This window comes from Salvelinus namaycush, chromosome 20 (genome assembly GCF_016432855.1).
Source record: "Salvelinus namaycush isolate Seneca chromosome 20, SaNama_1.0, whole genome shotgun sequence".
Classification (NCBI taxonomy): Eukaryota; Metazoa; Chordata; class Actinopteri; order Salmoniformes; family Salmonidae; genus Salvelinus; species Salvelinus namaycush.
In genome coordinates, this window is record NC_052326.1 from 37,485,539 (window position 1) to 37,629,717 (window position 144,179).

Here is a 144,179-nt window from a genome sequence, read left to right on the forward strand (position 1 = left end):
CCATCGATCATCCTTGAGTTGTTCTTACAACTTGATTGGAGTCCACCTGTGGTAAATTCAATTGACGGACACGTGTCTACATAAGGTCCCACAGTTGACAGTGCACGTCAGAGCAAAAACCAAGCCATGAGGTCAAAGGAATTGTCCTTAGAGCTCTGAGACAGGATTATGTCGAGACACAGATCTGGGGAATGGTACCAAAACATTTCTGCAGCATTGAAGGTCCCCAAGAACACAGTGGTCTCCATCATTCTTAAATGGAAGAAGTTTGGAACCACCGAGACTTTTCCTAGAGCAGGCCGCCCAGCCACATGGAGCAATCAGGGGGAGAAGGACCTTTGTCAGGGAGGTGACCAAGAACCCGATGGCTCCAGAGTTCCTCTGTGGAGATGGGAGAAACTTCCAGAAGGACAACCATCTCTGCAGCACTCCACCAATCAGGCCTTTATGGTAGAGTGGCCAGGCAGAAGCCACTCCTCAGTAAAAGGCACGACAGCCCACTTGGAGTTTGCCAAAAGGCACCTAAAGGACTCTCAGACCATGAGAAACAAGATTCTCTGGTCTGATGAAACCAAGATTGAACTCTTTGGCCTGAATTCCAAGCGTCACGTCTGGAGGAAACCTGGCACCATCCTTACGGTGAAGCAGGTTGGTGGCAGCATCATGCTGTGTGGATGTTTTTCAGCGGCATGGACTGGGAGACTAGTCAGGATCGATGCAAAGATGAACGGAGCAAAGTACAGAGAGATCCTTGATGAAAACCTGCTCCAGAGCGCTCAGGACCTCAAACTGGGGTGAAGGTTCACCATCTAACAGGACAACGACCCTAAGCACACAGCCAAGACAGCGCAGGAGTGGCTTCGGGACAAGTCTCTGAATGTCCTTGAGTGGCCCAGTTAGAGACCTTACTTGAACCCGATCGAAAATCTCTGGAGAGACCTGAAAATAGCTGTGCAGCGACACTCGTCATCCAACCTGAGAGAGCTTGAAAGGATTTGCAGGGAAGAATGAGAGAAACTCCCCAAATACAGGTGTGCCAAGCTTATAGCTTTATTTTAATTTTTTAATTTTTTTTATTTAACCTTTATTTAACCAGGTAGGCCAGTTGAGAACAAGTTCTCATTTACAACTGCAACCTGGCCAAGATAAAGCATAGCAGTATGAACAGACAACAACACAGAGTTACACATGGAGTAAACAATAAACAAGTCAATAACACAGTAGGGAGAAAAATGAGTCTATATACATTGTGTGCAAAAGGCATGAGGAGGTAGGCAATAAATAGGCAATAAGAGCGAATAATTACAATTTAGCAGATTAACACTGGAGTGATAAATCATCAGATGATCATGTGCAAGTAGAGATACTGGTGTGCAAAAGAGCAGAAAAGTAAATAAATAAAAACAGTAAGGGGATGAGGTAGGTAAATTGGGTGGGCTGTTTACAGATGGACTATGTACAGCTACAGCGATCGGTTAGCTGCTCAGATAGCAGATGTTTAAAGTTGGTTAGGGAAATAAAAGTCTCCAACTTCAGCGATTTTTGCAATTCGTTCCAGTCACAGGCAGCAGAGAACTGGAAGAAAAGGCGGCCAAATGAGGTGTTGGCTTTTGGGATGATCAGTGAGATATACCTGCTGGAGCGCGTGCTACGGGTGGGTGTTGTTATCGTGACCAGTGAACTGAGATAAGGCGGAGCTTTACCGAGCATGGACTTATAGATGACCTGGAGCCAGTGGGTCTGGCGACGAATATGTAGCGAGGGCCAGCCGACTAGAGCATACAGGTCGCAGTGGTGGGTGGTATAAGGTGTTTTAGTAACGAAACGGCTGGCACTATGATAAACTGCATCTAGTTTGCTGAGTAGAGTATTGGAAGCTATTTTGTAGATCACATCGCCGAAGTCGAGGATCGGTAGGATAGTCAGTTTTACTAGGGTAAGTTTGGCGGCGTGAGTGAAGGAGGCTTTGTTGCGAAATAGAAAGCCGATTCTTGATTTCATTTTGGATTGGAGATGTTTAATATGAGTCTGGAAGGAGAGTTTACAGTCTAGCCAGACACCTAGGTATTTATAGATGTCCACATATTCTAGGTCGGAACCGTCCAGGGTGTTGATGCTAGTCGGGCGGGCGGGTGCAGGCAGTGATCGGTTGAAAAGCATGCATTTGGTTTTACTAGCGTTTAAGAGCAGTTGGAGGCCACGGAAGGAGTGTTGTATGGCATTGAAGCTCGTTTGGAGGTTAGATAGCACAGTGTCCAAGGAAGGGCCAGAAGTATACAGAATGGTGTCGTCTGCATAGAGGTGGATCAGGGAATCGCCCGCAGCAAGAGCAACATCATTGATATATATACAGAGAAAAGAGTCGGCCCGAGAATTGAACCTGTGGTACCCCCATAGAGACTGCCAGAGGACCGGACAACATGCCCTCCGATTTGACACACTGAACTCTGTCTGGAAAGTAGTTGGTGAACCAGGCAAGGCAGTCATTAGAAAAACCGAGTCTACTGAGTCTGCCGATAAGAATATGGTGATTGACAGAGTTGAAAGCCTTGGCCAGATCGATGAAGACGGCTGCACAGTACTGTCTTTTATCGATGGCGGTTATGATATTGTTTAGTACCTTGAGCGTGGCTGAGGTGCACCCGTGATCGGCTCGGAAACCGGATTGCACAGCAGAGAAGGTATGGTGGGATTCGAGATGGTCAGTGATCTGTTTATTAACTTGGCTTTCGAAGACCTTAGATAGGCAGGGCAGGATGGATATAGGTCTGTAACAGTTTGGGTCCAGGGTGTCTCCCCCTTTGAAGAGGGGGATGACCGCGGCAGCTTTCCAGTCCTTGGGGATCTCAGACGATATGAAAGAGAGGTTGAACAGGCTGGTAATAGGGGTTGCGACAATGGCGGCGGATATTTTCAGAAATAGAGGGTCTAGGTTGTCAAGCCCAGCTGATTTGTATGGGTCCAGGTTTTGCAGCTCTTTCAGAACATCTGCTATCTGGAATTGAGTAAAGGAGAAGCTGGGGACGCTTGGGCGAGTAGCTGCGGGGGGGGGGGGGGGGGGGGGCGGAGCTGTTGGCCGAGGTTGGAGTAGCCAGGTGGAAGTTATGGCCAGCCGTTGAGAAATGCTTGTTGAAGTTTTCGATTATCATGGATTTATCGGTGGTGACCGTGTTACCTAGCCTCAGTGCAGTGGGCAGCTGGGAGGAGGTGCTCTTGTTCTCCATGGACTTTACAGTGTCCCAGAACTTTTTGGAGTTAGAGCTACAGGATGCAAATTTCTGTTTGAAAAAGCTAGCCTTTGCTTTCCAGACTGACTACGTGTATTGGTTCCTGACTTCACTGAACAGTTGCATATCGCGGGGACTATTTGATGCTATTGCAGTCCGCTACAGGATGTTTTTGTGCTGGTCGAGGGCAGTCAGGTCTGGGGTGAACCAAGGGCTATATCTGTTCTTAGTTCTGCATTTTTTTGAACGGGGCATGCTTATCTAAGATGGTGAGGAAGTTACTTTTAAAGAATGAGCAGGCATCCTCAACTGACGGGATGAGGTCAATATCCTTCCAGGATTCCAGGGGCTGGTCAATTAGAAAAGCCTGCTCGCAGAAGTGTTTTAGGGAGCGTTTGACAGTGATGAGGGGTGGTCGTTTGACCGTGGACCCGTAGCGGATACAGGCAATTAGGCAGTGATCGCTGAGATCCTGATTGAAGACAGCAGAGGTGTATTTGGAGGGCAAGTTGGTCAGGATAATGTCTATGAGGGTGCCCATGTTTACGGTTTTAGGGTTGTACCTGGTGGGTTCCTTGATGATTTGTGTGAGATTGAGGGCATCTAGCTTAGATTGTAGGACTGCCGGGGTGTTAAGCATATCCCAGTTTAGGTCACCTAACAGAACAAACTCTGAAGCTAGATGGGGGGCGATCAATTCACAAATGGTGTCCAGGGCACAGCTGGGAGCTGAGGGGGGTCGGTAGCAGGCGGCAACAGTGAGAGACTTATCTCTTATTTCTGGAGAGATTAATTTTAAAAATTAGAAGTTCGAACTGTTTGGTTATGGACCTGGAAAGTATGACATTACTTTGCAGGCTATCTCTGCAGTAGATTGCAACTCCTCCCCCTTTGGCAGTTCTATCTTGACGGAAAATGTTATAGTCGGGTATGGAAATCTCAGAATTTCTGGTGGCCTTCCTAAGCCAGGATTCAGACAAGGCTAGGACATCAGGGTTGGTGGAGTGTGCTAAAGCAGTGAGTAAAACAAACTTAGGGCTGAGGCTTCTGATGTTGACATGCATGAAACCAAGGCTTTTTCGATCACAGAAGTCAACAAATGAGGGTGCCTGGGGACATGCAGGGCCTGGGTTTACCTCCACATCTCTCCATATACCCAAGAAGACTCGAGGCTGTAATATCTGCCAAAGCTGCTTCAACAAAGTACTGAGTAAAGGGTCTGAATACTTATGTAAATTAGATATTTCAGTTTTTAATTTGTAATACATTTGCAACAATGACAATAAAAACTGTAAAATAAAAACTTTAGAAGGCTGTAACGTAACAAAATGTGGAAAAAGCGGATCTGAATAAGGGGTCTGAATACTTTCCGAATGCACTGTAAATTGTCTCCACATTGACTTAGAAAACAGTTGTCCTGCACCATCCATGAAAAGTCATGGGAATAACATTTTCTTGAAGACAAGGAGGATGATAGGATATCCTAAAGTAGAGTTAGACGCACAAATATAAATATAATAGGTTAGCATGTCTTGGTGGTATGATATTTGTGCGTCTGTAACTTTCTCATTATTCACAATTTATTCAGGACTATCCATAAATCATGGTAGCTAAGTGTTTAGAAACATATTATATTCTTATTTACAATAAAAGTGACTTCAAAATGACACAATACATTATTCACCATTCAGTTCCTATTGGGCACAAAATAATCTGAAACACAACCAAAACAAACAGCAGTTTGTAGGATCACAAGCTTGATGTAATCATTGTGTGCTAAGAATATGGGACCAAATACTAAACTTATGACTACTTTGATACACATCTAAGTGAATTTGTCCCAGTACTTTAGGTCTCCTAAAATGGTGGGACTATGCACAAAAAGTACTGTAATTTGTAAACGGTTCACCCTATATGGATGAAAATACCCTCAAATTAAAACTTACACTTACACAAATTACACTTTCACTTCATAGTCATTGTATCATTTCAAATCCAATGTGCTGGAGCCAAAACAGCAAAACTTGTCTTGGTACAAAGACCTTGATGTTGACAGAGTGAATTAGAGGGATTAAGGGTGTTTCACACTAATAACCACCGCAATGTTCTCAGTAATTTATCAATCGATTTAACCCCGTGTGATTTAACTGTTTAAATAGCTCTAATCCCTGAGCCAATATGAGAGAGAGAGAGAGAGAGAGAGAGAGCGAGAGAGAGAGAGAGAGCATGAGCATGATTAAGGAGAGAGAGAGAGCATGAGCATGAATGAGAGAGAGAGAGCATGAGAGAGAGCGAGAGCATGATTAAGGAGAGAGAGAGAGCATGAGCATGAAGGAGAGAGAGAGAGCATGAGAGAGAGAGAGCATGAGAGAGAGAGAGAGAGAGAGAGACCATGAGAGAGAGAGAGAGCATGAGAGAGAGCGAGAGCATGAAGGAGAGAGCATGAGAGAGAGAGAGAGAGAGAGAGAGAGAGAGAGAGAGAGAGAGAGAGAGAGAGAGAGAGAGAGAGAGAGAGAGAGAGCATGAGAGAGAGAGAGAGCATGAGAGAGAGAGAGAGAGCATGAGAGAGAGCGAGAGAGAGAGAGAGAGAGCGAGAGAGAGAGAGAGAGCGAGAGAGAGAGAGAGAGAGCATGAGAGAGAAATACACCAACTAATGCATGTAGGGCAGAATTGGGCCGCTTTCCAGTAATAATGAAAATACAGAAAATATCATAAACATTTTGGCTACATCTAAATTCAAATCCAAATTCAAGTCTGCATTTTAAAGCACTTCAAACCCAAGAGCTGAGCTCAGAAACGAGCCCTCTCGTTTCCAATAAACAAAATCATGAACCAATCAAAGGACTCATATATACAACATTGGAAAAACGAAACAGAATCCCAAAGCCGACTAAATTGCTATCTGACGCTAAACAGAGAATATGAATTGGCTGATTATCTCTACTCTGTCAGAGATACGAAGCAGAGACAGATCCTTACCAAGTACAGGCTGAGTGACCAACGATTGGCAATAGAAACCGGCAGACATAAAAAGACATGGCTACCCAAAGAGGAGCGTGTATGTGGTCACTGCCTGACAGGGGAGGTAGAAACAGAGATGCACTTTCTCCTTTACTGTGATAAATATTCCTCACCAAGAGATTCATTATTCACAGAAATGACTATCGTTAAGGAGAGAGAGAGAGAGAAATTGAGCATGAAGGAGAGAGAGAAATTGAGCATGAAGGAGAGAGTGAGAGAGAGAGCATGAAGGAGAGCGAGAGAGAGAGAGAGAAATTGAGCAGGAAGGAGAGAGAGAGAGAGAAAGAGAGAGAAAGAGAGCATGAAGGAGAGCGAGAGAGAGCATGAAGGAGAGTGAGAGAGAGAGAATGAGCATGAAGGAGAGAGTGAGAAATTGAGCATGAAGGAGAGAGAGAGAGAGAGAGAGAGAGAGAGAGAGAGAGAGAGAGAGAGAGAGAGAGAGAGAGAGAGAGAGAGAGAGAGAGAGAGAGAGAGAGAGAGAGAGAGAGAGAGAGAGAGAGAGAGAGAGAGAGAGAGAGAGAGAGAGAAATTGAGCATGAAGGAGAGAGAGAGAGAGAGAGAGAGAGAGAGAGAGAGAGAGAGAGAAATTGAGCATGAAGGAGAGAGAGAGAAAGAGAGAGAGAAATTGAGCAGGAAGGAGAGAGAGAGAGAGAGAGAGAGAGAGAGAGAGAGAGAGAGAGAGAGAGAGAGAGAGAGAGAGAGAGAGAGAGAGAGAGAGAGAGAGAGAGAGCATGATTAAGGAGAGAGAGAGAGCATGAGAGAGAGCGAGAGCATGATTAAGGAGAGAGAGAGAGCATGAGCATGAAGGAGAGAGAGAGAGCATGAGAGAGAGAGAGCATGAGAGAGAGAGAGAGAGAGAGAGAGAGACCATGAGAGAGAGAGAGAGCATGAGAGAGAGCGAGAGCATGAAGGAGAGAGCATGAGAGAGTTCCAAATTAAGCAGCAACAGCTGAAAAGATGAGCTCCTACAAATATTGAATTTTACATGGTTTTTAGAGTAAAGTACATCAAAAAAAGCAAAAGAAAACTGCAAGACTGAATAGGAGACCAAACAAGCAGCAAACAAAGAAGAAAGGCTTTTGAAAAAAGTTTTAAAAAATCATAAAATTATACCGTTTTCTTAGCTAGCTAAGTTGTTTACCTGTTGCTAGGCAGTTGCTAGGGACTCTCCTGAAAGAAGCTAGCTAGCTAACAAGGAGAGAGAGAGAGAGAGAGAGAGAGAGAGAGAGAGAGAGAGGTCATGATCAGATGATCAGATGAGCTCCTGCATTTTTCAGCATTTTCTTTAAAAAAAATAGATTTAGAGTTAGTTAAACTTGGATTTTTTGTGGAACTGAGAGAGATACAGCTTCAACTGTATTCAACTGTAACTGACTTGATACAGCTTCAACTAGCACTGACGTGTCAAGTGAGAGGTGTCAAAGACCATTAGCCCAACAATGGCAGGAGAGTCGAATAGTCTACCCCAACCAAATGGAGAGGCCTTAGAAGCTCCCTCCTGCTGTTCAGAGGTAATTAAAATACAGTACCCTGTGAGTGTAAAGAATGATAAGGCAAGAAAAGAGCACAAAATGAAGCTCCTTATGGAAAATGGGACTCTGAGTCAGCTAACATAAATCTATATAAGTCTGGAACAGTATTGGTACAGGGCAACCCCAAACAGTTTCAGCTGGACTTTCACCTAATCAAAGAATTAGCCCAGCAGGAGAAGCTCTCCCTTGATAAAGATACCCCCACCCCAAGCGGGTCAGACCAGACCTCTTCATCATATAACCCCACAGACGAGCAACCCTCAGCAGACAGTCAACCTCCCAGTACAGAGCACTTCTCCCTCATTGAAATGAAGGATAAATTCACCCAGCTGGAGGTAAGGCAGGTGGAGCTGGAACAGCAGGTGATTACACTCCAGTCAGCACAGACCCAGACAACAGTCCAGCACAACAACCCCTTAACTTCTTATGGCTGCAAGGCAAAGTGTTGAGTAGCCAGTGAAATCGTGCCCATTTCAAACGGCCTCCTACTCAAATCTTGCTCGTACAATATGAATATTATTATTCTTTTTGGATAGAAAACACTTTCTAGTTTCTAAAACAGTTGGAATTATTTCTCTGAGTGAAACAGAAGTCCTTCTGCAGCACTTTTCCTGACCAGGAAGTGAAATGTCAGAAATCAATGCTCTTTTCAACTTGATGCCTATACATGGTCTTGACACTTAGGAGTCTGCTGACACTCTATACGCCTTCCTATTGGTGTAAAGAGGATGTCAGAGAAGAAATTTTTGTGCTCATCTTGTTCTGTGGTGGAAAAAAAACTATTTCTTTGACTTGACCGTCCACTTCCGGTACTCTGAAGGAAGTGGGTTTGACTTCTGTTTTGCCTTCGTAACGAACGGCTAACATCTCCGGCTCGAATTTTTTTTGATACATGTGACCATATCATCGTAATGTATGTTTTTTCAATATAGTTTAATCAGATTATTGAAACTTTATTCGGGAGTTTTGCCGTGTTCCGTCCTCTGACTGTGTTTACGTTGGAGAAATTTATGCCATCGGCTAGTGCCAATGCTAATTGAAGAGGGAAATTTGCCATTCTGAATCGAAACAACGACTCATCTGGACAGAGGACACCTTCTTCAACATTCTGATGAAAGATCAGCAAAAGTAAGACCCATTTTATGATGTTATTTCATATATCTGTCGTGCATGTGAACTGGCCGTGGGCGCCCAATTGTGTCTGTCTATTGTAGCTACGCTAATATAGCGATACATTTTGTTTTCGCTGTAAAACATTTAATAAATCGGAAATATTGTTTGGAATCACAAGATGCCTGTCTTTCAATTGCTGCAGACTATGTATTTTTCAGAAATGTTTTATGATGAGTAATTAGCTATTTGACGTTGGTGTCTGTAAATATTATGGCTGCTTTCGGTGCAATTTCGGATTGTAGCTGAAATGTAAACTATGGTTTATACATGAAATATGCAAATTTTTCGAACAAAACATATGCTATACAATAAATATGTTATCAGACTGTCATCTGATGAATTTGTTTCTTGGTTAGTGGCTATTTATATCTTTATTTGGTCAAATTTGTGATAGCACCTGATGGAGTAAGAAACTGATGGAGTTAGAAAAGTTGTGTCTTTTGCTAACGTGGTTAGCTAATAGATTTACATATTTTGTCTTCCCTGTAAAACATTTTAAAAATCGGACATGTTGGCTTGATTCACAAGATGTGCACCTTTCATCTGGTGTCTTGGACTTGTTAATGTGTGAAAGTTAAATATTTAAAAAAAATAGATTTTGAATTTCGCGCCCTGCACTTTGAGCTGAATGTTGTCATAAGTGTACCGGTGTCGGGCTGCCCCCATAAAAGGTTAACCAGACCAGGAGAGCTGGAGGTGGAGAGAGACATATCTGCACTCTGGACAGTGGTGAGACAACTTCAACAGGAGAAAGAGCAGAAGCAGGAGCAGAACAAAGCACTAGAGGAGAGGATCAGACTGCTGGAGGAGAGGGAGAGGGGGATGGAGGAGAGGATCAGACTGCTGGAGGAGAGGTTGAGGGGGATGGCATGTGACAGAGAACAACCCACTAGGGAGGTGGCCATCCCCACAGAGACGCCAGCAGAACAGCCCACCTCAGCACCGGACAAAAATCTCGACACCACAGCAGAACAGTCCACACCAGACCCTGACCATAGAGTCAACATCACAGCAAAACAGACAAAAGAAAAACCCCAAGCCCAGCAGCTCTCACCCCCCCTGAGCACCCCCCCTGTCAGCCACCCTGATAGCCCTCCTGACAACCCCCCCACACCCACTGAGAACAAACACAAGACACAGATTGTTCTCCTTATGGACTCAAATGGGAAATATATAGAAGAAAAAAAACTTTTTCCCCAAACACAGTGTGTCTAAACTCTGGTGTCCAAACACCCAGAGCGCCCTAGACCTTCTGTCTGAGGACAAACTAGGCTCACCTAGCCACATAATAATACACACAGGCACAAATGACCTGAGAGCACAGCAGGAAAGGCTGGCCACAGCACTGAAGGGAGTGATTGAAAAAGCTTCTTCTACTTTCCCCAATGCACAAGTGGTTATCTCCACCCTGCTACCACGAAAAGACTTCCACCCTGCTACAATACAGCGGGTAAACGCAAGCATTTCCCGTGACTGTGCCTCAAAACCAAATGTTTTCCTGGCCCACCACTCCACCCTGGACTTGAACAGCCTCTATGACCAGGTCCACCTCTACAAGGCAGCAGTGCCCACCTTTGCCCGGACTCTAAAGGACATCGCTCTCAAACGCAGCCCCAACACCTCACACAGGAGCAACAGATCAATAGACACCCCACCCAGACCAGCGAGACACCCTCCAAGACCTGCAGGACCCCCCCGTGGACCTACACATAGAGGACCCACGCCAAGAGGACTTACATCCAGACCACAGCACCCCCAGACACATCCACACCCCCACCCCAACCAATCAACACCCCCCCACATCAACCATGCCCACACCCCATTTAGGCCCCCTCAGATCAGACCTATGCCACTCCTGCCCACCCCATGCACCCCACCCCCGCAAAGAGGGCATCAACATGGAAGTCACACATACGCCCAGGTAGTGAGCGGGCAAACAGGCTCAACCCCCACTCTTACACTCGCCCAAGCCAACGGCATGTACCAGATGCTCAGCAGGCTCTGCTCACACTTACTGGCTTGAGGCCAAACCACACGGCCAACAACATTGGACACTTTATGGAAGAAAAAGCCTTCACTATATCATCCTAGAATATCCAAGGCCTGAGGTCATCTGCATTTGGCCTAAAGAGCAGGAACCCGGACTTCACCAAAGAAATCGGTAATGCAGACATTGTCATCCTGCAAGAAACATGGTATAGCGGAGACGGACCCACTGGTTGCCCTCTAGGTTACAGAGAGCTGGTAGTCCCATCCACCAAACTACCAGGTGTGAAACAGGGAAGGGACTCAGGGGGAATGCTAATTTGGTATAGAGCAGACCTAACTCACTCCATTAAATTAATCAAAACAGGAACATTTTACATTTGGCTAGAAATTCAAAAGGAAATTATCTTAACAGAGAAAAATGTCCTCCTGTGTGCTACCTATATCCCCCCACTAGAATCCCCATACTTTAATAAAGACAGCTTCTCCATCCTGGAGGGGGAAATCAATCATTTCCAGGCCCAGGGACATGTATTAGTCTGTGGCGACCTAAATGCCAGAACTGGACAAGAACCTGACACCCTCAGCACACAGGGGGACAAACACCTGCCTGCAGGTGACAGCATTCCCTCCCCCATATGCCCCGCTAGGCACAACTATGACAACATAACCAACAAAAACGGGTCACAACTCCTGCAGCTCTGTCGCACGCTGGGTATGTACATAGTCAATGGTAGGCTTCGAGGGGACTCCTATGGTAGGTTCACCTATAGCTCATCTCTTGGCAGTAGCACTGTAGACTACTTTATCACTGACCTCAACCCAGAGTCTCTCAGAGCGTTCACAGTCAGCCCACTGACACCCCTATCAGACCACAGCAAAATCACAGTCTACTTGAACAGAGCAATACTCAATCATGAGGCATCAAAGCCAAAGGAACTGAGTAACATTAAGAAATGCTATAGATGGAAGGAATGCAGTTTGGAAACCTACCAAAAAACAATTAGGCAACAGCAAATTCAATCCCTTTTAAACAACTTCCTGGGTAAAATGTTCCACTGCAATAGTGAAGGTGTAAACTTGGCAGTAGAAAATCTTAACAGTATATTTGACCTCTCAGCTTCCCTATCAAATCTAAAAATCTCAAATAGAAAACCGAAGAAAATGAACAACAATGACAAATGGTTTGATAAAGAATGCAAAAATCTAAGAAATAAATTGAGAAACCTGTCCAACCAAAAACATAGAGACCCGGAAAACCTGAGTCTACGCCTTCACTATGGTGAATCACTAAAACAATACAGAAATACACTACGGAAAAAGAAGGAACAGCACGTCAGAAATCAGCTCAATGTAATTGAAGACTCCATAGACTCTAACCAATTCTGGGAAAATTGGAAAACACTAAACAAACAACAACACGAAGAATTATCTATCCAAAATGGAGATGTATGGGTAAACCACTTCTCCAATCTTTTTGGCTCTATAACAAAGAATAAAGAGCAAAAACATATACATGATCAAATACAAATCCTAGAATCAACTATTAAAGACTACCAGAACCCACTGGATTCTCCAATTACCTTGAATGAGTTACAGGACAAAATAAAAACCCTCCAACCCAAAAAGGCCTGTGGTGTTGATGGTATCCTTAATGAAATGATCAAATATACAGACAACAAATTCCAATTGGCTATACTAAAACTCTTTAACATCGTCCTTAGCTCTGGCATCTTCCCCAATATTTGGAACCAAGGACTGATCACCCCAATCCACAAAAGTGGAGACAAATTTGACCCCAATAACTACCGTGGAATATGCGTCAACAGTAACCTTGGGAAAATCCTCTGCATTATCATTAACAGCAGACTCGTACATTTCCTCAATGAAAACAATGTACTGAGCAAATGTCAAATTGGCTTTTTACCAAATTACCGTACAACAGACCATGTATTCACCCTACACACCCTAATTGACAACCAAACAAACCAAAACAAAGGCAAAGTCTTCTCATGCTTTGTTGATTTCAAAAAAGCCTTCGACTCAATTTGGCATGAGGGTCTGCTATACAAATTGATGGAAAGTGGTGTTGGGGGTAAAACATACGACATTATAAAATCCATGTACACAAACAACAAGTGTGCGGTTAAAATTGGCAAAAAACACACACATTTCTTCACACAGGGTCGTGGGGTGAGACAGGGATGCAGCTTAAGCCCCACCCTCTTCAACATATATATCAACGAATTGGCGCGGGCACTAGAACAGTCTGCAGCACCCGGTCTCACCCTACTAGAATCCGAAGTCAAATGTCTACTGTTTGCTGATGATCTGGTGCTTCTGTCACCAACCAAGGAGGGCCTACAGCAGCACCTAGATCTTCTGCACAGATTCTGTCAGACCTGGGCCCTGACAGTAAATCTCAGTAAGACCAAAATAATGGTGTTCCAAAAAAGGTCCAGTCACCAGGACCACAAATTCCATCTAGACACCGTTGCCCTAGAGCACACAAAAAACTATACATACCTCGGCCTAAACATCAGCACCACAGGTAACTTCCACAAAGCTGTGAACGATCTGAGAGACAAGGCAAGAAGGGCCTTCTATGCCATCAAAAGGAACATAAATTTCAACATACCAATTAGGATCTGGCTAAAAATACTTGAATCAGTCATAGAGCCCATTGCCCTTTATGGTTGTGAGGTCTGGGGTCCGCTCACCAACCAAGATTTCACAAAATGGGACAAACACCAAATTGAGACTCTGCATGCAGAATTCTGCATGCAGAATTCTGCAAAAATATCCTCCGTGTACAACGTAGAACACCAAATAATGCATGCAGAGCAGAATTAGGCCGATACCCACTAATTATCAAAATCCAGAAAAGAGCCGTTAAATTCTACAACCACCTAAAAGGAAGCGATTCCCAAACCTTCCATAACAAAGCCATCACCTACAGAGAGATGAACCTGGAGAAGAGTCCCCTAAGCAAGCTGGTCCTAGGGCTCTGTTCACAAACACAAACACACCCCAGGACAACAGCACAATTAGACCCAACCAAATCATGAGAAAACAAAAAGATAATTACTTGACACATTGGAAAGAAAGAATTATTAACAAAAAACAGAGCAAACTAGAATGCTATTTGGCCCTAAACAGAGAGTACACAGTGGCAGAATACCTGACCACTGTGACTGACCCAAACTTAAGGAAAGCTTTGACTATGTACAGACTCAGTGAGCATAGCCTTGCTATTGAGAAAGGCCGCCGTAGGCAGACATGGCTCTCAAGAGAAGACAGGCTATGTGCACACTGCCCACAAAATGAGGTGGAAACTGAGCTGCACTTCCTAACCTCCTGCCCAATGTATGACCATATTAGAGAGACATATTTCCCTCAGATTACACAGATCCACAAAGAATTTGAAAACAAATCCAATTTTGATAAACTCCCATATCTACTGGGAGAAATTCCACAGTGTGCCATCACAGCAGCAAGATTTGTGACCTGTTGCCACAAGAAAAGGGCAACCAGTGAAGAACAAACACCATTGTAAATACAACCCATATTTATGCTTATTTATTTTAACTTGTGTGCTTTAACCATTTGTACATTGTTACAACACTGTATATATATAATATAACATTTGTAATGTCTTTATTGTTTTGAAACTTCTGTATGTGTAATGTTTACTGTTAATTTGTATTGTTTATTTCACTTTTGTATAATATCTACCTCACTTGCTTTGGCAATGTTAACACGTTTCCCATGCCAATAAAGCCCCTTGAATTGAATTGAATTGAGAGAGAGAGAGAGAGAGAGAGAGAGAGAGAGAGAGAGAGAGAGAGAGAGAGAGAGAGAAATTGAGCATGAAGGAGAGAGAGAGAGAGAGAGCATGAAGGAGAGAGAGAGATCAGAAAAAAGATGTGTTCCTTTGCGCAATATATATCCCCCCTCAGAATCCCCATATTACTCAGAGGAGATCTTCCCCACCCTTGAGGAAGAGACGTGCCATTTCCAGGCCCAGGGAAATGTGCTCATCTGTGGGGACACAAATGCGCGCACAGGAACACTACCTGATCTAACGAGCACACAGCTTTATTACAGGCCATACTGTTTCTAACTGTCTTAATCTCCCCCATAGAAACAACAGTGTCAACAAAAACGGAAGGGATCTGTTGCAGCTCTGTAGAAGCCTGGGTCTGTACTTTGTCAATGGTAGGTTACGGGGGACTCTTTGGGGAGATTCACCTACTGCTCACCTCTTGGCCACAGTACAGTAGACTATATGATCACAGACATTGACCCCTTCTCTCTCAGCTCATTCACTCTCAAGCCACTAACACCTCTGTCTGATCACAGCCAAATTACGTTGTTCCTCAAAAGAACAGACATGGAAACAACCAGACATTCACAAGCTGTACAACTTCAGAAATGCATACAGATGGGCCCAAAACAGCACAGAAGAATACCAGAAAGCAACCTGTAACCAAAATATCCAAACACTCTTAGATAACTTTCTGGATACCACATTCACTCACAGTAAAGAAGGCATCAATCTAGCAGTACAAAACCTCAACTATATATTCAGGCAAACGGCAAAAGAAGCACAATTGAAATTGATCAAAAACAAAACAAAAAAGATCAGATGACAACTGGTTTGATGCAGATTGTAAAATTATAAGGAAAAAACTTAGAACACTATCCAACAAAAAGCACAGAGACCCAAATAATGGTGAATTACGCCTTCATTACTGTGAGACTTTAAAACTCTATAAACGTACACTCAGAACCAAAAAAGCACAGTACAACAGCAAGCAGCTGACACTAATTGAAGAGTCCATAAACACAAACAACTTCTGGCAACATTGGAAAAAACTAAAAAAATCTAAACAAGAGCAATTAGCGATACAAAATGGTGACATATGGACAACCCATTTTAAAACACTCTACAACAACGTTCAAATTGATAAAAACTCAGAACAACGCCAAATTCATGAGAAGTTGAATGGATTAGAAAAAGCTATAAAGGACAATTACTCCTTTATAGCTCCCCAATTACTGACCAGGAGCTCTATAAGAAACTTCAGGCTCTCAAATTTAAAAAAAGCATGCAGACCTGATAGCATCCTAAACGAGATGCTCAAACTCACTAGTGCAAAATTTAAATTGGCTATGTTAAAACTGTTTAATTTGATCCTGAGTGTAGGTTACTTCCCTGACATCTGGAATCAAGGACTCATAACCCCAATCTTTAAAAACGGAGACAAATCTGACCCTAACAATTACAGAGGCATTTGTGTGAACAGTAACCTGGGGAAGGTTTTTTGTAGTATTATAAATGTAAGAGTTCTAAACTTCCTTAATAAGCACAATGTCTTGAGTAAAAGCCAAATTGGATTTATACCAAAACATCGCACAACTGATCATATTTACACCCTACACACCCTGATAGATAAACATGTCCACCAAAATAATACCAAAATATACGCTTGCTTTATCGACTTCCAAAAAGCATTTGATTCTATTTGGCATACAGGACTGTTCTACAAAGTTATTGAAAGTGGTGTAGGGGGTAAACCATATGACATAATTAAATCAATGTATACTGACAATACGTGCAGCATTAAAATTGGCAAGAAAATAACAGAATTCTTTAACCAGGGGCGGGGCCTTCGTCAGGGTTGTAATCTGAGCCCCCCCCAATGAATTGGCCACTATTCTAGAAAAATCCTCAGCCCCTGGTGTTAGTCTCCACAATTCAGAGGTTAAATGCCTACTCTTCGCAGATGACCTATGCCTGCTGTCACCCACAGCACATGGCCTACAGCAGAGCCTGGACCTGCTAGAGCAGTACTGCCAGACCTGGGCCCTGGCAGTAAACCCCAAAAAGACTAAAATAATGATTTTCCAGAGAAGATCCAGATCTCAGGGAATTAGACCAAAGTTCACAATTGGTACAAAATATATAGAGTACTGTACACACTACAATTACTTAGGTTTAAAAATAAGCTCCACTGGACACCTTAATGAGGCAGTGAATGAACTGAGAGAGAAAGCACGTAGGGCATTCTACGCCATTAAAAAGCAAATTCAAATTGAAATACCTATAAAAATTTGGCTAAAACTAATTTAATATGTCATTGAACCAATTGCACTTTATGGCAGCGAGGTGTGGGGTCCACTTGCAAAACAAGATTTCATCAAATGGGACAAACACCCCATTGAAACCCTGCATGCAGAGTTCTGTAAGATTATCCTACATGTCCAGAGGAAAACTACAAACAATGCATGCAGGGCAGAATTAGGCAAATATCCACTAATAATAAAAACTCAAAAAAGAGCAATTAAATTTAGGAAACATCTAAAATACAGTGACCCCCTCTCATATCACTACCAAGCCCCGCAATGCCAAGAGCTGAGCAAAGAAAAGAGTCCCCTCATCCAGCTGGTCCTGGGGCTGAGTTCACAAACCTGTTCTACTAACACACTGAAGCCTCAGGACCAGAACATCCAATCAATCAGGATAAACCAAATTACAACACAGTCAAAACAAAACTATATTGCTTATTGGGAAACACAAGCACAAACACAAAGCAAAATGCAGTGCTATCTGGCCCTAAATCGACAGTACACCGTGGCTAAATATTTGACCATGGTTACTGATCCAAACCTTAGAAAAACCTTGACAAAGTACAGGCTCAGTGAGCACAGCCTTGCCATTGAGAAGGGTAGACAGAGGAAAACCTGTCTCCCTGTAGAGGAAAGGCTGTGCAACCACTGCACAATAGCAGAACCTGAGACGGAGCTGCATTTCCTGACAAAATGTCAAAAATATAAAACAATTAGAGTGTCATTTCCCCAAATTTGAAACTCTTATTCAAGGTTCAAAGACCTCTCTGATAAGAGAGTCCTGTTGGGGGAGGACGCAGAGAGCTGTGGGTTGGCAGCGCACAACATTGCTGCCTGCCATAAGTTGAGGGACAGTGTCTGACAGACCAATCAACCTGCACATGTACTCTACTGTATGTTTTTTTTTATTGAGCATGAAGGACAGAGAGAGAAATTGAGCATGAAGGAGAGCGAGAGAGAGAAATTGAGCATGAAGGACAGAGAGAGAAATCGAGCATGAAGGACAGAGAGAGAAATCGAGCATGAAGGACAGAGAGAGAAATCGAGCATGAAGGACAGAGAGAGAGAAATTGAGCATGAAGGAGAGAGAGAGAGAGAAATTGAGCATGAAGGACAGAGAGAGAGAAATTGAGCATGAAGGACAGAGAGAGAGAAATTGAGCATGAAGGACAGAGAGAGAGAAATTGAGCATGAAGGAGAGAGAGAGAGAAATTGAGCATGAAGGAGAGAGAGAGAGAAATTGAGCATGAAGGAGAGAGAGAGAGAAATTGAGCATGAAGGACAGAGAGAGAGAAATTGAGCATGAAGGACAGAGAGAGAGAAATTGAGCATGAAGGACAGAGAGAGAAATTGAGCATGAAGGACAGAGAGAGAGAAATCGAGCATGAAGGACAGAGAGAGAGAAATCGAGCATGAAGGACAGAGAGAGAGAAATCGAGCATGAAGGACAGAGAGAGAGAAATCGAGCATGAAGGACAGAGAGAGAAATCGAGCATGAAGGACAGAGAGAGAGAAATCGAGCATGAAGGAGAGAGAGAGAAATTGAGCATGAAGGACAGAGAGAGAGAAATTGAGCATGAAGGAGAGAGAGAGAGAGAGAAATTGAGCATGAAGGACAGAGAGAGAGAAATCGAGCATGAAGGACAGAGAGAGAAATCGAGCATGAAGGACAGAGAGAGAGAAATTGAGCATGAAGGAGAGAGAGAGAGAGAAATTGAGCATGAAGGACAGAGAGAGAGAAATTGAGCATGAAGGACAGAGAGAGAAATTGAGCATGAAGGACAGAGAGAGAGAAATTGAGCATGAAGGAGAGAGAGAGAGAGAAATTGAGCATGAAGGACAGAGAGAGAAATTGAGCATGAAGGACAGAGAGAGAGAAATTGAGCATGAAGGACAGAGAGAGAAATTGAGCATGAAGGACAGAGAGAGAGAAATTGAGCATGAAGGACAGAGAGAGAAATTGAGCATGAAGGAGAGAGAGAGAGAAATTGAGCATGAAGGAGAGAGAGAGAGAAATTGAGCATGAAGGACAGAGAGAGAGAAATTGAGCATGAAGGACAGAGAGAGAGAAATTGAGCATGAAGGACAGAGAGAGAAATTGAGCATGAAGGACAGAGAGAGAGAAATTGAGCATGAAGGACAGAGAGAGAAATTGAGCATGAAGGACAGAGAGAGAAATTGAGCATGAAGGAGAGAGAGAGAAATTGAGCATGAAGGACAGAGAGAGAAATCGAGCATGAAGGACAGAGAGAGAGAAATTGAGCATGAAGGAGACAGAGAGAAATTGAGCATGAAGGACAGAGAGAGAGAAATTGAGCATGAAGGAGAGAGAGAGAGCACGACAGCCTGTGAGTGGATATCAAGGGGGTAACGCACGACAGCATGCACATAGACAGGGGTTAATGGGCCTGAACCTTAACACAGCACCCATCACAGCTTGCCTAACATGTTGTTCCAAGGCCAGACCTTCTATTCAAAAGTTGAAATTCTGGTTCCCAATTAGTCTCATGGTAGTGAAAAACCCATTATATTGGTCACATACACATATTTAGCAGATGTTATTGCGGGTGTAGTGGAATACTCCTGAGTCCTGACAACTCTCAGATCTAATGGTCATATTAATTCAGTGTAATAAGTCAATACTGCATGAAGAAGTTTGACGTTTACTGCTGCCTGCCAGACCTGCGTTAATAAGGTCCTTATCAATTAATTACATGTAAAAGTGCCATGTGTTGACCTTTCTAATAAGTGGAGGAGGAAGTGGAGGGATGAAAGAGGAGGACAAGGAGGAGGAAGAGAAAGATAGGAAGAGGGGGAGATGAGGAAGAAGAGGAAAAGAGGAAGAGGAGAAGGAGGATGAAGACAGTACTAACTCATATTAGCAAACAGCGAGGCCACTGGAGCCAAACAGCCCTAGGACCGTGTAGTAGGGAGGGCACAGAGGACAAACCTTATCAAGATGTGAAAGGGTGAAAATACTGGAGCTTTAGAAGGGGCAGAGAATGTGATGTATCGCTGCTTTTTCCCCCCAACTACAATCCACAGAAGATCGTAAAGCCGTAACTGGCTTTTCACAGTGTGCTGCTAATAATGTCCTGAGGTTTGTCCCCTAGTACTTGGGTCTATCATCAAATAGAATATTAACTTTCTAGAGAAGAATGTTGTAGATGGGAACAAAATATGACATCTTGTGGTTCTGCTGAAACAAGAAAAATAGAATTCTCAATATCTATCAAACATCTACTGATCTTTGTGCTTTGAAAACAGTAGAACAACATGAGTAGCTCACGGGGACGGGACCACAATTCAATTAAACACATCAGAGATTTGATATTCACTAAAACAATCTGAGAAGAAATATGGAGTCGTCCATCGAGAAGTAATCCTTGGAACTTTTATCCACTTAAAATATGAAAAATGGCGGCTCTGTCTCTAGCAGTCATTCACATGGTTATGTCCACCATGTGTTGTCAAAACATGGTTGCAAAATCGATTTCAAGCCCCCATCCCTCTAGGACTGTTTCAAACCAAGAAAGAACATGATGAATCTCTTTATTATCATTTAAAGTGGCATGGGATTCAAGACATTCAAGGTTATTTTCCTGCACCAAACCTTCAGAAGTGTGTATGTTGGATTTGCAAAGCAGTGTCCAGATGGAAGGATTTTAGTTTACACTTTATTTAGAAATCTTAAATCCCATGGCGTGACCTGCCACCACACAACCTGGCTGAGAAGTAATCGGGCACAGGCAACAGTATTAGTGATTCCTAAATTGAGTGTCAACCAGACCTGGGCTCAAATACTTGAAAATTATTTTAAATACTTTGAGCATTCGCTTGAGTCTGCCTGAAGTGCCAAATGGGCAGGGTTTGCAGTTTGGGGACTTTTCTATTGGTTTATTAAGCCAGACAAGCCCATAGCAACACCCACCAGTAGCACGCGCTCCAGCAGGTATATTTCACTGATCATCCCCAAAGCCAACACCTCCTTTGGCCGGCTTTCCTTCCAGTTCTCTGCTGCCAATGACTGGAACGAAATGCAAAAATCACTGAAGTTGAAGACTTATATCTCCCTCACTAACTTCAAGCATCGGCTGGCAGAGCAGCTTACTGATCGCTGCAGGTGTACACAGTCCATCTGTAAAATAGCCCATCCAACCAACTACCTACCTCATCCCCATATTTGTTTTTTTGTTTTTTCTACTCTTTTGCACAGCAGTATTTCTACTTGCACATCCACATCTGCACATATATCACTCCAGCGTTAATTGCTAAATTGTAATTACTTTGCCACTATGGCCTATTTATTGCCTTTCCACACACAGTATACAGATGTTCTATTGTGTTATTGACTGTACGTTTGTTTATTCCATGTGTAACTCTGTGTTGTTGTTTTTGTCACACTGCTTTGCTTTATCTTGGCCAGGTCGTAGTTGTAAATGTGAATTTGTTCTCAACTGGCCTACCTGGTTAAATAAAGGTGAAATAAAACAAATAAAAAAAGATAAAGCATTTGAAATGATTGTTGAAGTATTTGGCTGTAGGTAGCCTAGTGGTTAGAGCATTGGGCCAGTAACCAAAAGGTTGCTATATCAAACCCCTGAGCTGACAAGGTACAAATCTGTTGTTCTGCTCCTGAACAAGGCAGTTAACCCACTGTTCCTAGGCCGTCATTGTAAATAAGAATGTGTTCTTAACTGACTTGCCTAGTTAAATAAATGTTAAATAAAATAACAAATGTGAAACCCAGGTCTGATGTTATCTCCCTCCACACACTGCTGTGCAAATCAAACACACTTCTAAAGAGCAGTATGGAAAATCCACAACAATTGAATTGTAGTCAAACATTGTGTCTATTGTATGAAGTGTAGAGCTTTTATGTTTCCTCCAACTCTACAGTTTGGATCTTAATAATCAGTTCCTCTTCAGGAGGAGGAGGCAGAGAGCATTCCTATCTGGAGGAATGATGACAATCTGTTCATTAACCTATTAATACATGCAGGCAAATAGAGGTGAGTGTCAGCATATGAGCCTGTGTCTGTGTTCGCTTAGTTTAGATGACCGTGTTAGAGATAGGTCTGGACCACTGTCTCCCCCTAGAGTGCCTCAGGCAGATTGAATTCAATTAAATGAAAGCTGTAATCTGTAGTGGTGAAATTGCCACGTACATTTGCAATATTACAAGAACAAATATGCTTTTTTCAAACAACGAACACCGTTTTTTCCCCTAGGAGAACATTGCACAATAAAACAGCAGAGTATGTTCTATGATTTCTGTTTTACCATGATGCAGGATGCTCCTCTGCCCCGTTTCATTAACAGAACAAAAACAAGAACAAATGCGCCTGGGGTGAACAGTGGAGCTGTTTCACCAAATGCGGATCTCAGTTTCAAGAAACGTTAATCTGATGCCAGGTTATGGGAGATTTCACTGATCAGATACATGTGATTGTTTTCATTTTCTGGACTCAAATGAAGTTAGAAAAACAACAATAAAAGGATCAGAATGATAGAAGTGGGGAACAAAAACCACTTTGCATAGATGACGTTCACTATTTGTCGTATGGGATGAGCCTCATCCTAACTCTACTCCTCTGTTCTTTATACACCCCACCTCTTCTCTGTCCTCCTCCCCTCTCCCCTGACCTTTCCCAACCCCATCTTACCTCCCCATAACTGTAGTAGAGATTTCCTTTCTTGCTCTGGCTGTAATTTCCATGGCAACATTTCTAATTCTAAGAACCTAGTAAATGCCAAAAAGCATGTGAGAAATTCTATTTTCAAAGAAAGACCTTAATCACTGATGCCATGTCAGTGTTACAACGTGACTAACGGGTTAACAGTGGGCCGGATAACAAGACATGCTTGAGAACACAACACTTAAACAGTACGTGGCTTAGACCCAAAGCCTCGACGTTGCACTTGGCATATCGATTGTGCCTTGACCTATCATACCCCCTCATCAATTAGCTAAGTCCTTTGAACTGTAAGAGCCACACACAGCCTGTTGGAACAGCCTGGTTCTATACTACCTGGGTGACGGCTCGGTCTTAGTCTCTCTGGGTGGATGGCCTGCGCCTTACAGCTGTCACACACACTGGCCTTTCCTCTGGCTAGGACATAATCTGATTGGTTCCTCACAATCATCTCTGTGACCATACATACATAAAGTGATTACACCAGGCCAGACTCCCTTTGAGTGGTGCGAGGAACCATAGCGCAGCACAAGAAGAGGAACAAGACAAAAGCCCAAAAGCACAACCACAGTATTACTTTGATCAGGACGCTGAAGGACAAATTAAATGCCTCGGATTGCTTTTTTATGGTAAATTAGTATGGAAATATGGGGTATTTAATTTCAGAGTGTGTAACAATCTCCAAAATGGTTTCCTTTCATCCCCCAACTTCACGTTAAGCCCTTTTAATTGGGTTCTTTGAATGTCTGAGTAGTTGGTAGATACATTTAGATATTGTCAGCACTTTTTTAAGGGCATTGACCTCCACATGGAAAGTCATCCACTTTAACGTGCCTGCTTCGACCACTTCATAGGGAGAAATGATCTGGAATTGTAAGGACCGTTCCCGGAGATGAGAAGCAGGTACGGGGCGTCAAACATTTCATCGGAAAAGACATGGAACAAGACAGGAACAGCATCAGCACACAGGTATACAAGGACATAAGAAAATCAATGCTGAAGCGGGGAGCAGAGCGGGGGAACAGACAGATATAGGGGAGGTAATGACAGAGGTGATTGAGTCCAGGTGAGTCCAATAATCTCTGATGCGTGTGACGGGGGAAGGCAGGTGTGCGTAATGATGGTGGCAGGAGTGCATTATGCTAGGGAGCCTGGCGCTCGAGGGAAGAGCCGGAGCAGGCGTGACAGGAATAAGTGAACCAAAGAGGATATGATGTCATCACTAGCCTACGTACAGTATGTAAACATTATTTGACTTGCTTTCAAACTCAGGAAATACATTGCTGTTCAAGTGTATGATTTGTTATGGTATAATAGTCCAATACAAATTTCTCAAGTTGATGAATCTACAGTAAGATTAGGACTACGTCCCAATTATCTCTTCTTCCTCTCAAAGTGTGCACTTGTTCACTTCCCTTCACTGACTCTGGATAAGAGTGTCTGCTTGATGAAAAAAATGTAAATTATTTGAAAGGAAATGACTGGTATAAGATATATGGTGGAAACTCCCACTAGCCAACACCTCCACCAATCCAATGCTTTTAGATTTGTGGGAAGTACTGACACGTCAGGTTTTTAGTTGTTCTGCGATTTAGCTGGAATAAAATCTTAGTGTAACACAGTCGCCACCTTGTGACAGATAATGAGACATGGGACAATGCAAATGCCTCAAATTACTATGGTGGAAAAACACCAAGTGTTTTTTCTATCTTTACCACTAAGAGGAGCAACAAAACCATTTACCAATTGGACTCTGCTGTTCTGTTAAGACAGATATACGTGCTACATTTCACCACTAAGTGTCAGTGTGTTAGAATTTCAACAAAAGAGTACCAAAAGGGCATTTCGGATACAGATTCCCCACATTTATTATCTTGTTCTGTTACTGCCTTTGCAAGGTTAATGATAATATATATCCTGTTTCTAGCATACCATGTTATGCATACATACAGGTAGTTTTCAACGTTATGCATATTATTTTCCACTCAAAACATATCTATAACACTTTAAACATGTGTTTTGCTGAATAATAATCCCTCATATAATACATACAGGAACACATACCACCAAGCAAGCAAGCCCATCTACATACTGTATAACTCCAAAGGAGGACTATAAGAAACCTGTGGTTACACACAATGGGCCTGAAATGAGAATCCAATCTAGTTCACCAAGTAAGAGATTCAGTCCACATGTAACAGCACAACTAACCCTGTTACACATTGATTCTCCTATGTCTTCAAACACGTAACTGTATGAATATGAATATATATATATATATATATATATACACATACACACACACACAGTATGCAGGATCAACTAGTACAGGCTCATAGAAAATGACCAGACCAGATCAGTGCATCTTTAGTAGACTGGGTCGAGTCATGACAAGGTGTTTGCTCTTTTCTTGAGGTACCACGGCTAATCTGGGGAAGAGAGATAGAGAGAGAGAGTGAGACAGAAAGAGAAAGAGAGAGCGAGAGAGAGACAGATCAAGAGATTGTATTAAGTCGTCCTATCTGCAGACGAAGAAGGCGCTAGTCTTAGACTACCAGCTCAAAAACACCAAACTTCTGTTTGAGATGGTTTGTTATTCAGACAAACTAGCAGGCTACAACCACAGATGGCTATAACAGTAAACAAAGCGTTATCCAGTGCATCCCTTGTTCTGTGCCACATGGAGGGAGTAGAAACATCCTTTATAATGATTATCATAGTACAGTTCATGTTTCTTCTGAGTGATTCATAATCTCAAATCGACAAGCAGACAGTTAATACTGGTGGACGTTCAGCTGTCAATAAACCAATTAATCAGCCTTCATCCTACATGTTGAATCCAACCTCCTACTAGTTAATGGTCAATATTGTTCCCACAGAGACAAGGTCTCCATGTGTCAGTTGTCACTTCCAGAAGGAAATGAAGAAGATGCTGATTATGAGCAGTCAGTCGGTGCTCTGCGGAATCACTTCCTTCTGTACTGTATCTCTTGGGCTGTGGCTGTGATCAGATTGTGCCCTGTCCAGTCAGTTCCTACTATAGCTCCTATACAGGGCTATGGCTGCAGCTTACTCCATTCTTACTACTGTATACCTATCCTGACCTGTGGCTGTGTGCTGCAGCCTGCTCAGTCAGCTGTCTCAATAGTTCCTGGGCTCTTTCTGTAACTGCAGCAGCCTGCTTAGCCAGGCTACATGTGACCCTGTTTGTCTGAGGACGAGGAGGAAGTGGAGGGGGACGGGGACGGAGCCTTGGGGAACACCCTGTCTGTGGGGGTGATAGATGCTGGACTACCCAGGCCTGAGGAGCTGGAACTACTAGACCTGTGCTGCCCCTGTCCCTGGCCATGTCCCAGGTGGATGGGAGCAGGCCGGAGCGGTCTGACCGGAGGCGGCCTGAGGGGGGCGCTAGGCCTCCGTGCAGTCAGGGCCGGTTTGAAGGTGCTCATGGTCTCGGAGGACGAGGAACTGCTGCTACGGCGCAGGGCGGCGTCAGGGTCCCGGATGGCCATGGTGTTGGTGTGGAGGGGGCTGCCAGGGGGCTCAGAGGGGGGTCTGGACCCACAGGAGGAGAGGTGCTGCTGCTTCAGGGGCTCCAAGGTGTCCAGGACCACGTCGGGGGCATGCTTGGCCACGTTCTGCCGCTCCAGCTCAGACAGCTCATGCAGGGCGGTGTTCATGGTCTTCTCTATGTCCTGTAATAAACACAGTTTCACCACTGATATTAATCCATCCTGCAACACACTCCATCTTGGCTGTCCATGGTAGTAGACGATGACAATTCGCACACACACACACACCTATAGAAAAAAGAATGGCCCATTCAAACATCTGCTCTTATTGTTCATCCTCAAACAAAATACTGACATACCAAGTCCTCCCAATAAAAAACAAACTGTTTCTTCTTGAAAGCAGGGACAAATGGACAAATGAACACTTCACAAATGGTTCCAATATTCTCTCTCTAATGAAGCACACAAAGGGAGCCATATTTAAATGTGGAGCTAGCAGCAGCTAACAGACTGAACAGTAATTAGGAGATGAGAGACAGAGGGCAATGTGGGCATCTCTCTCAGATGTCCTTCCCACTGCTGCCTGACTTTGTCCCTCTGAGTACTGGCTGGGATCCATAAACTATACTGGAAATATTTCTCCCTCTGTCTGTCGGTCTTTTCTGTCTGTCTGCCTGTCTCGCCATCTCTCTGAACAACAGACAGGAGAATATCCTCATTCTTCGACTGCACAACTCCAAGCATGGCTGGACTGGCAGGAAATAGTTATATTAAGAATAACAAGGGAAGTTTGGTCTTGCCTGACTTCACCCACTGAATCAATTGCTTTGATAATCGTTAAGTCTTTATTGCAGTGATTAGATTCTCACCTCTGTATACCCTGATAATTGCTCTTTTGCCAAAACGTTTGTTAAATAAATCCACAAGCAACGAGAGATGAGTGTGGAACCTTCTTTTTTAAATTGGTTAGTTTATTTTCTGTTAGTCAGCACCCCACCATTAGGCCGGGTGTGTGTTTTGTTATTTCTTTACTTCATAGACTCTCACCTCTGCCAGTGATTTCTGGTCGCCAAGGCTACCGTGGCGGGTGGAGCCGGGGGAGGGTCTGAGGGCGGGGCCATCACGGAAGCACTTTCTATCTGGATGGTTGATACTTCCTGTGTTGCTGAACGTGCTGAGATGGCGTTTCTCTGGACTGTCCATGCGGCCCCTGCTGACAGCCATCTTGTGAGGGCTGCAGGGGCGTGGCATGACCCTAGGGGGCGTATCCATACCTCGGGTGGGGCTCTCGGTGTCGGCGGTGCTCCTGTGGTGAGGGATAACAGCACCGTCTGAACGAACCCTCACCCTGAAAGGCCACAACACAGAGAGCAGACAGACTCTCAAGACAGCATCAAGGACAGAGAGAAGGCATGGTGCAGAAATAAAATCTAGCTCATTCAATACAACTACATTAAATTAACCATTATTTTGTAGCATCTTCATGGAGGAAAACATCTCATCCTGCATGTGTCTAGAAAACCTGTGTTAACCTGCATTTCTTCAGATTCTGTGAACTGTGAGCATGAATCATCACAAAGTCAATGTGTAGCCACCTTTCAAGAGCATCTCCATAGTGGTGTTCAGGGGTATGTTGTCTGTGTTCGCAGGGGGAGCTGCGGTCATGGTTCTTGGATGAGGATCGGTCTCGGTCCTCCTGGTGGGGTCCACTACTGGCCTCACTCTCAGCCTTCCAACTCAGATTGTCTGAGAACGCATCGTCCCTGAGTTAATGAGTTAATGTTAAGAGAGCAGACGGGGGGTTTATTCATTAGTTCTTTGTATGCTGGCCAAATGCATAAACAATTATACAATTTCATTAACGAGTCACTGCAAATCATCTGGATACCCTTACACCAGAGATGATCCGAAATTATTATGTCAACAAACAATCCTTCGGAAACAAAATCTAACTCATCACCTGCTGCCAGATGTTGGACCTCTTCAAGTTATTATTAACAAGTACAGCACTCATTCCCCGGTTTCTTGGTTTCCCCGGGCCCCTGATTTTTTATTTATTTCACCTTTATTTAACCAGGTAGGCTAGTTGAGAACAAGTTCTCAACTGCGACCTGGCCAAGACAGAGCAAAGCAGTGCAACACAAAAAACACAGAGTTACACATGGGATAAACAAACATACAGTCAATAACACAATAGAAAAATCTATATACAGTGTGTGAAAAAGTAGTAAGATTAGGGAGGCAAGGCAATAAATAGGCCATAGTGGCGAAATAATTACAATTTAGCAAATAAACACTGGAGTGATAAATGTGCAGAAGATGAATCTGCAAATAGAGATACTGGGGTGCAAAAAAACAAAAAACAAATATGGGGATGAGTTAGTTGGGTGAGCTATTTACAGATGGGCTATATACAGGTGCAATGATCGGTAAGCTGTTCTGACAGCTGATGCTTAAAGTTAGTGAGGGAGATATAAGTCTCCAGCTTCAGTGATTTTTGCAATTCGTTCCAATCATTCGCAGCAGAGAACTGGAAGGAAAGGCGGCCAAAGGAGGAGTTGGCTTTGGGGGTGACCAGTGAAATATACCTGCTGGAGCGCGTGCTACGGGTGGGTGCTGCTATGGTGACCAGTGAGCTGAGATAAGGTGGGGCTTTACCTAGCAAAGACTTATAGATGACCTGGAGCCAGTGGGTTTGGCGATGAATATGAAGTGAGGGCCAGCCAACGAGAGCATACAGGTCGCAGTGGTGGGTAGTATATGGGGCTTTGGTGACAAAACGGATGGCACTGTGATAGACTACATCCAATTTGCTGAGTAGAGTGTTGGAGGCTATTTTGTAAATGACATCGCTGAAGTCAAGGATCGGTAGGATAGTCAGTTTTACAAGGGTATCTTTGGCAGCATGAGTGAAGGATGCTTTGTTGCGAAATCAGAAGCCGATTCTAGATTTAATGTTGAATTGGAGATGCTTAATGTGAGTCTGGAAGGAGAGTTTACAGTCTAACCAGACACCTAGGTATTTGTAGTTGTCCACATATTCTAAGTCAGAACCGTCCAGAGTGGTGATGCTAGACGGACGGGTGGGTGCGGGCAGCGATCGGTTGAAGAGCACGCAATTTAGTTTTACTTGCATTTAAGAGCAGTTGGAGGCCACGGAAGGAGTGTTGTATGGCATTGAAGCTCGTCTGGAGGTTAGTTAACACAGTGTCCAAAGAAGGGCCCGAAATATACAGAATGGTGTCGTCTGCGTTGGATCAGAGAATCACCAGCAGCAAGAGCGACATCACTGATATATACAGAGAAAAGAGTCGGCCCGAGTAATGAACCCTGTGACACCCCCATAGAGACTGCCAGAGGTCCGGACCACACGCCCTCCGATTTGACACACTGAACTCTATCTGAGAAGTAGTTGGTGAACCAGGCGAGGCAGTCATTTGGGAAACCAAGGCTGTTGAGTCTGCCAATAAGAATGCGGTGACTGACAGAGTCGAAAGCCTTGGCCAGGTCGATGAATACAGCTGCACAGTACTGTCTCTAATCGATGGCGGTTATGATATCGTTTAGGACCTTGAGCGTGGCTGAGGTGCACCCATGACCAGCTCGGAAACCAGATTGCATAGCGGAGAAGGTACGGTGGGATTCGAAATGGTTGGTGATCTGTTTGTTAACTTTTCTTTCGAAGACTTTATAAAAGGCAGGGTAGGATAGATATAGGTCTTTAACAGTTTGGGTCTAGAGTGTCTCCCCTTTGAAGAGGGAGATGACCGCGGCAGCTTTCCAATCTTTAGGAATCTCAGACCATACGAAAGAGAGGTTGAACAGGCTAGTAAATAGGGGTTGCAACAATTGCGGCGGATAATTTTAGAAAGAGGGTCCAGATTGTCTAGCCCAGCTGCTTTGTAGGGGTCCAGATTTTGCAGCTCTTTCAGAACATCAGCTCACTGGATTTGGGTGAAGGAGAAATGGGGGAGGCTTGGGCAAGTTGCTGTGACCAGGGCAGGGGTAGCCAGGTGGAAAGCATGGCCAGCCGTAGAAAAATGCTCATTGAAATTCTCGATTATCGTAGATTTATCAGTGGTGACAGTGTTTCCTAGCCTCAGTGCAGTGGACACCTGGGAGGAGGTGCTCTTATTCTTTATTGACTTTACAGTGTCCCAGAACTTTTGGGAGTTTGTGCTACAGGATGCACATTTCTGTTTGAAAAAGCTAGCCTTTGCTTTCCTAACTGCCTGTGTATATTTGTTCCTAACCTCTCTGAAAAGTTGCATATCGCGGGGGCTATTCGATGCTAATGCAGTACGCCACAGGATGTTTTTGTCAGGTCTGGAGTAAACCAGGGGCTATATCTGTTCCTGGTTCAAATTCTTTTGAACGGGGCATGCTTATTTAAGATGGTGAGGGAAGCACTTTTAAAGAATAACCAGGCATCCTCTACTGACGGAATGAGGTCAATATCCTTCCAGGTTACCCGGGCCAGGTCGATTAGAAAGGCCTGCTCGCTGAAGTGTTTTAGGGAGCGTTTGACAGTTATGAGGGGTGGTCGTTTAACTGCAGACCCATTCCAGACGCAGGCAGAGGTGTATTTAAAGGGCAGGTTGGTTAGGATGATATCTATGAGGGTGCCCGTGTTTACGGATTTCGGGTTGTACCTGGTAGGTTCCATGATAATTTGTATCAGATTGAGGGCATCTAGCTTAGATTGTAGGACGGCCGAGGTGTTAAGCATATTCTAGTTTAGGTCACCAGGATCAGTTGGAGATGAGTGTGCCTGCATCCCAAATTACACACTATTACCTTTATAGTGCACTACTTTTGACTAGTGCACGAGCTCTAAACAAAAGTAGTGAACTATAAAGGGTATAGGGTGCAATTTGGGACGCATCCTGTCTTTTCCCTAATTAGGGTTTAATTCTCCCATCTCCACAGTGATGGATGGTGATTGGCTGTCAGGTAGGGTTCCGGAAGGATATATGACCAGTTACAGAGTGACCTTAATGTTCCATCCTTGTCATGAGGAAGTGTTGATTCAGGAGACTGAGGAGAGGACATCTCGTTTAATTACTAATTGGGGATTTATTTGCTTTGAAGTGCTTGGTGCTTATAAATGCTAACTGCATAATTGATACAATAACATACTGTCTGGTGTTTACTGTATGCCAACTGATGCATTGACACAGTATCAGACTAATGCACTTTGGGCACAGTTCACTATTATTGACTATTGACATATCAATTCACTGTTATTGACATGGACTCACATAACCTGGAGGCCCCATGGTCGGGGTGTACAGTCCGTCTCTCGTCTACTGACGATTACAATAGAAGTGCTTATCCTAAACACAGGCATGTCGCATTTGAGCAGTTACACAGAAATATTGTACTTACATATCCTGAACCACAATGTACTGATGTGGGATGAGTCCGTCCACTCCGTTGTGTCGTCCCTCCCACCAGTCATCAGACGCTCTCAGGTACAGCAGCAGTGATGCCCCCTTCTTAAAGGAAAGCTCTCTGGGAGTACGCCCCACATAGTCATACTTAGCGATGGCCTCAATCTGCTCCAGTTCATCATCACTGGTGTGAGGTCCTGTACCGTTGTCCACTTCATCAATGGCACCTGGCCCACTCTGGGGACTGTCACTAAATGGTGTAGAGACAATAATATATTGGAGATAGATACAAACATTGATTGATAGATTCAGATGATAAAGAAGGACATAGTATAGTGCTTTGGACTAAACTAGCCCAACAAGAGGGAGAAGTCATTTGAAACACAGAACTGGATCCAGTCCTCTAACCCCCTTCTCTACATTGGTTAATCTCCATCTTCTCTCCCATCCAAGCAGAACCAAGGCCCAGTATACTATAACATCACTAACCAGTACTCCTCTCCTCCAGCCATGCACTTCTCATAGACCGGTCCATCCAGCTCACGGTGGCTCGGGAAGATGACCTCGTTGTGGATGATGATGGTCTTGATGACCTCATTAACGTGTGTCTGACATGCCACAGGATCGTGTCCATCAGGTATGGGCATCAGAGTCGGGCCGAAGCAGGTAGCCAGGTTATAGGGATCCATCATGTTCTCATCACTGTACTGGGATAGACTGGAGAGAAACATGGGGAATTACAGTTTTCTTTTATCACTTTGGTACAATTTCACAACTTTTAGTTCAAAACTCAAAAGGCAGATTTTTTTCTTTATGCACATTTTCATTTGACTAGGTAGAACACACAAAACCACGCAGTAACTTTTTCACCAAACCTAAATCAGTGTTTCATCTAGAAATACCTTTCATATAAAGTCACTGCCTTTCACAATGCAATGCTTACATTACTTTTCATATGATTCTCTTCTCATTTGTTTAAATACATTTGACCATCACTTAATCCAACTGCGCTTAACGGTTAATCACTTAACCGTTTGGTAAACCTAGAGATTTTGTACTTGTTTGTCTACTATATATGGATTTTGAGAGCTACAGAAATATAAGGGGAAAGTGGATACCTAGTCAGTTGTACAACTGAATGCATTCAACTGAAATGTGTCTTCCACATTTAACCCAACCCCTCGGAATCTGAGAGGTGCGGAGGGCTGCCTTAATCAATATCCACATCTTCGGCGCCTGGGGAACAGTGAAATGTGTGTTTGTAATATAAACATCTAAATTACATGTATTACCCAACAAAATAACATCTATCCAGACGTCCTCTACAGTCATTCATTAGTGCAAATGTTTTTTGTATTTTTCATATATAATTTCATACTGTAGGTGTCTGTAATCAAATGTAAGAAATTAAATGAAACAATTTAAATGAATGAAAATAAAACATTTAGTACCCATTAATTTGCATCAAGCCTGTCTTGAGCATTTCAATATAAATTGAATATCAACATCACAGTGAATATCCTCATTATTCATACACCATGGGAAAAACCCTTTGGCATGGCGAATCCAAGCTTGACATTGGTCTGCATTGACATTGGTCTGAATCAACTCTGCATGGTGGAACCTGACATTGTCCCACGCAATGACATTCACCTTGACATGCCGGTCTGCTCAATTTCATTGCGAAACACAATGAGGTGTGTAGCGTTGTAGGATCCAAGTAATGGCCTACGTCTTACCAGACCATCTTCAGAGATAGCTGCAACCATGGAGATGTTTCCCCCACGTTGTCAAGGCACTTAGATGGTCATCCATTTTCCGATGAGCAAATCAGACTTATTTTTCTTCTCCATATCTCCGGATTCCTACCGCAAGCTCTGAACCTTTTCACCTGGATCATCGCAGCTAGCTAGCTGCTATTCGAGTGGCCACTCCTGGCTAACGTCTCTGTCCCGAAGCAAGAACCAATTAGCCTGGAGCTAGCCTTGCTAGGCCCTTCTCCCGGGTAGCCGAAGAGGTCCATCAGCCACTCCTTTGGCTAAAATACCTATTTTGCTAATTGACCTGGACCCCACCGACCCTTCACGACTGGACTATCGACGTAATTCGCCCGAGGGGGGTTTATCAACAAGCTCCTCCGTCGCGACGTCCCGTGAATGCCCATCTGCTAGCCTGCTAGCCGAGGCCCGCTATCTGTCTAGAGCATATCGGACTGTTAGCTTAATCGGACAAATTCTTTGGCTACTATACCTTTTCTGCCAATTGGCCTAGACCCTCTTTACCACACGAAGCTCTGCTGATTCACGACGACTGGTCTGCAGACGTAACAGCACGAGGGGGCTACAACAGACTTTCTTCCGCGACGTCCCTTTAAGGCCCTACTGCTTGCCCCGGCCCGCTAGCTGCCTGAATCGCCGTGTCGCCGGCCCGAGCCACTCACTAGACCCCTATGATTACTCGGCTACACATGCCTCTCCCTAATGTCAATATGCCTTGTCCAATGCTGTTTTGGTAAGTAATTATTGCCTTATTTCACTGTAGAGCCTCTAGCCCTGCTCAATATAGCTTAGTTAACCCTTTAATTCCACCTCCCACACATGCGGTGACCTCACCTGGTTTAAATTATGTTTCAAGAGACAATATCTCTCTCATCGTCACTTAGTGCATAGGTTTACCTCCACTGTATTCATATCCTACCATAACTTTGTCTGTACATTATGCCTTGAACCTATTCCCAGAAACCTTCTCCTTTTACTCTCTTTTCCTGAACGTACTAGACGACCAGTTCTTATAGCCATTAGCCGTACCCTTATCCTACTCCTCCCCTGTTCCTCTGGTGATGTAGAGGTTAATCCAGGCAATGCAGTGCCTAGCTCCACTCCCATTCCCCAGGCGCTTTCATTTGTTGACTTCTGTAACCGTAAAAGCCTTGGTTTCATGCATGTTAACATTAGAAGCCTCCTCCCTAAGTTTGTTTTATTCACTGCCTTAGCACACTCTGCCAACCCGGATGTCCTAGCTGTGTCTGAATCCTGGCTTAGGAAGACCACCAAAAACCCTGAAATTTCCATCCCTAATATAACATTTTCCGACCAGATAGAACTGCCAAAGGGGGCGGAGTTGCAATCTACTGCAGAGATAGCCTGCAAAGCTCTGTCTTACTATCCTTGTCTGTGCCCAAACAATTTGAGCTCCTACTTCTAAAAATCCACCTTTCCAGAAACAAGTCTCTCACAGTTGCCGCTTGCTATAGACCACCATCTGCACCCAGCTGTGCCCTGGAACCCATATGTGAATTAATTGCCACCATATTATTATTTGACCATGCTGGTCATTTATGAACATTTGAACATCTTGGCCATGTTCTGTTATAATCTCCACCCGGCACAGCCAGAAGAGGACTGGCCACCCCCCTGGTTCCACTCTAGGTTTCTTCCTAGGTTTTGGCCTTTCTAGGGAGTTTTTCCTAGCCACCGTGCTTCTACACCTGCATTGCTTGCTGTTTGGGGTTTTAGGCTGGGTTTCTGTACAGCACTTTGAGATATCAGCTGATGTACGAAGGGCTATATAAATTAATTTGATTTGATTTAATTTGATTTGATATTTCTTCAGAGCTCGTGCTGTTAGGTGACCTAAACTGGGACCACCTTAACACCCCGGCCATCCTACAATCTAAGCTTGATGCCCTCAATATCAATGAACCTACCAGGTACAACCCCAAATCCGTAAACACGGGCACCCTCATAGATATCATCTTAACCAACCTGCCCTCCAAATACACCTCTGCTGTCTTCAACCAGGATCTCAGCGATCAATGCCTCATTGCCTGCATCCGCTACGGGTCTGCGGTCAAACGACCACCGCTCATCACTGTCAAACGCTCCCTAAAACACTTCAGAGAGCAGGCCTTTCAAATCGACCTGGCCCGGGTATCCTGGAAGGATATTGACCTCATTCCGTCAGTAGAGGATGCCTGGTTATTCTTTAAAAGTGCTTTCCTCACAATCTTAAATAAGCATGCCCCATTCAATTTGCATCCTGTAGCACAAACTCCAAAAAGCTCTGGGACACTGTAAAGTCCAAGTTAACAAACAGATCAGGTACGGTGGGATTCGACCAGCTGTATTCATCGACCTGGCCAAGGCTTTCGACTCTGTCAATCAACATTCTTATCGGCAGACTCAACAGCCTTGGTTTCTCAAATGACTGCCTCGCCTGGTTCACCAACTACTTCTCAGATAGAGTTCAGTGTGTCAAATTGGAGGGCCTGTTGTCCGGACCTCTGGCAGTCTCTATGGGGGTACCACAGGGTTCAATCCTCGGGCTGACTCTTTTCTCTGTATACATCAATGATATTGCTCTTGCTGCTGGTGATTCTCTGATCCAACGCAGACGACACCATTCTGTATATTTCGGGCCTTTCTTTGGACACTGTGTTAACTAACCTTCCGTGGCCTCCTACTGCTCTTAAATGCAAGTACAACTAATTGCATGCTCTTCAACAGATCGCTGCCCACACCTGCCTGCCCGCCCAGCATCACCACTCTGTACAGTTCTGACTTAGAATATGTGGACAACTACAAATACCTAGGTGTCTGGTTAGACTGTAAACTCTCCTTCCAAACTCCCATTAAACATCTCCAATCCAAAATTAAATCTAGAATCAGCTTCCTATTTCGCAACAAAGCATCCTTCACTCATGCTGCCAAACATACTCTCGTAAAACTGACTATCCTACCGATCCTTGACTTCGGCGATGTCATTTACAAAATAGCCTCCAACACTCTACTCAGCAAACTGGATGCAGTCTATCACAGTGCCATCCGTTTTGCCACCAACGCCCCATATACAACCCACCATTGTGACCTGTATGATTTCGTTGGCTAGCCCTCGCTTCATTTTCATCACCAAACCCACTAGCACCAGGTCATCTATAAGTCTTTGCTAGGTAAAGCCCCACCTTATCTCAGCTCACTGTTCACCATATCAGCACCCACCCGTAGCACGCGCTCCAGCAGGTATATTTCACTGGTCACCCCCAAAGCCAACTCCTCCTTTGGCCGCCTTTCCTTCCAGTTCTCTGCTGCCAATGACTGGAACGAACTGCAAAAATCACTGAAGCTGGAGACTCACATCTCCCTTACTAGCTTTAAGCACCAGCTGTCAAAGCAGCTCATAAATCACTGCACCTGTACATAGCCCACCTGTAATTAGCCCATCCAACTACCTCATCCCCATACTGTTATCTATTTTATTTATTTTGCTCCTTTGCACCCCAGTATCTGTACTTGTACACTCATCTTCTGCACATCTATCACTCCAGTGTTTAATTGCTATATTGTAATTATTTCGCCACTATGGCGTATTTATTGCCTTACCTCCCTTATCTTACCTCATTTGCACATATTGTATATTGACTTTTTATATTGTATTATTGACTGTATGTTTGTTTATTCCATGTGCAACTCTGTGTTGTTGTTTGTGTCGCACTGCTTTGCTTTATCTTGGCCAGGTCACAGTTGTAAATGAGAACTTGTTCTCAACTAGCCTACCTGGTTAAATAAAGGTAAAATACACTGCTCAAAAAAATAAAGGGAACACTTAAACAACACAATGTAACTCCAAGTCAATCACACTTCTGTGAAATCAAACTGTCCACTTAGGAAGCAACACTGATTGACAATAAATTTCACATGCTGTTGTGCAAATGGAATAGACAACAGGTGGAAATTAGAGGCAATTAGCAAGACACCCCCAATAAAGGAGTGGTTCTGCAGGTGGTGACCACAGACCACTTCTCAGTTCCTATGCTTCCTGGCTGATGTTTTGGTCACTTTTGAATGCTGGCGGTGCTTTCACTCTAGTGGTAGCATGAGACGGAGTCTACAACCCACACAAGTGGCTCAGGTAGTGCAGCTCATCCAGGATGGCACATCAATGCGAGCTGTGGCAAGAAGGTTTGCTGTGTCTGTCAGCATAGTGTCCAGAGCATGGAGGCGCTACCAGGAGACAGGCCAGTACATCAGGAGACGTGCAGGAGGCCGTAGGAGGGCAACAACCCAGCAGCAGGACAGCTACCTCCGCCTTTGTGCAAGGAGGAGCAGGAGGAGCACTGCCAGAGCCCTGCAAAATGACCTCCAGCAGGCCACAAATGTGCATGTGCCTGCTCAAACGGTCAGAAACAGACTCCATGAGGGTGGTATGAGGGCCCGACGTCCACAGGTAGGGGTTGTGCTTACAGCCCAACACCGTGCAGGACGTTTGGCATTTGCCAGAGAACACCAAGATTGGCAAATTCGCCACTGGCGCCCTGTGCTCTTCACAGATGAAAGCAGGTTCACACTGAGCACATGTGACAGACGTGACAGAGTCTGGAGACGCCGTGGAGAACGTTCTGCTGCCTGCAACATTCTCCAGCATGACCGGTTTGGCGGTGGGTCAGTCATGGTGTGGGGTGGCATTTCTTTGGGGGGCCGCACAGCCCTCCATGTGCTCGCCAGAGGTAGCCTGACTGCCATTAGGTACCGAGATGAGATCCTCAGACCCCTTGTGAGACCATATGCTGGTGCGGTTGGCCCTGGGTTCCTCCTAATGCAAGACAATGTTAGACCTCATGTGGCTGGAGTGTGTCAGCAGTTCCTGCAAGAGGAAGGCATTGATGCTATGGACTGGCCCGCCCGTTCCCCAGACCTGAATCCAATTGAGCACATCTGGGACATCATGTCTCGCTCCATCCACCAACGCCACGTTGCACCACAGACTGTCCAGGAGTTGGCGGATGCTTTAGTCCAGGTCTGGGAGGAGATCCCTGAGGAGACCATCCGCCACCTCATCAGGAGCATGCCCAGGCGTTGTAGGGAGGTCATACAGGCACGTGGAGGCCACACACACTACTGAGCCTCATTTTGACTTGTTTTAAGGACATTACATCAAAGTTGGATCAGCCTGTAGTGTGGTTTTCCACTTTAATTTTGAGTGTGACTCCAAATCCAGACCTCCATGGGTTGATAAATTTGATTTCAATTGATAATTTTTGTGTGATTTTGTTGTCAGCACATTCAACTATGTAAAGAAAAAAGTATTTAATAAGAATATTTCATTCATTCAGATCTAGGATCTTTATTTTTTGAGCAGTGTATATACGTATATATATATATATATATGTTTTAAATGGTAAGGCTTCCATTACCACATGGTCAACGAAGATGGTCCGGACTTCATTAGACACAATAGCCTCCCTTACTCTGATGTCCACCTTTTTGATGGGGCCCACCTTGATGCCCACCTCGCTGACATCTTTGATGGGTCCCATGCCCACCTCTCTGACATCTTTGATGGGGCCCATGCCCACCTCGCTGACATCTTTGATGGGTCCCATGCCCACCTCTCTGACATCTTTGATGGGTCCCATGCCCACCTCTCTGACATCTTTGATGGGTCCCATGCCCACCTCTCTGACATCTTTGATGGGTCCCATGCCCACCTCTCTGACATCTTTGATGGGTCCCATGCCCACCTCTCTGACATCTTTGATGGGTCCCATGCCCACCTCTCTGACATCTTTGATGGGTCCCATGCCCACCTCTCTGACATCTTTGATGGGTCCCATGCCCACCTCTCTGACATCTTTGATGGGTCCCATGCCCACCTCTCTGACATCTTTGATGGGTCCCATGCCCACCTCTCTGACATCTTTGATGGGTCCCATGCCCACCTCTCTGACATCTTTGATGGGTCCCATGCCCACCTCTCTGACATCTTTGATGGGTCCCATGCCCACCTCTCTGACAGGCTCCCTGTCTATGAGCACTTTCATTTCTTCCTCTCCCTTGCTGTCTATCCTACTCCATGTTGAAAGAAATTGCAAGTGTTCTCACCCCCCCTTTTATATGATGACCAATTGTGGTTACCACTATATAAAATTAGCAATAATGATTAGTCATTATGTGTGGTTATCAAATGTCACATATATATAAAATGTAGATGTTTATACTTTACAAATATTAAAAGTATACTTTATATTAAAGGTATTTCTAGATGGAACACTGATTAGGTTTGTTGAAAAAGTTACTGTGTGATTTTGTTAGTTGTACTTAGTCAATTGAAAATGTGATTAAAGTTGAGAAAAAACAGCCTTTTTGATGATCTGTTTTGAGGTTTGTACTAAGAGTTGTGAAATGTTAACTCATACCAGTGAAAATAGTACCAAAGCCATAAAAAAAACTGTAAAACATTTTTTTATACTCAAACGACTTTCCATAATACAGTATTTATACACATATTAGGTTTGTTCATAAACACATACTTTTTACAATGTAGAACCAACGACTGAAAATGTTTAATATGTTTTGTCTTCATTTTTCCTCATTTAATGAAGAGAACTACCTTCCTCTTCCTCCCTAGATGAGCCACCTCTGAACACTATCTTCATTATTGGGTTTCTCCATAAACACATAACATGTTGTTATTACGACTGACTGCTTGATGTACAGACGTACTGCTTGATGTACAGACGTACTGCTTGATGTACAGACGTACTGCTTGATGTTTAGACTTACTGATTGATATATAGACTTACTGAATTATATATACTTACTGGTTGAGGAATGCAAACAGATATCTCATGACGATGATGACGGGGTGAGAAAGAGTTACAACGATCTGCTGAAGGTGATGAGCTCTCTCTGCACCAGAGTCTAGTTCTGAGAGACAGAGAAAGGGGGGAGAGAGACAGAGGGATACAATCATTTCGATGTATACAATATGAAATGTATATCTACTTTACGATAGTAAACATATTTACTATATAAATCCAATCAATTATTAAGTCAATTACTATCTAAACCATGAGTGGGCAAACTACAGAGGTTTAAGTAAAACACATTTTGTTGGGGGTTAGAAAACTCTCCAGGCCACTCTTGAACATCTACAACCAAATAGAAAGCATGTAGAAATGATAATGGACCTGTATATTTTACAATAACTGCCCTTTTTCTGGCACGCAAATAGATTTTGACAGACGAATCAGTCCTTTAAAAAATCTGGACAGCCCTCTGTTGAATTTTAAAATCCCGATCTGGCCCTTGAGCCAAAACGTTTGCCCACCCTGATCTAAATCCTGCATTCGCCCCAGTGGAGTACAGTAGTTTGATGGTTGCTATGAGGTCATAGTACATTAGTAGTACTTACTGATGGTAGACATGAGGTCGAGGAAGTGTTCCTTGGGGAAGAGTGGGTTCTCCAGCCCCCTGAAGTACAGCTTCAGAACTCCCGCCACCGCCATGATGTCATGGTCACTCTGGTCGTTGACCAATGGGTCCTCACCTAGGGGCATCACATGATATGGTACAGAGTCACACAAGCTATCAATCATCCAGTCACACTGCTTTAATCTTGTTGAATCTATATAACCCAAGTCATGCTGAAAAAGTACATCTGTAAAACTGTGAATGTACATCTCCTTTGTAAACTGTGTAAGCTTGTAAGAACACAGTCAGCTGTCATTTAATACAATATAACACCTCATTAACTAGTCATTAGGAAAACATTTGCCTAAGCCTTCTCTATAAACATATTAGTTAGCCGACAAAATAATGAAGATATATTTGTACGTTTGTCACTACAATATTTTTATCCAACTATAGCATTCCTGTTAAGAATGTGGTATGTACTGCTGCTGTACATCTCAAATAGCTTGTCCATGACAGTGTCATACATGGCCAATGTGCTCTCTATGTATCTGTCTGCACTTTACAGTCCTAGAGCGAAGGTCTGTGGCAGCCGTGCTGGGGCCTCGCTGGGACCGACCTCTCTCAAATGAATTTTTTATATCGTTGACTTCGACCTGGGAGCCGGGAATCCTGAATATGCCTTGCTGCTGAAGGCCTGTTGGAGCAGAGCACCCCAAGTCAGCATTAAGATGGAAACATATCTGGCAAACACACACGCAGGCAGGAACGCATACAGAGACACACAGACACGGACACACACACACACACACACACTAAACTGAAACTTGAGTGTAGTATATCCACAGCCCAAACATCAGAAACATATTCTGTCTGTCCACTACATGGTAGTTTCAATATTCCAATATGAGAAACTACATCAGAGATCCAAAATGGAGGCTATACAGTAGTATATTCAACTACATGGACTATATACAGTATCTATCAATTAATTCCTGTGTTCCTCTTACCGTATAGATTGATGTAGCGGACACAGCTCTCAACCACCACTGGTATAGCCTGCCCTGAGTCCTAACAGAGAGACAGAGAGAGAGAGACAGAGAGAGAGAGACAGAGAGAGAGAGACAGAGAGAGAGAGACAGAGAGAGAGAGACAGAGAGAGAGAGAGACAGAGAGACAGAGAGACAGAGAGACAGAGAGACAGAGAGACAGAGAGACAGAGAGAGAGAGAGACAGAGAGACAGAGAGACAGAGAGACAGAGAGACAGAGAGACAGAGAGACAGAGAGAGAGACAGACAGAGAGACAGAGAGACAGACAGAGAGACAGACAGACAGACAGACAGACAGACAGACAGACAGACAGACAGACAGACAGACAGACAGACAGACAGACAGAGGGAGAGGGAGGAAGAGAGAGAGGGATTGAGAGGGAGAGGGAGGAAGAGAAGAGGGAGGGTTTGAGAGGGAGGGAGAGGGAGGGTTTGAGAGGGAGGGAGAGGGAGGGTTTGAGAGGGAGGGAGAGGGAGGGTTTGAGAGGGAGGGAGAGGGAGGGATGGAGAGGGAGGGAGAGGGAGAGGGAGAGGGAGGGATGGAGAGGGAGGGATTGAGAGGGATAGGGAGGGAGAGGTAAGGTGACTAAGGTGACTCAACAGGTTATGAGTGTGAACAAAGCACAAAGCATGAATAATCTGTCTAGGTACACAGGATGAATAATGTATAATCATGGCAACTACCATAGAGATACAATATGATTGTGTTATTAACCAACTAATTGCATGAATAATGACCAAAGATAAGGACATTATCATATAACCATTTCATAAGACCATTTACATAATTTAAACATTAACTGAGAGACTTTCAACTCTCTGAATGAGCAAGCACATATGGTCCGCATCAGTGATTGTGGTGTTCTTCTGATACCCTGTTTCCTCACAAGGTTACCACCATACTCATAAACACACTATACACTAAGTGTACAAAACATTAGGAACACCTTCTCATTCTATGACAGATTGACCAGGTGAAAGCTATGATCCCTTATTGATGTCACTTGTTAAATGTACTTCAAATCAGTGTGGATGAAGGGGAGGAGACAGGCTAAATTAGGATTTTTAAGCCTTGACACAACTGAGACATGGATTGTGTATGTGTGCCATTCAAAGGGTGAATGGGCAAGACAACATATTTAAGTGCCTTTGAACGGGATATGGAAGTAGGTGGTAGGTGCACCGGTATGAGTGTCAAGAAATGCAACGCTGCTGAGTTTTTCAAGCTAAACAGTTTCCCGTGTGTATCAAGAGTGGTCCACCACCCAAAGACACAACTGTGGGAAACATTGGTCCACCATCCCCGTGGAACGCTTTTAACACTTTGAAGAGTCCATGCCTCAACAGATTGAGTCTGTTCTGAGGGCAAAAGGAGGGAGTGAAACTCAATATTAAAAAGGTGTTCCTAATGTTCTGTACAGTCAGTGTATATTCATATATACCGTACCAGTCAAAAGATTGAACACACCTACTCATTTAAGGGTTTTTCTTTATTTTTACAATTTTTTAAATTGCAGAATAATAGTGATGACATCAAAACTATGAAATAACACATTTGGAATCATGTAGTAACCAAAAAAGTGTTAAACAAAAATACAAAATATATTTTATATTTGAGATTCTTGATGACAGCTTTGCACACTATTGGCATTCCCTTAACCAGCTTCACCTGGAATGCTTTTCCAACAGTCTTGAAGGAGTTCCGACATATGCTGAGCACTTGTTGGCTGCTTTTCCTTCACTCTGCGGTCCAACTCATCCCAAACCAGAGGTTGGGTGATTGTGGAGCCCAGGTCATCTGATGCAGCTCTCCATCACTCTCCTTGTTGGTCAAATAGCCCTTACACAGCCTGGAGGTGTGTCGGGTCAATGTCCTGTTGAAAAACAAATTATAGTCCCACTATGTGCAAACCAGATGGGCTGGCGTATCGCTGTAGAATGCTGTGGTAGCCATGCTGGTTAAGTGTGCCTAGAATTCAAAATTATTTACTGACAGTGTCACCAGCAAAGCACCATCACACCTTCTCCCCCATGCTTCACGGTTGGAACCACACATCCGGTGATCATCCGTTCACCTACTCTGCGTCTCACAAAGACACAGCGGTTGGAACCAAAAATCTGAAATTTGGACTCATCAGACCAAAGGACATATTTCCACCGGTCTAATGTCCATTGCTTGTGTTTCTTGGCCCAAGCAAGTCTCTTATCCTCTGCAGCAGAGGTAACTCTGGATCATCTTTTCCTGTGGCGGTCCTCATGAAAGACAGTTCCATCATAGCCCTTGATGGTTTGTGCGACTACAAGTTCTTGACATTTTCCAGATTGACTGACCTACATGTCTTATAGTAATGATGGACTATCATTTCTCTTTGCCTATTTGAGCTGTTCTTGCCATAATATGGACTTGGTTTTGTACCAAATAGAGCCATCTTCGGTATCATCAAATGTATTTTATATAGCCCTTCGTACATCAGCTAATATCTCGAAGTACTGTACAGAAACCCAGCCTAAAACCCCAAACAGCAAGCAATGCAGGTGTAGAAGCACGGTGGCTAGGAAAAACTCCCTAGAAAGGCCAAAATCTAGGAAGAAACCTAGAGAGGAACCAGGCTATGAGGGGTGGCCAGTCCTCTTCTGGCTGTGCCGGGTGGAGATTATAACAGAACATGGCCAAGATGTTCAAATGTTTCATAAATGACCAGCATGGTCAAATAATAATAATCACAGAAGTTATCGAGGGTGTAGCAAGTCAGCACCTCAGGAGTAAATGTCAGTTGGCTTTTCATAGCCGATCATTAAGAGTGTCTCTACCGCTCCTGCGGTCTCTAGATAGTTGAAAACAGCAGGTCTGGGACAGGTAGCACGTCCGGTGGACAGGTCAGGGTTCCATAGCCGCAGGCAGAACAGTTGAAACAGTATACCACCCCTACCTTGTCACAACACAACTGATTGGCTCAAACGCATTAAGAAGGGAATACATTCCACAAATTAACTTTTAACAAGGCACACCTGTTAATTGAAATTACTTCCAGGTGACTACCTCATGGAGCTGGTTGAGAGAATGCCAAGAGTGTGCAAAGCTGTCATTAAGGCAAAGGGTGGCTACACTGAAGAATCTCAAATATAAAATATATTTTGAATTGTTGAACACTTTTTTGGTTACTACATGATTCCATATGTGTTATTTCATAGTTGTGATGTCTTCACTATTATTCAACAATGTAGAAAATAGTAAAAATAAAGAAAAACCCTGCAATGAGTAGGTGTGTCTAAACGTTTGACTGGTACAGTGCATTATTCATTGGTTATCACATGATAAAGGACAGAGGGACCAGGCAGGCAGAGAGATGTTGTTTAGTTAGTGTACACATACAACCCAAACATATTCACCCCTCGCCTGATTCTTAGATCTGTTGGTGCTGTCTGACCAACTCCTATAGCCATTGGCATTGGCAGAAAGCACAAACACATCTGGGACCAGGCTACTCTTCACCCATTCTATGACAGAATAACCAGAATACCTGGCTGCGGGCGCGGGTATTCCGTCTTCCCCTGGGGCAGGCAGAAAGCAGTGGCAGCAGCAGGATGAACAGAACAGAGAGGAAGAGAGACAAGAAGAACCACAACAAGGTTAGAGAAGCAAAGGGAAACAGATAGGACCTCTAGCGGGAGGGGGTAAGAGGTCAAGCCTGAGAGAAGGATGGGGGAGGCCCAACAGGAGAGACCCAAGCTTGGGTAGGATGGGGATGGCGCGAGGGGAGGGTTGGGGGTTCTGGTGAAGGCAATGACGATGGGCCTGGGACTGTGGACGAGTGGCAAGAGAGGCTCAGTTTTTACACCATGGTTGACTGGGGCAATTTTATTATCTCTGAGAATACACCTGAGATGTCACTTGGCGGCACTAGGACCATGACAGGCTGACACTAACAGCCCCAGTGGACTCCACTGATGTGTACACACTCTTTCTGTCAGTATGCCAATGTTGGATCCTGACTTATGCAGAGGAAACGGCCCTGTGTGTTTATTTCCATAGCCTGACATGTTTAGTCCTGGGCCAGCTGGCCTGTCACCAAAATGTGTTTAATGTCTAGAGTTCAGGGTTCAGGTGCTATAACATGGGCATTAATGTCATAAGCAAACCCCACACGACGAGAGTCTGACTACGTTTGATACTTAAACAACCTTGAAACTTAGCTTTGTGGATTTGACTTTTCTCCAGACCAGAGAGAAAAACATTACCTTTCCTAGCTGTCAAGCCAATGGACTGCCCAGTCAGAGAAATCCCTATAGGAATGAATGGAGAGGAATCTCAGTCGTTTAGTCTATTTATTTAAACAGTTGTTGTGCCCAGCACAGGGCCATGAAAGAAGGGAAAGTCAGTGAGCTAAGCTGAAGTTGGAGTAGACGAGAGAGCAGTCAAAGACAGAAAATAAAGGTAGAACCCCCACATCTGCTAGTAGAGATCGCTGACATTTAGACACACAGAGAGAGACCACATAGAGTTCAGTGAGGGGCCACATAGGGGCCAGTCAGTCAGTACCTTGATGAAGGCCTCCATTTTGCCGTTAAAGAGTTTATGATTAAAAATGGAGCAAGGTCTAGGCTTCCGCATTCTCCTGGGTTTAGCGGGAAGAGTGGGGGGGCTGATGGTGGAGGAGGAGGTTGGTGAAGGGTGTGCAGATACACATGAACTATGATGAAAAACAACAAGGACTGAAACATGTATTTCCTTCTGTATAATCAGTGGAATGTTTTTCTAGATACAAAAGTCGGAAGTTGAAGTCGGAAGTTTACATACACCTTAGCCAAATACATTTAAACTCAGTTTTGCACAATTCCTGACATTTAATGCTAGTAAAAATTCCTTGTCTTAGGATCACCACTTAATTTTAAGAATGTGAAATGTCAGAAAAATAGCAGAGAGAATGATTTATTTCAGCTTTTATTTCTTTCATCACATTCCCAGTGGGTCAGAAGTTTACATACACTCAATTAGTATTTGGTAGCATTGCCTTTAAATTGTTTAACTTGGGTCAAACATTTTGGGTAGCCTTCCACAAGCTTCCCACAATAAGTTGGGTGAATTTTGGCCCCTTCCCCCTGACAAAGCTGGTGTAACTGAGTCAGGTTCGTAGGCCTCCTTCCTCACACACACTTTTTCAGTTCTGCCCACACATTTTCTATGGGATTGAGGTCAGGGCTTTGTGATGGCCATTCCAATAACTTTACTTTGTTGTCCATAAGCCATTTTGCCACAACTTTGAAAGCATGCTTGGGGTCATTGTCCATTTGGAAGAACCATTTGCGACCAAGCTTTAACTTCCTGACTGATGTCTTGAGATGGTGCTTAAATATATCTACATAATTGTCCTGCCTCGTGATGCCATTTGTGAAGTTCACCAGTCTTTCCTGCAGCAAAGCACCCCCACAACATGATGCTGTCACCCCCGTGCTTCACGGTTGGGATGGTGTTCTTCGGCTTGCAAGTCTCCCCCTTTTCCCTCCAAACATAATGGTGGTCATTATGGCCAAACAGTTCTATTTTTATTTCATCAGACCAGAGGACATTTCTCCAAAAAGTACGATCTTGTCCCCATGTGCAGTTGCAAACCGTAGTCTGGCTTTTAATGGCGGTTTTGAAGCAGTGGCTTCTTCCTTGCTGAGTGGCCTTTCAGGTTATGTTGATATTGGACATGTTTCACTGTGGATATAGATACTTTTGTACCTGTTTCTTCCAGCATCTTCACAAGGTCCTTTGCTGTTGTTCTGGGATTGATTTGCACTTTTCATACCAAAGTACGTTCATCACTAGGAGAGAGAACGCGTCTCCTTCCTGAGCGGTATGACGGCTACGTGGTCCCATGGTGTTTATACTTACGTACTATTGTTTGTGCAGATGAACTTGGTACCTTCAGGTGTTTGGAAATTGCTCCCAAGGATGAACCAGACTTGTGGAGGTCTACAAAAAAAATTCTGAGGTCTTGCCTGATTTCTTTTGATTTTCCCATGATGTCAAGCAAAGAGGCACTGAGTTTGAAGGTAGGCCTTGAAATACATCCACAGGTACACCTCCAATTGACTCAAATTATGTCAATTAGCCTATCAGAAGCTTCTAAAGCCATGACATAAACAGCTTGGAAAATTCCAGAAAAGTAAAGGCACAGTAAACTTAGTGTATGTAAACTTCTGACCCACTGGAATTGTGATACAGTGAATTATAAGTGAAATAATCTGTCTGTAAACAATTGTTGGAACAATTATTGTGTCATGCACAAAGTAGATGTTCTAACCGACTTGCCAAAACTATAGTTTGTTAACAAGAAATTTGTGGAGTGGTTGAAAAACGAGTTTTAATGACTCCAACCTAAGTGTATGTAAACTTCCGACTTCAACTGTATATGCAGAGCCATATCTACAGCCACTATATACAGTACATGGCTCTAGATAGCTGCGCATGTCCTATTCCTTCCCCTCCTCTCACAGTACAAACCATAATATTATTTTAACACACAAGTGGAGTCGCAGAGGAAGTATGCTTTGACTTTTATCACAGCTGTTTCAGCTAACCCTGAATAACCTGACTTGAATGACTCTGGGCAACTTATAAAATAAGTCAGTTCATAAAAACATGATTACAGTCAAAGTAAATGAGTAATGACACAGAGAATTCAATATAAACACTGTAACAGGCCTGTGAGCTGAGAGGAGATATCAAAACGTAATGTCTCATAACTCTGCTACTACTGTTCATTCTTCTCCACTCGCTGATTTATGACTAACGTAATGTCTGTGGTTAATATACAGTACTGTTCTGATTAGCAGATACCTGTACAATACTGTAGTGTTTAACAAGGCCAAGTATGGCCACTGTAGTGACTGATAAGTGACAGATCGTCTTACAGCCAGCTCATCTCCCCATAGCTGCATCATTGCAAACTCCAGTTTGCTCAGAAGTCTGTTTATTCATCAACATACAGACCACATCCCCTCTCCCTATTTGGAATTCCACCCCTGATTTTCCAGAGAGGCTCGGGACCAAACTGCTATTCACTTTAACATGACGACATCTCCTCTATTTCCCAGAAAACAGAAAGGATTTGACACGCTTTTATTCCTCCTCTTTTCCCCCTCTTTTCTTACCGTGTTGTTCCATAATCAGCCCTTTCCCCTAAAAGAAAGGAGGGAAGAAATGGAGAGAGAGGGGGAGAAATAGAGCGAGAGAAAATTAGAATGTGTTTGTGTGTGTGCATGCTTGCGTGCATGTGTCTGTGAGAGACAGAAAAGACAATGCATGGATACATGGTTGAGTACATTCTGAGCCAGACCTGGTTGTCTACAGAGCTGGCAGATGGGGCAGACAGAAGCGAGGGGCGAGGGATGAAGGACATTATGAGAACATGGGCACCTATTCATACGGGCTCAATGGTGCGGGCTCCATGACCGCCTCTCTGAATCACATACAGCCAGCCAGGCAGCGGTCATTTAGCGGTCGCCCTAGAAACCGTAGATAGAGAGCCGGAGGGGGCGGACCCTGCCAACTCAGAGCGGAATGTCAATGAAAGCAAGCATATCCAGGGACAACCGGGAAGGAGGAAGGAAGGTTGAGTGTGAGGAAGGCCGCATTTGGCTGCATTGGGTTTGTGCAATATAGTAGTAACTGTGCAGTAATTATATACTGTAACATGATACACTATATATACATGAGTATATGGACACCCCTTCAAATGAGTGGATTTGGCTATTTCAGCCACACCCGTTGCTGACAGGGGTGTAGAATGGCCTTACTGAAGATCTCAGTGACTTTCCACGTGGCACCGTCATAGGATGGCACCTTTCCAACATCTCAGTTCGTCAAATTTCTGCCCTGCTAGAGCTGTCCCGGTCATCTGTAAGTGCTGTTATTGTGAAGTGGAAAGACCCAGGAGCAACAACGGCTCAGCCGCGAAGTGGTAGGCCACACAAGCTCCCAGAACGGGACCTCTGACACAAGGCTAAGCGTCGGTTGGAGTGGTGTAAAGCTCGCCGTCATTGGACTGTGGAGCAGTGGAAATGCGTTCTCTGGAGTGATGAGTCACGCTTCGGACGAATCTGGGTTTGCCGGATGCCCGGAGAATGCTACCTGTCCCAATGCATAGTGCATACTGTAAAGTTTGGTGCAAGAGGAATAATGTTTGGGAGTTGTTTTTCATGGTTAGGCCCCTTAGTGCTAGGCCCCTTAGTTCCAGTGAAGGGAAATTGTAACGCTACAGCATACAATGACATTCTAGACGATTCTATGGGGAAGGCCCTTTCATGTTTCAGCACGACAATTCCCCTGTGCACAAAGCAAAGTCCTTACAGAAATGATTAATAGAGATCGGTGTGGAAGAACTTGACTGGCATGCACAGAGCTCTGACCTCAACCCCATCGAACACCTTTGGGATGAATTGGAACGCCAACTGCGAGCCAGGTCTAACATCAGTGCCCAACCACACCAAACACTCTTGTGGATGAATGGATGCAAGTCCCGGAGCAATGTTCCAACATCTAGTGGAAAGCCTTCCCCGAAGGGTGGAGGCTGTTATAGCAGCATAGGGTGGACCAACTCCATATTAATGCCCATGATTTTGGAATGAGATGTTCGACGAGCAGGTGTCTACATACTTTTGGTCATGTAGTGTATATCATCTAGTTATGGTAACAGGGGTTGCATACTACAGAAGAAACAAGAATACAAGATTATATGATATCCCCTGATAACACTATTTGATCAGTGACTCGAATGGTTGAATTCAGGGATCATGTCATGTCTAATAAAACAGATTCCAGCAACAAAGCCTCTGTCTGTCTGTGTCTGTGTCTGTCTGTCTAACCACAACTAATCCCTGGAAATACTGGAGCCGGTTGGCTGATGTACTGTTTGGCTGATGCTGGACCATCATACAATTTTCTGAAAGAAATATGGCTAAAGATACAATATGGTATATTACTGTTGGTTGATATGGCAGTTAAGATTCCCACTAATTAACTACACAATTTCACAATAATGTTTGAACCATATGAAGACTCTGGAAATTGGCAAGCTGCTGCTAGTGATAAAGGGAAGGTAATGACCCTATGAATGGCATTGTGCTCCAGTAGTGACACAACAACGTTGTGACCGTGTGAAGAAGTGTTCTCACCTTCTCCCAGAGTCTGCTTCAGTAGATCATGCTTGGCCTGTAGTTTCACTATAAGGTTGCTGCCATTCAGGTACTCTTTGAATTTCTATACAGGGCAAAAGAAAAGTAGAAAATATGACATTTAGCAGACACTTTGATCCAAAACTACTTACAACGCCTTCAAAGTATTCACAACCTTGACTTTTTCCACATTTTGTTGTGTGACAGCCTGAATATAAAATTGATTACATTTAGATTTTGTATAATTGATCTACACATAATACTCCATAATGTCAGTGTCAAAGTACAAATTAATAAAACATGAAAAGCTGAAACGTCTTCAGTCAAAAAGTAATTAACCCCTTTGTTTAGGCAAGCCCAAGTAAGTTCAGGAGTAAACATTTGCTTAACAAAACACATAATAAATTGCATGGACTCACTCTGTGTGCAATAATAGTTGTTAACAGGATTTTTGACTGACTACCTCATCTCTGTACCCCACACATACAATTATCTGTAAGGTCCCTCAGTCGAGTAGTGCATTTCAAACACAGATTCCACAACCACAAAGACCAGGGAGGTTTTCCAAAGCCTCACAATGAAGGGCACCGATAGATAAAAAAGCAGACATTGAATATCCCTTTGAGCATGGTGAAGTTATTAACTATACTTATCTAATGAAGATAGTGTTTTATTTTTCATTAGTAAAAAAACAAACCTTCCTTCCACTTTTACATTACAGAGTATTTTGTGTAGATTGTTGACACATTAAAACACATTTTTTGTATGTGATCCCTGCAGGAATTGAACCCATGACCTTGCGAATAACACACTCTTACAAACTGAGCCACACGAGACCACACTTGTGATTGTAGGCTACAGTGACTACTGCTTTATGTCATTACCACAAAGAGTTAACTTCAGAATTAATTTGCATGACTTGTATCAAAGCCTGATGCCAATAGCAGTAGAATGAACTCACAACCAGGTTGCCTGTCTGAATTCCACAGGGCATAATACTGCAAATTGATGAACACTGGAGCAAGCCACTAAACCTGAGTTGCTAAGTACTCTAATATCAGTATACAATGCATTCATAAACATAGAAAAAACATTTCTATTGCACTTTAAGTTGTTAAATATAATAATAATAATAATATGCAACTTAGCAGACACTCTTTGTAAATTGACTTCCAGTATATTTACAGTGAGTGCACTCATTTGTATTATGTGTTTGTGATCCCTGCGGGAATTGATACCATGACTGTAAAAATAAGGAGACAGGACACTATAGTGTTAGCATTAGGAACGTGTTAAGTAAGATAAACCTGGATATAGTGCAAAAGCATTATGGGTACTGTAGAACATCCAGCTACAATGACCACAATGATCTTACCAACTGAGCCACACAAGACCTTGTCAGAGCCCTAGAGCAAGTACTTAATACCAGTATGCATTCATACAAATACAATTGAAAAAGCATTTCTAATGCATTTTAAGTGGTGTTGGTTGTCAGAGCCACTCACAGTGAAGTAGAAGCCCTCCGTTTCCTGCTGATTGGCTCGTCTCCTAGCAATGTTGACTTTGCTCATGTAGGAGTCGGACGAGGCAGACTTGACCGACTCAGTGGACTGGCTGTGTTGGAAAGCCTCAGACACATCAAAGTCCTCCACCGTCAACATGTCCTGCAGTGTCTGCATGGTGGCATCCAGAGTCTTCCTCACCTATGAAAGACAGAAGGGAAAGAGAGGAGAGTCATTTAGCTGGGTTACAGCTTTAATATTTACTGTGTATTCCCTGTACACAATAGGCAGGTTTCCATTGACCCAGGTTTATTCGACAAAAGCAATATTTTCACCATGTGTAATGGATATGGCCGATTTAGGATACATGTTCTAAAGATCGAGAAACATTTTTTATCCGTTCGACAGGGGTGGATTTTTATTTAGTCAAACCTTCCTTACTGCGACTGTTCTTTATGTGAACTGTGTTTTTTTAATAAAAGATGATTGTCAACTATTTTTGAAGGTATGCGGGGCACGTTATTTTACAGTCTAACTATAAAGCTCCAATTTACATCTAAATGCCTACTGCTTGCAAAATAAATGTTTGAACTATAGAAATCATGTTTCTTGACTTTCAAGAATGCCTGAATTACTTCGCCTTGTACTTCTGGACCATGTACTTGTACGCCTTGTACTTCTGGACCACGGACCATGGTGATGCGTTGGCACATGAGAATATGAAAATTGTAATATTTGTAAATTATTGCATTCTACACATGCTGGCTTTCACAGGCTACCTGAGACATGAAACAGATAGGTGGGAGGGCATACAAGCTGTGGGCAATTTATTCATGTACAACTTCCCTAAATGGGTCAACTTCAACCACTACTGTTTTATTCCACACTGTAGGTTTTTGAGAGAAAAAAACATTTTTTAGGTGTGACGTCATTAGCGGTTTTTATCGACACAAGATAGTTCAATGGAAACACACCCTAGCAGGCTATTGTAGCATCTATTTTCTATACAAACTTTCTTAATGTCAACAAAAAATCCCTGGACAAGTTAATGGAAACATAGCTAATGAGACTTCAAAGATTGTAATGGGAAATGGAATGGTATAATGCTCTTTGAGGGCAAAATTTCAAATTGAAGAACCAAATATCACACATGTGGGTTGTTCCAATTCAATTCGCTGCCTTTGAGTAGTCTAGCTTGGTAAAAAAAAAAGACAATTATTTTCATATAATTTTAACATTGTTAAACACTGTTAAATGCCAAATAAAGTAACAGGATTGACTAACAGGGTTGACAACGTCATCTTAAATCAGCCATAAATGCCCTTCTTGACAGGGGGATTGGAAGCTTGCTGTGTATGTATAACAGTGAGGGGCAATTGAATGCAAGCTTCGCTAAAACATTTCAATTGAAAAAAAAATGTATTGCCTGTCTATCTATGGGTAACAGGTTTGACGTGTTATGCTCGACCCACTCAGTTTTCCACTTCAGAATACCAGCAAATGGCCAAAAAGAGTAGAACCAGCTCACCTGCTTTTAAACTATGGTTTGACTATTAGATGTGCAATGTCTCTTTTGAAAAAACATATTTAAAAAAGGAATAGTTTCACCATATTAAAATGAGATTTCAGTTCATGTAACAGGGTTGAAATTAAAATGAGGGACAGGGTTTTTCCCTTAAAACCTCTTGACGCTAGGGGTCAGATTATTATTATTATTATTTTTTTTTTTAAATAACGTTCCCAAGGTAAACAGACTATTTCTCAGGTTCAGATCGTAGAATATGCATATCATTTACAGATTGGGATAGAAAACACTCCAAAGTTTCCAAAACTGTCAAAATATTGTCTGTGAGTATAACAAAACTGATTTTGCAGGCGAAAACCTGAGAAAAGTGATTATTATTATTTTTTTAATCTGTGTTTCCTGGCTCGTCTTTCTTCCATTTAAAGGGGTATCAACCAGATTCCTTTTCCAATGGCTTCCTCAGGCTGTGACCAGGCTTTAGACATAGTTTCAGGCTTTTATTTTGAAAAATGAGCGATATTTTTCAAAAGTAGTCAGGTGTCCTCTGATTAGTTCCTGGGCGCGAGAGGGTAGCCCTCCATTTTCTTTTTCTCTCTTATTGAATAGGTTACGGTCCGGTGGAAATATGATCGATTATGTTTGTTAAAAACAACCTGAGGATTGATTATAAAAAACATTTGACATGTTTCTACGACCATTACGGATACTTTTTGGAATTTTCGTCGAACGGAACGAGGCTTTGGTTTTCTGAACATAACGCGCAACCCAAATGGCGTTTGTTTGTTATAAAAGTAATATTTATCGAACAAAAAGAACATTTGTTGTGTAACTGGGAGTCTCGTGAGTGCAAACATCCGAAGATTATCTAAGGTAAGTGATTAATTTTATTGCTTTTCTGACTTTCGTGACCATGCTAATTTGGGGCTAGCTGTTCTAGCATTGATTGATACACTCACAAAAGCTTGGATTTCTTTCTCTGTAAAATATATTTTCAAAATCTGACACGATAGGTGGATTAACAACAAGCTAAGCTGTGTTTTGGTATATTTCACTTGTGATTGCATGATTATAAATATTTTTAGTAATATTTTGCGCCCTGCAATTCAGCGGTTGTTTAGGAAAAAGTTAAAATGAATCACTAACATGAAATAAATAATAATCTTAAAATATGACTTTGTCAAAGCAACAAAATAACATGGGCTTTACAATGATGGGGAAAACTTGGAGAAATGTTGGGTTTAAGTGGGGTAATATCTTCCTAGAAGTCACAGAGGATGCACAGAGGGATATGTCAAAATGCTGAATTTTGGCCCTTTAGCAAGTCTTTATTCATATTAAAATGTTTTCATGTGTTCTATATTAAAGGGCACTTAATTTAATTAATATAACAAGCTTTTAAAATTCAATATTTGTGGACAATTTCTACTTAAAATATCAAAAGGGACGTGAAAGGTACTCGTTTCCTGGAATTACCCATATACTAGTATGGATTCTGCACAGACACATGCACATGCATAATATATATAATGTAAAGTTCAGTAAGCCTGGTAGGGGACATCTGGTTGCGTGTGTGATAAATAGAAATTGTGTTCTGTCCATGTGAGAGGTACAGAGGAAGTGGCTGAATGAACAGAGCACCTCCATATTCATAGGAGCGATATGGTGACCTTTACACACATCTGTCTGACTCACTGAAGCAGCAGAGGGAGGCAAGGAGGCAGGCAGGCAGGCAGACGGCAAATGTTCCACAATTTTACCTACTGAACATGGCCCAGGTGGTGAGTTCACTGACTGATAATGAGACAGGTTTTGGGTTAGGGCCAGGGTTTTAGAGCTCACCTCCTCGTTCTCGATCTTGAGTGTGGCCAGGCGGGACTGGAGCTGGTGGTGACGCATCAGGAGCTCTGTCTGCACCGGCTGCTGGGCACTCACCTGACACACCTAGTAGTTAGGGAGGGAGCGAGGGAGGGAGGGAATTTACACTAGTGTTTGTTTGGGATGCCAGAAAGGAACTGACCCAAAGATGCTGGCATTGCTGATGCAAGCCACACAGGACCAGACAGAGGAAACACAGACATAGTGGGAGGCACAATCACCCCTCCAATCACCTCTCCCTCACCTCGTCGCCCATGTGTGGCTGGTAGTCGAAGCGGGCGGGCGGGCAGAAGATCTGGCTGTGCATGTCCATGACCCTGTGTTTGTCCCCCCTGACATCCATGGCATCCACGGCACCCTCCAGCTGGTCCAGCCCCTCGTGGCGGGACGTCTCCAGGCTGTACTCTGCAGACAGGTAGGTCCTCAGGGTCCGCGCCAGGCTGCCATGGTAGCCCAGGTCACAGCACTGGGGAGAGGCATGGACAGCATTACCACCATTGGGAATCCCTAATGTTAGTTACAGACCAATGGGGAGAGATGATGTGTTACAAGATGCTACTATGCTTCAATTGATCAAACTACTGTATCTATTTTTCATTGCAATCAATAGAACGCAACTTAGAATAATGTGTTACAAGGTGCTAATGTGTTACAAGATGGTACTGAGCTTTTGTGTATCAAATGGATGCATTTTTCCTGTGTATCTACTATTCTCACTTTGTTAGAATCAGCATGTACTGTACCACTCACGTCTATCATGTCAGAGACATCGTAGATGTAATATTTGGCCACCAGAGCATTGGTCGCCACCAGGTTCAACAAATAGTCGTTCCGTGCTTTAGTGCACTTCAGCTTGTTTTCAGAGTACTTGGCTTGTCTCTGGGGAGAGAGGGAGAGAAGAGGGAGAGAGACAGACAGACAGAGAGACGGAGAGACAGAGCGAGAGCGAGTCATCAGTCAGTATACCATAGAATATCGATTTCTCTCTAAATGGATTTGTATACTAAAGATGTAATACAGTTTGTTCCATCTAAAGTCTAATTTTATCAAAAAAATTAGCATGTGCCATATGAGTCAAGAGGTCTAGTCTTACCATGGCAACAAAACCACTTAATATTTTTGCTCATTAGTGTATACATTAACTTATTACATTTCAAAGGCTAATGCATCCAAGTTCTCTGAGCTTTTACATACATTTGGACACATACACACACAGCCCAAGCCACACCTTCTCCTTCATCTTCTCCATCTTCTTGACGGAGCTGCGTCGCTGTTGGCGGTCGTCATGGCGCAGGAGGCTGGTGCTGACATCATTGGCCTTGCCGATCTGCTTTTCTCCCTGTTTCTCCGCCTCCTTCAACTTGCTCTCTGCGCTGATGCTCTCTGTGTGGTACATGTGGTATGTCTTCATCACCTGCCCGGGACACAAAACATACATTCAAAACATACATTAAAGTCAACTACATGCACACTAATTTCACTAGAAGGTTCTGGGTCTAGACGTTTACATAGGGAGTTTCCCTCATGACCAATCTCAATGGAGTAACCACACAATAAACACCAAACTCACGATAAGCGTGAATATTTTGTATAATTTATAATTTCCGCCAGTAGTTTGAAAGTAGCGCAAGTAGGTCCCAGAAAATTGTGCACAATTGTGTATGGCGTCATCCATTTCATAATATGTAACTGCAAATGTTTTCTAAAATATTTATAATAATTTTTCGCTGCAATTCGTATGATATGTTCTGAATTTCAATATGTACAATATGTTGTGAAAAAGTGTTTAAGATCCCATTCAATCACTTTAATGTCAATGGAAGATTGGTTAGACATGGATATCTAAAGAGGATTCAGCATATAAATCCACCTGTATATTGTACACTGAATAAGAACACAGAAAGACAGCTACTGTCAGATATGTTGTGGATGTGTGACTGAGTGCTAAAACTAGGTTACCTCTTGATTTCCTTTCCCTTCACACACTAAAATATCATCCTCTCTCTTACAGGCCTCCTAACAACTCTGATTTAAGTAATACATGTGAGGAGAGAGCAAGTGAAATCAATCAACAGGAAGTCTGTCATAGCCAAGTTACAGAGAACCTTTCCTCTAGTTTAGATAGAGAGAATCATTCCTCTAGTTGAGATAAAGAGAACCTTTCCTCTAGTTACGTTACAGAGAACCTTTCCTCTAGTTGAGATAAAGAAAACCATTCCTCTAGTTGAGATAAAGAAAACCATTCCTCTAGTTGAGATAGAGAACAATTCCTCTAGTTACGTTACAGAGAACCTTTCCTCTAGTTACGTTACAGAGAACCTTTCCTCTAGTTGAGATACAGAGAACCTTTCCTCTAGTTGAGATACAGAGAACCTTTCCTCTAGTTGAGATACAGAGAACCTTTCCTCTAGTTGAGATACAGAGAACCTTTCCTCTAGTTGAGATACAGAGAACCTTTCCTCTAGTTGAGATAAAGAGAACCTTTCCTCTAGTTGAGATAAAGAGAACCTTTCCTCTAGTTGAGATAAAGAGAACCTTTCCTCTAGTTGAGATAAAGAGAACCTTTCCTCTAGTTACGTTACAGAGAACCTTTCCTCTAGTTGAGATAAAGAGAACCTTTCCTCTAGTTACGTTACAGAGAACCTTTCCTCTAGTTGAGATAAAGAGAACCATTCCTCTAGTTGAGATAAAGAGAACCATTCCTCTAGTTGAGATGGAGAGAACCATTCCTCTAGTTGAGATAGAGAGAACCATTCCTCTAGTCTACACTCTAAAAAAAAGGTTCTACAGTTATACTTATAGGATACTTCAGATGCGCTTATGGCACACATTGTTAGGTACTCACATAGTACTGGTTGTTACAGAGAACCTTTCCTCTAGCTATGTAATAGAGAACCTTTCCCTTTTCCTCTGACTGCTGCTGGGTGTGAAACAAGAGAGGAACCCTTGATTCTGACTGGAAGCCAGAAAAGGCTGGAGACATGTTAATGCAAAACTCTCACATCATTGTGCATAATACATCAATACAGTGCATAAAACATGTACAAGTATATAAAGAGCCTTCAGAAAGTACTCATACCCCTTGACTTATTCCCCATTTTGTTGTGTTATAGCCTGAAATCAACATTTTTACTCCTGAACTTATTTAGGCTTGCCATAACAAAGGGGTTGAATACTTATTGACTGAAGACATTTCAGCTTTTCATTTTTAATTAATTTGTCAAAAATGTTCTGAAAATAATTCCACTTTGACATTATGGAGTGTTGTGTGTAGGTCAGTGACCAAAAGAAATCAACAACATTTGTAAAGAGCCAAGGGATGTGAATACTTTCTGAAAGCACTGTACAAGTACTAGTTATGAATGATGTCACCTACTGCGTGTATGTGAACGTATAAGTATGAGACATACAGAGAGAAAGCTGTTCAGAAAGCATACACATGATAAAAGGCCAATAAATGAACATCTGCATCATAATATAGTATGCTGTATTTCATGCAGAATCATTCTCTTGTGGCCATTAAGCCATGTATTTTAAGTGACAGTATTTCTATGGGTTTCATGTAGCAATGCCTGCTGCACAGTGTGATAGTGTTATCTTCCAATGCACACTGGCCTGCCTACAGCACATCAATGTATAGTACCTGTCCAAAGTTTGGACACACCTACTCATTCAAGGATTTTTCTTTATTTTTTACTATTTTCTACATTGCACTCATGGCTCTGTATAATACCTTACGTTTCCTTGAATTTGTTCTGGACCTAGGGACTATGAAAAGCCCCCTGGTGGCATGTCTGGTGGGGTAAGTGTGTGTGTGTGTGTGTGTGTGTGTGTGTGTGTGTGTGTGTGTGTGTGTGTGTGTGTGTGTGTGTGTGTGTGTGTGTGTGTGTGTGTGTGTGTGTGTGTGTGTGTGTCAGTGCTGTGTGTAAGTTGACTATGCAAACAATTTGGAATTTCCAACACATTGTTTCTTATAAAAACAAGTGATGCAGTCAGTCTTTCGTCAACTCTTAGCCAAGAGAGGCTGGCATGCATATTATTGATATTAGCCCTCTGATTACAATGAAGAACAAAATGTGCCGCTATGTTCTGGGCCAGCTGCTGATTAAGAAAGGTCTTTCTTTGCAGCACCTGACCATATGACTGGACAATAATTAAGATAAGATAAAACTAAAGCCAAAAGGACTTGCTTTGTGGACTGTGGTGTCAAAAAAGCAGAGCATCTCTATCACGGACAGATCTCTCCCCATCTTTACAACCATTGAATCAATCAATGCTTTTTGTGCTATTGCTCTGTCTACCTGCTTGCTACATGTTTCTTGTCCTATGTTGCTCTGCATGTGATCACTGCTCATTGTTTGTCTGTATTATTATTGCAAACATAGGCATCACATTTCACAAATGAGCACCTTCTTGTCACAAGCACACACACAGATACACACCCACCCACACACAAAAAAAGAATCTAACAGAAACATAACCTGGGGCATTACGGTGTGTGACAGTGAACGGGCAGGCAGGGAGGGTGGTGGAGGGAGGGGGGGGGGGGGGGGGGGGGGGTAAAATAGAAATAGAGTCATATACAGTATTTACTGACATGAAATCATGAAAGCGAGAAAGGGTAGGCTTTGAAGGTTCAATGTGGTTGGTGTGGGTGGTTAGGTGGCGTGGGAGCGTTGATGTTAAAGCATCAAAGACCGGCTTGTGTGAGTGTGTTCAAGCATACATTATTGCGTGTGCATGCGTGTGTATGCATACTCTTCTATGTATGTACACAGTCAATGTATCGACAGAAAAGAAGGATGACTATTAACTTTAATGACAGATCTGTGTTTGATTTTGTGTTGCATGTGCTGGATATGTGAATATGTGATGATGGTGACACCTTGGCAGTAAGCAGCCCTCCACTGCAAGGGAAGTGAATATGTGATGATGGTGACACCTTGGCAGTAAGCAGCCCTCCACTGCAAGGGAAGTGAATATGTGATGATGGTGTGACACCTTGGCAGTAAGCAGCCCTCCACTGCAAGGGAAGTGAGTCGGCTTGGAGCAGAGCCAAGGCATATAGAGTTTCTCCTTCAACTGCAACTTCTCTCACGGCAGGAGTAAAAAAACAAATAATGTCCTCCGGTGTAGAACAAAATGACCTGTGTAGCAAGGCTGTAAGGGAGATACCTAGTCAGTTGCACAAATTTGTCTTCCCCATATAACCTAACTTTCTGAATCAGAGAGGAGTGGGGGCTGTGTTAAATTAACATCCACGTCATCAGCACCCGGGGAGCAGTTGTTGTTGGGGGTTAACTGCCTTGCTCTAGGGCACAAAGGCTGATTTTCCCCCTTGCCGGCTCGGCAATTCGAACCAGCGACCTTTCAGTTACTGGCGCCAACGCTCCAAACCGCTAGGCTACCTTCTGATTGCTGATAAAGCTATTCTGCTCTGGGCAGGTCCTGTTCTACGCAGACACTACAGAGCAGAGAGTCTGAGGTGGGCCTAGCCAAATGGAGTTAGCCTGTTAGCTTCAGGCAAACTAACAAACATGGGGAGTGGATGGAAGGAGAGATGCTGTACAATACAGACAGATGGGGGGAGAAGGAGAGAGAGAGATTGAAAGAGAGAGAGAATTACATTTTGTTGTTGTTTACTCACAGTGTAGAGCTCGTTCGTGACTTTCACTAACTCCTCGTGCATCTGCACCCCGATTTCTTTGCTCTGGTACAAAAAACAGGAACAACAGGCATGTGAATCAATCTCACAGTTGACTGGAAGAATATCTTACCTTGAACAGACATGGCTTTGCTTCACTGAGGCATGAATACATCCGTTTCCCTTGGGTATGTGTCTGTATGAGAGATATGCGTTTCCCTTGGGTATGTGTCTGTATGAGAGATATGCGTTTCCCTTGGGTATGTGTCTGTATGAGAGATATGTGTTTCCCTTGGGTATGTGTCTGTATGAGAGATATGCGTTTCCCTTGGGTATGTGTCTGTATGAGAGATATGCGTTTCCCTTGGGTATGTGTCTGTATGAGAGATATGCGTTTCCCTTGGGTATGTGTCTGTATGAGAGATATGCGTTTCCCTTGGGTATGTGTCTGTATGAGAGATATGCGTTTCCCTTGGGTATGTGTCTGTATGAGAGATATGCGTTTCCCTTGGGTATGTGTCTGTATGAGAGATATGCGTTTCCCTTGGGTATGTGTCTGTATGAGAGATATGCGTTTCCCTTGGGTATGTGTCTGTATGAGAGATATGCGTTTCCCTTGGGTATGTGTCTGTATGAGAGATATGCGTTTCCCTTGGGTATGTGTCTGTATGAGAGATATGCGTTTCCCTTGGGTATGTGTCTGTATGAGAGATATGCGTTTCCCTTGGGTATGTGTCTGTATGAGAGATATGCGTTTCCCTTGGGTATGTGTCTGTATGAGAGATATGCGTTTCCCTTGGGTATGTGTCTGTATGAGAGATATGTGTTTCCCTTGGGTATGTGTCTGTATGAGAGATATGTGTTTCCCTTGGGTATGTGTCTGTATGAGAGATATGTGTTTCCCTTGGGTATGTGTCTGTATGAGAGATATGTGTTTCCCTTGGGTATGTGTCTGTATGAGAGATATGTGTTTCCCTTGGGTATGTGTCTGTATGAGAGATATGTGTTTCCCTTGGGTATGTGTCTGTATGAGAGATATGTGTTTCCCTTGGGTATGTGTCTGTATGAGAGATATGTGTTTCCCTTGGGTATGTGTCTGTATGGGAGATATGTGTTTCCCTTGGGTATGTGTCTATATGGGAGATATGTGTTCCCCTTGGGTATGTGTCTGTATGGGAGATATGTGTTTCCCTTGGGTATGTGTCTGTATGGGAGATATGTGTTTCCCTAGGGTATGTGTCTGTATGGGAGATGACTGAACAGTGTGAAATGTTGTTTCCCTCTATGTGTAAAAAGGCCTTATAGAATACTATGCAGTGTACATGCAGGCAGCTAAGAATAGACATGTCTAATGTCTCCTACTGACCATATTCAAATCACACAGTCACGATTCCAACTCAGTTACTGTAACTCGTAGGAGCGGAGTGTCTGTGATGGACAGTGATAGAATGTACAGCCAACAATAAGAGGCTACGGAAGGCAGCTAGAACAGAGAAGTTTAAGAAATCCTGTAAAAGTAGTGTTAGGTTCTAATTTCTGGTACAATAATCCACATAGACTCAAGCTACTGTAGATTGTCGCAGCTCCAAAAAGGCACACATACAGGTCACAAGCACATATATTTATAACTTCCGACTAGGCCCCAGTTTCCAACTAGACCCCTCTTCTTCGCCTAGGATGAACAATCAGTTTCTGCAGGAACTGAGTATGTTCCACATGTTGGTTATCGTGTATCAGCGTCCAGAGTCTTCACACTCCTCCATGCCTTTCACAGATCTTCTTATCAGTCTGGCCTTGAGTTATGGGAGTACACATTCCTAGTCTTCTACAGTCCACTAGATAATTCAACTTCTCATACACAAAGAGCCTAAACCTAACACTACTTTCAATCTCTAAGAATACAGTATATAAACACTGTACATTCATATTAATAGTATAAATATACATCAGTAAAGACAGTGTAACAGAACAGTAATTCCAATCTATCAGCTCTAACTCCAGACACATGGTTCCTATTCAACCCTTATGGAATCATTCTTGCCCTCAGAGACAGGGCCCCTTTCTCTCAGCCCAAATACAATGCACATAGACCCTTCTATCTAATCCATAACATGAGAATTACTACTGCTACACTTATTATACAATTATAAACAGATCAAAACGAGCTCCAGTCAGACAGTCGTCAACAGTAGGAACAGTTTTCCTCTTCAGTAATACATTACAGACAGACCCCTCAAGTGAAAGCACAGTGTGTTGTTAGTGTAGTATATAGGGTGGAGTATGTCAGTGATGGTAGGTTGTCACAGCAATGGTTGTCATTGTTGTTAGGCCCAGCAGCTGTGAGTTAGGCCTAATTAATTGAACTTTCCTCTGAGAGATAGGTGCTGCTATGGCAACAACACTACATTTACACCTATAAGGACAACTTAAATGGTTAATTCATTAGCAGAAGACCTATTTTTAGGTTAGTTTATTCATGTTGCACAACATTTGCAACAATGCAATGGTGTGTGTGTATATGTCACCTACAGTAGATGGTGCTACTGCTATCAGCCTAGGCAATGTAACAAACTTTACGCCACAACTTGAAACCTTTTCCTGAGGGAGACATTTGATCATTTTTCAGCAGGCAGTTATTCAGCCACCTCTTGGCAGCTCAGCCCACCAGGCAGCTCAGCCAAACCCAGTCCACCAGGCAACAGTAACCCAGCCTCATCACAGCCCACCCCTGACAGCATATCCATCCCAAGCCGACATAAATAATGTGAGACTCCACCCGGTTCCTGTGGATCAATACTGATCTGTGCTCTCCCCAGCAGACCGTTCCATCATACTGTAGTCCCTGAACCATGGCCACTTTCTGCTCTCTGCTCTGCCCTCTGCCTCTCTTTCTCAGACATGCTTTATAGCTCTGATTGGTCTAATGTGTACACTTAAATGCCCAGTGCAGTCAAGAAATTAGATTTTTCTGTGTTCTATATGTATTTCCACACAATGAGGTTGGAATAATACTGTGAAATTGTGGAAAAAAAATATTTGTTTAAATCTTTTTAATTAAAAACAATCACAGTAAGGAACCTAATTGTTAAACAGCAATTATTTGACATTGAGATCAAACAGTTGCATTGATTAACAGGGACAATTCATGCAGCAATATATCCTTCTGTCATTTAGGGATATGGAAATGACAGGACAGAAACCGCGATTACAATTTGCTGGAGGAGGAAGACACGGATGAGGAAGCTGGTGATACAGAGAAAGGGAAGGAAAGGTATATGAAGGTGGGGAAGATGAAGAGGTAGCACATATGGCTGATCTCCCAGCTGTAGGTCTGACCTTCAGATGTAAAGCAGATTGGTGCTAGCCCAGCCAGACGACAACACAGTGGGGGCATAGCCAGCCAGGCCCTCAGTTATCAGGTCTCAAAGTTCGTGTGTGTGTGCGCGCGTGTGCGGGGGGAGGAATTGGATGGCAAATTAATTACCCGGCCGACACTATTATAACTGTGGGAACTCTTAAAACAAATCTGAAATTTGTTATGCAGTAGCGCTCTACTAAAAGGTGTCAGCAGCATGTCAAATTTTCAATTTCAAGTAAACAAACATTCTTTCCTGACCTTCTTGAAGAGTCTGATGACATCCTCTCCGACGTGTGCTAGGCGGACAATGACATTATTGTTGTAGAGGTCGCTGAGGGTAGCATGGTCTCTGCTCTCTCTCCTTGTCTGGTTCAGAACGAGGTACCAGCAGTTCACTGTCGACAGCAGGTTCTGGTCCTTCCTGGAAGAACAGGTTAGAGGTCACAGGTCAGAGTGTCATCCAAAAGGAACATCACAGTGTTAGTCAAGTGTCTCGTTAACATAAAAGCAATTTTGGGTGTAGAGTATGGTTGAAAATAAGTAATAAGTAAACCGGTTAACAGTTGACATCCACAGTATGGAACCATTCCTATTCAACCAATAGTATAGTTTGCGGTCACTATCGTTGAGCTTTTGGAATCTACCAGTGTAGATTAACAGATACTATAGTGTAGAAATGAACAGCAGATCAAGTGAGGTGTTTATAAATGAAAGCCTGGAGGTGAGATAAACGTTTAACACATTCTGTTCATTTCCTGTAGAAGAAGGAAGTAGAACACGCTGAAAGAAGGAAACTAACTCTCACTATCACAGTCAGATAGGCGTCTTCTGCTGAGCGTGCACCTCTCTTTATATAACTTCACATACGGTCAGATAGGCATCTTCTGCTGAGCAGGCTGAGGTAATGTTGTGTGAGCGGGAGATATCTTTTCTACTATGATCTTTTGCTAAGCATGCATCTCTTGTCCTATAACTTCACAATCAAAAGCCTATTTGGTAAGGAACCTCTTGTCTTATCTACTAAGACATCAATAACCACAGGTTGAGTAATGAACAAATGACTTGGGATGAGTCTGCACAACAAGGGCTCCTGACTCCAGCGCCTCTCTCTCCAACCAGACAAGGGAAAAGTTGTCAAAACAGAGAATAAAATAATAAGGAAAGAAGTTCCTGGTTTAGAGAGGTAAAAAAGACTAGCTTTAATATGATGCTCCAGGTAGCCTAGACTACTCCACAGTCCACACCTCTGGGGCTCTGATTCTTTATATCCAGGATCCTTTGATTAAAACTTCCCCATATCTTTCCTATCTGTGGTGGAGGATGTGAATGATTGATCCTAGACATACAACCTGCTGCCAGGAACTCAATTGGGGCCCAACCCAGCAAGTAGCTTTGCTCTGAATCAAAAGTAAACTATCTTGGCAGAATTATAGCGTTGAAGAAGTTGTTATAGAGCTGTCCATTGCAGATAAAAGATCACTAGTACTAGGAGAGGAGCACCACTGCAGTGATCTGTACTGCACTGCAGCACTGGCACAACACTGCATGGGAACTGGAGATGCAGTGCACATCTGTTCATTAGTCGGTAGAGGTGACTTACTGCCTGACAATCCTAAATGGCACCCTATTCCCTATATAGTGCACTACTTTTGACCCGAGCACTATAGACCCTGGTCAAAATTAGTTCACTAAATAAAGAACAGGGTGTCATTTGGGACACAGTCCCTGTTTCCTAGCAGGGGGAATGAGCCACTACAAGGCTTCTGATGAAACAGATAGACGATTGGCAATCATTCTGTATCACATCATTAGATTAGAAGCATATTGTATAATTCAACATTATTGGGAAGACAGAGAAAACAGCTTAATTAGACGTTGACTATTTCCAACCAACATTATGCGAAGATGAATTTCTGGACTTCATATGTCTTCAAGTTTATTTAGAGTAAACTTGAAGTCCATACATTGGAGAGAGAGAGAGACAGTGGGGTAGAGAGAGAGAGAGAGAGAGAGAGACAGTGGGGTAGAGAGAGAGAGAGAGAGAGAGAGACAGTGGGGTAGAGAGAGAGAGAGAGAGACAGTGGGGTAGAGAGAGAGAGAGAGACAGTGGGGTAGAGAGAGAGAGAGAGACAGTGGGGTAGAGAGAGACAGTGGGGTAGAGAGAGACAGACAGACAGACAGACAGACAGACAGACAGACAGACAGACAGACAGACAGACAGACAGACAGACAGACAGACAGACAGACAGACAGAGACAGAGACAGAGACAGAGACAGAGACAGAGACAGAGACAGACACAGACAGACACAGACAGACAGACAGACAGACGAGTCCATAGAGGATTGACCATAGAGGATTGACCATAGAGGAGTCTGCTTAAAAGACAACAAGGATGATACGCATGGGGATATATAGTCAGGTCAAGTGCAAGTGTGTGTAAGGATGGCTTGGCCAAGTTCAGCCTTAACGTCTGCACTTACTGTACTGTGGCCACCCTCTGCGGGGTCAATGCATCCATTTTTCAAGGGAATTGGAAAAGGAGTCCATGACGAGATTTCCGCTTTTTGATGTTAATAAGGCGACACTCCATTTTAACTCCTCCTCCACAGTTATTGGATTGGTTCAACAGTGCAGAAGAGTTTTTTCTCTCTCGTCAGGACCAGTAAGAAAGAAATACAACTTATTTAACACCTGCTACGTTAGAATATACTGTGACTATACTCATTGACATTATACAACTGATTGAGTATTCCTTGCTAATAGCACTGCACCACACACTATATAATGATTTAACTGTAATAATCGACTGACAATATGTGAGTGCATACGGTATGACCCCTGTTGGAATATCTACTTTTTAAAATTAGTCTTGAGGGGTATGTCAATATAAATTACATCTTAGTCTTGAGAAGTATGTCAATATCATAGGGTGCCATTTGAGATGCTGCCATTGCAAAGGACAGCTTAGTCTTGAGGAGTATGTCAACGTAAAGGACAGCTTGGTAGAGCTTCATGTGAAAGTCACTACAGGCTTCATTAGCTCAGTGAAGCAGCAAAGAAGATGGCGCCTTACTGTATGGCTGCCGTCTTGCGAGCTCAGACCGAACTTTGCTATTTTGTGATTCTTTTGATGTTTATATTTACTTTTTTGCACAAAATATCTCAGCTTTCATTTCTTATGATCGACAAGAACTTTTGAACATTAGATCGGCAGATAATCACCTCAATTCCAGCTTCATTTTTCGACCAATCTGTAATTCCAACGCTATTTTCAGGCTATCCAAGAGGAAAAGCAGGTGAAAAAGAGCCAGGAGGGGAGCCCTGGTGAGATTCAGGCAAAGGGAAAATTGGCCACCTCTTCCCTACATTCTATTGGCCAATGTACAGTCTCTTGATAATAATATGGATTACCTCCAAATCGCGGATTTTCAATCAACACGACTCTCGTAACTTCAATATGCTCTGCTTTTTTGAAACATGGCTTTCAGACAAGATACCCCCATGGCTATCCAACAGAATGGATTCTCCATTCAACAAGCAGACCGGACATCAGATTCAGGGAAATCGAGAGGGGGAGGGATATGCCTCTTCATCAACAGTAAATGGTGTGCTGACTCTAGCAAAGTGGAAGTTTCGACAAATTGTTCACCCATCTTGGAATACCTGATGGTCAAATGCCGACACTTCTACCTCCCGAGAGCGTTTTCACCTGTTATCGTGACTGCTGTATATATTCCACCTCAGGTCAAGAAAAACAACACGCTGGCACTTAAACTGTACGAGGCTATCAACAAGCAGGAAACCATGCACCCGGAGGCTACTTTCCTTTTTGCCAGTGATTTTAATTCCACGTCATTAACACGTGTAATACCCAACTTCCATCAACACGTCTCCTTCGCCACTGGAGACGATAAAGTCCTAGACTATTGTTAGTCAACCCAAAAGAAAGCACACAAGGCCCTCTCTCGTCCCCCCTTCGGCAAATCAGATCATGACTCTATACTCCTGCTTCCTACAAGCAAAAGCTCAAACAGGAAGTACCCATGACGCTCTCCATTGAGAAATGGTCCTCCGAATCAGAGGCTACGCTAGAAGACTGCTTTGCTAGCACTGACTGGAATATGTTCCCCACAGTGAATCAATCATAAGCCCTGGATTAACACAGAGGTTAGCGCTAAACTAAAGGGCAGGGCTACAGCATACAGGGCTATCGCAGCCAACCCCAAGGCTACAGCTGAGGACATACCCAAGTACAAGAAGTCCCGCTATGACCTCCGCAGAGCCATCAAACAAGCAAAAAGACAATAAAGGAACAAGGTGGAATCCTATTACACAGGCTCCGACGCCCATCGCATGTGGCAGTCCATTATGGAATACAAAGGAAGACCCAGCTGTGATCTGCCCAATGATGCCTCGCTGACCCAGCGGACTGGGTGATCTTGCTCTCCGAGGCCGACGTGAGAAAGGTTTTTAATCCGGTCAACACTCGTAAGGCCGTGTGGTATTCCAAGGCGCGTGAATATTCACGGTAATTTTCAAACTCTCCTTGTCCCAGCCTGCAATTCCCACGTCTCAAGCTGACTACCATCATTCCTGTTCCCAAAAACTCTAAGGCTACCTGCCACAATGACTACCGCCCTGTAGCACTCACATCTGTAATCATGAAGTGCTTTGAAAGGCTGGTTACGGAACACATCAACTCCATCGCTGCAACAGACCCATCGATGACGCAATCTCAACTGCACTCCACACTGCCCTCACCCACCTAGATAAGAGGAATACTGTACATCTGTGAGAATGCTATTCATTGACTTCAGCTCAGCGTTCAATATCAAAGTCCCCTCCAAACTCATCACCAAGCTAAGGACCCTGGGACTAAACACCTTCCTCTGCAACTAGGTACTCCGCCATGCTGACCCTCAACACGGGGGCCCCACAGGGGTGTGTGCTTAGTCCCGTCCTAAACTCCCGGTTCACCCACGACTGCGCGGCCAAGGTGGGAAATGCACTTTTTGGGCACAGTGGATGGTGGATACCCACATCTTTTTCCCTATGCTGTACCTCACCTCGCTTTTCCGCTGTAATGTTGAGATTCTTTCTTCCAGAGCTGACACAAACACACACACACACACACTTACATCTAGGATTTTTTTTAAACTGTTTTCCCGAATGTTCTGTCCCCACCAGTCAATGTGGGGAGGTCTGCAGTGGAGCAGGTCGAGTGCTTCAAGTTCCTTGGTGTCCAAATGCATCACTAAGGACTGAAAATGGTCCACACACACACGCAAACAGTCATGGAAATATTTATCATGGGCCCTCAAATCCTCAAAAAATTCTACAGCTGCACTGTTGATAGCATCTTGACTGGCTGCATCACTGCTTGGTAGGGCAACCGCACTGCCCTCGATCGCATGGCACTACAGAGGGTGGTGCAGGCAGCCCAGTACATCAGAGCTCCCTGCCATCCAGGACCTCTTCATCAGACGGTGACAGAGGAAAGGCTTGCCACCCAAGCCATAAGACTGTTAAATAGCTAACAAAATGGCTACATGGACGATCTGAGCTGACCCTTCTATTAGATTTGTATTATTGCACTGACTCTGCACACTCACTCTATGCACACACACACACACACAACATGCACACACATTCATGCTGACTCTATACACACACACATATACAATCATCATATACAGTACGCTGCTTCTACTTTGTTTATCATATATCCTGATGCCTTGTCACCTTACCCCTATACATATCTAACCCTTCCACTCTGGTATCAGTGCACATTGTAAATATGATATTGGCACTGACCCTGGAACTGACTCTGTATATACAGTTGAAGTCAGAAGTTTACATAAACTGATTTAAATGTATTTAGCTAAGGTGTTTCACAATTCCTGACATTTAATCCTAGTAAACATCCTAGTAAACCTCTCTAGTTAGGATCACCACTTTTAAGAATGTGAAATGTCAGAATAATAGTAGAGAGAATGATTTACTTCAGATTTGATTTCTTTCATCACATTCCCAGTGGGTCAGACGTTTACACAAGCTTCCCACAATAAGTTGGGTGAATTGTGGCCCATTCCTCCTGACAGAGCTGGTGTAACCGAGTCAGGTTTGTAGGCCTCCTTGCTCGCGCACGCTTTTTCAGTTCTGCCCACACATTTTCTATGGGATTGAGGTCAGGGCTTTGTGATGGCCACTCCAATAACTTTACTTTGTTGTCCTTAAGCCATTTTGCCACAACTTTGGAAGAATGCTTGGGGTCATTGTCCATTTGGAAGACCCATTTGTGACCAAGCTTTAACTTCCTGACTGATGTCTTGAGATAATGCTTCAATATATCACCATAATTTTCCTTCCTCATGATGCCATTTGTGAAGTTCACCAGTCTCTCCTGTAGCAAAGCACCACCACAACATGATGCTGCCAGCCCCGTGCTTCACGGTTGGGATGGTGTTCTTCGGCTTGCAAGCCACTCCCTTTTTCCTCCAAACATAACAATGGTCATTATGGCCAAACAGTTCTATCTTTATTTCATCAGACCAGAGGACATTTCTCCAAAAAGTATGATTTGTCCCTTTGTGCAGTTGCAAACCGTAGTCTGTCTTTTTTTATAGCGGTTTTGGAGCAGTGGCTTCTTCCTTGCCGAGTGGCCTTTCAGGTTATGTCGATATTGGACTCGTTTTACTGTGGATATAGATACTTTTGTGAAGATGCTGGAGGAAACAGGTACAAGGTCCTTTGCTGTTGTTCTGGGATTGATTTGCACTTTTCGCACCAAAGTACGTTCATCTCTAGGAGAGAGAACGCGTCTCCTTCCTGAGCGGTATGACGGCTATGGTGTTTATACTTGCGTACTATTGTTTGTACAGATGAACGTGGTACCTTCAGGCGTTTGGAAATTGCTCCCAAAGATGAACCCGACTTGTGGAGGTCTACAATTTTTATTCTGAGGTCTTGGCTGATTTATTTTGATTTTCCCATGATGTCAAGCAAAGAGGCACTGAATTTGAAGGTAGGCCTTGAAATACATCCACAGGTACACCTCCAATTGACTCAAATGATGTCAATTAGCCTAACAGAAGCTTCCAAAGCAGTGACATCATTTTCTGGAATTTTTCAAGCTGTTTAAAGGCACAGTCAACTTAGTGTATGTAAACTTCTGACCCACTGGAATTTTGACAGAGTGAAATAAGTGAAATAATCTGTCTGTAAACAATTGTTGGAAAAATGACTTGTGTCATGCACAAAGTAGATGTCCCAACCGACTTGCCAAAACTATAGTTTGTTAACAAGAAATTTGTGGAGTGGTTGAAAAACGAGTTTTAATGACTCCAACCTATGTGTATGCAAACTTCCGACTAACTGTAGCTTACCTACGTTCTCGTGCTCTCCTTATTTCTACTTCTCGTGTGTTTTTGACCTTTTTATATGGATTTTTGAGTGCTGCTGAATTGGATTACTGCATTGTTGGAAAAGAGCGAGCAAGAAAAGCTTTTCACAGTACTTGTGCACGTGACAATAAACATTAAGCTTGAAACTATATAGCCCTCAAACTCAACTCTGGACCTCGAAGCCAGTTCCACTGCGTTTTTCCATTGTTTTTCATTGTAACGGAATTACACTGAGACTCTGATTTTTCACTTTAAAATGTATGCCAAACAAAATCCATTGATTTCAAAGTCTAACAAACCATACAACTCTAAGCACAAGGACTACTTCTAACAATGTACAGAGAACATTTTGCTAAATAAACGTTGCTTTAAGAACAGTGCAGATACAAAGTTTGGTAACAGAATGACTGCACCAACTGCACAAATCGCCCATATGATACTGTGTTTTATAGTAAGGGAATGTGTGTAAATGAGCAGGGGATGACATCAAGACACATAAAAAGAGAAGATAATGAGTTTGACCTAGATGGGAAAGGCACAGTAGTTTCTACTGGTCTGAAGCCACAAGCTTTCTTGGCTCTCCTGTTCTCCTCTCCCTCTCCCCCTCTTTAGACTAATACAAGAAGATAGGATTACCAGACAGACAGTACACACACCTCCCTTTCTATCAGTATAAAATATATAATTGCTGTTCATCATTCTGTCCTAATATACATCAATAACACGATTACAGGGTTACCAGACAGAGAATAGCCTACACACATACACACACTCTCGACAGTACCCACTTAAAGTGCTGGTGTTCCCTGGAGGAGCGTATCTTGGCGGAGAAGCGCTCAGCCAGTTTGTCCAGGCCTCTAGAGTACTCCAGCTGCAGCTCGGCTTTGCGGCGGAAGAAGTCCTGCAGGTCCTGCAGCAGCTGTAGCCGGGATTCCGACTGCTGTTCAAGACAACGGAACTGCTCCACCAATTGGTTACGGATCTCTGCCAATTAGAAAGGAGGAAAGGACAGATTCAAAGAAGGGCAGTGTGAAAAGGTAAACGTGTCTTGCGGTCGTAAGGGCAGGCATGCAGGAGGTAAATGATACATTTCACAAAAATAATGGTAGGGGAGACGAGGGCTAAAAGTAACACAGGGTCAGTAGTAATAGCTAAATAACTCAAATTAGAAACCACATAGAAAGCGGTTATTCAATTTGCTAATGCTTGGTTAGTGTTTCTACATATCTGAGAAGTTTTAGTGTAGGAGTACCCATCAATTATTTGTTGTTTTAGTTTTTCGAGGCCTGAAGTGAATATTCTTGCCACCTCTTTTTTTTTTTTTTGCCTGTAGAACATTCCCCATTTACTATATCTAATCATATATCATTTTAAATCAGTAAGAAGAGGTCTTTTGATTGCTATAGTTGATGACAATAATTATTGCTGTATTTTCTCAAGACTCAGATTAGACTCAAATTAGTCATTGTGGGTCAGTTGTAACGCATGTTACAATTTACCCCTTACCTAACGTCTATGGTATTTTATTTAGACACATTCACATAATGATATAAAATGTCACTTTACATAAAGTTTCCCAGTACAACTAAGAATAATACCTTAGAAAAATGTAAAAAGTCAAATCCATACTTTTGAATGGTAATATCAAATATGGGCGATTCCATGCCAGCGTAGCCCCAAATTATTTTGGGGATCTCAGATTGTTCAGGTAATTCTCACATAGAAACTTCATTGGTTGGAAGGATGTTTGACATGCTTTTTACATTTGTATCACAAACTATAAAAAATTATGAAAGTGGCCATTTTAGGCCCTTTTTAGACCTAGACGGGGAATGTGTGTGTCTATATGTGTGTGTGGATCTTGTGGTCCTCCGCGAATGGCGATTGTTCTATGCTTCCGGCTGGGGTGTCACGGCCTATGCTGTTTTGTGCTGGGCTTGCCATGATTGCTGTAGAATACTGTAGCCAAGTTGCTGGACAGCTCAGGCCAGAGCAGGATTGTGAGCCTGCAGCCAGCAGAGAGAGAAAGAGAGAGAGCAGACTATATCAGCATCACCTCACACTGTGTCAGCCCAAATAGATCACATACCTAATAGGACTCAAGCCACTGTAAGTCACTGTGGCACTGGTGTGGCTATGCTGACACCAGAGCTTTGGAGATACAGGCGTTCAGTAACTACATAACCATGGTTACTATACAAAAATGTATTAATATTCCTTTTGGTAACTTCTTCAAACATATTATAGTGTATTGAAGGAGTTTGATCTATATATGCTGCTTAAATATATGATTATATTAATATATTATTATTTAATGGCGATGTGAGACTGCAAGGGTTTTTACATTCTTGGGTCTATATATTCTACACATTTTGCCATGTGGTTGAGAGAACAATGTGCGGTTTTAAAGGAAATTTCCTGCAATTATACACATCTTGCCATGGCTTATGCTATCTGAGTGACTCAAACATTATAACAAAATCAATTGGGGCCCCATGCCATGACAAAAATACTCCTGAATGCATCATTTTGGGGATTTTAGATTCTCCCTGAGAGTCAAGCTATTATTTTGGTGATTATCAGTTCCAAAAAATATATTATTGAGAAATATATAGGTCCATTATCTTTTCTACATTCTTTATATCTGGTTTTAGTCATTTAGATTTACACCAAAAAACGTTTTACCAAAACCCCTTATTTTTTAAATATTTAATTTAATGAAAACATATTTTTTTACTGTTTGGACATAGGTGGCCCAAAAAAACACTTAAGACAGCCTGCCCAAGACTGTTTTATGCAGAAAATTTGTGATGTCAGACTGCAAGGGTTTTTACATTATACCCCAAATGATGGCGTGCCGTGTAAAGGCACGGGGACGAAGACCAAACAAACACGTAACAAAAACACAGGGTTGAAACCCAAACAAAAGAGCGAGGTGTACCTCGAATAAATACACACGCGCGCAATGATTAACACACGGGACGAGACCCGTAATCATCTGGCAATCCACAAGGGCACGCAAACCAAAACACACAGCACAGGTACTCACACGCACCAACGGACATTGTAACAATAAATCGACAGCACCATGGTGAACAAAGGGCACATATATACAAATACAATCAGTGGGAATAGGGGCCAGGTGTGCACAATGAAAGTTCCAGAGGGATCCATGACAATGACAAACTCTTTTTTGTGGTCCCTCGCAGCACAATGTGTAGATCTCAGAGGCCTGACCTACATTCTATTCTCCATCCTGTCTGCCTAATTCAGCAGACATGCATCTCACATGTAGGCTGCTACTGCAGCTATGAGCAATCAAACACACACTCAAACAGACACACAAAGACGCACACACATATGCATGTGGACACAGACAGATAGACAAAGACGCACATGCATACACACACACGCAGCTCTGTAAAATCATATCCACACGTCATCCAACTAATACTGTAAAACAAAACAAAAACAAGAAAATCTGTATTCTACATTTTAGATTCTGAAGATGAACAGATGGTCCAATGCAGTATTCCCATAATGTGGTGGTGAGCTTTTCTCTTGATTCCCTTAACAGAACCTGTCAAAAAATATGGAGATCATGACTGAGCCACTCCAAGTCTCACGCATGGCAGCCTTTTTCTCATCATGCACTACTCAGCAAACAGACAGGAAGTCTGTAGAAATATATCAATGAACCAGATTCTTCTGCCCCCCTGCATATGAAAGGCACTTTTGTTTACTTCTCAATGGCGTTTTTGTATTGATGAATAAAGTGTGTGTGTGTGTGTGAGTGTGTGTGTGTGTGTGTGAGCAAAAGTGTGTGCCCTCACTCTCTCAGCCGCCTTGTTGGAAATGTATCCACATGGTCTCCATGGCTGCCTAGTTGCCTGGATACAGGACCCTGGAGGCATCTCCACTGGCCTGGCCAGAGTTCCTCTGCTGTGTTCCAGTATGTTCTGTGTTCTGTTCCCACCCAGCAGCCCTTCTATTTATTAGCATATTGTGCTAGGACCAGGGGAGAATGACTGCCTCCTCTCATTAAAGCCACGGAAGTTTAAGGCCGACCGCGGTACTTCAGGCATTGTTGGCAGAAAACAGGACCCCCCATTATAGTGAATGGAAACCTCTGTGTATAAAAAAAGAAGACAATCATTGTACCAATAATTGGTTCTAATACACCAGATGAATGTCCTTGAACCGAAGGAGTTGTAAGGATAATTTAGTTGCTAATGGCAGCCTGCAGTACCCTCAGCCTCAGCCTTCAACTTGAGGTACTCAATGAGACACTTCCTAGAGTAGTTCAAACTGCGCATGTTATGTGTCCATTAGACGCCATCTTAATCTACTTAATTTGGCTTCAATACGCAATTAAGTCTTCACATAGGAATGAATGGTGTCACATGATCGATGGCTTTGTCCATTCATATATACAGTCATGGGTTGGGACAAGGGCAACTTTCTGTGGCTGTGTCTCAAATGGCACCCTTTTCCCTATGTAGTGCACTGTGTGTGTCTCAAATGGCACCCTTTTCCCTATGTAGTGCACTATGTTTGACCAGGGCTCTGCTCAAAGGTACTGCATTACATAGGGAAAAGGGTGCCATTTGGACAACAGCCAGAGTCTCTCAATAGACAATTAATAGCCTGCTGAAAGGAGCAGTAATAAAGTGGCAGGCAGCCTCGCAACCCTACTGTGTAAAAATAGAGTATCAAACAGCATGCTTTTTTCTTATTATGTAGCCATAATACTTTCCCTACCTGTCAACTATTTATCTGTTTTGGGGGTAATACTTTCCCTACCTATCAACTATTTATCTGTTTTGGGGGTAATACTTTCCCTACCTGTCAACTATTTATCTGTTTTGGGGGTAATACTTTCCCTACCTATCAACTATTTATCTGTTTTGGGGGTAATACTTTCCCTACCTGTCAACTATTTATCTGTTTTGGGGGTAATACTTTCCCTACCTGTCAACTATTTATCTGTTTTGGGGGTAATACTTTCCCTACCTATCAACTATTTATCTGTTTTGGGGGTAATACTTTCCCTACCTGTCAACTATTTATCTGTTTTGGGGGTAATACTTTCCCTACCTGTCAACTATTTATCTGTTTTGGGGGTAATACTTTCCCTACCTGTCAACTATTTATCTGTTTTGGGGGTAATACTTTCCCTACCCGTCAACTATTTATCTGTTTTGGGGGTAATTTATGATAAATTAGTGGAAAATCAAATAATGTAATCTATGTATACATCCCAAATGGCATCCTATTCCCTACATAGGGCTCTGGTCAAAAGTAGTGCACTATGGACCATAGGGTGCCATTGGGATGTACTCCATGTGAAGATCAAATGACTGGTTGATATTATAATGTGATCAGTGTGATAAAGATAATAGCCTCATGATGTTTCCCTTCCTAGAGCCCTAGCTCTAGTTATGTATAGAACAGTAAAGGCTATGGAAGGAGGGTACACTTGATGGGCACTATTCGCTGGATGCTGCAGGCCTCCACAGAGTTGAAGTACCGCCCTAAAAACACATACAGAATCAATGCACAGGTGAGAACTGTGAAACACACACATGAACCACACTACATGCACTAACTGTAAGTCACTCTGGATAAGAGCGTCTGCTAAATGTTACTAAAATGTAAATTGTAAATGTATAACATAGCAAAATACTATTCTACAATACCCGTTGCGAGACCCACTTGTTGATGCTTATTTATAAAACCCTCTTAGGGGTCACTCCCCCCTATCTGAGATATCTACTGCAGCCCTCATTCTCCACATACAACACCTGTTCTGCCAGTCACATTCTGTTAAAGGTCCCCAAAGCACACATCCCTGGGTCGCTCCTCTTTTCAGTTCGCTGCAGCTAGCGACTGGAACGAGCTGCAACAAACACTTATACTGGACAGTTTTATCTCAATCTCTTCATTCAAAGACTCAATCATGGACACTCTTACTGACAGTTGTGACTGCTTTGTATGATGTATTGTTGTCTCCACCTTCTTGACCATTGTGCTGTTGACTTTGCCCAATAATGTTCGTACCATGTTTTTGTGTTGCTACCATGTTGTGTTGAAACCACGTTGTTATCATGTTGTGTTGCTACCATGCTGTGTTGTCACGTGTTGCTGCCTTGTTATGTTGTTGTCTTAGGTCTCTCATTATGTAGTGTTGTGTCTCTTGTTGTGATGTGTGTTTTGTCCTATATTTATATTGTATTTATTTTTTAATCCCAGGCCCCCGTCCCCGCAGGAGGCCTTTTGCCTTTTGGTAGGCCGTCATCGTAAATAAGAATTTGTTCTTAACTGACTTGGTTAAATAAAGGTTAAATAAATAAATACAACCATAAGGCCCTAACAGCTGCATTATTGTAGGAAAGGTGAATAAATACCTGTCTGTATGTAATGTAATGTAGGGCTCGATGTTTCTACCTTAGAATAACAAAATGTGATCTGATGTAGTCAAGTCAGACATCACGGTCAATGGTGAGTTCAGACTAACATCTCTAATTGGTAGCTGATGTGTTTTGCCAAAATGACTCAGATGTTCCAAAGCCCATGCCCATGGCCCATGGCACAGTCAGTGAGACTTCATTAATGAGTGCACAAAGCCTGTCTGCCTGTCAAATGCTAGGGCCCATAGAGCTCTGGTCAAGGGCCCATACGGCTCTGGTCAAAAGTAGTGCACTATGTGGGTTACAGGGTGCCATTTGGAACGGATCCACAGTGTTTGTTTTCGTCAGTAAAAGCTGAGTGGCTACAGCTCTGGTCTGGTGGGTTTCACAAGGATTTGAACCCAAATATGAATTACTCACAAAAAGCTGAGGGTAAGTTTAAAAACAGAATGAAATATGACAAGAAAAAACACAGAAAGAAAGCCTCTGGTTGCTTAAGACAAGTCAGTTCTCTGGGCTGAGTAGAGGGTGGATGTTTACAGCTGTTGTTTCACCACACACACAGTTGGATTCGTACGGATATAATTACATGTATTTTTTGTGTGCAATGTGGATGCTTGTGCAGCAGGTACAGTACATATATACAGTGTAGATATTTTGTCCTGTAGCTAATGTGCTTACATATATGGAGGTATTTTCCCAAATAGAATGGGATTTCTATCACCACGGCCGTAACCAGTGTCTCTGAATTGGTCCTTCCATTACTATAATTGCAGACACCTATTAAGTCAGTCCAGTGTTGCATTCCCCTCCCCCCCACCAACTCATAATCATAAAGCTGATTATTTTATTCAGTGTTAGGGCAAAAACCAAAACGTGCACTCAGCGAGGGCCACAACACCGATTTTGGGGAAACCTGAAATAGGGAGTAGCAGATTTGTTTAGAGATACAGTAATACAGTAATGCACTTTTCTCCTTCCCACAATTACTGTAGTAGCTAGTCCTGTTCTGTCTGGGGCTCAGCTGTTGTGTTGCAACATCTTGACCGCTGTCTGGTCGCCAACCAACCCTGCTGCCTGTCCAGACTCCTACACAACCCTGCTGCCTGTCCAGACTCCTACACAACCCTGCTGCCTGTCCAGACTCCTACACAACCCTGCTGCCTGTCCAGACTCCTACACAACCCTGCTGCCTGTCCAGACTCCTACACAACCCTGCTGCCTGTCCAGACTCCTACACAAACCTGAGGTCTGCTTATCGTGAGAATAGCTTTGGCTAGTAATAACCCTGCTGCAGAGCAATGTTCCCACTAAACTGTGCACGTGCGCGGCAGCCCACTTCCTCCAGGACTGCCACGCAGAAGAAATGCCATGCTGCGGAGACACATAAGAGATTAGCGCCAAAGTTCTGACACATTTTAACAGACCGAACACAGTGACGGGAAATGGTGGCGAGTAGCGCGGACAAAATGGAGGAAATGGAGAAAAAGTTGGTGAAGCAACAGCTTTGCTGGAATGAGAACAATATGGGGGTCAGTTCTGATGATATGGAGCTGGAGGATGAGAGTCAAGGATCTGAATGGTTGGTTGTGGAAAGACATAGGAAGAAGAGAGATCATGATATTGAAAGCAGTGGAGCATCTAGTAAAGAAAGCATAAAGAGGGTCAAGGTAGGAAGTAAGAGTAATAATGTGTTGGAGTGGAAAGTGGTGATAGTGTTTGATGAGACCACAAGGCCTCACTTATCCGACTAACTAATGCCATAGAGAAAGAGGTAGGTGAAGTGAAATTAGCTTGGTTCGTTGGAAATGGTAGATTGTTAATATTGTGTAGTAGCCGGGCTCAGCAAAAGAAGATTCTGAAAATGGAAACGCTTAATTGGAAGAAAATGAAAAGCCATGTCCCTGGTGCTTATGCTAGATTGAAGGGAAGTCATCACTGGAATCCCAACATCTATGTTGATGTTAAAGAAAATGTGAAGGAAGGCAGAGTGATAGAGGCCAAAAGGTTGATCAGCAGGAAAGAGGGTCAAAGAAGTGAAAGCTTATCAGTGATGCTGAGGTTTGAGAAAGTCTTGCCGGGAAAAGTACAGATAGGATTCCTTAGCTTAAATGTTCGAGAATTTGTTCCATATGCACTGCAGTGTTTTAAATGCCAAAGAATGGGACATGTAGCTGCTCAGTGTAAAGGAAATAAAAGATGTGCCAAGTGTGGAGGGGCCATGATTACAGTGAATGTGGAAGCAATGTGAAGATTAAGTGCTGCAATTGTGGGGTAGAACACAGTGCAGCATTTGGTGGATGCCATGTACAGAGAGAGGCTAGAGAGGCTCAGAGATATAGCACCATTCATGATGTATCATATGCAGAGGCCGTAAAAAAGATTGGTAGAACTACAGTGCGGACTGACGGAGCTTACATGGACAGAAGTGGACCTACTGTCGGGGATGGCGCTTCTGATGGTCCTGGCAGGGTTTCCAGGCCTGTTCAGAAATCTTGTGCTCATGAATGTGTGGTGTCAAAGGACACTTTGATAATGAATAAAGTTGACTTCATAGTTTTTATTGGTAAGGTTATCAATACGACTCGGGTTGTGGAAAGCAGAAATGCCAGGTTGAAGGTTATTGTGGAGACGGCAAAAGAGATATTGGGAGTATCATATGTTACTGTTGAAATGGTTGTTGACATGCTGAAAAGGGTGGAGTGTTTCTGCATGATATAGATCAGTTTAATGCGTTGGGGAGGGTTTTTGGGGGTGAGGGTGTGGTAGAAGTTAGGGATTTATTTGGTTTAGATTTTTTTTCATGGTAGTACACAATTGGGCAGATCCTGATCGATCGTACACTGGACTGCCATGCTATCATAGAAGAAGAAGAAGATAAGATATTTAACTTCACTGAGTTCACCCCATTAGTTTGCACTACATAGATAAAAAAATATTCTGTGATCGAATCAACATTATATCAGCCCCTTTTCAATGCAACAAACAAATCTAACTTTGCAAGATTGAGTCTGTGATTTTGCTATAGGCAGAGCCAAAGAGCAACGGAGTAGAATTCTATTGGCAGGGGTAGCCCATGAGCAGTCGTTCAGTTAATGCGCATTTCAGATCAGTTTAGATAAGAGCACAGTGTGCACATTTTATTTTTATTTAACTAGGCATGTCAGTTAAGAACAAATTCTTATTTACAATGACAGCCTAAGAACAGTGGGTTAACTGCCTTGTTCAGGGACAGAACGACAGATTTTTACCTTGGCAGCTCAGGGATTCGATCTAGCAACCGTTCGGTTACTGGCCCAACGCTCTAACCACTAGAATATCTGCCACCCCATTTGTTGATGTCCTTCGCTAGTTAGCAAGTTATTTGCTAGTTAGCAAGTTATTAGCCCAGTTATAGATACGTATGGGGAGTTACTGCTTCCAACAAAAGCACAAAACATGTAGGCTACATTTCAAGCGGTCTTTTGAGACAGGCTTGAATATGCAAATAAGCCAACAGGCAGAGGGGTAGCCTACATTGTGGGCCAGTGCCAATCTCTCTGAGCTTGTCTCGCTCTTCACTGTTATCCATGCGTGGCTGATCACATGACACCTAACACAGACTGACACTCCAACATCATTTGGCACAAAGTATGGCAGTGAGGCCGTTTCCTGTGAACGCTTGTCTTGGGTGACCAGTAATAACTATAGTACTGTATGTCTTTACACACTCTTTGGTTGAATTCACAAATTCAAATTATTTGTGAGTCTGTGGGGAAATATTTACCTTTAATGTGGTCATACATTTGGCAGGAGGTTAGGAAGTGCAGCTCAGTTTTACCTACTCCTCTCTCTCAATTCCGCCTTAATCTGTTGCTGATTTTCACATTGATTGTTGATGTTACCATAGCAGCAGACATAAAACCAGAAGTGCAGAAGGAGAGAGGAGAAGGGAGAGGAGTGAGGGTAAAAGCATAGTACACAGAGTGGGTGGCAGGCTGCAGTATAGGTGGGAAGGGGATGGGGGGGGGGGTGTAGCATTGTTGCTAGCCTGATCCCAGGTCTGTTTGTGCTCCCTTGTCAACTCCTATGGTAATTGTCACGTCAAACACCATAAGAGTTGGCAAGACAGTACAAACAGATATAAGACCAGGCTACATTATTCCAATTAAACCATAATGTCTCATGACAGTGTAAGTCATAGCATGTTTTCATCATGAATAATACTGATGAGCAGAAGGGTGTTAACTGGCCCAGACAGTCATGGAATACAGATCTACTGCAATACATGCATTATGGGGTGGAGACAGACAGGAGGAACACAAGCGAGACACACAAACACACCCTCTTCATTCTTCTTCCTACAATGATCAAAGGAAACAAAACTGCAATAATGTCTTCCTCTGTGGCAAGACTACTGTAAATAACAGTACCTTTACTTATTAACATATTGACACGTTAACATATTGCTGCAACACCACAGTCATTTTTACGACCCAAAGCCCCAACAAGGCAGTTTGTTTGTCAGAAAATGTGTTGCTCTTACTACATCTTCCAATCTGAAAGATCTTTCGGTAAAAACAGATCTACAACACCAATGTTTCCTGAATTGCCATGGCTTCTATGTGCTTATCTATCTATGAAATGTATGCATGCATCTAATTAGATCAAACCAAATGAAGCATTTAAGCGTAAGACCTAAATGGATTGACTCCAAAAGAGTCTAATGACATTACAGGGAGTGTTCTCTAGGCACGGAAATGACCCATGATACAGGTCAACTAACCCTCATTCAGTTGAGTAGGAGTGGGGGGGTACTAGAAGATAGTGCTACTGAGGGTAGACGGCAGTGCCTTGCTGCATGCAGTACATCCAGAGGTTTGTTTAACGGCGTGTGACTGGAGTCGAGCTGGTCGACTGAGATTCTTTGGAATGCATGCAAATATGTGTATGGAAGCAAACCAAGGTAGGGCTAACAGACTGCAGCTGGGTTCCACTTCCAACCCACTAGAAACTGTTTTCTCAAGTCTGGCTAGTATAGTGAGCTGGAGCTACAATAGGAAATGAATATGATAGCAGGCTGAGTAATTCCATAAACATTCATGTATTGTCAAAATACCATATACTGTACATGCACTCATGCAAAGACATCAGTGCACAGAACAAGGGACTGTGGTCTATTCCAGTCTGAACTCCTTACCTGCTCCATAATCACACTGTACTGTACTATACTGTATATTCACACATTGCACCATTAATGGCGGTTGGTTTCGGTTAATTCTGACACATACCAGTTGACGCATCATTCATGGGAAGTGACTGGCTTGTTAATGAGTGGTTGGACCACATACCATACATACAACATCCAGTGTCATGACAAGGTAACTAATGACGTCATCTGTCATGACATGTCAACATAGCCAGGTATAGCGCCATTGACTGTTCATCATGGTAACGTTACCTCTGTTGGTCCTTCAACAATGTTGAAGTCAAATTCTCCCAAGAAAGTAGCCTGGTCCCAGATCTGTCTTTCCAACTCCTATGGTCAATGTTGGAGCCGTGACATTGACTGTAGGAGTTGGCAATACAGCACAAACTGATCTGAGACCAGGCTACTAAGAAAGAACACATAATTGTCCAGAAATCTGCTGCAGGCCCATAAATGGAGGGCTGACAGCTGACTGCACTACAGTAAATGCTGTTTAGTCAGCTACCTACTCAGCACTATTTGACCGCGATGCCAGAGTGTAACCCTTATAGCCCTTCTTACACCCAACTAAACTGATCCCAGACAGCCTGGCAAATGAGCTGTCAACTTAAAAGCTTTTCCTGAAACTGAGACGTCCTCTCACACCCACAAGCACACACACACATTGATTAACGCAGGCATGCGCACACACATGCACAAGCGTACAAACACACACTCAAGGAGTCAACCAAGACTTCAGCAAACTACATCAACATGCTACAGTATGTACCTCCATGTCTCATTAAAAAGCAGCGAGAGCAGCTCAGATTGTCCATGATGCACTATGGTCATACCCTGCCCCCACAACGGGTGATAAGAGGGTTTCAGTGTTTGCTGCAAGTACAGTCTAAAATTAGTAACAATATTTCAATCCAAGTGTGATAATACCCTACACGTGTCTGGTATCTACTTAACACAGCATCTCACACTTTGGTGGAGAGAAAAGATCAATGTATATCTTTCTTTAGTACAAGGTAGATTGACAGAGAAAAAGTGTGTAGATTGTTGTTGGTTAGAAACATGTCTAACAGAGGGTCTTTCCATTGTGTCATCTATCAAACTATGTCATTCTGGACTTCATCAGACTATTATTGTCTTGAGTGCTATATTGTCTGCTCAGCTGTTCTTCCACAAGCTTCTTCAATAAACATGTTGGAGGGTAGAGGATTCTATATGTGATCCTGTGTGGCTCAGTTGGTAAGAGCACGGCTATAGCAATGCCAAGGTTGGTTGTAGGTTCACTTATTATAGGGATCACACATGCACTCACTGTACTATAAGTGGCTTTTTACATGAATAAGAGGGTGTACTGAGCCTTCATCCTCTTAATGCGTCAACTTGGAGCAGCCATCAGCTTTAGAGGAGTGCAGTAGAGATATCTACAGCTAGCTACACTATATTAAACTCTGCTGGGTTGACTTTAGATATTTCCTTATTTAACCAGGCAAGTCAGTTAAGAACAAACTCTTATTTACAATGATGGCTTACCCCGGTCAAACCCTAACCCGGACGACACTGGGCCAATTGTGCACCGACCTATGGGACTCCCAATCACAGCCAGTTGTGATACAGCCTGGAATCGAGCCAGGGTCTGTAGTGACACCTCTAGCACTGAGATGCAGTGCCTTAGACGGCTACGCCACTCAGGAGACCACAAATTAGATAGAACCACCATCTATCTTCTACAGTCACTGGCGGAATCCCAAATGGCACCCTAAAGTAGTGCATTATGTAGGGATATAGAGTGCCATTTGAGATGCACTCACATATTTAGCAGCAGCAGTCAGACAATAAAACCCTTTCATAGTTCCATAATTTATGCTGACAACATATATTATTTATGGTGTTTCTGAGCTATTTGCTGGTAGAGAGATTCCCCAGCCAGACTCTCTATAGTTCCAGCACTAACATGTTTCCTATTCGTGAGTGTAAAAAAAATGGTTTATGTTGCATTAACTTACTCTGGGGCCTAACATGATAGAATGTTACTGATTAACAAGGCCATCCCTGGTCACTGTCATCCCAAGACATCTTTGAAAGACCTCTTCTCATCCCATCTCTTTCTTTGAATAGATGGATATCATATGAATTCTACTGAAATGACACTGAAGTGAAAAGATGGTGGCTCAATTCCATATCACCCACTTCCCGTAGGCCCTCCATTTGTGCGTTCACACTCGCCTCCGCAATATGCGCAAGTGTCCCAAATTTAGGGAGTGAAAATGATCGAGGGTGTATTGGCTAACTAGACCCTTCGATAGCCACTTCAACCAAGCCAGCATGGATGCAGGTTCCAGAGCAAAGTGCTATCCCAACACACACAGCAATATGTTTGGAGTTTGCGCAATTTCATACTAAAGAATTGAGAGGTGTGCCAAATTATATTACATGTGCTATGGTGTCCACCCAGTCTGCCCAAAGTGCGGGGAAACATTTGATTATGCAGCTTTCTCGCAGCGACATGAGGATTTTACATGTTGTGGTGGTCGTCTTCAAAGTTGTTTCTGCTGGTCGCAAAAAGCTAAATTAGCATAAAATGAGCTGAAATAAATGTAAAAGGCTTTGAAAATAAAATGCTTGTGGTATGCTCCATGCTCTGTTGACATTTCAGAGATACACTTGTTTTTGTGAGAAATCCTAGAAAAAGCATTAATATGAAAAGCGTATACTAAAATGTGAAAATACTACATGTCATGTCTCAAAATCAATATCTATTTTACCTCTATATTGTTTAAAATCCTGTGGATTCGAGAAGAAAGATGACGAATTCAACAGGAAAGTGAGCCTGTTAGGTAGCCTTCATTCTCGCAAAGCATCCAGCCTAGCTGACACAATGCTCTGCAATGTTCTGTATTTTTGACCACTTTTTTTTCTGGCCATTGATTTAGTCACCCGAATTTTGGCCATCCTACATGGGTAAAACATCCTACAAGGGTAATTGAACAGATTATGATAGAGACATGAGGTTAGGACTATTGTTTTTCTTAAAGGATTATCTACACAATTAACATATTATTTTACCCATTGGTCAAAATATGCGTTTTTGATTGGACACCCTACAGGTATGTTTGTTTGTGCCTGATTTCGAGGCTTGATACATAAAACAAATGAAATACCGCCAATGTTTAACTGTTACCGAGGTTTACTTCTTGTTAAATGGCAAGGAGGATTAGTTAATTAGAATTTCATTATTATTTAAATGTGGAACATAAATTGCATCACAAGTGTGTCCCGAAGTTGATGGGTTTATTAATTAATACCCTCGCCACTCTATTGATAGCCCCATAGAACCACCCTGATCTCACGAGCTTACGTTCTGCTATCAGAATGTAAGCATGCCTGACCAGGATGATTCATACGAGGTTACTCTATTTAAGTCACCCCTAGGAGTTGTCACCAACACGTGGCACGGAGGGCATTCAGAATGAGTTGGTAGTGGCGAGGGGCTACTTTGGGATTCACCAGGTCATGTATTAAGATGATGATCCACTGTATAGGTCAGAGAAGGCTGTGATCAGGTCAGAGGTCATGACCTTTAGTCTCTGAGACACTAGGCTACTACAACAGACCAGCTGGTGTAATGATGACCTCGGCTCTGAAAGTAATCTACTACATTCTATAAATGAAGGAAAAACGGGCCACACAAACACACTTTCTATCTCTATTGTTAATTTGTCCTTAACAAGGAGAAAGTTCCCCACATATTGTGGACCATGTTATTACTGCATAATGTGGTGTTATGCATTTTCACTATTCCGTGGGAAAGTGTCCATGCACTACTGCCCTACCAAGCAAAAGAGCAGTAACTGCTCATAGAGTGAAACTGAGAAAAATGACTTCAAAGTTTTTTTACTGTCCAGCCAACTGAATTGTAGGCAGAACATTGGAGATGTGGTTGTCTGTTGTTATTTTTTATTCATATTGACCCCGACCTCTAACATGACATTTGTCCCTAGACGGCAGTTACTGCCTTCTTGCTTGGTACACCCACTGGAATACGTTTCCATGACGATTGTTTTTAACACAAACTTGTGTTAATATATTTATTTGTATGTGGCTGTCCTTGTCATAAAGTTTGACACTTGTATCAACGAAGAACAATACCAAGGTCAACCGTAGACACAGCAGCACAAAGCTCAGTGAAACCAAGGTAAAAGGCAGTAAGTAACTGACGTGTGTGATGGCAGTTACTGCCCTTTTCCTTGGTTTCACCTTAATTTTTTGCAGTTACTGCAAACATGACCCCCCATTTTCTCCAATACACAACACAATGGAGTCAGGATATTTGTCCAAAAGATAAAGCATGCATTTAATGTATAAAAAAAGTCAATAACTCATTTTTGACCAAATGCAGTTGTCTCTTTTGTTTGGTAGGGCAGACTAGACCTACTCACCTAGCAAATATGTAAGGTGCATTGTGCAGAGCTTTTACTGAAATGATGTTGAATAGGAGTTATTATCTGATGAACATAGATGTTTATCTGGCTTCAGGGACCCTTTGACCATGGGAATTCACACGACAACAAAAAACAGCCCATTGCGCTTAAACAAATGCTTATATTTATGGTGAAGTAAAAACAACATGTTGTTGATGCCATCAATGTCGTTCACTCGCGAATTCCAAGTTATGCAAGTCTACTCTTGGCTACTGCTGCTCCCTCCAGATGCATTTAGGCTAATAAATGAGTCTAACCTGACCGTCAAAACACAAGCAAATACATTTGTACAACATTTGTAATTTGATGGGATCTCTATGTACCAACCTTTCACCTGAGTCTCGTAATCCCCAATAATCTCCTTGTCCTTCTTGACTCTCGTATGGGATGACATGATTCTTTAGGAATTAATTATGGAAGCCTGTAGACGTCGCCTTAAGACACCACAACGTAGCCTACAAATCTCTTCGGCAGATGCGTAAAGCAGGGTGGGCTTCATGCGTTTCAAAGAACTTCAGTGTCCCAAATTGCACTTGAGGTTGCAAGGCGATCAATGCGACTTTGAACTGCAAAACAAATAAGGATACCTCCCCTCTGTCGTCAACATAGCATTTTAGAATGTCTGTAAAAATAAAAAAGAATCTGCATTTACTGCATGTTCAGTAAATTATATGGTTCAATATAACCACTGCCTTGAAGCAGGGTGTATGCGCAAGTGTTGCATCGTGCGATTTTCAATGCGTCTTCCAGCCGCCCTTTTTCCTGCAAGTTCTCGGTCTGCTGCAGCAAGCCAGGAAGAGTTGGACGCTAAAGTCATCTCAGACTCCTCCCACACTCGCCTCCCCTCACACACTCTTTCACACTCTCAGTCTCTCACTCACACATACACACTCCCTCACGTACACATGCATGCTGACACACTCCCTCACATACACACACATGCAGAGAGGGTAATTGCAGTACAGTGGTTATGCACATGAATCTGACAAAGATACACTGCTCAAAAAAATAAAGGGAACACTAAAATAACACATTCTAGATCTGAATGAATGAAATATTCTTATTAAATACTTTTTTCTTTACATAGTTGAATGTGCTGACAACAAAATCACACAAAAATTATCAATGGAAATCAAATTTATCAACCCATGGAGGTCTGGATTTGGAGTCACACTCAAAATTAAAGTGGAAAACCACACTACAGGCTGATCCAACTTTGATGTAATGTCCTTAAAACAAGTCAAAATGAGGCTCAGTAGTGTGTGTGGCCTCCACGTGCCTGTATGACCTCCCTACAACGCCTGGGCATGCTCCTGATGAGGTGGCGGATGGTCTCCTGAGGGATCTCCTCCCAGACCTGGACTAAAGCATCCGCCAACTCCTGGACAGTCTGTGGTGCAACGTGGCGTTGGTGGATGGAGCGAGACATGATGTCCCAGATGTGCTCAATTGGATTCAGGTCTGGGGAACGGGCGGGCCAGTCCATAGCATCAATGCCTTCCTCTTAGGGAACTGCTGACACACTCCAGCCACATGAGGTCTAACATTGTCTTGCATTAGGAGGAACCCAGGGCCAACCGCACCAGCATATGGTCTCACAAGGGGTCTGAGGATCTCATCTCGGTACCTAATGGCAGTCAGGCTACCTCTGGCGAGCACATGGAGGGCTGTGCGGCCCCCCAAAGAAATGCCACCCCACACCATGACTGACCCACCGCCAAACCGGTCATGCTGGAAGATGTTGCAGGCAGCAGAACGTTCTCCACGGCGTCTCCAGACTCTGTCACGTCTGTCACATGTGCTCATGTGCTCAGTGTGAACCTGCTTTCATCTGTGAAGAGCACAGGGCGCCAGAGGCGAATTTGCCAATCTTGGTGTTCTCTGGCAAATGCCAAACGTCCTGCACGGTGTTGGGCTGTAAGCACAACCCCCACCTGTGGACGTCGGGCCCTCATACCACCCTCATGGAGTCTGTTTCTGACCGTTTGAGCAGACACATGCACATTTGTGGCCTGCTGGAGGTCATTTTGCAGGGCTCTGGCAGTCCTCCTCCTTGCACAAAGGCGGAGGTAGCGGTCCTGCTGCTGGGTTGTTGCCCTCCTACGGCCTCCTCCACGTCTCCTGATGTACTGGCCTGTCTCCTGGTAGCGCCTCCATGCTCTGGACACTACGCTGACAGACACAGCAAACCTTCTTGCCACAGCTCGCATTGATGTGCCATCCTGGATGAGCTGCACTACCTAAGCCACTTGTGTGGGTTGTAGACTCCGTCTCATGCTACCACTAGAGTGAAAGCACCGCCAGCATTCAAAAGTGACCAAAACATCAGCCAGGAAGCATAGGAACTGAGAAGTGGTCTGTGGTCACCACCTGCAGAACCACTCCTTTATTGGGGGTGTCTTGCTAATTGCCTCTAATTTCCACCTGTTGTCTATTCCATTTGCACAACAGCATGTGACATTTATTGTCAATCAGTGTTGCTTCCTAAGTGGACAGTTTGATTTCACAGAAGTGTGATTGACTTAGAGTTACATTGTGTTGTTTAAGTGTTCCTTTTATTTTTTTGAGCAGTGTATTTAGCAGTGTTGCTGATACATGTTGACAGATTTCAAAATGATGAGATTGAAAGAAGCACGTCATCGTTAGCACACAGACACTGGTGACCTGGAAAGGCTGCTTTATAGACCTCAATTCAGCCCTCTGAATATGTCCCTCATAACAGACAAGGGCTTTTTGGTTATCTGATGTAGGCCTAATAATATCACCAACCTCAACATGGCTGATGTTTTTGACAACAATGTTGACAGTTGTAAAAATTGTCAATGACACTGAATGCTATGTTTTGACACAGCTGTCTGAATGATGAAAGATAATAGGTTTTCATGTTTCTCCAGTGGAAAATATTATTCAGCAATAACTCTGTATGACTCACATAGCCTTCATTTCAAAGACAGTTTGAAGATTAGACTTACCACTAAGTCAGTGAAAGAAGATGACTTTGAACTGTTACCATTCTGTGTCATGAGGCGTTCTGTTTTTGAGCATTGCTGATTCTCAAAACCTTGTGCACAGGGTTGAATGTCTAAAGACATGTTCAACAGATTTGTATTGCCTGGAGGTTTCATGGTATCTACGAATGATATGAAGAGTTCACTCAAATTCTATTACTGCATGTCATATCTGATTCCAAGTAAAGTTATGACTCCTGTTAGGATATTAATTGTAATATCATCCAAAATAAGCAGTCACGCAATGAAGGGCATTAAAAAGACAGCATTAAAAATCAGGTCAAAAATCACAGTAAAAGACAGGATCAAAATCAGAATAGTATGTTGCCAGTGGCACTGCATTCGAAATCATGAATAGAGCACATGGTTCCAGAGTGGTATTTTTTAGAAGAGCTTTCTTTCAGACACTTGGAACAAGATATTGACCTGTGGCAGCCAACAACTGGACTTTGAACATAGCCAAGAAGCAATTTGTGTTTGTCGTGCTGACTTGCTGCACTCTCGACAACCACTGTGATTATTATTATTTGACCCTGCTGGTCATTTATGAACATTTGAACATATTGACCATGTTCTGTTATAATCTCCACCCGGCACAGCCAGAAGAGGACTGGCCACCCCTCATAGCCTGGTTCCTCTCTAGGTTTCTTCCTAGGTTTTGGCCTTTCGAGGGAGTTTTTCCTAGCCACCGTGCTTCTACACCTGCATTGCTTGCTGTTTGGGGTTTTAGGCTGGGTTTCTGTACAGCACTTTGAGATATCAGCTGATGTACGAAGGGCTATATAAATACATTTGATTTGATTTGATTTGTGTGACTCTTGAATGAGAAGCTTCTCTTTCCCAAATCCAATCTCTCCTAACTCAACTCAGAGCCCCAAGGTATTGCAGTGAAGGATCCTGGGAAACAATGACATCATCACTGTTCTTGAGCCCAACAAGGCTCCATTGTCCATTTCCCATTCCAACTGCATTCCAAATGGCACCCTATTCCCTATTTAGTGGACTTATTTTGACCAGGACCTATAGGGCTCTGGTCAAAAGTAATGCACTACATTGGGAGTAGGGTGCTATTCGGGTCGCATCCCGAGTAATTCATTAATACATTCGCCTCTTTGGGAGCCATGCTGGTCAACCTCTACTGTAGTGAGCGTCTGAAGACTAACACATTATATATAATATCCTCTCTCACTTCCAGGGTTTTTAATAAAAAATATTTAAGCACAATGCACAATAAGAAGTCAGAAAGTGAGCGAGGCACTGGAGCATTTGCGTTACGTTTACCCAATTCTATTTTCAGTCATGCCACTTAATTCACATAATTTACTGTCCTGCTGGTATTTATCCTGGAAATAACATATCCTTTGAGTAATACCTCACTCTACTCTTCATATCTCTCAATGGTCTCATTAATACAGTGGTTCCCTTGCCAATGTGAACTGACATCTATTCATTTTACCTTTTTGACTGACCAGTGGGGAGCAGGGGATCCCATCCAGTGTGGTGGGACTGTCTGAAAACATTACTAGCTGTAAAACCCTTGCTTCATCCCTCAATTCCTTGCCTCCCTCTCAAAGCTCATTGGAGGAGGTCTGAGGGAGGGACCTTGGCTGCTCTCTGATAAGATTTGAGAGGGAGGTGAGGAATTTATTTACTGAACAACTGTATGTTTTTAGATACAGCCAGGATCTGGTAAAATGACATTTGACCCGTGAGATGAGCCACTAGTGGAGGAGAGACACCCAGGCTTTTAATGACTGACCCTGAACTGATCCCTGGGATGGGAACACTGATAGGTTAAACTGCTGAAACAAGGTTAACTGCCAGATAATTAATACAGGTCACTTTAGGTTGAAAAAGGATGACAATGTCAAGGTTTCTTTACTGTAATATGTCTCCTCTCAGTATGGAATCTGTCACATTTACAGTGACTTTATAGCACTGATTAGATCCTGATCTAGTCGCTGTATTATTGAGATTGTATTCTACAACTTTGGTGATAACTTTATTACTTGGATTGTTCTGGGTGTATACATTTTACTGTTAGTAACCTCCACTTGCTGTGCTCAGAGTTGGATACCTTGTGCACAATGCACATTATATGAAACACACTGCATTAAGCAGCAACGGTTCACTTCAGGCACAGACACATTTTCTGCTCTTCTGAGTCCACCACTTCCATGACTGCACAGAACCCTCTTGAGTGACAGTAGTATTCTTCTTCACTTACAATATTATTTGGGAATCTCCACAGGGACTCTTGGCAAAGTCTAATAATATGCCTCAGTAGTTTTGGGAGAAAATACTTAAATCAACTGGATTACATTTTAAACTCCCTTCTGTATTAGTGCTTCATGACTCGACTGTTTGAAGATGGTCCATAATAAATTAGACAAATATTACATTTGATAATACTAGTGGATTTTGTGTAATGTCAGCGTTCGCTGTGATTGCTCCAAAGCACAACGGAATGTGGTGTTGTCTTGTGGGAATGGTAAGCCTATTTTATAATCTATTATCACATTATAAGCTCCTGGCATCCTATAGGTTTAGGCTATGTATAAGTCCCCTACTTCTCTGGACACAGTCTTTATCATACACATGTGTTTTTATCGGTGTATGTAGTTGATTTCCTGATATTTATTTTGGCAGGTTATTGAAGTGGTTACAAAGCATGGCATTTCACTGCGCTGCGTCTACATGGTCAACCAGCATCAAGCTGCCCTCTGCTGGGAAAAGCATACACTGACAGAATATGCTTCAAGTGGAAACTTCTACCATGACAAATACACGCAGCATACTGAGCAGTACCAGTACACACCATAGTACACACCACAGAACACTCAGCAGTAAACAGAGCCAAGGAGACAGTGATCTAAATATGATTTCACATAATCTATATAAATAATGTGGGTTTTCACATATTCCAGCCCCTCTATAGTCCCAATCAGTGTTAGATAGAATGTTACGGTCCTGCCCGCCTGTGGGGAAAACAAGCGGTGGTTACCAAAGTTACCCCATTGGCTCATAGAAAGAAAAAAAACATTTTTCAAACACAATTTTCTTGTTGTCTGCTTGTTTTAGTCAATTACAAAATAACATTAAAGAAGAGTTCAACATGTCTAAAGAGTCATTGTCCACATGGCCTGCTCCTGAGTGTTCACACTATGCAACATTAAAGGTGCTACAAGTAGGATTTTTATTTTATTTTCGCACTGTAATTTCAGAAAATGTCCATAATAGTTTTTCAAAATGTGTATATTTTTTCTTTAACTAGGCAAGTCATTTAAGAACACATTCTTATTAACAATGACGGCCTACCCCGGCCAAACTGGGCTGTGATACCTTGATACCTGATACAGGCTGTAAGACCCAAATGCAGACTGTCGAAGTAACAATGTTTATTGTAGCAACAGGGGCAGGCAAGACAGGTCACGGCATGCAGAGGTCGAAGATCCAGGGTAAGGCAAAGGTACAGGGTGGAAGGCGGTGTCACGCCTTGACCATAGAGAGCTGTTTATTATCTATGTTGGTTGGGGCGTGATAGTGACTAGGGTGGGTCATCTAGGTGATTAATGATTTATGTTGGCCTGTTATGGTTCCCAATCAGAGGCAACTGTTTATCGTCGTCTCTGATTGGGGATCATATTTAGGCAGCCATTCCCCTTTGTGTTTCGTGGGATCTTGTCTACAGATAGTTGCCTGTGTGCACACCAGTAGCTTCACGTTTTGTTCAGTATTTTGTTGTTTTTGTTCGGTGTTCATTTGACTTCTCTGGGATATGTGGGACGCTAACATACCACTTGGCCAAAAGCCAGTAAAAATGCAGAGTGCCAAATTCAAATAAAATACTATAAAAATCAAACTTTCATGAAATCACACATGAAAGACACCAAATTAAAGCTACAGTTGTGAATCCAGCCAACATGTCTGATTTCAAAAAGGATTTACAGCGAAAGCACACCTTGAGATTATGTTAGGTCAGTACATAGCCACAGAAAAACACAGCCATTTTTCCAGCCAAAGAGAGGAGAAACAAAAAGCAGAAATAGAGTTAAAATTAAATCACTAACCTTTGATGATCTTCATCAGATGACACTCATAGGACTTCATGTTACACAATACATGTATGTTTTGTTCTGTAAAGTTCATATTTATATCCAAAAATCTGAGTTTAGGCGGGACGCTACTGTCTCACTTGGCCAAAAGCCAGAGAAAATGCAGAGCGCCATATTCAAATAAATTACTATAAAAATCTAACTTTCATTAAATCACACATGAAAGATACCAAATTAAAGCTACACTGGTTGTGAATCCAGCCAACATGTCAGATTTCAAATAGGCTTTTCCGCGAAACCAAACGATGCTATTATCTGAGTTAGCACCATTGTAAACAAAGAGAGATAAGCATATTTCAACCCTGCAGGCGCGACACAAAACGCAGAAATAAAAATATAATTCATGCCTTACCTTTGACGAGCTTCTGTTGTTGGCACTCCAATTTTGTCCCAAAAACATCACAAATGGTCCTTTTGTTGGATTAATTCCGTCGATATATATCCAAAATGTCCATTTATTTGGCGCGTTTGATCCAGAAAAACATCGGTTCCAACTCGTGAAACATGACTACAAAATATCTCAAAAGTTACCTGTAAACTTTGCCCAAATTTTTCAAACTACTTTTGTAATACAACTATAGGTATTTTTTTACGTAAATAATCGATAAAATTGAAGACGGGATGATCTGTGTTCAATACAGGATTAAAACAATCTGTAGCATGCTTTCTGGTCACGCGCCTCTATCTAAAAGGACACTTCAAGTGACCCTGATTCAAAATGGCCGTACTTCTTCATTACACAAAGGAAAAACCCTCAACTAATTTCTAAAGACTGTTGACATCCAGTGGAAGCGGTAGGAATTGCAAGAAGGTCAATTAGAAATCTGTATTCCCAATGAAAATCCATTGAAAAGAGAGTGACCTCAAAACAAAAAAAATCTGAATGGTTTGTCCTCGGGGTTTCGCCTGCTAAATAAGTTATGTTATACTCACAGACATGATTCAAACAGTTTTAGAAACTTCAGGGTGTTTTCTATCCAAACCTAACCTAACCTAACTAACAATATGCATATCTTATCTTCTGGGGATGAGTAGCTGGCAGTTGAATTTGGGTATGCTTTTCATCCAAACGTGAAAATTCTGCCCCCTATCCTAGAAATGAAAAAAGTACGCCTACCACTCTGCACCTTGGTCCAATCCTTACGTCGATCGTGACAGAAGATCCGAACAACGGACCAAGCAGCGTGGCCAGGAGGAGTGGACATGGGAGGACATCCTGGATGGAGAAGGACCCTGGACGCAGGCCGGAGAGTATCGCCATCCAAGGGAGCAGATGGAGGCAGCAAGAGAGGAATGGCGACGATACGAGGAGTTAAGTCAACGACGCCCGAGAGGCAGCTCCCCCCCAAAACATTTGGGGGGAACACGGGGAGATTGGCGGAGTCAGGGTTTAGACCTGAGCCAACTCCCCGTGCTTACCGTGGGGAGCGTGTGACCGGTCAGGCACCGTGTTATGCGATGATGCGCACTGTGTCTCCAGTGTGCATTCACAGCCCAGTGCGCTCTGTGCCAGCTCCCCGCATTTGCCGTGCTAGAGTGGGCATCCAGCCAGGACGGATTGTGCTGGCTCAGCGCTCCTGGTCTCCAGTGCGCCTCCTCGGACCAGGATATCCTGCACCGGTTCTACGCACTGTGTCGCCAGTGCGCCTTCACAGCCCAGTGCGTCCTGTGCCAGCACCCCGCACTTGCCGGGCTAAAGTGAGCATCCAGCCAGGACGGGTTGTGCCAGCTCTACGCTCTAGACCTCCAGTGCGCCTGCACAGTCCAGTACGTCCTGTGCCTCTTCCTCGCACTCGCCCTGAGGTGCGTGTCATCAGCCAAGAGCCACCTGTACCCGTCCCACACATCAGGCCTCCAGTGCGCCTCCACAGTCCAGTACGTCCTGTGCCTCTTCCCCGCACTCGCCCTGAGGTTCGTGTCATCAGCCCGGTACCACCAGTGCCGGCACCACGCATCAGGCCTCCAGTGCGCCTCTACAGTCCGGAACCTCCAACGACGGTCCACAGTCCAGAACCTCCAACGACGGTCCACAGTCCGGAGCCTCCTGAGACGGTCTACAGTCCGGAACCTCCTGAGACGGTCTACAGTTCGGAACCTCCTGAGACGGTCTACGGTCCGGAACCTCCTGAGACGGTCTATGGTCCGGAACCTCGTGAGACGGTCTGCGGTCCAGAACCTCCAGCAACGGTCTGCGGTCTAGAGCCTCCAGCGGCGGTCTGCGGTCCAGAGCCTCCAGCGACAGTCTGCGGTCCAGAATCTCCAGCGACGGTCGGCGGTCCAGAGCCTCCAGCGACGGTCGGCGATCCAGAGCCTCCAGCGACGGTCTGCAGTCCAGAGCCTTCAGCAGGGGTTCTCAGTCCAGAGCCTCCTGCGATCCACGGTCACACCAGAGCCGCCATGGAGGATGACGTATCTGCGAGCGGAGTGGGTACTTCGCCTCGCACCGGAGCCGCCCCCGACGCCCTGTGTCATCCATCGTAGATGCCCATCCGGACCCTCCCCTATTGAGTCAGGGTTTGCGGTCGGAGTCCGCACCTTTGGGGGGTACTGTCACGCCCTGACCATAGAGAGCTGTTTATTCTCTATGTTGGTTGGGGCGTGATAGTGACTAGGGTGGGTCATCTAGGTGATTAATGATTTATGTTGGCCTGTTATGGTTCCCAATCAGAGGCAGCTGTTTATCGTTGTCTCTGATTGGGCATAATATTTAGGCAGCCATTTCCCCTTTGTGTTTCGTGGGATCTTGTCTACAGATAGTTGCCTGTGTGCACACCAGTAGCTTCACATTTCATTCAGTATTTTGTGGTTTTTGTTCGGTGTTCATTTAAATAAAATAAAATGTACGCCTACCACGCTGGACCTTGGTCCAATCCTTACGACTATCGTGACAGGCGGACTCAGGGTTAGGCAGAGTTCAGTTTTCCAGAGGTGGAGCAAAGGTACAGAACGGCAGGCATGCTCAGGCAAAGAGGTCAGACGGGCGGGTACAGGGTCAGGACATGCAAAGGTCAAGAACCAGGAGGACGATGAAAGAGAGGCTGGGAAACGATGGGCGCTGACAGGAAAAATGCTGGTTAACTTGAACGAACAAGATGAACTGGCAGCAAACAGACAGAGAACACAGGTATAAATACACAGGGGATGATAGGGAAAATGGGCGACACCTGGAGGGGGGTGGAGACAAGCACAAGGACAGGTGAAACAGATTAAGGCGTGACAGCCTGGACATATCAAATCCAAATCAAATTGTATTTGTCACATGCACTGAATACAACAGCTGTTGACCTTACAGTGAAATGTTTACTTACAAGCCCTTAACCAACAACGCAGTTTTAAGAAAATACCTTAAAAAAGTTAGAGATAAGAATAACATATAATTAAAGAGCAGCAGTCTTCACGACTGTCTTGGTGTGCATGGACCCTGTTACTTTGTTGGTGATGTGGACGCCAAGGAACTTGAAGCTCTCAACCTGCTCCACTACAGCCCTGTTGATGAGAATGGGGGCGTGCTCGGTCCTCCTTTTCCTGTAGTCCACAATCCTCCTTTGTCTTGATCATGTTGAGAGAGAGGTTGTTGTCCTTGCACCACACGACCAGGTCTCTGACCTCCTCCCTATAGCCTGCCTCATCGTTGTCGGTGATCAGGCCTATCACTTTTGTGTCATCGGCAAACTTAATGATGGTGTTGGAGTCGTGCCTGGCCGCGCAGTCATGAGTGAACAGGGAGTACAGGAGGGGACTGAGCATGCACCCCTGAGGGGCCCCCCGTGTTGAAAATCAGACTGGCTTATGTGTTGTTACCTACCCTTACCACCCGAAGGCGGCCCGTCAGGAAGTCCAGGATCCAGTTGCAGAGGGAGGTGTTTAGTCCCAGGATCCTTAGCTTAGTGATGAGCTTTGAGGGCACTATGGTGTTGAACATGGGCTGTAGTCAATGAATAGCATTCTCACATAGGTGTTCCTTTTGTCCAGGTGTGAAAGGGCAGTGTGGAGTGCCATAAAGATTGAATCATATGTGGATCTGTTTGGGCGGTATGCAAATTGGAGTGGGTCTAGGGCTTCTAGGATAATGACATATCTGTCGCTAATAGTGGAAGAATAGTTTTTCACAGTATTACTTCCCTGCCAGTGTTGTGATTGGCTGTGATTTTCACCTATTGATTTCTCCCGCTGGAGCAACATCTGTTGTCAAAATGGGAAAGCTGTTTTGACATTGTGGCTGTGTTATCTAGTGGAAAGCCCTCTGTCTTTTCCTGGTTGCTAAAATTCTACACTGTTCGCTCAATTTAAGTTTATGTGAGAAAACAAGAATAGTGAATAGTGTAGGGAATCATTGTACCATCTAAAAAATATATATTGTTTTTATAGCTGTTCGAAGCTGGTGGACCAAAACCCGAAAGTAAAAGGCTCAATTAGCGCTTGAGCCTTTCACTTTCTGTGTTGGTCCAATCAATAGGCGAATATTACAGCCAATCACAACACTGGCGGTTAAGTATTACTGTGAAAAACTATAATTCCACTATTACCGCAGGTATACACTGAGTATACCAAAAATTAGGAACACCAGTCTAATGTTGAGTTGAACCCCTCCATTTTTCCCTCAGAACAGCATCAATTCATCTGGGCATGGCTCTACAAGGTGTCTAAAGCGTTCCACAGGGATTCTGGCCCATGTTGACTCCCCAGGCTTCCCACAGTTGTGTCAAGTTGAATGGATGTCCTTTGGGTGGTGGACCATTCTTGATACACAGGAAACTGCTGAGCGTGAAAAACCCAGCAGCGTAGCAGTTCTTTACACAAACTGGTACGCCAGGCATCTACTACCATACCCTGTTCAACAACCTGGCACCAGAGCATTTTATATTATTCTGTGATGTAAATCCGAGACACACCATTTAGTATGATATGTTACGTTTCGTATTGGTATATTAATTTGCGAATGTCCATCACCCATTTCATATGATATGATAAGAATTACAATTCGCATTATATGTTCCGAATTTGCAAAATGTACCATATGTTATGAATTAGCAAATCGTGTTATATATTGCAAGTTTGCAAATGTCCAATATGTTACGAATTTGCACAACGTATTATACATTACAAATTTGCAAAGGTATGATGTGTTACGAATTCTAGCTAGGTGGCTAATGTTAGCTAGCTTGCTAACTTTAGCTATGGTAGGGGTTAGGGTTAGGGGTTAGGGTTAAGTTTAGGAGTTAGGTTAAAGGGTTAAGGTTAGGGGTAGGGTTAGAGGAAGGGTTAGCTAACATGCTAAGTAGTTGCAAAGTAGATAAAAAGTAGTAAGTAGTTGAAAAGTTGCTAATTAGATAAAATGCTAAAGTTGTCCATGATGAGATTTGAACTCGCAACCCCCAATCATCCACCCGACTAACCACCCTACTTTTGATTTTGCCTTATGTAACCATCTGTCTTATGTAACCATACCATATGTAACATATGATACTAAATGGAATGTTTTAGATTTACGTACAGAATAATACGAAATGTTCTGAGACAAGGTAGCGTTTAAAGGCACTTCGATCTTAGTGTCTTGTTCATTCACCCTCTGAATGGCACACATACACAATCCATGTCTCAGGGCTTAAAAATCCTAGCCTCGTAAAAAAATGTGAGCTTGTGAGATCAGGATGGCACGAGGCTATAAAAATCCTTATTTTTCCTGTCTCCTCCTCCTCATCTACACTGATTGAAGTGGATTTAACAAGTGACATCAATAAGGGATAATAGATTTCACCTGGATTCACCTGGTCAGTCTATGTCATGGAAAGAGGAAGTGTACTTAATGTTTTGGGAATTTGGGACATTTCCTGAAATTATAATGCAAAAAAAATCCTATGTGTAGCACCTTTAAGCTAGCCAAGACCATCAAGAAAAACAAACTGACTGAACAGCTACAATTAGTGAGTGGAGTTACAAACGGACTGTACTAAACAAGTTAAATGTCTTACCTCTGATGAAATGTTTTCCACACACATAGCTACGCCTATGTGTAGACCGAATAGCCTGAAGCCACGGGGCTCTTCTCGCAGGATCTATTTCCCTACATGGGTACATTACGAACCATAGGTCAGGATTTTTGTCCTGATTACATGTACAGTGCCTTCGGAAAGTATTCCGTACTTTTTCCACATTTGGTTAGGTTACAGCCTTATTCTAAAAAAATTCTTACATTTTTTTCTCTCTCATTAATCTACACACAATACCCCATAATGACAAAGCAATAACAGGTTTTAGACATTTTTGCTAAATTATTCAAAATAAAAACAGAAATATTACATTTACATAAGTATTCAGACCCTTTACTCAGTACTTTGTTGAAGCACCTTTAGCAGCGATCACAGCCTTGAGTCTTCTTGGGTATGACGCTACAAGCTTGGCACACCTGTATTTGGGGAGTTTCTCCCATTCTTCGCTGCATATCCTCTCAAGCTCTGTCAGGTTGGATGGGGAGCGTTGCTGCACAGCTATTTTCAGGTCTCTCCAGAGATGTTCGATCGGGTTCAAGTCTGGGCTCTGGCTGGGCCACTCAAGGACATTCAGAGACTCGTCCCGAAGCCACTCCTGTGTTGTCTTGGCTGTGCTTAGGGCTGTTGTACTGTTGGAAGGTGAACCTTCACCCCAGTCTGAGGTTCTGAGCGCTCTGGAGCAGGTTTTCATCAAGGATCTCTCTGTTCTTTGCTCCGCTCATCTTTGTCTCCCAGTCCCTGCAGCTGAAAAACATCCCCACAGCATGATGCTGCCACCACTATGCTTCACAATAGGGGTGGTGCCAGGTTTCCTCCAGGTGTGACTCTTGGCATTCAGAACAGAGTTCAATCTTGGTTTCATCCGACCAGAGCATCATGTTTCTCATGGTCTGAGAGTCTTTAGGTGCCTTTTGGCAAACTCCAAGCGGGCTTTCATGTGCCTTTTACTGAGGAGTGGGTTCCGTCTTTCCACTCTAACATAAAGGCCTGATTTGTGGTGTACGATGAAGTTGTTTTCCCCAATTTAAGGGCATGGTCGAAGGGAAATCCTTCATGTGATGTATCGACTCGGAGAATACATATGTAGGATCTTAGATAGAGCCAGTTTGCTACAACCGGATATTCAACATTAACTTTAACATTCAACATTAAAATGAGTAACACATCCATGGCCATATTTTGAGGTAACAATAATTTAAATGTCTTCATATGCAATCATATAAAGCGTGCATGTTCAAGATAGCATGCATAGGTCATCATAGGTCAGTGGAGATCTTCACAAATGCTGTAATAATCTGCACAGAATCTCAAATGTCTTGGAACACTTGCACCATGTACTTTTAACGTATTCTCATCTGCAATCCAGTTCATTTGGTTCTGCTATTAGGAAGCACAGGGATAACACTTCAATCTGTTGAATAAATAAGCAAAATATCTGACATTGTATTCCCATTTGAACTTTCAACCATTTTTAAATGGTGATAGACATTTGGGTGACAACTAACCCAAAATCAGACATTGTTTTTCCACTGGAATTTGGTTATGCTTTTGGATGGTTGAAAGCATAGTGATAACACATTGGAAATTCAACTAACTCTTGTTCATGGAATTAATGACAATTCCAGGGAAAATTCAGTGGTGAGATTCCTGTGTTTCTCCTCATTATTGCATAATCGAAACAGCACAAGTTCTGCTTTGTGTGGGTTCAATGTCAGCGTAATCAGCAAGCATGTGTGGAAAAATAAACTGCCATTTGCCAAACTGTCACACAATATTCACAACCATTCTCAAGGCAGTGTGAATACTTGCTGCAAAGATTTATTGCTGAAAATGATGTTTGTGAAAACGTAGACAGCAGAGTAGAGAGAGGCATGTCTTTACAAGAGCTCTAGAACTAGAAGAGGAGGAGTCCCTTTATTTAGGTTCTCTCATTGTAATGGAATGTTCTTACTCTGATGGTTGAGTGAGACAGGATAAGTCAACAGAGGAGAGAGGATTCAGATTGGGTACTTTTCTATTCAGAAGCAACTGCCAAGTACCAAAGCCCTTTAATTATAGGACTAAATGGGATTTTAGAACAAAAAGTATTACCTTTTTTTCACACACAATAGTAAGGAGATGTTTAAGACAATTAACTTTTCTGTTAGGAACATCTGCAGAGAATGACCAAAGCCCTCTTATATATATGTTTGAATCATTCTTGAGAAATACTTATGGAGGATTTTCATTTCAGTTCCCTTGTTGTCATGCAGACAACATGTTGATAGAGCTCCACTGACAGAGAGAACCTAAGATGACACACACCTGTCACCAACCCCGCCCACCTCCACCCCACGTCACTGTTCTACTGTAGGGCTGCCACTTGACTATAAAGCCCACAATTCCAGAGTAACGCATAACACTGTCAATCTCTTTTTTAACAGGGACAATGTTATGGACTATACTTTTAATGGTCAGTGGTCTGCTCGCTCTCATCATGCTTTACTCTTCCCGCTCAAGGTAATTGTTCTTCATATTTCTGGAACATTTGGATTGCAAAACAAAACATTGTAAATCATTTAGGTTATTTGAGTTCAAATAAGGATAGCCTACAATATTTCAAGGATGAAGTCAGTGTAATTTGATACAGTTGAAGTCGGAAGTTTACATACACCATAGCCAAATACATTTAAACTCAGTTTTTCACTATTCCTGACATTTAATCCGAGTAAAGATTCCTTGTTTTAGGTCAGTTCAGGATCACCACTTTATTTTAAGAATATGAAATGTCAGAATAATAGCAGAGAGAATGATTTATTTCAGATTTTATTTCTTTCATCACATTCCCAGTGGGTCAGAAGTTTACATACACTCAATTAGTATTTGGTAGTATTGCCTTTAAATTGGGTCAAACGTTTCGAGTAGCCTTCCACAAGCTTCTCACAATAAGTTGGGTGAATTGTGGCCCATTCCTCCTGACAGACCTGGTGTAACTGAGTCAGGTTTGTAGGCCTGCTTGCTCGCGCGCGCTTTTTCAGTTCTACCCACACATTTTCTATAGGATTGAGGTCAGGGCTTTGTGATGGCCACTCCAATACCTTGACTTTGTTGTCCTTAAGCCATTTTGCCACAACTTTGGAAGTATGCTTGGGGACATTGTCCATTTGGAAGACTCATTTGCGACCAAGCTTTAACTTCCTGACTGATGTCTTGAGATGTTGCTTCAATATATCTATGTCATGATGTTGCCTGCTTGGGTACTGCAAACCCCATCCCCCTCTCCCTGCCTCTCCCTTTCCTACCACAACCCATGCGGTGATCACAGAGAGATGTCGTAAATTCCTGAGAATCTCCTCATGGCCAACAGTATTATAGACAGAGGGTAAACTTTCAGCACAAAGGAATTCTCTTCCACCTCACAGAACTTGAGGTACAAACATATTTCATGTTCCTGCAAAAGTAGGAAAGATCGGTGAAGATCCCAGCTATTAACATGTCCATTTGTCCCCATGTGGGAAACTCAGGAGAGACTGTGGGACCACATTACCATACCGCTGTTTATATAATAACCTCAGATATGAGGTTTACACCTGTTTGTTGTATAAAATGAATGAGTGAGTATGAAACTGTTTGTATAATTGTGTAATATGATTTTGAACTGTTTAATGAAGGAAAATACAAATCCCTGTTGTATTTGAACTAAATCCAAGGACCGCCCTGAGCCAGTTGGGTCAGAGACCATGGGACCACCCCTCTCTGCTATCTGAATAAAAGCCAACTCTAAGAAATTACCATTTAGACCATGTTTATCCTCCAAGGAGGAGAACGAAGGTTGACTATAATTGCTGAATCTTTAACCATACCACGTGGTTAAAACTCTTATACTAATAAGAACAAGTTTTGATATTGACTACTAGTCTGCAGCTAGGAATTCGGTATCATTGAACGCGAAGAAGGACAACCGCCGAAACATCCATTCTATAACGAATGTCACTCTGAACTCTCCACAATAACTACGACAGAAGGAACTCCAACAAAACAAACTTCTCTCCAACGATCAAGACAACACACCGAGCGTAAATATATATATATATTGATTGCAATTGTTCCCGAATGAGTGAGCGTTCATGTGTAAGGATTAGCATGTCAATTGTTATAATTATGGACTCTGTAGTGAATTCTTAGTCGAACGCCATTTTCCCTTTGTCTAACAGCCGCCATGCCGGTTCAGGCCACTAGGGCATATTTTCTCCTATCATTTCATGTAATTATTTTAAGTTTGTTTGTTTGTTTATGCATTTCTGTGAATTAATTAGTTAGTAATAAATAAATGATTTAAGACAATTGATGTATGGATGACTCATAGTGAAGACTGGGTTCGTGCAGATAATCAACAATTTACGACGTTTGGAATGAGACTAACGTGAGGTAGAGTAAATAAATAATTAATTAGAAGACTATTGATCAGATATGAAAATATCTGAAAGGTTATATTGGGAAATTATAACTTTGTAATCTAATAACTTTCCCTGGTGCCCTCGAATTCATAGTTAATTAATTACGTTATTACTCAAGTGATCGCGTAATCCCTAATTACAGGAATCTATGATAAAAACTTATAAGTCTTCAATTTAACGATAGCAAAGACACAACATCTACATAATTTTCCTCCCTCATGATGCCATCTATTTTGTGAAGGTCTTGAAATACATCCACAGGTACACCTCCAATTGACTCGAATGATGTCAATTAGCCTATCAGAAGCTTCTAAAACCATGACATTATTTTCTGGAATTTCCCAAGCTGTTTAAAGGCACAGTCAATTTAGTGTATTTAAACTTCTGACCCACTGGAATTGTGATACAGTGAATTATAAGTGAAATAATCTGTCTGTTAACAAATGTTGGAAAAGTGACTTGTGTCATGCACAAAGTAGATGTCCTCGCCGACTTGCCAGAACTATAGTTTGTTAACAAGAAATTTGTGGAGTGATTGAAAAACGAGTTTTAATCACTCCAACCTAAGTGTATGTAAACTTCCGACTTCAACTGTATATTTAAGTTATATTGTAAACGTGTTCTCTTTCTAATATTGAACATTGTTGTGAAAACCGTAACCAATGTCTAACATTTTGCTTACTTCCTCAGTTACAAAGAGATTGACTTTCTACACAGAAATCAATTCATGAAAATAATGTCAGGGTTATAAATGTCTCACTGAATATACAACATTGTTGAACATGCAGCATAGACCATTAGACCATGATTATATGGTTAGTCAAAACCCATTGTTAACCCTATTTCATATGTCTACACTGCAGTACCATTGTTAGTAATTTTTCGGTATTTATTAGGATCTCTATAAGCTGTTGCTCATGCAGCAGCTACTCTTCCTGGAGCCCACACAAACATAAAACCTGACATGATACAGGATATTAATAGACAAGAACAGCTCAAGGAGAGCCCACACATTCAACTACTTTAGGGCATCTCCCTAACTGTAGCTCTGAAACCAGTTGGTTTTGTGTGGGAGGTGAAGTGTTAATCTTGGTTGGCAACTGTATGTCTGTTTCTCCCAGAAAGAAAAATGAGCCACCATTAGTCAAGGGCTTTATTCCATGGCTGGGTCATGCCCTGGAGTTTGGAAAAGATGCTGCAAAGTTCCTAACACGGATGAAACAAAAACATGGTGACATTTTTACGGTAGGATTCTCTATACAGGTTTGTGTACAGGTACCTGTGTACCTCGTCAATCTTCAACACTTTCTTTATGTCTTTGCTAGTGACATAGAAAGGGTTGCTGTGAACCTGTAGAAGTTATTTGACTTTCAAACGCTTCTTTCATCTTTATCTAGTGCTATGTGCATCTCCAATTCACATTGCTTTTGCTTTCACAAACAATACTATTGTAATGTGTAATGTGACTCTGACAGTCATGCATAGACAATGCCATGACTTTAACGTTTGAAATAATGTCTTCCAGGTGCGTGTTTGTGGTCGTTACATCACTGTACTGCTGGACCCTAACTCCTATGACGCGGTCCTCGATGACACAGCCTCTCTGGACTTCAGTCGCTACGCCCAGGTCCTGAAGCAGAGGATCTTCAACCTGAGACTACCCAATCACAACCCAGATACAGAGAGGGCCTGGATGGAACAGTAGGTGTTCTAGACCTGTATGCACATGACCTCACACCTGACCTCACACCTATCCACACACACATGACCTCACACCTGAACTCACACCTATCCACACACACATGACCTCACACCTGACCTCACACCTACCCACACACACATGACTTCACACCTGAACTCACACCTATCCACACACACATGACCTCACACCTATCCACACACACATGACCTCACCTGAACTCACACCTATCCACACACACACATGACCTCACACCTGACCTCACACTTGACCTCACACCTATCCACACACACACATGACCTCACACCTGACCTCACACCTATCCACACATACATGACCTCACACCTGACCTCACACCTGACCTCACACCTATCCACACACACATATGACCTCACACCTGACCTCACACCTATCCACACACACATGACCTCACACCTGACCTCACACCTATCCACACATACATGACCTCACACCTGACCTCACACTTGACCTCACACCTGACCTCACACCTACCCACAAACACACATGACCTCACACCTGACCTCACACCTGACCTATCCACACACACATGACCTCACACTTGACCTCACACTTGACCTCACACCTGAACTCACACCTATCCACACACACATGACCTCACACCTGACCTCACACTTGACCTCACACCTATCCACACACACACATGACCTCACACCTGACCTCACACCTATCCACACATACATGACCTCACACCTGACCTCACACTTGACCTCACACCTGACCTCACACCTATCCACACACACATATGACCTCACACCTGACCTCACACCTATCCACACACACATGACCTCACACCTGACCTCACACCTATCCACACATACCTGACCTCACACTTGACCACACACCTGACCTCACACCTACCCACAAACACACATGACCTCACACCTGACCTCACACCTGACCTATCCACACACACATGACCTCACACTTGACCTCACACTTGACCTCACACCTGACCTCACACCTATCCACACACACATGACCTCACATCTGACCTCACACCTATCCACACCCACCTGACCTTACACCTGATCTCACACCTATCCACACACACCTGACCTCACACCTGACCTCGCATCTGATCTCACACATATCCACACACACCTGACCTCACACCGTAATGTACAGTTCCCTGTCAAGGACAATAGTTTATTTTCTATTTTCTTATATTCTAACTAATAAGAAATTCAACGACATGCACATTCATCTAATTCCCTCTGTGTTAACATGCTGTAGCAATAATCTGTCCTCTCCATCATATCCCTGTCCAGGCACTTCCAGGGCCCCAGCCTAGCCAGACTGAGCAGCAGCATGCACCTCCACCTCCAGACCCTGCTAGGGGAAGAGGAGAGGAGCTGTAGCCCAGCAGAGTGGAGGCAGGACGGACTTTTCAGCCTCTGTTACAGCCTGCTCTTCAGGTAAAAACCAGAACTAAATTATGTCTGTGCTGGCCAGCTACTGTACATGTGTCAATAGTCATCCTGCTCTTCAGGTAACATCAGACATTTTTCAGAGTCACTGGCCTGGGGGTTAATTTAGGGTCAAATTAGAGTATCATGCTTGGACCAAATTGCATAACTCTTACACACAAGAGTTAAGACCTACTCTTACACAAGAGTTACACTTATTTCTGTCCTTATAGGGCTGGGTATCTCACACTGTTTGGTACAGAGAAAAGCAACAACGTCACTGAACTCGCTGCTGTCTACAAAGAGTTCCGCAAGTTCGAAGGTCTTCTCACAAAACTGGCTCGTTCAACCCCTAAGCAAGGTACATAATGTACAATATGTAGTCGTACATTACTCATATGTATACAGTATTTATCTATTCATAAACACCAGTTGTTTCTCTGTACCTGTCTCTCTGTCTGCCTGTCTTTCTATGTAGCTGTCTCTGTTTTCCTGTCTCTGTCTGCCTGTCATCTCTGTGTACCTGTCTCTTTTTACCTGTCTCTCTGTCTGCCTGTCTTTCTGTGTACCTGTCTGGTTACCTGTCTCTCTGTCTGCCTGTCTCTCTGTGCACCTGTCTCTGTTACCTGTCTCTCTGTCTACCTGTCTCTCTGTGTACCTGTCTCTGTTTACATCTCTCTGCCTGCCTGTCTCTCTGTGTACATATCTCCGTTTATCTGTTTCTCTGTCTGTCTGCCTGTCTCTCTGTCTGCCTGTCTCTCTGTGTGTGATCTGGCCTCTCTAACCTGTGTCTCTCTCTCTATGTTGATAGAGGAGAAGAGGACAGCAAGCCTGTCCCAGGAGCGACTGTGGGAGCTGCTGTCCCCAGCCTGGCTGAGCAGAGGAAAGGGGTCAGAGAGCATAGATCATGGGTCAGACAGCAGCTCCTGGCAGCAGAGTTACCTCAGGCATCTACAGAGGGAATGAGTGGACACAGAGATGCAGAGACGAGCCATGCTGCTTCAGCTCTGGGTCACCCAGGTGACAGAAGACAGAACAGACTAATCCTTTCACACAATGTTCTGGCACACCCCGATGACCAAATACACCTTCTCTTTCTGTTCCTTCTTTGCTACTAGTGGCCCTGGCATGAATGAGTTCACGGGATTTTTCTCTCCCAGTGACTCATAACGTCCATGTCAGCACAGGTGACTCATGATGCCATTATGTGAGAAGTTTGGAGCACCTGTTTGGGGCACCTGTTTGGAGTTGTGTGTCTTAGACAATGGGTCCAGACATTCCAGAACAGCACAGATCACAGCCCTCTGTGGAAAAAAGAAGAGTTGGCAGGACACCCAAACCAACCTGTCTAATTTCAAACAGAAATGGACAAATGTGCCAGAATACATCTGAGGCATCAGAATGTGTTCTCAAAATGAGATCAAGCATTAGGCCTAGTGTGCAAATTGAAGGACAATTTAGAGGTATCATCTGTAAATGTTGATGTCAAAATCCAATATAGATCACAGCAATGAAGTTGTCTCCAACTCTATATTCATGAGCTCCAGAGGTGGTTAAATAACAGGTTTCTTGTGGCTTCCTTCCTCAAACCAGTCCCAACAAGGTGTGATGAATGAGCTGTTGTTGCACTATGTGGCCAGAAGGGAGAGCTAGTGTGCTGTCTGTCTGTCTGTCTGGCACCTGTCTCACAATCAGTTTCAGAGCAACAAAGACGCACAGGTGCCATTTGTACCAGGCCCTCCCTGCTCCCTCTGGCACTTTGGCTGCTTTGTTCAGCCTGGAGCACTGGAGCCCTAGTCGGCCTACTCAGACCAGGGGAGCGCTAGAGAGTCCTTGGCCAAGATGGTACCTCTGTCTCTGGGGACCTTGAATCCCTTGCCAGGCTGGAATAGGAGAGGGCAGCTTGTCCCTTAGCATCAGTGTATCCTGCTTATTGATGTTTGTTCTGCTGGGAATCTGGCCCAGTCACAGTTAGACAGTGCCAGGAAGAGGAGCACCACAGAAACATATTAGAACTGAGGGTGAGGAGAAGGTAGTGCGTTGTAGTTTCTTACATGATCAGTCACACAGAGCAGAGGTAGGCTTCCTCAATGTAAAATACAATACTGACTGAATTTCAGTCTCTTCCATCGCTGATGCTTCATCACATGCTTTACACCCAACATGCTCTCATGTTGATACAAAATATAAAAATGTATTGCAACATAGTTATGAGAGCGTTATGTTTATGGCTCTGTATGTGTTGTTGGGAATTGGGGCGGAGGCAGTTCCACAGCCCAGTGAATCTCTGAGCCAGTGTCATATTCAGTCCAACACACACTTGACTGCTCCCCTGCTGTCAACACAACTACACCAGTACACAAATACACACTCAGAAGAGTTGAGGAGGAGACAAAGTGTCTTACTGTGTACACCAGTGAATTTTCAATTGGAATTCCAATTCCAATTGGAGTTGTTGAATCTTAATTTATTCTTAATTTGCAGGAAAACACTAAAGTGTCAGTAAAAACATGCAGCACATTCATTGACTATTTATACTGTAAGACTCCTACTGTTCCCCCTAAAGTAAACTGAGATGAAGCCTTCCAGTTTGTGTAGCCTAGTGTTCATCATATGGGATCTGTGATGGGACAGGCCAGTGAGTCACCCAGAGAGCCATTGGACCTCGTCTTTGCCTTGCATTAGCCCTGGCTGTCATTGGATCAGTGAAGACCTGACCTGTGAGAGGAAATGGTGAAGAGAGAGGCTCCCTGAACCGACAGCAATTATCGTTTGACTGTTCAGACAGACTTGTCAGCCCTCTGTAGACTCTGACCGCCCGGTCTACACAGACCTGACAGATCTAAAGGCTCCTCGCTGCCCCTCAGATCAGAACACTTCTACAGTACACTACCGCAGTACCATGATGTAAGGAAGGATTAAAAGAGAGAATAAAAGACCGAAAAAAGGGGGGAAAAGAGAACATCCGTGTGTAGATTCCTCTAAACACACTTCCATTTTCTCCTTGAGGCTTCTGGCAGTGTGTTCAAACAGTACAGTATATGTACTCTGATTTGTCTGATTTGTCTAACCTTGCAGTATAACTGCAACATCATGCTTGGTAATGGGTTCACTGTCTTTGATGGGCTCAGAGTAAGTGCTGTGTTGGATTTGTCTAACCTTAGAATTATGCTCTGTAATACACCTGCTGTTTCTGAACTGACTCTGAGTCTATGTTGTGTTTTATTGCAGGGTAATGCTGGACCTGCTGCCTTCTGGCTGCTGGGCTTCCTGCTCACCAACCCTGAGGCCATGAGAGCAGTGAAGGAGGAGCTCAGAGGCCTGGCTCTGCAGGAGGACGGCTCCCTACAGCACCACCTTCTGGACACACTGGAGCACCACAGCACACCTGTTTTTGGTAAGAGCCCCAAGCAACCTCTATTATTCACTCGCTGTCTCTTCCACCTTAGAGCTCTCAGGGCTCTCTGCCTAGCTCTGCCAGCCAGCCAAAGACATTCTGTAAAATATTGAACTGAAGCTCTGAACTGGGGGGGGGGATAACCAGTGAAAAAAAGAAAGAGATTCAGAGAGCTGAATAAGTAAAGATGGATAAATATAATGTAGCAGTGGTTTAATGAAGTTAAAATATGTGATACTATCCTCTTCTTATGTATCCACAGCTATCCAGAAGGGAATACCTCTAGTGTTATGATTATGTAGCCTGGTGCCAGGTCTGTTTGTGCTATAGCGAACTCCTATGGTCATTGTCTACCACTGGAGTTGGCTTTACATTATAAACCAATCTGGGCCAAAGGTAATGATTATGAGCTCCTTCACTCCCACACACTCCCAACCCTCTCTCATCATGTGTACGATACCTTTCCCCAATCATAGACAGTGTTCTGAGCGAGACCCTGCGTCTGACTGCTGCTGCCCTCATCAACAGAGAGGTGATCCAGAACACGACCCTTCGTCTGGCCAGTGGACAGGAGTACCACCTCAGACAGGGGGACAGGGTGTGTCTGTTCCCCTTCCTCAGCCCGCAGATGGACCCTCAGATACACCACGACCCACAGGTAATACAGCACAATACTGTTACCTGACAAACACCCACTTGGTGTTGAAATAATGTCATAATAATCTAAGCACTGGAAGCATACCAGTATACAGATGTATTTTACATGACTATTCAGTCTAATCCACCACCTGCTAATACAATGCATCTAATACAATGCATCTGCGTGACAGTGTCTTTAACCTTAACCTCCACCTTACTTAGTTATTCCAGCCTATTGACTACTAGGTGGATCAGAGAGTCCTTCATTTCAAAATACCTTTTAATTATTCCCTAGCGTGATGGCAGTAGCCAGCTGAGCGTGTCTACACAGTGTGTGTGTGTGCGTACGTGCGCGTGTGAGTGTGTGCGTGTGTATATGAGTGAGTGTGTGTGCGTACTTGTGGGGTGAGGATGATGCAGCATCACTGTACCACTCACTGTTCTGTAGCACCTCTGTGTCATCACAGCACTGTCCTGTAGCACCTCTGTGTCATCACAGCACTGTCCTGTAGCACCTCTGTGTCATCACAGCACTGTCCTGTAGCACCTCTGTGTCATCACAGCACTGTCCTGTAGCACCTCTGTGTCATCACAGCACTGTCCTGTAGCACCTCTGTGTCATCACAGCACTGTCCTGTAGCACCTCTGTGTCATCACAGCACTGCACCACTCACTGTTCTGTAGCACCTCTGTGTCATCACAGCACTGTACCACTCACTGTTCTGTAGCACCTCTGTGTCATCACAGCACTGTCCTGTAGCACCTCTGTGTCATCACAGCACTGTCCTGTAGCACCTCTGTGTCATCACAGCACTGTCCTGTAGCAACTCTGTGTCATCACAGCACTGCACCACTCACTGTTCTGTAGCACCTCTGTGTCATCACAGCACTGTCCTGTAGCACCTCTGTGTCATCACAGCACTGTCCTGTAGCACCTCTGTGTCATCACAGCACTGTTCTGTAGCACCTCTGTGTCATCACAGCACTGATCTGTAGCACCTCTGTGTCATCATCAAATTAACTTGTCTTTTCTTCTTCTCTGCTTTACAGACATTTCAATATGACCGCTTCCTAAACGCAGATGGGACAGAGAAGAAGAAGTTCTATAAGGATGGGGAGAGACTGAAATATTACACCATGCCATGGGGTGCAGACAAGAACATGTGTGTTGGGAGACACTTTGCAGTCAGTGGCATCAAACAGTGAGTATAATATGACATTCTCCACCTGTTGTTATTGACAATGACCATAGGAGTTGGCAAGACAGCACAATCAGATCCGGAGGCAGGTTACCTCACACTAAGCTTAGTACATCCAAACCACTGTCATGCCCTGACCTTAGAGATCCTTTTAATGTCTCTATTTTGGTTTGGTCAGGGTGTGAGTTGGGGTGGGTATTCTATGTTCTATTATTTGTATTTCTATGTTTTGGCCGGGTAGGGTTCTCAATCAGGGACAGCTGTCTATCGTTGTCTCTGATTGAGAACCATACTTAGGTAGCCCTTTTTCCCACCTGTCTTTGTGGGAAGTTGACTTTGTTTATGGCACTTAGCCTTTAGCTTCACGATTTGTTTTGTAGTGTTTATTGTTTTGTTCGGCGTATTCACCTAAATAAAGAAAATGTATGCTCACCATGCTGCACCTTGGTCCAGTTCTTTCAACGGTCGTGACAACCACTCCACGTTTGTTATGCTATTGCATAACGTTTTTAGGATGGATGTTTCCCAAATGAATGAGTTCATTAGTAAGGTATTAATGATTCATGAGGCATTTACAACCACATCAAGATCGCTACCTTAGGCTATGTAGCTGTAGTGTGTAGTGCTGTATAAAACAACTAAGCAAATCCACTTCTCAGGATCAGTTATTTATATATATTAACACGAGTATCAACCCCGTATCCGGGATCACCCCCCACCCCCCCCACACTGATTAGCATCGCTAGCATAGCTTCACAAGTAAATAGTAGCATCTAAATATCATTAAATCACAAGTCCAAGACACCAGATGAAAGATACAGATCTTGTGAATAAACCCATCATTTCTGTTTTTTAAAATGTTTTACAGGGAAGACACAATATGTAAATCTATTAGCTAACCACGTTAGCAAAATACACCATCTTTCTTTGTCCACCATTTTCTCTCTCCACCACTAGCTATCACCAATTCGGCTAAACTAAGATATTGATAGCAACAAACCAAGAAAAAAACTCATCAGATGACAGTCTGATAACATATTTATGGTATAGGATAGGTGTTGTTAGAAAAAAGTGCATATTTCAGGTAGAAATCACAGTTTACAATTGCACCGACCATCACAAATCGACTAGAATTACTAGATAGAGCAACGTGTATGACCAATTTACTCATCATAAAACATTTCATAAAAATAGACAAAGCATAGCAATGGAAAGACACAGTTCTTGTGATTTCAGACCATATTTCAGATTTTCTAAGCGTTTTTCAGCGAAAACACAATAAATCGATAAGTTAGCATACCACATGTACAAACGTTAGTAGAGCATGAATTCAAGGCAAAGGGAGCTATAACGTTATCATCGCCAAAATATATTAATTTTTTCACTAACCTTCTCAGAATTCTTCCGATGACACTCCTGTAACATCATTTTACAACATACATATACAGTTTGTTCGAAAAGGTGCATATTTAGCCATACAAAACCGTGGTTATACAATGGAAATAGTCACAACTCAAGCATCAAAATGAGGGACGTCAGCTTTCAGAGTGATCTAGTTTAATCCAAAGCTAATCATATACTTGACTAAAAAATACAGAGTTGACAGGAATCGAAAGACAAATTAGTTCTTAATGCAACCGCTGACTTACATTTTTAAAATTATCCTTACTTTTCAATACAGGGTTCGCCAAGTGAAGCTATACCAAACAAAATGGCGAAATATGCGTTTAAAATATTTCGACAGAACAACGATTTATCATATTAAATATTGCTTACTTTGAGCTGTTCTTCCATCAGATTCTTGGGCAATGTATTCTTTCTTGGGTTTAATCTTCTTTTGGTCGAAAGATGTCCTTTGTCCGTCTAAATGCCCGCTAACGTTCGACCGGGACCCCGAAATGTGCCCGGTGCTTCACATAGAAATGCATCAAAATCGCACTAAACGGATATAAATTGCTATAAAACGGTTTAAATTAACTACCTTATGATGTTTCTAAGTCCTATATCGAATTAAATTACAGACGGATACATTTCAAGTTGATAACCGAGCCTGTGAAAATGGCATCCGGAGGTCCCTTCCTGCGTAAGGGCGAGCGTCGAAAGGGGGGCTACTCTCACTCCTTGGTCTTTTATAACCTCTGAGAGCTACGGAGAAGGCCCATTCCACTTCTCATTGGTTACTGACATCCAGGGGAAGGCGGGTGCAGTTCGTGTCGTTCCATAGGATAGACAGAGACCTTAAAAACTGATCTGAAACCAGAGCTTCGCTCTCAGACCTTTCACTGTCTGTCATGGATTTCGCTGTAGAAAGAGTTCTGGGTCACCCACAGACATCATTCCAACTTTGTATGAAACTAGAAAGTGTTTTCTATCCAATAGAATTAATAATATGCATATTGTACGAGCAAGAATTGAGTACTAGGCAGTTTAATTTGGAGACGACAAAATGCTAATTCGGAACAGCACCCCCTGTAGTCGCAAGAAGTTAATCATTCTGTCTGCTTAGCTGTCAAATGTTTGGTACAGATGTAGGATCTTCATTTGATCACTCTGTTGCAGGAAAATTTTCCAGCAATGCAGGATTTTTTAAAACTTGTGTTTTTGAGGTTTAAAACGGATGCTGAAGTTTGTCATTTCCACTTTGCAATTTCAGACTTGTTTTTCCCTTGAGAAAGAAATGATCAATCCATACAAATACGTCCATTAATTATAATCAACATAATAATTGTTGTCCTGTTGCTGTAGGATTATTTTCCTGCAGCAAACTGACTCAAATGAAGATCCTACACCTGTATCTCTATAGAGTTTAAATTTTTCATAAATTATTGAAATGGCCATTAACGGCTGTGAGTGCTATAGTTGATGCTGTATCGATGTGCAGTTGTATAGGGGTCCTCGAAGACAATCACAAACTGCTGATGTGTGTGCCTTTCTGTGGAAGATATTAGTAGTTTAAAAGGTCAAATCCTACTAATCCACAGTGAGATTAAGAGGCAGGTGGTAGAACAGCTGTAGACATACAGTATGGGGTCGCAATCTCTAGGCTTTACCATATGTGAGATATGCAAATATTGTATTACATGGCAGACTTCATTCAGATTACATTCTATCTACAACTGTACACAGTTGGTCTAAATCTTTTCTCACCTCATGCCCCTCTCCCCTCTCTGTGACTGTCAGGTTTGCGTTCATGGTCCTCTCCCGGCTGGACCTGGAGCTGTGTGACCCGACTGCCACCATTCCTCCGGTCAACTCAAGTCGATATGGTTTCGGGATGCTCCAGCCCGACGGAGACCTGGAGGTCCACTACAGACTCAAGACTCTGCACTAGGTCATGACCCCTGACCCCACACACCATCCTGATTTTAGCATTAAAAGACTCCAAAAAACGGGCAATCATTTCAGGTCCAGTACCATCGCTGGGCCGCGGGTGTGAAAGATTCAGCAGACTGCTGGCATTACACATCTGGCTAAAAGACTGTAGCTCTGCTGGAGTCACTTTTATAGATAACTTTGACACCTTCTGGAAACAGAAGATATTCTACAGGAATGACAGAGTCCATCCAAATCACCTTGGCTCATGGACTCTGTCCATGCATTTCAAGGCTGTGTTGAAACAATTACTTTTCCTATCGTTGTGACAATGAGTCGTCATAATGCTGCATCAAATGTACATGATCCTAGGGGCATTGGCAAACACAATGTAAGTAACTTAATGTATGTGCCCCTAATTGCACCGAATACTTCTGTTTATCCAACAGCTATTGAATGCAGTAATCATGAGCCTACAAACCAGAGTTACACTGTTAGCACTGAGGCAGTGTCCCCTAGAAGGAAGACCACTTTGTGCAGCTCACCCTGCACCATCAGCTACAATGTAAATAACATGAGTAAGTCTACGTCTGGTAAGCTTCCCAGTAAAGCATTACAAACAATCAAGCAACCCAGAAAATTGCTAACAATAGCCCATATTAACATTTGTAACCTAAGAAACAAGGTCCATGAAGTCAACTTGCTTGTAACAGATGACATTCATATTCTGACACCTCTGAAACTCACTTAGATAATACCTTTGATGATACAGTGGTAGCAATACATGGTTATCACATCTACCAAAAAGACAGAAATGCCAACGGAGGCAGTGTTGCAGTGTCTATATTCAGAACCACATTCCTGTAAAGCTTAGAGATGATCTAATGTTAAATACTGTTGACGTAATATGGCTACAGGTTCATCTGCCTCACCTAATCCCATTCTTGTGGGAAGCTGCTATAGACCACCAAGTGCTAACTGTCAGTATCTGGATAACATGCGTGAAATGCTTGATAATGTATGTGATATGAACAGGGAGGTATATTTTCTGGGTGATTTAAATATTGAATGGCTATCATCAAGCTGCCCACTCAAGAAAAATCTTCAAACTGTAACCAGTGCCTGCAACCTGGTTCAGATTGTCAGTCAACCTATCAGGGTAATTATAAACAACACAGGAATTAAATCATCAACATGTATTGATCACATCTTTATTAATGCTACAGAATTGTGCTTTAAAGCAGTATTCAAATCCATAGGATGTAGTGATCACAATATAATAGCCATATCTAGGAAAATCAAAAAGTTACAAAGGCTGGGCCTAATATTGTGTATAAGAGGTCATGCAATAAGTTTTGTAGTGATTCATATGTTGATGTAAATAATATTTGCTGGTCTGTGGTGTGTAATGAGGAGCAACTATATGCTGCACTTGACACATTTATGAAATTGCTTATTCCAGTTAATAATAAGCACGCACCTATTAAGAAAATGACTGTAAAAACTGTTAAATCCACTTGGATTGATTAGGAATTGAAAAATTGTATGGTTGAGAGGGATGAGGCAAAAGGTATGTCAAATAAGTCTGGCAGCCCAACTGATTGGCAAACATACTGCAAATTAAGAAATTGTCACACCTTGATCTGTTTCACCTGTCTTTGTGATTGTCTCCACCCCCCTCCAGGTGTCGCCCATCTTCCCCATTATCCCCTGTGTATTTATACCTGTGTTCTCGGTTTGTCTGTTGCCAGTTAGTTTTGTTCGTAGAACCTACCAGAATTTGTTTCCCTGCTCCTGTCTGGTTCCTATTTTCTAGTCCTTCCCGGTTTTGACCAGTCTGCCCGCCCTGACCTTGAGACTGCCTGCCGTTTTGTACCTTACCCCACCGTTCTGCATTATTGACCCCTGTCTGCCTTGACCTGTCGTTCGCCTGTGGTTGTAATAAATTTGTGTCTCTTCTACCACTGTCTGCATCTGGGTCTTAGCTAAACGTGATAGAAGTCGTGACTAAACTAAATAAAAAAATAAAATAAACTATACTATGAAACAAAGATCAATTATATAAAGATTTATAGTATTACGCTTTGGAGCACCTTAAATTACATTTTGGGGAAAAAGGCCAACTCGGCTCCAACATTCATTGAATCAGCTGGCTTATTCATCACAAAGCCCACTGATATTGCCAACTGCTTTATTACTTTTTCATTGGCAAGATTAGCAAACTTAGGGTTGACATGCCAGCAACAAATGCTGACACCACACATCCAAGTATATCGGACCAAATTATGAAAGACAAGAATTGAACTTTTGAATTCCGTAAAGTCACTGCGGAAGAGGTGAAACTATTATTGTTGTCTATCAACAACCACCGGGGTCTGTCAATCTGGATAGAAAATTACTGAGGATAATAGCAGATGTTATTGCCACTCCTATTTGCCACATCTTCAATTTAAGCCTACTAGAAAGTGTATGCCCTCAGGCATGGAGGGAAGCTAAAGTCATTCCGCTACCCAAGAATAGTAAAGCCCCCTTTACTGGCCCAAATAGCCGACAAGTCAGCCTGTTACCAACCCTTAGTAAACTTCTGGAAAAAATAGTGTTTGACCAGATACAATGCTATTTCCCAGTAAACAAATTGATAACAGACTTTCAGCACACTTACAGGGAAGGACACTCAACAAGTACAGCACTTACACAAAGGACTGATGATTGGCTGAGAGAAATTGATGATAAAATGATTATGGGGGCTGTCTTGTTAGACTTCAGTGCAGCTTTGACATTATCGATCATAGTCTGCTGCTGGAAAAACGTATGTGTAATGCCTTTACACCCCCTGCTATAATGTGGATAAAGAATTACTTGTCTAACAGAACACAGAGGGTGTTCTTTAATGGAAGCCTCTCAAACACAATCCAGGTAGAATCACAAATTCCCCAGGGTAGCTGTTTAGGCTACCCCTTGCTTTAAAAAAAATAATCATAATGACACGCCACTGACTTTGAGTAAAGCCAGAGTGTCTATGTATGCGGATGACTCAACACTATACACGTCAGCTACTACAGCGACGGCCACGGAAAAGGATAATACAGTGCCACCGATGCGGCCTGCTAACAAGGACTACAAGGACCCCCCTCTCTCTTTTTCTGTGGCCGATGTGAGTAGGACATTTAAACGTGTTAACCCTCGCAAGGCTGACGGCCCAAACAGCATCCCTAGCCGCGTCCTCAGAGCATGAGCAGACCAGCTGGCTGGTGTGTTTACGGACATATTCAATCTCTCCCTATCCCAGTCTGCTGTCCCCACATGCTTCAAGATGGCCACCATTGTTTCTGTACCCAAGAAGGCAAAGGTAACTGAACTAAATGACTATCGCCCCGTAGCACTCACTTCTGTCATCATGAAGTGCTTTGAGAAACTAGTCAAGGATCATATCACCCCACCTTACCTGCCACCCTAGACCCACTTCAGTTTGCATACCGGTCCACAGACGATGAAATTGCCACCACACTGCTCACTGCCCTATCCCATCTGGACAAGAGGAATACCTATGCAAGAATGCTGTATATTGACTACAGCTCAGCATGCAACACAATAGTACCCTCCAAGCTCATCATTAACCTGAAGGCCTTGGATCTCAACCCCGCCCTGTGCAATTGGGTCTTGGACTTTCTGACAGGCTGCCCCCAGGTGGTGTAGGTAGGAAACAACATCTCTACTTCGCTGACCCTCAACACTGAGGCCTCATATGTATATGTTCTCAGCCCCCTCCTGTTCTCCCTGTTCACCCATGACTGCGTGACCATGCACGCCTCCAACTCAATCATCAAGTTGGCAGACGACACAACAGTAGTGGGCTTGATTACCAACAACGACGAGACAGCCTACAGGGAGGAGGTGAGGGCCCTCGGAGTGTGGTGTCAGGAAAACAACCTCTCACTCAACGTCAACAAAACAAAGGAGATGATTGTGGACTTCAGGAAACAGCAGTCAGTAAAATTAGATTTAAAAAAACACCTTATGGAACAGCGGGGACTGTGAAGCAACACAAACATACTGTAGGCACAGACACATGCACACACATGCACACACACACACACACACACACAATAACATACGCACTATACACACACATACACATGGATTTAGTACTGTAGATATGTGGGAGTGGTGGATTTAGTACTGTAGATATGTGGTAGTGGTGGAGTAGGGGCCTGAGGGCGCACAGTGCGTTGTGAAATATGTGAATGTATTGTAATGTTTTTCAAATTGTATAAACTGCCTTAATTTTGCTGGACCCCAGAAAGAGTAGCTGCTGCCTTGGCACCAGCTAATGGGGATCCATAATAAATATAAATTTCTGCAATAGAACTAGGACATGACTAGCCTGGTCCCAGATCTCTTTGTGCTGTATACCCATGTTTGGCATTTTTATTTATTGATTTTATTTCACCTTTACTTAACTAAGCAAGTCACAATTACCATAGGATGTGGGACCAAGCTATGACATGACTTCATCATGTATCCTCTTCCTGAAACTGACTGCACTCTATGCAAATCAGTTTCATGTTTTTATTTATATTGTAAATATTGTTTTTACATTACAACTATATCCCATGTATATCTCTGAATAATAAATGCCTTGCATATGTAGGGCCAATGTATCTGAATTAATTGTTTGTGTTGCTTGTGTCTCTCAAGACTAAATGCCTTGAATGAAGTGCACTTCATAATAGTCATAGTCATGGCAAATTAAACACATTCAGGGGGGGTTTAGGTGACAGAATTCATTGCAATATTTCAACAAATAGTAGGCCTACATCTGTCTGGATGAACGGGAGGGCATTATTAATACTCCCTCTCTAGGGTTGGTTGTGTTCGTATGGATTGGAAAGCGATTCTTGAATATAGTGTACCACATAATCTCTTGCCTTGGAATCATTGATTGGTCGTTTCCACCAGCCTGTGCTGGCATTTTTGTACCAAACAACATGTTATATTGTGACGAATACGATTGCAGCTCCTTGGTTCTGTTACGTAAGGGTTAAACGCATCAACGTGAAGCTGGGCAGTGAAGCTGCTTGCCGCGCCGCGTTTCGACCTTTTGCGCTAGAGTAGCATACCAGTCGCGCCGCCCTACTCCCAGACAGGAGATGGGGAAGACCCTGGTGCGGAAAACCGTGTCATAACATACTTGTTGATCTTCTCTATTAAAATAGGCGGGCGTCATCCTAGACGGACTAAATCAGTGTATAGGAGGATTCTTATCTAACCATACGGCGGAGGAGATATAGAGTGCCACGGAGGCAACACCGTTTGAAACGGAATGGGTCACAAACCGTGCCGAGAGTAGGCTAATAAACCTAATGCCGTTTCCTCCTTTTTCCTCGGATATTTAATGTTTTCAACTCTGCCTCTTGCTACTGTCTGATGAGCCAACCTAAAGTTAAGGTACGCGGGACTGAGGCTTGTTCCATATATTCAAATAACAGGTTGTATTTGTTGTTCTCCTTTATAAAACAAGTATTGCTAAATGGTTATATTGCTATTGTTATCAACGTAATATCATTATTTTTAATACGGAAATATTGGGGCCTGCTATATATGAATATCATGTTAGGCTACACCAAGGATGATATTAATGGGCAACAAACACCTATTGAATGGGCAAAACGCAAAATGCAAATCCACATTGAGGAATTGTCCATCAGAGCAGGGGAAATGGTACAGCATTAAAATCCTGTATTTTTGAAGATGCACATTAGGACGTTGTGTAGCCTATACAACTCTCACATAGTCAGATCAATAGACAATTACAGATACATTTGGTTATTTCGGTTTCCAACAATGGTTGATGAATGCACAATATTGACATCCTGGAAAAAACAGGCCAGGTAGAAGACGATATTTTATTTTATTTCTATTTCACCTTTATTTAACTAGGCAAGTCAGTTAAGAACAAATTCTTATTTACAATGACGGCCTACCAAAAGGCAAAAGTCCCCGTGGGGGCCTGGGATTAAAATAAATAAATAAATACAATATAAATATGGGACAAAACACACATCACAACAAGAGAGACAACACAACACTACATAAAGAGAGACCTAAGGCAGCTACACTATGTGTATTAAAGTAGTCAAAAGTTTTGTATTTGGTCCCATATTCTTAGCATGCAATGATTACATCACAGCCAAGTCACCGTGACACAAGTCAGTATTCGACTGATGACTTTGGGAGATGACATGGAAACCTGCCACTAGGGGACCTCTGATTCCAATGGTTGCAAGTTCAAATCCAGTCTCTATTTTCCAAAGGTAGCATGTTTGAATCCTTGATAGAAAGTAATTATTTATATTTTTGTTTTATGTCTATCCAAAAACTTAACCCTTACCTTAACCATTCAGAGTTAATGCCTAACCTTAACAATTTGGAGTTAACTTCTTAGTGATCCCTTTGTGCACCAATCCGGGATTGATTTGACAACACCCAGTGAAATAGCAGTGCGCCAAATTATAAAACAGAAATACTCATAATAATAATTCATGAATCATACATGTGTTATACATCGGTTTAAAGATAAACTTCTTGTTAATCCAGCCACCATGTCAGATTTCACGGCTTTACGGCGAAAGCAAACCATGCTATTATCTGAGGACAGCACCCCATCAAACAAACACATGAAAATCACATTTCAACCCGCCAGGCGCTACACAAAAATCAGAAATAACGTTATAATTCATGCCTTACCTTTGAAGATCTTCTTCTGTTGGCACTCCAATATGTCCATTAAACATCACAAATGATCCTTTTGTTCGATAAATTCTGTTGTTATATCTCCAAAATGTCCATTTATTTGGCAAGTTTGATCCAGAAAAACACCGGTTCCAACTCGCGCAACATGACTACAAAGTATCTAACATAGTTAGTTACCTGTAAACTTGATTCAAACATTTCAAACAAGTTTCCTAATCCAACTTTAGGTATTTTTAAATGTAAATAATCGATAAAATGTAATACCGGACGAAAACAAAGTGGAGCGAGCTTTCAGGTCGCGCGCCCCAACCACAACAGTACACTAGACTCGACCCTCGTTCTGAACAGCCCTACTTCTTAATTTCTCAAAGGAAAAACATCAACCAATTTCTAAAGACTTTTGACATCTAGTGGAAGCAATAGGAACTGCAAGCAAGTGCCTTAGAAATCTAGATCCACATAGAATACCCATTGAAAAGAGAGTGACCTCAAAAAAAAAGAAAATCCTGGATTGTTTGTCCTCGGGGTTTCGCCTGCCAAATAAGTTCTGTTATACTCACAGACATAACTTTAACAGTTTTAGAAACTTTAGAGTGTTTTCAATCCAAATCTACCAATTATATGCATATCCTAGCTTCTGGGCCTGAGTAGCAGGCAGTTTACTTTGGGCACACTTTTCATCCGGACGTGAAAATAGTGCCCCCTAGCCTTAAGAAGTTTTAATGCCTGTACTTAACCTTAAACATTTTGAGTTCATGCCTAAAGTTAACCTTAAATACTTCAACATTTTGTCACTTGGAACAACTTTGAAATTTGACATTTGAGAAACGTGGATGAACGTCTAAATCTGACGTGAGAATGTCTAATTCCGACGTGGTGGTACATCAACCTTGTGACTCTACAAACTTGTTGGATGCATTTGCTGTTTGTTTTGGTTGTGTTTCAGATTATTTTGTGTTCAATAGAAATTATTGGTAAATATTTTATTGTGTCATTTTGGAGTCACTTTTATTGTAAATAAGAATCTAATATGTTTCTAAACACTTCTAAATTAATGCGATGCTACCATGATTACAGAAAGTCCTGAATGAATCGCGAATGATGATGAGTGAGAAAGTTACAGATGCACAAATATCATACCCCCAAGACATGCCAACCTCTCACCATTTAAAAAACAGGGGAGGTTAGCATTTTTTGGGGGGGGGGGGGGGGGGGGTGATATTTATGCCTCTGTAACTTTCTCACTCATCATTATTCACAATTATTTCAGGATTATCCGTAATCATTGTATCGGGATTATCCGTAATCATGGTAGCAGTATTATTTCAAAAACAAAGTGCTGGACTACAGAGCCAAAACTACAATAAATGTGTCACTGTCCTAATACTTTTGGAGCTCGCTGTACATACTGCAGAGAGCAAATCAATTGTGTAACTTCTTTGACACAACAGTATTGATGTAGGACTTGATTGTCTGGAATGGAAAATACAGTAGTCTACCACATTTTTTGTATCCTCAAAACAGAAAGGATAGGCCTACATCCTATCCATGCATGTACTGTGCATGTTAATGTGTTCTGTTCAGTTGTTGAACATTGCTGCTTTGATTTTGAAACCATAATTTGAATACAAATGCATGCAAATGGTTCATTAGTGAGGGAGGAACAGAGCATGCCGCAACATCCATATTCAACCGGAATATGGATGGATAATAATCTCAAATGCATCATTACAGTTGATGGTTATATAGCTAGCGAATTTTTGCCAAATTAGCATAAACATAACATCAGTCAAAACAAGACATGGGATCAAGAACAAGATACAACTAGCTGAAAGAGCCACCTATGATTTCCTATATGGCAGCTTTTTGTCACTAGCTATCTGGCCTTCCAGAATCACAACACATGGACTATTGAATCGCATGCATAATTTTCGTGACGTTGTCAACTAACCCGTCTGTACAGCCAGGGGTGTAAAGTACTTAAAGTACTTAAGTAAAAATACTTTAAAGTACTACTTAAGTCGTTTTTTTGGTGTATCTTTACATTAATTCACTATATTTTTTCCAACTTTTACTTTTTCTTCACCACAACCCTAAAGAAAAGAATGTATGTTTTACTCCATACATTTTCCCTGACACTCAAAAGTACTCGTTACATTTTGAATGCTTAGCAGGACAGGAAAATGGTTCAATTCTCACACTTAACAATCCCTGGTCATCCCTACTGCCTCTGATCTGGCAGACTCACTGAACACAAATGCTTCATTTGTAAATGATGTCTGAGTGTTGGAGTGTGCCCCTGGCTATCTGTAGATAAAAAAACAAGAACATTGTGTCAGTTGGTTTGCTTAATATAAGCAATTTGAAATGATTTATACTTTTACTTTTACTTTTGAAACTTAAGTATATTTAAAACCAAATACTTTTAGACTTTTACACAAGTAGTATCTTACCGGGTGACTTTCACTTTTATTTGAGTCATTTTCTATTAAGGTATCTTTACTTTTACTCTAGTATGACAATTGGGTATTTTTTCCACAACTGTCTACAGCAACTTGAACAGTGTACCATTAAATATTTAGAAGCATGCTTATTTTCCCAAAGTGAAATCGCCCTGGTTCCTTTCACGCAGTCGAGTGAACAGTGCACGCTGTCGTTTCAGCACCAGTGCAGAGTGGACATCGCTCACTTGAGCCGCTGCCACGTCCCCACTCACTATTCACAAAAAGCGTGTGGACAGGACAGCACTCTCAGTCTGAGTGTTTTACCATCATCTTTCTATTCACTCCTTTGATTAGGCGATAAGCCTGTAGCATGGCTTGAGAAATGTTCTGACTATAGGTCACTGTGACTGCCTGGACTAACGGCTCTATTTTGAAATCTTGTCATTAACATTTTTCTTATTCTCAATCTCCTCTCTTTTTTTCCCTCCTTCTTCCCCCAGATTCAAGGATGAAAGAAAACAAGCACAAATGTAGACTGTAACTTCTCCCCGTCCGGATCTTGCCTGTTGGACAAATTGGAACTCGGTGGAACTCTCGTTAGTTCAAAATGGAGAAATCCTCAACGGGATTGAATAAGAATGGCTCGCGATCGACCGCATCGCTACCCCCGGAACCGGCGGACATAATCCACAGCAAGTCATGCTACCGCCGGGTAAGGCTCAACGTTGGGGGTCTTCCACATGAGGTCCTCTGGCGAACGTTGGATAGGTTACCACGCACCCGGTTAGGGAAACTACGAGACTGCAACACCCACGACTCACTCATGGAGGTATGTGACGACTACAACTTGGACGAGAACGAGTACTTTTTCGACCGGCACCCAGGGGCGTTCACGTCCATTTTGAACTTCTACCGGACCGGTAAGCTCCACATGATGGAGGAGATGTGCGCCCTGTCGTTTAGTCAGGAGCTGGACTACTGGGGCATAGATGAGATCTACCTGGAGTCCTGCTGCCAGGCCAGGTACCACCAGAAGAAAGAACAGATGAACGAGGAGCTCAAAAGAGAGCAAGACACCTTGAACGACAGAGAGGGAGAAGAGTTCGACAACACGTGTTGTGCTGAGAAACGAAAGAAACTCTGGGACCTTCTGGAAAAGCCCAGTTCGTCTGTCGCAGCCAAGGTAACCTTTCATTCTAAATATCATATGTGGACAGTATGCCTTTAACTTGTTCATCATGACTTATTTTTATTGATAAAAATGCTCCACGTTATAGCAGTGGAAGAGAGAGAGAGAGAGAGAGAGATACAGAGGGAGAGAGAGAGACAGAGAGAGAACTGATTAATTAAACATGTGTGACTATTGACTAAATCAATAAATTAATCAGAATTAAGAAAGTCAATCAGAAAACAGTCATAGCTTCTGTGCGGTCATGATGGGTTTATTTATATTAGGGCCTTATCGGGCCTGCTGAAATACAATCACTGTTCCTTTGCTGTGTTATATCAACGTAATCCCAACCATGAGCCCCAGTAGTGATGTGATCAGGTGTAAACTGGAACGGATGATCTCAGCCAGCACTGCTCATTACTTCTTCCTCTAAGGCCATGTCAGGAGGGCTCAGCTAGAGCTAGCTTTCTTCAATACTGCAGACATTCACGCTGCTCAGAGAGAGAGAGAAGGGGGAGAGAGAGAAGCGGAGAGGTACAGAGATGGAGAGGGAGAGACAGAGACATACAGTAGGTATAGGTATTGAGTACACACAGCAGGACACTGAATATTACCTGGAGAAGCGACCTGGGGGAACAGAGCAAAGAAGTGTGTCTCTCACTCCCATCTGGTTCGTAGCTGGACTGGAGGGATCAAACATAATGCTCCCTCCTGCTAATGACATTTAAAGGGTTAGTAGTACTCGCTGCCTTGTTTGCAGACCTGGGTTCAAATTATATTTGAAATCTTTTATATACTTAAGCTGTGCTTGATTAAATTTGCCTGGAACAATGGAATAGGCAGGAAAGTGCAATCGCCATCCCATTTGGCAAGTTCAAGCTAATTAAAAGTATTTGAAAGATTCTCCCTCCACCACCCATTCTCATGATGTGAAAAGGAGCACACACTTGTAAAGGGGTTACCATGAATTTGACAGTAGCTTACAGGCAGCTCGGTGGGAAATAAAATTCTGTATTTCATATTAGAGTACACCTAATGTACAGTAATATAAATGCAGTATCAAAGCAAGTACTGTGTAATGACACACAGTACAAAACCATACAATTGGCTGTATTATACGGTCAAAAATGTAATAAAAAAGTAAATACTACCATAATTGGAATGAATGAATGGATGAATGAAATCCATTGAGGGGGAGGGGTTAGTATTTCACAGTATTTTCCTGTAATTACAAGAGATTGTTGCAAGCAGGTTGGATGTTAGGTAAAGTGTTTACACATTACACTATGTTACAGTACATACAGTACAAGTCAAAAGTTTGGACACACCTACTCATTCCAAGGTTTTTCTTTATTTTTACTATTTTCTGCATTGTAGAATAATAGTGAAGACATCAAAACTATGAAATAACACATATGGAATAATGTAGTAACCAAAAAAGTGTTAAACAAATCAAAATATATGATATATTTGAGATTCTTCAAAGTAGCCACCTTTTGCCTTGATGACAGCTTTGCACACTCTTGGCATTCTCTCAACTAGATTCACCTGGAATGCTTTTCCAACAGTCTTGAAGGAATTCCCAAATATGCTGAGCACTTGTTGGCTGCTTTTCCTTCACTCTGCGGTCCAACTCGATGCAACATATATAGCCTTGTACAAGGCATGCCTCAAAATATGTTATTGAGCCAGAAACAACAATACCATACACCCACTAATGTTCAAACGTTTTTTTGCCCGCCAAAGGTATGGTACGGTACTGTATTCTGTGCGTTGGAATTACAGTACCATTCGAAATACAGCAATGTTTTGCTCCGCCCACATCATTTTCCCACAATGCTTTCGAATTTACAGTTTGCTGCAGTAAAACGTTTCAGAGTATTTTACTGTTGATAATACGCTAAATTAGCACACACTAATTTATTGTTCGACCTGTAGCTGTTCTTGCCTTGTCTCGGAAATAGAATTAGAGCAGGAGTCGATGTCAGCTTCTGAAGCTTTATAGGAAGTAGCTACGCTACTGTATATGTGAGAGCTGTCAGTACTTTACAAACAGGCTGTGGAGTAGATGAGATCAGTGAGTATAGTGTATCAGCGTAATGACTCGTTCACATAGGCATCAAGGAGATGCAACATGGATGTTTATCAGGTTAACTTGAGGTTATGTTGTAGTGCTACTGTAAGATTGTAAGTAGGTTGATCTTATAACGTTCTGTCTTAGTTATTCTGACATTGGCAATTGACCTCTCTTCAATCACATCTCTTCAATGAATAAGTCAATGGAGAAACTTCAGGCTGGTCAAATTCCCTACCTAATTAGACATGATTGATATCTTGTAAGCTATTGATATTAGAAGTATTGAAATCTCTATCGTGAGGGTTAGATTATTTTTACACCAGTACTTCCATTGAAGGCAGGCTGACTGTGTAGTTAACAACCCATTGACGTAATGTCTTGATGTAATGCCTGGCTGCAGCGCTTTCGGTCAGATAGCCGTTTGGCCATACTGTAAATGTATGTCACTCCTCGGAGTCTCTGGAGACTTGTAATGTGTGTGCCAGGAAAAACGGCAGCCTCTACACAATATGTGGGAGTGTTTATCAATTCCTAATTAGTTTAAAAGGACAAATTAAAACCACAAACCTACACTACTGAAAGCATTAATACAGCTGATGCATTTCTCCTACCAACCTTGTTTCAGTTTGCAAACTGTGTACACTGTGGGCATGTTGAGTTGAGTCTCACCAGCACCTTAATAAGCCCCAAGCCCTTCTGCTTGACTTCACCTGTGTCCCTGTGAACGTACCACTCTCCTTGGCTAATGGTGTGATCATTGAACACACACACATACGCACACACACACACAGTCTTGTACATCTAACCTTGTGGGGACACACAATTCAGTCCCATTCAAAATCATATTTCCCTAACCCCTAAACCTAACCCGTACTCTTACCCTAACCTTAACCCTAACCTTAACCGAAAAACCTAACCCTAAACCTAACCCTAGTTCCTAACCCTAACCTTAAAACTAACCTTAGCTCCTAACCCTAACCCCTTAATCTAATTCTAACCCTGACACTAATTCTAACCTTAACCCTAAACCCCATAGAAATAGCATTTGACCTTGTGGGGACTAACAAAATGTTCCCAGTTGGTCAAATTTTTGTTTGTTTACTATTCTTGTGGGGGCTTACAAGAATAGTTTAACACGTCCACACACACACACAATAACCCATCAACAGATGGTCACCTGGCAACAAGAATATTATTTTATTATCTTTATAAAAGGGGTAGTCACAGAACGTCAGTTTGTGTGTGTGTGCGTTTGTGTGCATGTGTGCGAGTTTGAGTGTGGGTGTACTGTATCCATGTTTGTGTGTGTGAGAGAGACAGAGAGAGACAGAGAGACAAAGAGACAGAGAGAGATTGAGAGAGAGCGTCACACATCATTCTGACTCTTGCATTACTTAGTTAGCCCATGCCAGTGGCTGCTGGCCAAGCACTAAGATGTGTAATTACATTTTTAATTGAGTTTTAAACATTAATGCAGAAGAGGTGCAGTGACCTTCAGTACTCTTCACTTACTGTAAGCACGTGTCCCCAGTCAGTACACAAGAGAGAAATGTAAAACATTGATGCTATTTATGTCTGTGCCTGACTTACCTTGTCCTTCCTTTAACATCTCTCCCTTCTTATTTTCTCTTCCTATCACTCTCTCTCTCTCTTTGACTCTCTCTCTTTCTCTGAGTCAATGATTTTGGCATGAAGTGAACATTTATTCGGTCTTGATAATATGAATAACCTTAGAGGGAATATGTACTATCTCTCTTTCTCTCTCTCTCTCTCTCTCTCTCTCTCTCTCTCTCTCTCTCTCTCTTTTCATATCTATCTATCTATCTATCTATCTATCTATCTATCTATCTATCTATCTATCTATCTATCTATCTCTCTATCTCTCTCTCTCTCTCTCTCTCTCTCTCTCTCTCTCTCTCTCTCTCTCTCTCTCTCTCTCTCTCTCTCTCTCTCGCTGCTTTCCATCTCTCTCTCTCTCTCTCTCTTTCCATCTCTCTCTCTCTCTCTCTCTTTCAATCTCTCTCTCTTTCCATCTCTCTCTCTCTCTCTCTCTCTCTCTTTCCGTCTCTCTCTCTCTCTCTCTTTCCATCTCTCTCTCTCTTTCCATCTCTCTCTCTCTCTCTCTTTCCATCTCTCTCTCTGTCTCTCTTTCCATCTCTCTCTCTCTGTCTCTCTCTCTCTCGCTCTCTCTCTCTCTCTCTCTCTCTTTCCATCTCTCTCTCTGTCTCTGTCTCTCGCTCTCTCTCTCTCTCTCGCTCTCTCTCAAGTCTGCCTCAGTCTCAAATCAGATTTGGGTCTATGGCCATACTACACAATGAGATTGTGCCTGACCGCAGGCGTATCATAGTGTCTGTTCCCAGCCTAGACCTGGCTTTTTTTTACATTCACTTCTATTAACCTAACAAACCTTACCATGGCCCGGCAATGTCAATAAACCATATCATTTAGTGGGATAGAGTAATGCATTCAGTGGAACAGAGCAATACATGTGATGGTTTGGTTCAAATTGCTGTAAGCCTTAGAGCCTTAGAGAGTTATGTTCCATGCTGTGACTACACAGATCTCTGGAGGACTGATATGTAGTCTGACTCATAGCTGTTATCTGATAATGACATGTAGTTATAGTTGGCTGTGTGTGCTGCTGAGATATGACTTGTCTGATTGGTCACTCCTTGTTACATTTAAGATAATGTGTGCCTCCATCCTAGGAGGGGGACGTAGAGCCCCTGACTGTTTCTGTCACTGACTGTCACTGACTGTCTCAATCCAAAACAGTACTGCCCTATCCCCAACTTGATTGTGTAAGTTTAAGGTATCATAATACGCTTTCTAAATACTCATGAACCTTATTGTTTACTTTTGGCTTTTTCTTGCTAACTGTAGGGCAATGATGAAATGAACTGTCTCTGAAAGCTACCCTCTGACACACTAAATTGGAACTGATGTTAAGTTGAGAAATGGAATTAAATACCTAGATGAGTTTGGCTCCAGGGACGTGTTGAGCAAACATAACAAGCAAACACAGAAGGAAAGAAAGTGCCACATTTGCTTTGTTTTGTCCCTGTCCAATTGAGCAGTGAGGAATTACAGAGCTGTCAACTGGCATTGTGCGGCAGACGTCCAGGCAACAAATTCAACAATTATGCCTTTCTCATGTCATACTTTAGATGGCAAATTAAAGCTGTTCGTCTTCATTCCCACTCATAAATCCGACGGACATCTGGCCTGACACCAAGCTGTGAGTCGGCTGTGTGTGTTTTGCTGTGTGTGTGTGTGTGTGTGTGTGTGTGTGTGTGTGTGTGTGTGTGTGTGTGTGTGTGTGTGTGTGTGTGTGTGTGTGTGTGTGTGTGTGTGTGTGTGTGTGTGTGTGTGTGTGTGTGTGTGTGTGTGTGTGTGTGAATTTATGGCTGCTGGACAGTGGCTGGAAAGGGAAGTATGAATAATCACTTATCACGGTGCTCCCAGCCTGATCTCCTGCCTCTCTGCCTTCCAAGGGGTTAGTGCAGTTCACAGATACAGGCCCCTAACATTTGTGCAGGGGGTAGATTGAGTGCCCAAGCGATTGCTGCTGCTTTCGTGGCAGACGGGCGTTCTTGGCGGTCTCTCCCCTCATGGCGTTTTTCCATCAACAGCAGAGCAAGTGGTCTGTAAGGGCGATGTCCCCTTGAATCAGGGTTAGAATCAGAGGCTTCATCCCAAATGGCAACCTACTCCTTATTTAGCACTATATAGTGAATAAGATGCCATGTGGGAGGAAGCCAGAGGCTGAGAGAGTGCATCCCAACTCCTGAAAGTCAATAGGGACTGGTCAGATCCAAAGACTTGAACCGTTCCTAAGACCTTATTTTAAAAGCCATATCACCTTTTTCCTTTAAGTAACTCTTAGGGTATCATGTACAGACCTTTTACCAAGTCTTATATTAGGGTATCATGTACAGACCTTTTACCAAGTCTTATATTAGGGTATCATGTAACGAGTACAGAGTATAGAGTTTATATTAACATCATAGATTCCTGTAAGCTATTGATTGCTTGGTGCTGCATCAAACCTGAATAATGTGTTGCACACAGTCTATTTGGCCTCGCCAACGTTCTTCTCATCTTTGTCCACTATAATATTAAAACTTGTCCCAGCGGACAGTCCCCTTGTCGGCTTAACTATAGTCTTTCTTCTTTAACTTTTGTTTTTATCACATTTTAAGGTAAGACTGGGTCGAATTAATGCAGACAATGCCAAATTAACAACAGTTTATAATCCAATAGTGGCAAGCAAAAGACAGGTCAAGGGCAGGCAGGGCTCAGTAATCCAGATAGGTGGGGCAAAGGTATAGGACGGAAGGCAAGCTCAGGGTCAGGGCAGGCAGAAAAAGTCAAAACCGGATTAACTAGAAAACAGGAACAATCGAGAGACAGGAACAGAGGTCAAAACGCTGGTAGGCTTGACTAAACAAAACAAACTGGCAGCAGACAAACAGAGAGCACAGGTATAAATACACAGGGGATAATGGGGAAGATGGGCGACACCTGGAGGAGGGTGGAGACGAGCACAAAGACAGGTGAAACAGATCAGGCTGTGACAGTTCTACCTAAATGAAAAATAACAACATCTTCGCAATCAATGTTAGTCTAGGCCAAGGCTCCTTTTACTCACACTCTCTCTCTCCTCAGCAGCAGATGCAAATGAGGTGAGCAGCTGGAACCAGTTTCAGCTGGACACAAGTTATACGGTTTTATGGAGTTGCAATTGGCTGACACGGATAAAAAGCTGGCGCAGTTCTCATCACACAAACAGTAAATTAACAGAGGACAGGACCAATCGGGTCCAGTCAGTAAATCAATTTGAATTGCACATACCCGATACCTGTGGCAATTATATCAGACCCAATCTTGATCCAAGACAAAAGTCAGAATTTAGGACCCAGACCCAGATCTCAGAATTTCGGATCTGTTGGACCCATGAAGACCTCTAAGAGAGAGTAGAGGGAGTAGAGAGTAGATGGAATAGAGCGTAGAGGGAGTAGGGATAAGAGAGTAGAGGGAGTAGAGAGTAGAGGAAGTAGAGGGAGTAGGGATACGGGAGTAGACAGTAGCAAGAGTAGAGGGAGTAGAGAGTAGGGGGAGTAGAGAGTAGAGGGAGTAGTGGGTAGAGGAAGTAGAGGGAGTAGGGATAAGGGAGTAGAGAGAGTAGAGAGTAGAGGGAGTAGAGGGAGTAGAGAGTGTAGAGGGAGTAGAGAGTGTAGAGGGAGTAGAGAGTAGGGAGAGTAGAGGGAGTAGAGAGAGTAGAGAGGAGTAGATGGAGTAGAGAGAGTAGGGAGTAGGGAGTAGAGAGGAGTAGAGAGAGTAGAGGGAGTAGAGGGAGTAGAGAGCAGAGGGAGTTGAGAGTAGAGGGAGTTGAGGGAGTTGAGGGTAGTGGGAGTAGAGAGTGTAGAGGGAGTAGAGAGTGTAGATGGAGTAGAGAGAGTAGAGGGAGTAGAGAGAGCAGAGGGAGTAGAGAGTGTAGAGGGAGTAGAGAGTGTAGAGGGAGTAGAGAGTGTAGAGGGAGTAGAGAGTGTAGAGGGAGTAGAGAGTGTAGAGGGAGTAGAGAGTATAGATGGAGTAGAGAGAGTAGAGGGAGTAGAGAGCGTAGAGGGCGTAGAGAGCGTAGAGAGCGTAGAGGGCGTAGAGGGCGTAGAGAGTGTAGAGGGAGTAGAGAGTGTAGAGGGAGTAGAGAGTGTAGAGGGAGTAGAGAGTGTAGAGGGAGTAGAGAGTGTAGAGGGAGTAGAGGGTGTAGAGGGAGTAGAGAGTGTAGAGGGAGTAGAGAGTGTAGAGGGAGTAGAGAGTGTAGATGGAGTAGAGAGAGTAGAGGGAGTAGAGAGTGTAGAGGGAGTAGAGAGAGTAGAGAGTGTAGAGGGAGTAGAGAGTGTAGAGGGAGTAGAGAGAGTAGAGAGGAGTAGAGAGAGTAGAGAGGAGTAGAGGGTGTAGAGAGTGTAGAGGGAGTAGAGAGTGTAGAGGGAGTAGAGAGTGTAGAGAGGGATTAGCGAGTAGAGGGATTAGAGAGCAGAGGGAGTTGAGAGTAGAGGGAGTTGAGGGAGTTGAGGGAGTTGAGAGAGTTAAGAGAGTAGAGGGAGTAGAGAGAGTAGAGAGTGTAGAGGGAGTAGAGAGTGTAGAGGGAGTAGAGAGTATAGAGGGAGTAGAGAGTATAGATGGAGTAGAGAGTGTAGAGGGCGTAGAGAGCGTAGAGGGCGTAGAGGGCGTAGAGAGTGTAGAGGGAGTAGAGAGTGTAGAGGGAGTAGAGAGTGTAGAGGGAGTAGAGAGTGTAGATGGAGTAGAGAGAGTAGAGGGAGTAGAGAGTGTAGAGGGAGTAGAGGGCGTAGAGAGTGTAGAGGGAGTAGAGAGTGTAGAGGGAGTAGAGGGAGTAGAGAGTAGAGGGAGTAGAGAGTGTAGAGGGAGTAGAGAGTGTAGAGGGAGTAGAGAGTGTAGAGGGAGTAGAGAGTGTAGAGGGAGTAGAGAGAGTAGAGAGAGTAGAGAGGAGTAGAGGGTGTAGAGAGGAGTAGAGGGTGTAGAGAGTGTAGAGGGAGTAGAGAGTGTATAGGGAGTAGAGAGTGTAGAGGGAGTAGAGAGTGTAGAGGGAGTAGAGGGAGTAGAGGGCGTAGAGGGCGTAGAGAGCGTAGAGGGCGTAGAGAGCGTAGAGAGCGTAGAGGGAGTAGAGGGAGTAGAGAGCGTAGAGAGCGTAGAGGGCGTAGAGGGCGTAGAGAGCGTAGAGGGAGTAGAGGGAGTAGAGAGCGTAGAGAGCGTAGAGGGAGTAGAGAGCGTAGAGGGAGTAGAGGGCGTAGAGGGCGTAGAGAGCGTAGAGGGAGTAGAGAGCGTAGAGGGAGTAGAGGGCGTAGAGGGCGTAGAGAGCGTAGAGGGCGTAGAGAGCGTAGAGGGCGTAGAGAGCGTAGAGGGCGTAGAGAGCGTAAAGGGAGTAGAGAGCGAAGAGGGAGTAGAGGGCGTAGAGAGCGTAGAGAGCGTAGAGGGAGTAGAGAGCGTAGAGGGAGTAGAGGGCGTAGAGGGCGTAGAGAGCGTAGAGGGCGTAGAGAGCGTAGAGGGCGTAGAGAGCGTAGAGGGCGTAGAGAGCGTAAAGGGAGTAGAGTGCGTAGAGGGAGTAGAGTGCGTAGAGGGAGTAGAGGGCGTAGAGCGCGTAGAGGGAGTAGAGGGAGTAGAGAGCGTAGAGGGAGTAGAGAGCGTAGAGGGAGTAGAGAGCGTAGAGGGAGTAGAGAGCGTAGAGAGCGTAGAGAGCGTAGAGAGAGTAGAGAGAGTAGAGAGAGTAGAGAGCGTAGAGAGCGTAGAGGGCGTAGAGGGCGTAGAGGGCGTAGAGAGCGTAGAGAGCGTAGAGGGCGTAGAGAGCGTAGAGGGAGTAGAGAGCGTAGAGTGAGTAGAGGGAGTAGAGAGCGTAGAGGGCGTAGAGGGAGTAGAGGGAGTAGAGAGCGTAGAGGGCGTAGAGAGCGTAGAGGGAGTAGAGGGAGTAGAGAGCGTAGAGGGCGTAGAGAGCGTAGAGGGAGTAGAGAGCGTAGAGTGAGTAGAGAGCGTAGAGGGCGTAGAGAGCGTAGAGGGCGTAGAGAGCGTAGAGAGCGTAGAGAGCGTAGATGGAGTAGAGAGCGTAGAGGGAGTAGAGTGTGTAGAGGGAGTAGAGGGAGTAGAGAGTGTAGAGGGAGTAGAGAGTGTAGAGGGAGTAGAGAGTGTAGAGGGAGTAGAGAGCGTAGAGGGAGTAGAGGGAGTAGAGGGCGTAGAGGGCGTAGAGAGCGTAGAGGGCGTAGAGAGCGTAGAGGGCGTAGAGAGCGTAGAGGGAGTAGAGAGCGTAAAGGGAGTAGAGTGCGTAGAGGGAGTAGAGTGCGTAGAGGGAGTAGAGGGTGTAGATGGAGTAGAGAGTGTAGAGGGAGTAGAGAGTGTAGAGGGAGTAGAGAGTGTAGAGAGGGATTATCGAGTAGAGGGATTAGAGAGGGTAGAGAGGGAGTAGAGAGGGTAGAGGGAGTAGCGAGTAGAGAGTAGAAAGAGTAGAGGGAGTAGAGGGAGTAGAGGGTGTAGAGGGTGTAGAGGGAGTAGAGGGTGTAGAGGGAGTAGAGAGTGTAGAGGGAGTAGAGAGTGTAGAGGGAGTAGAGAGTGTAGATGGAGTAGAGAGTGTAGAGGGAGTAGAGAGTGTAGATGGAGTAGAGAGAGTAGTGGGAGTAGAGAGAGTAGTGGGAGTAGAGAGTGTAGAGGGCTTAGAGAGCGTAGAGGGCGTAGAGGGCGTAGAGAGAGTAGAGAGCGTAGAGGACGTAGAGAGCGTAGAGGGAGTAGAGAGTATAGATGGAGTAGAGAGAGTAGAGGGAGTAGAGGGAGTAGAGAGTATAGAGGGAGTAGAGAGTATAGAGGGAGTAGAGAGTATAGAGGGAGTAGAGAGAGTAGAGGGCGTAGAGGGCGTAGAGAGAGTAGAGAGCGTAGAGAGCGTAGATGGAGTAGAGAGAATAGAGGGAGTAGAGGGAGTAGAGAGTGTAGAGGGAGTAGAGAGTATAGAGGGAGTAGAGAGTATAGATGGAGTAGAGAGAGTAGAGGGAGTAGAGAGAGTAGAGGGAGTAGAGAGTATAGAGGGAGTAGAGAGTGTAGAGGGAGTAGAGAGAGTAGAGAGTGTAGAGGGCGTAGAGGGCGTAGAGAGTGTAGAGGGCGTAGAGAGTGTAGAGGGAGTAGAGAGTGTAGATGGAGTAGAGAGAGTAGAGGGAGTAGAGAGTGTGAGGGAGTAGAGAGTGTAGATGGAGTAGAGAGCGTAGAGGGAATAGAGAGCGTAAAGGGAGTAGAGTGTGTAGAGGGAGTAGAGGGTGTAGATGAGTAGAGAGTGTAGAGGGAGTAGAGAGTGTAGAGGGAGTAGAGAGCGTAAAGGGAGTAGAGTGTGTAGAGGGAGTAGAGGGTGTAGATGAGTAGAGAGTGTAGAGGGAGTAGAGAGTGTAGAGGGAGTAGAGAGTGTAGAGGGAGTAGAGAGTGTAGAGGGAGTAGAGAGTGTAGAGGGAGTAGAGAGTGTAGAGAGAGTAGAGAGTGTAGAGAGCGTAGAGGGCGTAGAGGGCTTAGAGAGTGTAGAGGGAGTAGAGAGTGTAGAGAGGGATTATCGAGTAGAGGGATTAGAGAGGGTAGAGAGGGAGTAGAGAGGGTAGAGGGAGTAGCGAGTAGAGTGTAGAAAGAGTAGAGAAAGTAGAGAAAGTAGAGGGAGTAGAGGGAGTAGAGGGAGTAGAGGGTGTAGAGGGAGTAGAGGGTGTAGAGGGAGTAGAGAGTGTAGAGGGAGTAGAGAGTGTAGATGGAGTAGAGAGAGTAGATGGAGTAGAGAGAGTAGTGGGAGTAGAGAGTGTAGAGGGCGTAGAGAGCGTAGAGGGCGTAGAGAGCGTAGAGGGCGTAGAGAGAGTAGAGAGTGTAGAGGGCGTAGAGAGAGTAGAGGGCGTAGAGGGCGTAGAGAGAGTAGAGAGCGTAGATGGAGTAGAGAGAGTAGAGGGAGTAGAGGGAGTAGAGAGTATAGAGGGAGTAGAGAGTATAGATGGAGTAGAGAGAGTAGAGGGAGTAGAGAGTGTAGAGGGCGTAGAGAGAGTAGAGAGCGTAGAGAGCGTAGATGGAGTAGAGAGAATAGAGTGAGTAGAGGGAGTAGAGAGTGTAGAGGGAGTAGAGAGTATAGATGGAGTAGAGAGTATAGATGGAGTAGAGAGAGTAGAGGGAGGAGAGAGTGTAGAGGGAGTAGAGGGAGTAGAGAGTAGAGGGAGTAGAGAGGAGTAGAGGGAGTAGAGAGTGTAGAGGGCGTAGAGAGCGTAGAGGGCGTAGAGGGCTTAGAGAGTGTAGAGGGAGTAGAGAGTGTAGAGGGAGTAGAGAGTGTAGATGGAGTAGAGAGAGTAGAGGGAGTAGAGAGTGTGAGGGAGTAGAGAGTGTAGATGGAGTAGAGAGAGTAGAGGGAGTAGAGGGAGTAGAGAGTGTAGAGGGAGTAGAGAGTGTAGAGGGAGTAGAGGGAGTAGAGAGTGTAGAGGGAGTAGAGAGTGTAGAGGGAGTAGAGAGTGTAGAGGGAGTAGAGAGTGTAGAGGGAGTAGAGAGTGTAGAGGGAGTAGAGGGAGTAGAGGGAGTAGAGGGAGTAGAGGGAGTAGAGAGTAGAGGGAGTAGAGAGGAGTAGAGGGAGTAGAGAGTGTAGAGGGAGTAGAGAGTGTAGAGGGAGTAGAGAGTAGAGGGATTAGAGAGGGTAGAGAGGGAGTAGAGAGAGTAGATGGAGTAGATGGAGTAGAGGGAGTAGAGAGAGTACAGAGTAGAGAGAGTACGGAGTAGAGGGAGTAGAGGGAGTAGAGGGAGTAGAGAGAGTAGAGAGAGTAGAGAGAGAATAGAGAGAGTAGAGAGAGTAGAGAGAGTAGGGAGTAGAGAGAGTAGGGAGTAGAAGGAGTGGAGAAGGTGGAGAGAGTAGAGGGAGTAGAGGGAGTAGAGGGAGTAGGGGGAGTAGAGGGAGTAGAGAGAGTGGAGAGAGTAGAGGGTAGAGGGAGTAGAGAGAATAGAGAGAGTAGAGGGTAGAGGGAGTAGAGAGATTAGAGATAGTAGAGGGAGTAGAGGGAGTAGAGAGAGTAGAGGGAGTAGAGGGTAGAGGGAGTAGAGGGTAGAGGGAGTAGAGGGTAGAGGGAGTAGAGGAGAAGAGAGTATAGTGAGTAGAGAGAGTAGAGGGACCAGCGTGTAGAAGGTGTAGAGAGAGTATTGAGTATAGAAAGTAGAGGGAGTAGAGGGAGTAGAGGGAGTAGACAGAGTAGGGATTAGAGAGAGTAGAGAGAGTAGAGAGAGTAGAGGGAGTAGAGAGTAGAGAGTAGAGAGTGGGGTAAGGAGGAGGTGGTGACTATGGACTTATTAGCCACATCCTGTCCATTATTCATAGTGGATCTGTCGTGTTGTGCAGTGAGCGATGAGCAACCAGGCATCACCATTAGCACAACTGCCTGAGAGAGAACATGGAGCCCAGCCTGGATAAGAGAGAGAGAGAGAGACTGAGAAAGACTGAGCTGCACTTCCTGCCAAATGTACAGGAAGACCACATTACAAGTACATATTTCCCACATACTCCCAACAAATTTGAAAACAAATCAAACATTGATAAACTCCCATATCTGTTAGGCGAAATACCTCAATGTTTAATCCCAGCAACAATATTTGTGGCCCGTAGCCATGAGAAGAGGGCAACCAGTGGAGCACAAACAACATTGTAAATACCACCAATATGTATATTTTTTATTTATCTTCCCCTACTTTTCTTACTATAACTATTTGTACTAAATCACTGTACATGGCTGATAATATACTGTAGTATAACACTTTAAATGTCTATCATTTTGAAACGTGAGATGTTTACTGTTAATTTCTAATAGTGTTTTTGTTGATGTTGTTTTGTGTCTTGCCACTTTAGTTTATTGTTTATTTCACTTGCTTTGGCAATATAAACACATCAAATCAAATTTTATTTGTCATATGCGCCAAATACGACAGCTGTAGACCTTATAGTGAAATGCTTACTTACCAGTAGGGATGCACCGATATGACATTTTTGGCCGATACCGATATCCAATATTTCCCTTGCCAAAATAAAAACAATACCGATAACGATACAAAAAAAATTGCGGCCTTTTAAGCATTCTGGTACAGTTAAATAGTTGAAACAAACGCGCACACACACTGACCAAAAAGTTATTTTGGTGACATTTACGTATGTAAATTTTACCAGTAAAATTTTACCAGTAAAACATAATCAAAACCTATTTCTTTCACTTACTTGCTGTGCTGTTTCGTTGATCATTTGTTCAGTCTCAACCAGGTCTTCATCATACATGTCAAGCAGTGAAGTTTCAGCTCTGTCTGTCCGTGGCCTCTCTTCCTCGGTGCGTACTGTCACTGTGTCCGTTTCCGTCTTGTCCAGCTGTGTCTGTACCATTTCACGTAAACCCTGTTTCTTGTCTGCATCGAAGTAGCGGTTCTTGTACCTAGCATGGAGCATGGTGGCGACACAGTAGAGGCTCAGAGAGAACTCTAGTAGAGTACTTTTCCAAGTTAACCCGACGGTCTGTGTTGGCATTTTTGTTGAGCAGGTGTTTCAATGCAATGACAGGGTATCACGTCTGCTGCAGACACAATTGAGCTTATTTCTAGAGTCAGCTGCTTGAATGGAGCTAGGAGTGTTCATGTCTCCAAGTTTCAAACATGTTCTCGAATGCCATTGAAATGGCAGTATGAGAGCCAGTACATTCTTGAGCATGCAATACGGCTTTCCTCAGTACGAAATCCTCTTCGACCCACTGTGTTGTCAGACTCATAATGCTCATGGGGCTGACATCGCTGGTCCAAATGTCAGTCATGAAGCTAATAGGAGTGACGCTCATGGATTTGAGTTTCAACAATGCTGTGTAACTCCGGTAGGGCAACATCCGAAAAGAACATGAAATGTTCTTACTCTTTCAAATGGCTGCTCGACTTGTTGATTGCTAGCTCCACACAGCAGACATTGTGGGCTAGGTTTGGAATGCTGTGTTGCACGTGTATCGCTGTATTTTTCGTGGCGTCATTATGTTACCTACCAACGTTATATAGGTATGCTTTGACATGGGTTTTGCACAACGGCGTTAAACTAGACATTGAGCCAATGCCGATGTTGCATTTTTAGCTAATTTTGGCTGATTCCGATATGCTTACCGATATATTGTGCATCCCTACTTACAAGCCCTTAACCAACAATGCAGTTCAAGAAATAGAGTCAATGTAGATAGTCCGGGTGGCCATTTGATTAGTTGTTCATCAGTCTTATAGCTTGAGGGTAGAAGCTCTTAAGGAGCCTTTTGGTTCTAGACTTGGCGCTCCGGTACCGCTTGCCGTGCGGTAGCAGAGAGAACAGTCTATAACTTGGGTGACTGGAGTCTTTGATAATTTTTTGGGCCTTCCTCTGACACCGCCTAGTATATAAGTCCTGGATGTCAGGAACCAAGTGATGTACTGGGCCGTACTCACTACCCTCTACAGCGCCTTGCGATCAGATGCCGAGCAGTTGCCATTCCAGGCGGTGATGCAATCAGTCAGGATGCTCTCGATGGCGCAGCTGTAGAACTTTTTGAGGATCTGGGGACCCATGCCAAATCTTTTTAGTCTCCTGAGGGGGAAAAGGTGTTGTTGTGCCCTCTTCACAACTGTCTTGGTGTATTTGGACCATGATAGTTTGTTGGTGATGTGGACTCCAAGGTACTTGAAACTCTCGACCCGCTCCACTTCAGTCCCGTAGATGTTAATAGGAGCCTGTTCGGCCCCGGCCACTAGGAGTGCCGCTTCTGGATGAGCATTTTTTTGTTTGCTTATGGCCTTATACGGCTCATTGAGTGCGGTCTTAGTGCCAGCCTCAGTTTGTGGTGGTAAATAGACAGCTACGAATACATGTCTGAGTCCATACAGCCAATGGGATTTTCAGTGCGCCGACAGGAACAAACATCTCTCGGGTAAGAAGAAGGGCGTGGGTGTATGTTTCATGATTAACGACTCATGGTGTAATGGTAACAACATACAATAACTCAAGTCCTTTTGTTCACCTGACCTAGAATTCCTCACATCAAATGCTGACCTTATTATCTCCCAAGAGAACTCTCCTTGGTTATTGTCACAGCCGTGTATATCCCCCCCGCAAGCGGATACCAAGACGGCCTTAAAGGAACTTCACTTGACTTTATGCAAACTGGAAACCATGTTTCCTGAGGCTGCATTTATTGTAGCTGGGGATTTTAATCTGAGAACAAGGCTACCTACAGTAAATTCTGTCAGCGTATCGATTGCAGTACATGAGCGAATAACACACTCGACCACTGCTGCATACAAGGCCCACCCCACTCTCCTTTTGGAAAATCTGACCATGAGTCCATTTTGTTACTCCCCTCCTATAGGCAGAACCTAAAACAGGAAGCGCCCGTGCTTAGGTCTATCCAACGCTGCTCTGACCAATCGGATTCCACACTTCAATATTGCTTTGATCACGTAGACTGGGATATGTTCCGGGTAGCCTCAGACAGTAACATTGACG

General features: G+C 43.3%; 3 protein-coding genes across 3 annotated transcripts; 2 read left to right on the forward strand and 1 right to left on the reverse strand.

The window, feature by feature from the left end:
* Positions 1 to 24,618: 24,618 nt before the first annotated feature.
* On the reverse strand, positions 24,619 to 89,222 carry LOC120065322 (SLIT-ROBO Rho GTPase-activating protein 3-like). Its single transcript, XM_039016225.1, has 21 exons — positions 88,781 to 89,222; positions 73,169 to 73,364; positions 65,235 to 65,397; positions 61,622 to 61,684; positions 57,203 to 57,388; positions 56,725 to 56,853; positions 56,219 to 56,440; positions 55,939 to 56,040; positions 52,578 to 52,775; positions 51,073 to 51,157; positions 49,051 to 49,078; positions 46,451 to 46,601; positions 41,871 to 41,931; positions 41,480 to 41,557; positions 40,862 to 40,996; positions 40,269 to 40,374; positions 32,162 to 32,389; positions 31,668 to 31,922; positions 27,875 to 28,042; positions 27,327 to 27,627; positions 24,619 to 26,462 (listed from the first exon to the last, which is right to left on the reverse strand). The coding sequence occupies exons 1-21, from the start codon at positions 88,845 to 88,847 to the stop codon at positions 25,959 to 25,961; spliced, it is 3,426 nt and encodes a 1,141-aa protein (XP_038872153.1). The 5' UTR covers positions 88,848 to 89,222; the 3' UTR covers positions 24,619 to 25,958.
* A 14,732-nt stretch (positions 89,223 to 103,954) lies between these two features.
* On the forward strand, positions 103,955 to 117,727 carry LOC120064608 (prostacyclin synthase-like). Its single transcript, XM_039015210.1, is given in 10 exon segments — positions 103,955 to 104,065; positions 107,124 to 107,247; positions 107,528 to 107,703; positions 109,012 to 109,158; positions 109,383 to 109,510; positions 109,961 to 110,169; positions 112,381 to 112,546; positions 113,023 to 113,204; positions 114,236 to 114,387; positions 117,565 to 117,727. Coding segments are annotated over 10 exon segments (1,506 nt in total). The 5' UTR covers positions 103,955 to 103,994; the 3' UTR covers positions 117,716 to 117,727.
* A 9,773-nt stretch (positions 117,728 to 127,500) lies between these two features.
* Positions 127,501 to 132,897, forward strand: LOC120064797 (potassium voltage-gated channel subfamily B member 1-like). The gene is made up of 2 exons (XM_039015397.1): positions 127,501 to 128,076; positions 132,850 to 132,897. Exons 1-2 carry the CDS (start codon positions 127,501 to 127,503, stop codon positions 132,895 to 132,897), a joined length of 624 nt encoding a protein of 207 aa, XP_038871325.1.
* Positions 132,898 to 144,179: the final 11,282 nt, after the last annotated feature.

Coding starts and splice junctions, on each gene's coding strand:
- LOC120065322 (XM_039016225.1), bottom strand. CDS start 88,847: ATGTCATCCCATACGAGAGTCAAGAAGGACAAGGAGATTATTGGGGAT. Junction 49,079..51,072: donor GAAGCAGACTCTGGGAGAAG/GTGAGAACACTT, acceptor CCTTTCTTTTAG/GGGAAAGGGCTGATTATGGA. Junction 40,375..40,861: donor CGACCTCATGTCTACCATCA/GTAAGTACTACT, acceptor TCTGTCTCTCAG/AACTAGACTCTGGTGCAGAG.
- LOC120064797 (XM_039015397.1), top strand. CDS start 127,501: ATGGAGAAATCCTCAACGGGATTGAATAAGAATGGCTCGCGATCGACC. Junction 128,077..132,849: donor GTTCGTCTGTCGCAGCCAAG/GTAACCTTTCAT, acceptor CCTCCATCCTAG/GAGGGGGACGTAGAGCCCCT.